The sequence below is a fragment of the Thunnus albacares genome, chromosome 23 (genome assembly GCF_914725855.1).
Source record: "Thunnus albacares chromosome 23, fThuAlb1.1, whole genome shotgun sequence".
Classification (NCBI taxonomy): Eukaryota; Metazoa; Chordata; class Actinopteri; order Scombriformes; family Scombridae; genus Thunnus; species Thunnus albacares.
In genome coordinates, this window is record NC_058128.1 from 9908015 (window position 1) to 10029910 (window position 121896).

General features: G+C 39.4%; 6 protein-coding genes and 1 long non-coding RNA gene across 12 annotated transcripts; 2 read left to right on the plus strand and 5 right to left on the minus strand.

Moving 5' to 3' along the window:
* Positions 1-18954: 18954 nt before the first annotated feature.
* fam3c (FAM3 metabolism regulating signaling molecule C) lies at positions 18955-25115 on the minus strand. 2 transcript variants are annotated; one of them, XM_044343558.1, is made up of 10 exons: positions 25003-25115; positions 24447-24499; positions 24153-24257; positions 23895-23921; positions 23404-23527; positions 22077-22135; positions 21644-21694; positions 21478-21562; positions 21240-21366; positions 18955-19676 (listed from the first exon to the last, which is right to left on the minus strand). In XM_044343558.1, exons 2-10 carry the CDS (start codon positions 24460-24462, stop codon positions 19587-19589), a joined length of 684 nt encoding a protein of 227 aa, XP_044199493.1. In that variant the 5' UTR covers positions 24463-24499; positions 25003-25115; the 3' UTR covers positions 18955-19586. The 2 variants fall into 2 exon arrangements, with proteins under 2 accessions (XP_044199493.1, XP_044199494.1); XM_044343559.1 differs by having other exon boundaries at positions 24447-24504.
* A 1239-nt stretch (positions 25116-26354) lies between these two features.
* Positions 26355-39505, minus strand: si:dkey-159a18.1 (sortilin). Its single transcript, XM_044343557.1, has 21 exons — positions 39026-39505; positions 38586-38648; positions 38141-38217; positions 37934-38030; positions 37034-37201; positions 36732-36805; positions 36435-36481; positions 35364-35500; positions 35084-35167; positions 34231-34291; positions 32496-32648; positions 31350-31447; positions 31149-31248; positions 30862-31036; positions 30525-30718; positions 27793-27985; positions 27490-27606; positions 27271-27415; positions 27066-27172; positions 26866-26983; positions 26355-26740 (listed from the first exon to the last, which is right to left on the minus strand). Exons 1-21 carry the CDS (start codon positions 39296-39298, stop codon positions 26726-26728), a joined length of 2496 nt encoding a protein of 831 aa, XP_044199492.1. The 5' UTR covers positions 39299-39505; the 3' UTR covers positions 26355-26725.
* Positions 39506-41942: 2437 nt separating this feature from the next.
* Positions 41943-43812, minus strand: LOC122975056. Its single transcript, XR_006400552.1, has 2 exons — positions 43331-43812; positions 41943-42601 (listed from the first exon to the last, which is right to left on the minus strand). It is a non-coding gene; the product is annotated as an uncharacterized LOC122975056 (long non-coding RNA).
* A 6458-nt stretch (positions 43813-50270) lies between these two features.
* Positions 50271-67752, plus strand: impdh1b (IMP (inosine 5'-monophosphate) dehydrogenase 1b). Of its 3 annotated transcripts, none has more exons than XM_044343930.1 (16): positions 50271-50751; positions 56313-56411; positions 56588-56668; positions 60306-60354; positions 62214-62315; positions 62418-62492; positions 62614-62820; positions 62940-63027; positions 63142-63341; positions 63673-63763; positions 63940-64035; positions 64630-64773; positions 64951-65095; positions 65200-65343; positions 65453-65536; positions 66070-67752. In XM_044343930.1, exons 1-16 carry the CDS (start codon positions 50531-50533, stop codon positions 66089-66091), a joined length of 1848 nt encoding a protein of 615 aa, XP_044199865.1. In that variant the 5' UTR covers positions 50271-50530; the 3' UTR covers positions 66092-67752. The 3 variants fall into 3 exon arrangements, with proteins under 3 accessions (XP_044199865.1, XP_044199866.1, XP_044199867.1); XM_044343931.1 differs by having other exon boundaries at positions 50272-50751; positions 56591-56668; XM_044343932.1 differs by lacking the exon at positions 56588-56668 and having other exon boundaries at positions 50285-50751.
* On the minus strand, positions 66811-89548 carry prrt4b (proline rich transmembrane protein 4b). 2 transcript variants are annotated; one of them, XM_044343929.1, is made up of 4 exons: positions 89451-89548; positions 82230-83374; positions 76499-76642; positions 66811-71149 (listed from the first exon to the last, which is right to left on the minus strand). In XM_044343929.1, exons 2-4 carry the CDS (start codon positions 83281-83283, stop codon positions 69075-69077), a joined length of 3273 nt encoding a protein of 1090 aa, XP_044199864.1. In that variant the 5' UTR covers positions 83284-83374; positions 89451-89548; the 3' UTR covers positions 66811-69074. The 2 variants fall into 2 exon arrangements, with proteins under 2 accessions (XP_044199864.1, XP_044199863.1); XM_044343928.1 differs by having other exon boundaries at positions 89447-89548.
* Positions 89549-99142: 9594 nt separating this feature from the next.
* On the plus strand, positions 99143-104159 carry LOC122975483. 2 transcript variants are annotated; one of them, XM_044343934.1, is made up of 3 exons: positions 99143-99199; positions 101625-101823; positions 103455-104159. In XM_044343934.1, exons 1-3 carry the CDS (start codon positions 99158-99160, stop codon positions 103814-103816), a joined length of 603 nt encoding a protein of 200 aa, XP_044199869.1. In that variant the 5' UTR covers positions 99143-99157; the 3' UTR covers positions 103817-104159. The 2 variants fall into 2 exon arrangements, with proteins under 2 accessions (XP_044199869.1, XP_044199868.1); XM_044343933.1 differs by lacking the exon at positions 99143-99199 and adding an exon at positions 100835-100987 and having other exon boundaries at positions 101177-101823.
* Positions 104160-106620: 2461 nt separating this feature from the next.
* lepa (leptin a) lies at positions 106621-108022 on the minus strand. The gene is given in 4 exon segments (XM_044343560.1): positions 106621-107553; positions 107867-107890; positions 107892-107941; positions 107944-108022. Coding segments are annotated over 4 exon segments (474 nt in total). The 3' UTR covers positions 106621-107232.
* Between the last annotated feature and the right edge of the window lie 13874 nt (positions 108023-121896).

The following is a 121896-nucleotide window of genomic DNA, read 5'->3' on the forward strand; positions in this document are numbered from 1 at the left end:
TAAAATGAAAATTGTAAATCTGTATACTTGTCTGATGTTTTGCTCTGTAAAAAAAAGGCAGCTGGTTCATCCGTCTTTACTGTCAGCGTCGGTCCACATGTGAACTGATCCACAATCAGTAGATCATTGAGACAGACGACTGACGTGGAGGAGGAACACAGGAGCTTATTCACCACTAAGACGCTCACAGCGGCTTGTGATTTGGCCTTTTAACATCTGTTGCAGACGGACTGACCTTTGCACCGCACGGAGAGATCTGCAGAATGTTGTTTGTCACTGTTAGGTTGCCAGAACCCTTTTTCCATTACATGGCGGTCGGGTTTACAGTCAGAGAGAAAAAAAAATCCTGGTAGAAGATAGTAATGTGGATTTGTAAAACTAAAAATGAAATAACAGAAGTTTACTGTATGTTCACAAATAAATCTTTATTTTGTCTTTGTGTGGGTAATGTGACAAATTTACTACAAATCCATTTCTGTCTTTTCTGTTTCCTTTTTTTCTATCACCCTCAGTCTCCCGTCGTCTTTCTGTAAATGTATTTCTACCGCAAACCATAGCTGGATCTCTGACAAAAAGTCCCCATACTTCCCTGAAAGGGGAAACTAGATCTCTTACAACTGCTTCACTGCCACCAGACTGAGAAAACTACTATTACCCTGAAGATAGAACAACTAGGCCAAGTCAGTTTTTTTTATGTTTATGATGGGGGAAAAGTGCATACCTTTGATAAGTATGCAACCATCCCCTCATACGTCAGACACAGGCTCCGCAAGTAGCTCCTCAAGGGCCTCTTAAAGTGAGAAATGACAACCCAGAGGTCCTTGGAATTTGCCTTCTAGTCAGTCACATGCACAGGGGCAGTCATTTGGTAAATAGGTCCTTTAGATGGAATTGTGCTATCTCTGTCACCCACCCTATCAATCTGACCACTAATTAGACGATGCCTGGGAGAGACGAGGTTAATGTATAGACGGAGAAAGAGCTGTGGGACAAAAGAGAGTGTTATAAGGAAAGAAAGACAAAGGAGCTGAATGTTTTTCTGTCTTAAAGGAGCATTTATGTATTTAAAAAGCAACAATATCTATACTTGAAAACCTTTCTCATATGTTACATTTTTTAAATAAGTTGCAAGTAGTTCCACCCCATTGATTTTCCATTATAACCTCCTCACTTGTTTATTATCATGCAACCCCGTTCAGCTTGTGACACTTTGGGGGAGTTCAGACCCCAGCCACTGCATAAAAGAAGCATATTTTTTAGATATTTTTTATTGATAGTGAAAGATAAGTGATCAACAAACAGACAGATATGACACAGGAGAAGGCAAGAGGACAACAACCCAAAACAAAAGGAAAAAAAGAGCAAAAGGAGGAACAAACATACAACCAAACAAAAAAACAGAAGAAGAAAACAAAGCTGCAGTGTTCCAAAAACTAAGGAACTAAGGGCACCAGACACCTCCTCAGTCGAGACAAGAGGGGGGATGTTTCTATGTTTCCCCTTGTAATGTGACAACCCCTCAACCTTTACACTTCCTGAATCTTACTTAGGCCTTAAACTTCTGTCAGAAGTTGTTGATGGAGACACATACAGTAAAGCTGTGCTGTAATGTTTATATTCAATAGTTTTCATTTGTTGCAGAAGAACCAACACTTAATGTTATGGTTTGATTGATTTATGCATGATCGTTGATACAAATTATTGTCGAATTATTCCCCCGGCACATCTCCTTCACACAAGTAAAAACCACTTCCTTTGTCTGGATATTTTGATATTGATTTGATTTTTTGAGTTTGCTCGTGTGTGTCTCCTGATTGTGTGTTATAAGGCTGCTCGAGATGAGGAAGAAGAAAATTTACTCAAGCTTTACACCACCTTTTTTTTCATGCCACAATAATGACATGTTGAAACAGGAAATTAAACTGACGCACCCAGAAATAACTGAACTTACACACATAGCCCATATGCACACATGCTGAAAACCCTCATGCAAAGAGAGAAATGAAAGCCAGCGGGTCAGCATAACCTGATTTAAGATATTCAGATCAGCTCTCTCCACTCGCGCCACATATGTCGAAAATTACATTTGTGATCAATCCCCACCACTCTTCACTTGCACTTGGCAATCAGCTCCATGATTGAACCCCCCTCCAGTCTCAATAATAACCTGATTTCATACAGACACACCGTAACGCAATTTACACATCTTCACCTTGCTGCAAGGACGCTCTCTGTAAGAACCCGAAAGGTTTTACATACATTAGAATACATAAGGCATAATAGCTTAACATCTGTGGCTATGAAAGCAGTGGAAATGTGATCCTGGGAGAACAGTATGTCAGTCAAGTGTATTGTCTATGATTGGGTGTGTTGTATCTTTCTTTGCTTCACAATGGGATGCATGGATTATATTAGCATTTGTCCCCTAAAAGTACTATTCACTGCTAAAAAAAATGTTTTAAAAACCCAGGAATGGAAGATATCTTTTGAAAAATATGTTGCATACAAAATACTGCACATTTTCGGTGTTTCTTATTTTTAATCAAAGGTAAATTGAATGTGAATATCTAAAAATGTCCCCTGATTGACTTAACATTGTGCAGTGAAAGACCTTTGGTGTTATTAGGCCATTAGTTGTGATGCTGTCATACTCTATTTGATCATGGAAAAACACCTCAGCCAACCAAATATCTCAACACAGCTGCAACTGCATAAATATGGAAGGCCTACAACAGCCTTTTGTGTTTTTCTGCTTACTTTGGGAATATAAAACTATTCTGAGCACTGACTGACAACATTAAAAACCTTTGAGCCAGACCTTTCTCTAGAAGTCTTGTTTAGGCCAAGCAACGGTTGCCATCAATGTACTGTGACTTGGAGTTTGAGCATTGGTTGTCTGCTGTTTGCAGCCAGTAGCAGTTGTTCTCTTTCTCGTCTCTGCCAAGGAAAACATCCAGGCCACACTTAACATCGCTTCATAAAAACTAATGCCACACTCCCTCTTCCAAAATTTAAATGTTACAGCTGTTAACTAGATGCAGAAGCATCCAGAAGTCTAACAATGCTTTCTTTCTTCATTTCTTGTCTCCTGTCCGCAGTGGTACATATCTACAGTGACAGCAAGATCAAAATAGTAGACAAAAAATGCATTTTTTTTAAATCACCCTTCCATAACCAAAAATACACAAGTAATAGTGTAAAGAATGGATTAAACAGTGTGTTTGTCTCACGGTACTCTAGCTAGGCCAAGAGTTAGCATACCGTTAGCTTATAACTGTACATTATTAAGTCAGGTTGCAGGCTACGTTCCCCTTATATAAATCTAATCTTCATTTATGTATGTGGCCTACTGTATGTGTCCATCAAATAGTAATATAGACATCAAATAGCTAAAAAAAAAACTGTGATTGATGTTATTCTAGCTGGCAAAATTGGCAGTAGCTAACTAAGATTGAGAAGCCCCCTTTTGTCTACCTCTATCAGAAGTCAAGGACCATTTGTTTCAAAGCTTAGCATAAATTTAGAGTGGTAAATGTACCACTGTTAACCTTAAAACCGCATATTTGCCATGCTAGATCAAAAAGCTTGACAAACGTAGTGAGAGTAACTAAAGGGGGCTGCATTTATAAAATACACATCAATTCATACATCTTAGTGTCATTTTTGTGGACTCCTTTAGCTGTGGGACCCTGGAATCATCATCACCTTTCACCCTGCAAGTGTATCAAGCATAAAACCTAATAAATTCAGCATTATCTGTTCAAGTCTTTGAGGAAGGAAAAAAAGCTAGTAATTAACAACATTGAGTTTCACTCCATTAAAGACGCAGTGACCGGCGTGTAATAGAAGGCAGGGAGGAAGAAGATGGATAACGGGAGAGTGTTAAGATAGGCAACGGGAGGAGAAGCAGACATCACCCATTGCCTCATTACCATTATGCTTAGTGACTCTGGAATTGATGAATGAAAGGCTATCAGGGCGATTTCATTACAGGCAGTGAATGAGAATGTGAGCTGGATGAGAATGGGAAATTGCGGAGGCTAAAAAAAGTTGTATAAATAACAACCCAAACCTATTACTTCAAACTGAAAATGCTCCTCCCATATACTGGTTTAATATATACTAGGAAAATATGCTTCAGTGAGCTCCCCATATGGATTAAACCTTACATAATATTACACACAATGCATTAACAGCTTGCTATCAGTATGTGGCATTTTAATCGCCCCTCACGTCAATTCATCTCCATCGAAGTATGACTGCTGATGTCTAGACTCAGATTAAACAGTGAGAACAAACCACCTGGAGATTTTTTTCCACGTCTCACACAATACAAACATTACTCACTTTCCAGAAGGCCAGGCAATTTTCCCTAAGCAAATTAGATATATTGTTTGTTCTACTAAGGTAATCACTGGGAACCAACCTCACCTGTTGTACAATGTATGAAGTGTAGCTGATATGGGAGGGGAAAAAATGCATGCAGAACTGGAAAGAATTGCGAAACTACTTGCCAACACACTAGATTTTATAAAAGGTAACACCGCTGCCTCTCATAAGGACATACAGGTGAATTATGAAAGGTTCATTATGAATGAGTTTATGAGAAAGGTGTGCTGTACTTTGGAAAGTGTCACAGGGATAGAGGGAGATGAACAGCAGTGGAGCTGGATTAGCGGGAGATCTTACAAAACCTGACAGATGCACACTCTTCACAGTTGTGATAGCAATGGGGGATCGAATAGTATGTGTGTGAGTGTGTGTGTGTGTGTTGATTGAGTGACAGAAAGAATATCTGGTTGAGGGTCCTGGATGTTCCTAAGTGGCCTGATAGCACAGGCGTATCTCTCTGGAAATGGAAACATGGGTTGGAAAGAGCTGATAAACAAACAAGGACACACCATCAAGAGGACAAAATTAGAAACAACACTCTGGCCAGGAGTAATGATCACTGCTCATCCACTTTGAAGTGTTGATGTATGTACCACCTGTTTTGTTTTTAGAAGGTCACCTTCTTTGGAACGACAATTCAAATGAAATAATTAGCTATTTCATATCTTTGGTGTGTTATGATGACTTAATCCTGCTGATGCCGTCGCTCCTGCCGATATGGGTTTCTTTATAGTACACAGCTGACATGCAGGTGCTGACATTTATAAAAACAAATTGCAAAGAAAGCACGGGCTGATAATCATTGGTTAGCTTTCCAGGAAGTATAAAAAGGTATCTAAATGAAATAAAAACAACTATACAACTGTTTTTTTGGTGTGTGTTTTATTTGTGTCATATTCTTCTGCTCTTGAGTTGTTCCTGTGGCTTCTGCTGTAATGCTGTGAGCCAGGATCTGGGGTAGTAACAATGAGCTCCTGCTGTGAAAGCCAGGCCTGAGCTTTTTATATGGCATGTAACGATGCAGTTCTGGCTCGATACCTGATAAACCTGACTCCTTAGGAGACGAAAGCCTGGACGTGATGAGGCTGGAGCTACTCCTATGGACATACTACACTGAACATTCATCTGTATGTGTGTTTGATCATGTGCTGTTACTTCTGTGCATAGCATATGTACACAGAAAAATGTGGAAAAGTCTTACTCACACATTCACACACAAAACTACAACCAAATACCCAAATTTATTAGACCAAGTGCTGGTAGGCCGCTCTTCAGTCTAAGCTGTGTTTTATGACCGTTGTGGAGCCTTTCCTCTCTCTGCAGGGTCTGTGGTCAAACTGTTAATTATGTCAACATTTGCAAAACGCAAGTCAACCGTTTCTCTATCACCAAGGGAGGAGTGCCTTATGTCTAACAACAACAGGTTACTAGAGGCTGAAACATTGTTAGTCCTCTGTACAAACAAGGCACTGTGTTTTTATTCATGAGCAGTGTTGAGCAAGGTACTTGAAAAATATAATTAATTACTCATTAATCATCACTTAACTAATTAATCAATAGCAGAAGTAAATAGGTAAAGGTACTTTTTAAATAACTACAGCCTCCACCACATTCATATGCCATATTATCCGTATTTTACACATGTAAAGCCTTTTATAAAAAAGTATTTACAGTATTTACTATTGTCTCATGTGCAGAGCCAAAACAAATGTACTATAAATATAACTGATTTACTTACAAGTACTGTCTGTGTATCCAAAGCATGATATACTGTATCTTATTCCTCTGTTATTGCCCAAGAACTATTGAAAACACATCAGTGAACCACACTGTTGCACTGGGTGACATATTACTTCACCACAAAGATTATGGTCGTGTTAGTTTGTTCAGAAATAGCTCCAAAGACTGATAACAGCGATCATATTTTCAGTCTCCAGAGAGTAGTTCCTTGTAAGGATTACGCTACTGCACATGCACGGGTTTACAGAGCTTCACTAGATTATTGTGCTGCATATCACAACCTCTTGACTTTGTAGTAAAGTTCTTTAAGAAGTTTACAGTGTACACTGAACTACTCTCTGGAGGCTTTGGATAAACACACAAAACCTGTAAGTAGGATCAGTTCATTGTTGGTTTGGCTCTGGCTCTTAGCCTGCATGACTGCATGCAGCACTTCAGAAGCTCCATTTTCTCAGTGAAGGTGCAGGGTTCAAACACCCTCCACCTCTGAACCAAGCCAGGTGATTTCTGAATGGAGACTTACCAGTAACTAACATTGGCAAGCCAGCTAAAAAGACAAAACCTGTAAATAAGACGACGTTGGAAATTCCGGGAGGCACTGTTCTTGTCTTATGGTAGAGGAGTTGCCTCCCACCTCCTCCAGCCACTGCATCAAGTTACAGTAACTCAACCAAAACATTGAACATACACAGACAGAAATGATATCAGCCCTCCATCAAACTCTCAGAAGCAGCAGCGAACAAGTGGAAGCAAAATTGTTGGAGTAATGGAACATTTCTGGGATTAGTAACTGAGGTATAATTGCTGAATTTTAAATTGTAATCCCTTACATTACTTGTTACTGAAAAAGTAATCACATTACTCAGTAGTGTGTTACTATATAAGAGTAGGATAAGATGGATGATTGTATCTGCAGAGCCCAACATTACTGCTTAAGTGTCCTAGAGTAAGGAACTGGCCAACAAAGTGTACTGGAATACAACAGTATCTACTAAGCACAATCATTGTCTAATAATGTTTGCAACTTAAGATCTACCTAAGAAATCAGGGATCAAGCGTCTTGTTCAAGTGGATCTTAAAATTGTTTATTGAAGGACAGAAGATCATTACACTTTCTTCTTCTACAATGCATCTTCACAGCCAATCCTGGGATACCAGTCAGTATCTTTATAACCACATTCCTCCCTCTTTAACCTCTAGGCTACCACCGCTCCCATATAACAGAGGGATGATGTGAATATATACAATTTCAGTGTTGGGCAAATAAACAACAACAATGTATCCCACTTCCTCCAAGGCAGCAGTCAGGGAGCTAGAAAGCTAAAAATAGGAATATAGGGGAAGTATGCAAACTGCAACCAAAGGAGCATACAAAATACAAAGAAAACACCCCTTTATGAGGAACACTTACTTGCTGAGCTTTGATCTTAGTATATCTGCATTGCATCTGTAGTTTCCCTTCATAATTGAAAATAATTAGAGATCATAGTGCTCTCCTGAAATCAGAATCTATTTTGAAAGGAAAAAGAAGGAGTTCCTAATATTAGGAAGCGAGAAACATACTGTACACTAGTGCAGATACCATATGTAGAAGTCCACATATAGGATATGATGAAGAAGAAAGATTGTTCAGGATTTTAAACTGCTAGACCTTGTTAGATGAAAGACACAACACATCCTCTTAATTATACAACAGTATACTGTAGGTCTAAAATTCAACCGGGGAAAAAAATGACCTATAGTTACATCTGCGACTGTAGAAATGGACTCCAGAACAACTCATAGGACTGTAATATGCCGCTTTCCAAAACATTGGACGTTCCAAAACGTTACAAGTCAGTGTTAAAAACTAATTATATTTTATGGTGCGTCAACACTGTGGTTAAGGTTTGGTTAAGTTTAGGCACAAAAACCACTTGGTCAGAGTTAGGGAAAGATCATGGTTTAGGTTAAAATGATCCCTTTAAATGTGGTTAATTCTTCCTTAATGTGGTGCAAACCTTCATTGTCATGGCAACAGTAAACACCGTGATGTTACGGTTTTTAAAAAAATGTCCCAAGTAGTGGTTGGAAACATGACACTCGCAGTTGAAAATGGAAATGAATAGTGGTCTCCTACAGTAAAGTTCACTTTTTGCCACCCACTCAACCTGCCTCCTACTAATAGAGCAAAATCATCTTATCAAGTCACATCTGAACTGCGTCACTTCCCCGGGTCATAATTACTGCGGCTGCTAGATGGTGTAAACATAATCATTGGTCATTTTTACCGGCATGAATTTTAGACCTATACCGTTGTTTTTCTTGCGAGGACGGGCGAGAAAGACATGTTATCTCAATGATTAAATGGCCCTCTAAGTAACAGTCCATCGTAATGGAGATGTGTGCCTTTGTTGCTTCATACAATTCACGTGTGTATACACTATGTGCATGCATGTGACGGGCTAATGTGCATGTGTGTGTTTGTGTGTCTCATTCTTTCCTGTGTCATCCATCCGTCCCTGGTGAACTCTGTATGCCATTAAAGGATGGCAAGACTGCAGCCATTAGTGTAACAGGATCAGAGAGAACCTTAGAGACTACACACATGCACACACACATGCATATACAGTATGTGAAGCAGACATTTGCTCAGTATCAGGAGGGCAGGCACACTCTCAGAGACATACTGGAAACCATTACCACCATTCCCTTCACAGCACTTAAGTGGGCAGCTAGTTATTTTGTATGTAGTGTGTGAGGGAGAGTATATGTCTAACTGTTTGAGTGAGGGGATCGAATCATTACAGCAGCAACCATCCACCCCTGCAGCCCGCTTTTTGGCCAGAAATGAAACCGAAATGAGAAAAATCAAAGGAGACAAGAGCAGCAGCAAGCCTGTTTTCCTCCCAAAGTCACCCAAACAGTCCTGCACTCTCTGTCTCCCATAGGAGAAAGGAAAAATGGAAGTCTCCCTGTTTTTCCTGCTCTTTTTCTGCACAAGAAGCAACGCTCACAGCCAGCCACATCTCTTCCAGTAAGCTATAATTATCACCAAACTGACGCAGATTACTGGAGGAGGGAGAGAGTGGGAGAAACAGCGGTGGGGGTTTTCGAACAATGGCTGAGAAAATGATAGGCTTGATATTGAGGTCACATAATAAAGGCAAATAGAGTCTAAATGAGTTGATTCTTTGGCTCACAAAACATTCCCCGTGCCTAGCCAATAGAGACAGAGGGGGTTTTGTCCTTGGCTGCTATTAGCATTTTGCACAAGATGTGCTGCTGGTAATTACATTTGCCATTTAAAAACACTTGAATGGTTTGAAAAGACAGAACGGAGAAAATGAGAACCATCGTTATCTATCTTTGTTGTGCTCTAGTAATGAAATTGCTGTTGATTGAATTAGGGACATGATGAACGATTTCTTGTGCTAGCCTTCAAGGCGTGCTGGGCAAGCGTCACCAAATGGGCTGCGGGCCATATTTGGACAGCTTTAGGCCAAATGGTGTTGCGTTTCCACACGGCTTGTGTAACATGGGAGGCCATTTGCTGTGAGGGGCAGAGATCAGAGATGTTATGAAAAATGATCTGAGAGTGATTGTGTTGGTGCCGAAATGAAACACATATGGCTCTGTGGTGGTGGACATACACGTGCAATCAGGCAGACAATGAAACCCAAACACACACACACACACGCACACACGTACATGTTTTACAGATACAGGTTGAAAACACACGCTGAATCGCACAGTTTATGCAAAACATTTGGAACGAGTTTGACGGGACAACGCGCCCCTGTCATGTGTCTAACCACCTTTTTTGTTTTTCTCAATCACCTTATCAATCCTGTTAATCACAGCCACCCCCTTTACCACACCTTCTGACACACATTCTGTCATACACACACACACCAAAATGTTGTTTTGCCAGAACAAGCGCTGCAGCCCCTCCTCTACTCTGCTATCACCAGGTATTTCTGGATTCTCATTGGTCACCTGAGCAGAGAGATTGCAACACCCTCTGAAGGTTCAGTGACCTCCACTCCCTGTGTAACTATAACACATCAACATTGGAAGAATGACTTAGAGGGAAGGCATCAGCAGTGACTAATACTGTTTTTCTAGAAGATATTTTTCAGTAAAGCTGTGCATAAAAACACTAGATGTTACATGCATATACTATATAAAGCAGATTGACAGCATCTTGTCTTGTTTTCATGCCCACATTGCATATTCTGCAACTTGCTGTTTAACTTTCAGTTCCCTGACTCATGTCATATAAATATAATTTCTGAAACTAAGCATGCAGAAGTGCTCTGTGTGTACATTTTTGCATGTGTGTATGTACACTTGGAACCACTGGATGAAAACAACTCCAGACTATAGGGGTGTGAGGTTCTGTTGACACTCGACGGCCCTCATAGTTGAGAACAGCCCAGAGTTATTTTTACCAAGATTCACCTGGGAGTGGAAGGCAACACAACTCATATTGGATCTATGTGTGTGTGTGTGTGTATATGCGGGGGGAGGGGGGTATGACTTGGCCTACTTTCAGGGACACACACCAGACTTAAGACCGGTTGATCAGGGGCGACTTGTGCCAGTGGGGACAAAAGCTGTGTCCCCAGTTGGTAAAAAGCTGATTTTTGGCTCAGTAGTTAAGGTTAGCGGTTTAGGCAAGTAGTGGTTATGGTTAGGGGTTAGGGTAAGTCTCCAGGAAATGAGTGTAAGTCTATGTAATTTCCCCAAAAATGATCCGTGTGTGTGTGTGTGTGTGTGCGTGTGTGTATTGGAGCATTCCTTGAAGTGCAGGTTAGGTTAAACCGACACACCTGCATCCTTTTTATGGAAGCAAAAACACACAGCAGACAGTCCTGCGTTTGTACAGCAGGGGAGACTGTGAAATACCGTCACCTACAACATATACAGTTGGCTTGGCAAGGACTCAAAGTATGCACGCACAAATGGTAAAGCAACATGGGTGCCATTAGGGGACTTTGTTTGCTCAGTCTGCTCTCAACTAACGTCTGTCCAGTCAAAACAGTTCCTATATAGAAACCATTTAATTTAGAAAATTGTTTTTTGTAAAGTAAAACCACCATGTAAGTAGCACCACATCAAAAAATATATACAGTATATATAGCAAACAGAGAAATTATACCTGTACGTATTACAGTATACCTTCTAGCATGCAAGGACATTTAGGTTACAAAAAGTGCATCAAAATTTGATCTGTGTGATCGCATATAGCCACATCCTGACTTCTAACACCTTGTATGATAATTTGATTCTTGTACCACTACCTGTGTGAAAAGAAAGTGCAGGATTAGGAGACAATAACAATTTCTAAGTCATTCTAAGAAAACAGGTAGTGGTACAATAAGAGGAAATCCTTCAAGCGTACTGATGAGCATGAATCATATTCCCCTTGACTCACAGCTCTAATGCTCTTGTTCTTTTGTCATATGAATGCACATTATTTCTGTTATTGTGAATTCAAAATAGTTGTTGACACCAGACAGAACTGATAAAGATAGTCACAAGGTGTAATTTACTACACTGTAATGTAACCAAGAGTTACACTGTAAAAGAATACCAGACACTAAAGTTACACTAACTGAAAGTAATTTTTCCAGAAGTGCAAAATGTACCCATCTGATTCGCAATGTAGTAAATAATACAATATGCTGATAATGTTACCATACTGCAGAGTGACAGTAGACATATACAGTATATCCAGAGAAACAACTACAGAGGCCTCTCTCTCCACATATGGACACCATCTAACACACTGCTTACAGTAAAAACCACAAGGCAGGGCCGACCTGTGGCTTAGGGTCCCACCCTTTTCTGGGGGCTCCCTTGGACACATTTATTTCATAGTCTTCATGGTTATGTTTCTGAGGTTGCACACAAGGCTGCTAGTGCAGTTTAATAATGTCCAACTCTACATGCTTGAAGACCAACTGAATCAAGATCTTAAGACTGCATAGTATGTTTTCACTCTTTCCATCCACTGGCTCTTATCTGTGATCGTGCAGTTCGATTCTTGTTATTCTATGCCAATAACAACAGTAAATATAGACATACTATAGACCTTTTATGAGGCTCAGGGTAATTCTGACATTTTTGATTGGGGAGAAAATGACAACATAACACACTCTTCCTTGAGTTTAGGATTATAAAAAAGGTTTGGAAATTAAAAATCCCACCCAAAGCCCACTGTAGTCTAAGGCAAGGTTATAAGAATCAGTAGATCATTTGAAATATCTGTACAAAAATGTTTCCAATGTACCAAAAAGAAATCTGATTGTTTAATAAATGGTTTCCCTTGTTTTTATCTTTTAAATCTGCATGAAAGCATAATGTCTTTAGGATGACCGTTCTCCGTGTACACACACTGGGCCAATTCCAAAACACTTTCAGATTGAACTGATGTGATTTGTGTTAATGGAAGGAGACCCAAAAGCAAATCTCACCTTAATCTTAATCTTAGTGCCTGAAACAGGCGACGTCCCGGCTGCTACGCGCAGAAATGCATTTCTTGGCTCCAAACAGACTGAGAGTACGCTGTGATGACAAAGACTCATTGGAATGACATTCAAGGAGCTCAGAGTTGCGCTGTTTATAATTCTGCATCAGTTTTTATGGTATGTCGTACTTAAGTATATGTTGTGAAGTGAAGGGCATGCTAGATGCAAATTGATGCAGTGAAATTTATGAGGTGGCTGTATTTATGAGAAAAGGCTGCACTGGCTTGCCAGAAAACATAGTGTGATTTTCTGCTCACACTGCTTTCCCAGTACCAGCTGGAGTAGTTATGGCTCAGTGAGTAAGCATGTAATCATTCTGGTACTTCTTATAAGGCGACACATACACAAGAGTGTAGTCACTTGTGTCAAAGTCACTGATTTGTTTGGAACTGTTTCTCTCACACATGCAACACATATCAACTCAAATGAGGATCTGCTTTACCAGCAGGTTTTATGAAGTTCTCATCTGTTTTTCTTCATAGCCTCTAAAATATGAAAATGAATGTATAACATGCATATATTAAACAAAACATTAACTGAAATGTCAAATGCACTGTGCATTATTCTGTAAAGGAAACACAGGGAGAGGACAGCAGAGTGTTGTCTAGACTGTAGGCACTGTTGCATAATGAATGAAGCAGACTTTGTGGTAATAAAAGTGGACGTCCATGGGCCATGATAACAGTCTTCCAGACAGCCTTTATGTGCTCTGATGTACATTCACTTGCAAGCTGACGGAAGTAGGTATACTAACAAAAAGTGCAGAAAATGCACTTTGGACCACTGCAATTTTGCAATTGCAAGAGGCTCGAAGGGACATCCCATTACCCAAATGTTCACTAAAATATTGCCCCTCTGCTAAAAAGTAAAACACAGGTTTGGATCCTGTTGTCAAGACAACAACAACTAAGACTGGACAACGATAAAATCTAAAGATATTAATTGCGTCAAGGTCCATTTAGTTGCTTTTATGTTCTGAGTTTTTGATCATACAACAATCATTGAACTGTAGATTAACAACATCTTGTTGACATCTTGTTCATGATGGTTTGAGTGTTGAGTTTCAAAGTCTATTTGTGTTTTCTGAAGCTTTTAAAAGAAAAATGTTTACACCATTGATTTTTGCAAACCACAACTAAGCATTTTTTTTTTTGGAAAACTTTTTTTTTTTTCTGGACTGCAGATGCTCATCTTATTTTATTCATTTTTCATCCCCAGCACCATTTCTTAAATACTTTATGTTTCTATTTCAATCACAATATTGTGCAGCCTGAATGCATTATGCAGTCACATAAATACTATGCTGCCTGGAAAGATAATATTTACATCCTTGGCTTTGGCTTCTACACAATATGACAATAGTGATAATTACAATGCTTCAAATGATCTGAATGAGTTCAACATAACTTTGCGGAGCACTGTTTGGGCTGCGTCGTTTCTATTTTTCACCAGCAGCAATCTGATCCACCTCAACTTTCTGAGCCTGGTGTAGCCGAAAAAGTCAGAATGATGACTGAATGAGACCTTTGTTTCACAGACAAGACCAGAGGGACTGTGCGTCTATTTGTCTATGAGCCATGTTAGCCATTAGTCTGAGTGAAAAAGTTAGTGCTGTTCCAGTGTTGAGCATGTCATTAGTGCAAAAACTTGGCCAAGTTTTGAGGTCTTAGGAAAAAAAAAACCTCCACTGTCACAATAACAACAAAGAAGTACGACTTAAGGCATACTTCATTCATGTTCAGCCAAGCAAAACATATTTTTTTTGTCTTCTGTCAGATTCTTTTTTAAATCATTCAGTCTGACTGACTGTGTGTGACCAGTGCACATTTAGAAATATAGGGACGTGTGAAAAGATCCACATGATCAGCTATCGATCCAGCTGAGTGTCTGCGGCCAGCGTAGTGTTTGTCTGTCTGTGCTGAGGTCAGCAGGAAGTTCCCACAGATCCACAGAGTGTAAACACAGCTGTCTGAATCAGTGTGTGTATGTGTGTGCGTGCGTGTGTGTGTGGGTGTGTGTGTGTGTGTGTGTTGGGGAGGCAATTATAGGATTGGAGCTGGGGCGGAAAGCAAGGGCAGTGAGGTCACTGCTGAAATGAGGGGGGAAGGGGGTTTGAGTGTGGGGGTTGAGGAACCTGAAAGAAAACAGTTCTGGAATAAAAGTTTGAAGGAGCCGAAGGGTTAATGTGCAAAGCTGGAAGTAAACAACAGGGCTGGGCTCTGTTTGGGGTTCGGTATCAGATAAGAGACAGATTAGGGGAGTGGTCACAGCCTACAGACAATATAGGAACACGCAAATAACTGTTTATGTACGGAAAGCAGCAGACGCACTTATCAGACGAATGAAAATCACTGGCAGGTGGGTGTAAAGTAACCAAAAAAATGACTCTCTCCAGTGGCAAGGAAATTATTTCCATTAAAGGAGTACTCCAGAGATTTTGTATAAAGTTGGGGGACTCACAAGAAACATAATTAAACATGCAGTAACTGAGTTTTTGACCACTTGGGGGCATTGGAAACAAGCCACATATAACCCTTCAAGTTAATATGCTTAACAGTTGCTTATTTACACATCTAGCAGAGACACTGCAACATTAACATTCATTTGTAGTTGTTTTTCGGGCTACCTGATATATGTAAGTCCAATATCTACTTTCTATTTAGCTCTGTTTTTCATCTCCAAAAACTTTTCCCTGCTTCATATGTGGCTCTTTAGCTGATAAAAGGCCCATTATATTCACCAGCTATTTCCTGATTTTGTCTGTCTGCAGTTTTGTGCTATGCTGGCAGCATACAGTTGGTTTTAAATGCACTTTTTTTTTCTTCTGAAAACAGCTGCTGTCTGTGGCTAAAAACATCCGTACAACCCGACAATACTGAGAGACACTGTAAAGCTCCGTAGAGATGAGTGGGACTGCAGAGTCAGATGATAATTCTCTGTGGGTTCAAGCAAACCCCTTTCACATACAAGTAGTCATGTGATACATTATTAATACAGGAATGTTGATTATAGCCGCTTGAAAAACAGTCAAAATCAATGCAACAGAGAACAATGTAACCTGACTTGCAATCCCTATAGTGTGGACAAATCTCCAAAAATACTGGATCCTATAATGCAGCTTGACAGCATCTTTGTTAGACCCTACCTGCCTTGTACATCTTTCAAACTCTACATCATCAGTATTGTAACACAGGTTTCCTGTTATAAATGTTTAGTCTTCAAGCCCAAACACTAATGACACCCCCAAGGTTATTTTGTCAGACTTGAGAGCCACAGAAGACATTATAAGACGTTTTGCACAGGTTGATTTGTATTCAGCATGATGAGTAAACTGATGTTGATGTGGAAAGTCAGTGGAGTAGGAAGCTCAGTGCTGCCACTGCTGGCCAGAAACTATATTGCAAAAATACTGATGGATGAGCAAAGATTGTTGTAATACAGCTTCTGGACACCAGAGGTTGCGATATGTATGGTATAGATAGATTTCAGGTGTCTGAATCATGAACATTACTTTGTTTTCAGAGACAGATAAAGTGCCTCTTTTCTTTTAAAACGGTCATTGCTCAGATGTTGAGGTCACTGAGGGATTTTATGATCAGCTGACTTAAAGGGCAAAGGTCGGAGGAAGACTGAGAAGGGATAGCGGCAGGTGGTGGGTATATATGAGGGAGTGTGTTGGTGTGCGCATTTTGATCGATGGTAAGACGTGGTCATCAGTGAGTGTTTGTTTTACATTCACTGTGACAGATATGGTCAGTTGTGCTGTGTAATTGAGGCTATGAGAGTGTGTTTCAGTCAGAATTAGAGCAAAAGGAGTTGGAGGAAAGGAATTGCATTTTCATCAAAGGCTTCATGGTAAATAAGGGAGAGAGGAGTTGTTTTGAAGCTTGTTTTGGAGCAAACAGAAGCATGAGAATGACTTGGTCAGGGGGTCAAAGGCCTGAGTTCAGAGGTCAGAGGTCACACTGGGGCAGTGGGTAATGAGAAAAGTTGAGCCCCTCATAGTTTCTTTGAGAGGCAAGCACCTTTGTGTGGTGGACTGATTTATTTTGGGAAGCATGCAGAGGGGGAGAAAGAAAAAACTCAAATGGAAAAAAGAGAGACCTTGGGTGTTGTTCTATGCAAAAAAAAAAAAAATCATTTCGTGAGAGCATGTTATCCTCACAGTCCTGTGTTTATGCAGCTCAGCCCCCAGGCTACCGCGAGCTGTCTCATCATTAGAGGTTTATGCGATGGGATATATTCTATGTTCATACATAATGCATCATATAGCGTGTGTTATATAAGACGAGTTGGAGACGATTCACTCCTACACCTCATCTCTCACTGCAGAAACATGGGAGCTCAGAGGAGGCACAGCCTACACGAACACCGACGAACATACTTTTGAAGGTATCACGCACGCGAGCACATACATCTCCAACTGCACGAAGACAAACAACAACGTATTGATATGCAAAGCTCACATAACAGGCCTCATGCAAGGGTCCATACTGGGAAAAGAGAAAAGAAAATATAACATAGATACTGGAACTGCTGTCAAACAAACGCTCCCCTTACATAAACACGTATAAAATGTCAGAGGGATGTCATGCATGGAGTTCAGATGAGATCAAACACAGAGCACCACGGTGTTTTTTTTCATTTACTGGGAATAAGGAAGAGCTCTGTGTTGAGGGGAACTCAGAAGGTCACTGCGCTGGCAGAGGGACAAACCTTGAAAGGAGTCATGTGCATCATACAAGCTCGAGAGCGTGTACTCACGAATGTGTGCGAGAGTGTTTACAAGAGTGACTGAAATTATAATGGAAGAAAGTGTCAGAATGGTTGAATTACTATACTATGTGAGTGTGCAGATAAAGAGAGGCTGAGGTATTACAATGACAATACACTTTGAGTGGGAGGACTGAAAATTTTAGGTCAAAGCCATCCTTTTACAGTATGAACAGTAGCTCACAAATGCACACATACATACTGTATACACACACAAACACAAAAAAAGGCCCGTGTTCAGTATTAAGGACACACACAAAGGCCTCAGCAAAGCCGCAAATCTCACATATTCACACTCTTTCGTGACAGCATCTATTCTGAGAATTGTTCTTGATTCTACTATTTGTTTTATGCAGTGGGCAGAAATTAAATGTTAGGGTAAATTTAACCAAATTCATTGTGGAATATTTAATACTGCTGATAAAATCTCAGGCAAAGCACAACAGGATGATTATGGTAAAAATTAGAAGGATAGTCCACTTATAGAAATATAATGTAGTGTATTACTGAAGCGCAGCTATAAAGACAACAATATACTGTAGATGCTACAAACCACAGGACACACACGCCGACTTAAATGAGGCGATGGCGCCACCTGCCTGTCACTACAAAGACAGCAGTTCTGTGACAGTGGTTGTTGCCACAAATGATCATTTTCTTGCACAATCTGACAGCATAATGTGTTGCATTTAAAATTAGGAGACATGGAGCACAGAGAGAATATAAAAGACACCAGAGGAAGACTTAGAGGGGGTAACATGATCCAGGGAGCAGATGGTGTTGTTTGACATTACTCCAGAACACTGCTTGATATGTGAATGATGGTCTACGATTCACAGCTATTTTTTCTGGCGCACTAAAATTGTTAGTGACCGATAAACAATGTCAGCTGAAGATGTGGAATGTAAAAAAAATAAGACACCTATTCAAAATAGCTTTAACTTCAACATAAGATGGCCCACATAGGAATATCTAATGGAAATATTTAGAAGGCTATTTTAAAATCAGACCACATGGGTGACCATTTGACTGTTGAACTGATTTTCTACCTCATCTTTTAAGCAAAAACAAGTTAATACATGTCCAATATTATAGTGTAACTGTACTATTTCATATTATGGTTATACTAATGGAGTTGGCAATTTTTCTTTACCTTAAAGAATGTATTATGAAAAGCAATGTGGTTACTACTTTATTAGGACTTCCACAGAAAGTCTGAACTTAAAATAAAACTGTCACATGTGACACATATGTAACTTAAAAATTGATGAGTGGATAACACAGAAGTGCGTGTTTATATTAGTGGTTTTCTTTCAGTCAACCACATCAGCTATAAAAGTGAAATGAGGAAGGAACAGGCTATTCTTTCTGTTTAAGTGGTTGCTCAATAGCAAGATTGACATGGTAATGATTAACACCACGTATCATACTGAAACTGAGTGTTCAGTGGACATTATGACCTGCAGTTTATCCACAGCTGATAACTGTATGCCAGTGCAAATACTTATTTACAAAAATAACTACTTACGACTGCTAGATGTAACACAACTTTTAATTCCCACACACGCGCACACATACACACACACACACACATTCCTAACCGTACAATTTATTTTAAGAAATTATATTATTGCTCATTAAATTAGGATCTTTCAAGTCTAGATCCTCATCTAAACAAATATTTACATATTTCACAGTGAATTTGGTACATTTGGTTAAAGAATAATGCAAAGAATTTCTTTAAACCCTGTTAATAATCATTTTGTCAAAACAAATGTAACTCTGAAGGGAACAAACAGAAACACAAAGTCATGTTGATAAAAAATGTGAATAGGATAATGAGATTAAGGCAAGGTACAGGCAATGTTGATTTGGTACAGCCCAAAAAATCTGGGCTTTGACATCCATATCACATAACTATGAAATGGTATCCAAAAAGGAGAAGGAGTGCAATGTCCAAGCTTCACTTTAATGCTCAAGGTTGAGCCTATTCCTTGCTAATATCTTCTGGAGAGATGTTCTGGTAGGATGAGGACTGGAAAAAGGTCTTTCTCAGACCAAACAAGTGCAACGGTAACAAGTCTCATGAGGACAGGAATGTCAGGGGGACGAAGTGGACGGGCGGGACGAGAAATGTGCGGTCGACCAGTAAGGTGAGAGCTCAGATCAGTCCTGCCTCTGGGGCACGCAGCCTTCCATCTCCAGAACCTCGGGCCATCCCTCAAATTTGTTGGTATCTGCGCTGTTCTTTATATGCTGAGGAGGTGAAAACAACACACACACACACACACACACACACACACACACACACACACACACACACACACACACATTGTGTTTGATGGAAACCAAATAGCATTCCTTGTTAATATGACTCAATAGATACAGTATCCTGGTCAGACAAGCCCACGAGGCAGGGTGACCTTCCTGTGAATTCAGCAGATGAAGAGGTTATAACAGAAAGAATATACTATACTGCCCAACAACTGACTTGAGCAGGGTGTTTAGTGCCATGACAAGCACATAAATGATTAGTGACTCATAAGTGTTGTCTTTCCTTGGTTTTAAAGGCTATGTTACAGTAAAGTGATGTCATTTTCTGAACTGTTCTACCTCTTGTATTATTTGCCTTTACCCACTTCGTCATTATGTCCACATTACTGATGATTATTGATGAGGATCTCTATCTTCTAGTTCTGGAAGTACAAGATGTTCACATTTCCAGAAACAAGAAACAAAAAAAGGCTGAAGTCTCATCTGTGGTTGAGTTTACTTGCTCCGCACCAAACAAAAAAAAAAGATTTATCAGTGTTTTATTTTTGGTCCAGTTCAAGTTCACACGGTCTCACTACAAGCAAATCAAAATTTGTAAAAATGAAGTAAGATAGTTGTTTTTTTGTTCTGCCAAAATGGCATCAGCAACATTTTGATAATGGAAAACACACCATAATTCCTTTGAGTTGACCAAACATGTTAGATGTGAACGCTTTAGGGCTCGATTAATCGATTAGTTGTTTGGTCTATAAATTTTTATATATATATATATATATATATATATATATATATATATATATTCCGAAAGCCAAGATGACAACCTCAAATATCTTCTTTTGTCACAACCAAGTATAAAGTTCAGTAGTTTGAGCTGATGTCAGGGTGAGAAGAAAATGACAGAAATGTCAATTTTGGAGTGAGTTGTTCCCTTATGGCACCTACAGACTGTGAGATTTCAGCAATCTTATAAGTTTGATGAATGTAGATGGTACAATGATCACACCTGCTGAATTGTAAGAAATGACACAAGTCAATATACAAGAAAACATAGAAAACGTCATCCGCATCCATCATCCATCTGCGGCACTAAAGTAGTAAACAATGAAGTTGAGCAAGAATCAAAGTTTCCATGTTACGTCTTTCTTGGCAAAGTCATGATAACAGCTGGAAGACACATCATATAAACAAGGCTTCTGCTGCCACAACTCAACAAGATTTTCTTTTTTACTGGAATCCCAAACATTTCGTTTTGCTCGTTTTACCACTGTCATTAGGTTTAGTGCTAGTGTCACATTGATCAGTGCGTCATTTCATGCTACATTCCTATAAGTTGATTAGTAGACGTAAGACATATCGCCACGTTTCTTTCTACTTTCATCTGGGACAGCCCAAAATTGCATAGTGTATACCCGGCTTTAAAATGAAATGTTTACAGATGTATAAAGACAAGGAGACTGTTGATGTTTTCCTCATCATTTTGTAAATATGGTGTATTACTTTTTTAAAGGGAGCAGATATAAACATGTGTCATTGAGGTTGTATTACCTGCTCAAATGGACTCTTGGTCTTGATGCCTTTCCCTCCAACAAAGATCCAGTTATCCCGGAAACCCAAATTGCTGATAGCTGTGCTACCCAAATCAGCAATTAGCTTCCTGGCTTCATCATTGAGTCTACAGAACGAAAGATGATAAGACATTTCATTTTATTTTATGGCCACACCAGCAACAAGTGAAGCAACACAGCCAAATTCAGAGACGACTTCACTGTGAGAACGTGCTTACTTTGTTGAGGGATCATCGAATGAGGCCATCATCACGACTGTCCCATCTTCAATTTCATTCAGGAATTTAATTAAGGGAGCAACCTCTACAGGGTGATACAGTTAACTGTTACACATGGGTTACACATGGTTAATTAAAAACAAAGAAAGTTCTTAAATATACTCACCTCCTGCCCACATATCAAAGAATTGTGTCCTGTTAAGTTCCCCCGTTCTTCCTGTGGGGGGAAATGTTTTATTACTTTATTAACTAATAGCAACATACACACAATTCATTTTAACTGCATTGAGCACAAAATCTTGGGTAGTAGTTCATTACCATGTACCATAGGTTTACCACTAGGAATGACTAATGTTTGTTTTTAAATAGATGTGGCAGTAAAGCCTTTGTGCCTGATATGAACAAACCTGTTCTTCAGGTAATAATATAGTCTATCAATTTGGAGTAGAGCCAACATTTGTCTCCTGTGCGAAGGCTTATCATTTGTCTTTTTCAATGGATCCATTCATTGTGGCACTGGTGAAACAATGCTGCAGTACTGTCTTTTTATCAGCAGCAGCTCATTTGTAAATTTACTGGACATCAGCTGATGAAGTTACCATTAACCAGGGCGATGTTGATTCCTCTCCCCACATTGTTCTTCACACCGCTCATTAATCTAAAACGAGACAATGAAAGTGGAGTCCATGAGGGTAGTTTTGACATGTGAGGCACAAGGAATAGAAGAAAAGACACTCCTTGATATGCAGTGAAGCAACAGGCAAATATTTAACCTTACAAAAGTTCCTGGACTCATGCATGCATGTGCACAACAATATGCCACCTTTACCAAACATTACTGCATGACTAGATGACTGTTTAAACTATTATGAAACATGTCAACAAAGCCAAACCAAAAAGCTAGTTCCGCATTTAGTGATTGAAAATGAAATCTATAAAATGTCAAAAATGGAGCTGCAACAATTACTCAATTAGTCTAGTACTAGCAAGTACGTTGATAAACAACGAATTTTTACTCACTTTTAAAAGAAAAAACACTAAAAATTTGCTGGTTGCAGCTTCTCGAATGTGAGGATTTGAATTTTATATGCATTGTATATGACAGTAAACCAAATTTGTTTGGGTTTTGGACTTTTCGTCACACAAACCAATATATTTAAAGATGTCACCATGGGCTCAAAAAAATTATCCAACAGCAGTTTTCATTATTTTCAGAAATAATCAATAGTTGCAGCCTCAGTCCAAAATTGCTTCTTTTGTAACAAACATTTAAAAAAATAGTCTAAAACCAAGATAGAACATTTCCAATTACAAAGAATAGAGAAAAGCAATAATTGCTGACAGCAGTGAATGTTTGCCATTCTTGCTTGATAAATGCCTTCATTGATTAATCGTTTATGAATATAGCAATCAAAGTAATCAATTTCAGCACTTCAATCACCACTTTTCCCACCATAGAAGGCAGCTGCAGTACAATTTTATTTGAAATTTTTGAAGTGAGAGCTGCTGAGCTATGAAATAAGGCTCAGAGAAAATAACCTTCCCTTGTTTTAAAAGGCTTTACGGCTCTCTTAATGAGTTGCTATGACAACCACGCATTTGTGGAAATCTATACTGTTTCAGTGAGCTCAATTAACATGTTGTTCTACTGTATATAAAAAGCATTTTAATTTAAACAAAGCACCAGCTGAGGTGTGCTGCTAACAAAAACAACTGATGACATCCACTGATCCCAGTGCCTGAAGATAATACACACATAATAAACATGTTCACATAACAGGTCTGTGTAGTAACATCTCGGCTTGCCAAACTGTGTCTCCTTTACTGGAAGCAGTTTGGGTTTTGGTCTACTGTAAACCAGTAAGCCCAAAACGCTCAACAGTATAAGAAGTTTTTCTGAGAGTTTGAAGACGTCAATCCTCTTACAATTTGTCCTCCAGGCAGATTCTGGGCCCCACTACGCTGGCTGCTCCACTCGTCATTTTGAAGGCAAAGTGTCCAACAGGACATGCCTTGGAAAGCCCACACTTGTGCCTGACTGGCTTAGTTGCTGTGAATAGAAAAGTCAGTTTACACATCAACGAAAAGGATGCACAGTATCAGGTAACAAGGAGCCAAACCACATATACACACAAACAGGTGCAGACATGGAACAAAAAGCTATTGCTCGATTTAAACTAATACAACAGGAATCTATTTTCATCCTAAATGCCAAGCTAGAGCTTAGATTAACACACACTAAAATCTGTCCACAGCTTTTCTATCATCTAGTTGCAAAAAAAAAGTTTGTTTTTACCATTCAAGTGTTGTCTAGTATTGACAGATGGAAAGAAAATAGGTAAGTGCGTCGATATAGATCAGTCATTGACAAAAAACAAAGCAATAAGATGAAATGTGAATAGTTTGAGCATACTTACAGCCTTCATCCTCTGGCAAAGATTTTCCTATAAACAAAAAGAACATTATGTTATGTTTCTGTTATGTGAACGAAACCTTCAGGCCGCAAAAAGGCTAGACTTAGTGTCACTACCACAAATACTGACTCAAAAACACTAAACAACCGGGTGTCTTGTTGCGTCCTTTATAAATGATACTCTCTTTCACTTCCTCTCCATATCTGCTAAAGGCACTTTCTGAAGCTGTAATTAATGAGATTCATACTTGCTTGTACTCACCAATCACATTGCTCAGTTTAAAATCCATATTTATCTCCAGCAGTTGAAAAGCCAGAAAGACAGCTAGGAGGAATGCAAAGATGAGCGCTGCCAACTTCAATATACCTGAAAAAAGTTTAAAATAAAAATTAAAAAAAATCAGACAATGACAGGTAGATAAAAGCGTCAGTTAAAACCAAATGATGTTAATATCATTTGGATTAGATTAACATTACACAAAGGTTCCTCGTGGTCTTACAAACTATTAACGTGTAACTTAAATGTAACAATATAGCAATAAAGGCGTTTACTCACCGCCAGCCCTGACCATCTTAGCGAGCCTCCAGCCACTTTTCCACAGCTAACACCTGTACTGGTCAGAAATACAACCAATTTATGAGTTTACATCCGCTTCATTTATGTTTGCGGAGAGTAGAGGTGTGATGCGCAACGGCTAACGATACATTACATGTAAAAATGAACTATGTCAACGTTAACTTTAGCCAATATTACAGCTACTTGCTCACAGCTGAAATGAGCGATATTGCTAGCTACCACTAAAAGTTTGTCGGATATTTTAGCGTCACTGAATGAGTTATTACAAGACGGTATGCCAAATGATGCATTAACCTAATTTAAGGTGACTGTGTGATGCAGTGCATAGCTTGGAAGCTACATTTTCTATCCTAAAATGTAACATTTAATGTTAAAATTAACGCTACGTTGTTTCGTCTGCTGTGTTAACTTCCTCACCTCTGCCAAGGCTTGCTAACTGACACCGAAATAAGTCAAGCGGAAGCTCAATAATGCTAATATTTGTATGTAGCGTTAAAATAAACGCCCTGCATGAATTTTTACACCTTGCTCTTACCTGTTCAACAGCCAATGTAACCACAAATCCGCTGTTGTGGAGTATGATAGGCTAAACTGTTAGTAGTGAAGCAAGTGGTGACAGATGAACTGGTTAGAGGAGAGGGACACAGACAGAGGTCCCACTCTGTCGAAGAAACCGAAGACGGACTAGCGGGCAGACCTGAGCAGCCATGTGGGCGGAAGTAAAGTATTTATTGAAGTATTTATGATTTATTTTGGCTTTTTGTATTATAATTATAATAATAATAGTAGTATAATTAAAGTACTGTGCAATACATATATATGTGTGTGTGTGTCTGTGTGTGTGTGTGTTAATTAATAATTAAAAATAATTAACACTAATCTTCTCTAGCTTCAGAAAGGACATGATATCTCTGAGCCACCACGTATCTTTATTTTCAACCAAGAACATAAACCAACCAACATCTGGCACATAAAAAAGAAAAAGGTTTTATTTATTGTTTTTGTAATAAAACTAAGCAGAATCCAATAAACAAATTATACAAATAATCTAATCTCAACAAAATATCACATTCATAAAGAGCAGATAATGAGCCACAAACAAACATAACAAAGTAAAAAATAAATGACAACAAAATTCCCTTTACAAGGTCTTATTCATTTAGTAGGCTAGTAACATAAAGGTAAATAAATAACATTAATAAAAATAAATAATAGAAGGGGTTATTTTAGATTGTAGTTAGTTGGTAACGCATTCAATTTTTGAGCCTGGGTATTATTTTTAAGTTTTAGTATATGATGACAGTTCAGTTAAAGGGGTGATTTTGTAAATTTGCATTGGTGTATACTTATAGTATACCAATAAAAATAAATTATTAATAATGAATCTTTTAGGAATTATGGGAGATGGTGAATTTTTAGCTCTTTTAATCAATCAAATATTACATTTAATTAATCACAGTAACACAGCAACATGGGTGTCTCCTGCTAATTTAGCAATAAAGTTACATTATTAGCATCATTAATGGCTGTTGCTATGCAGAATACTCCCCCAGGGCCAAGCTGTTGAACCAAGTTCAGACATAGCATGTAATTTATGAACCACCTCTTTGGTAACCCACATGTGTACATTATGTTCCACACTGAAGTATAGCAAGAGTTCTGACAGTATTATTTTTTTGAGAGTGGGATATCTTTTCAATTGGCCTTATTTGAGATCTTTGTTCTGTCATTCTACTTCCTACTCTTTCTTCTTCTCTGCTCGATTTGAAGCAGGTGGAAGACGTTACAGCGCCGCCAGTGGCATCTAATGGACAGAAGCTTTAAAGCAAAGGTTTATTGTGCGTTTCATCTGCTCAGGGAATATTTTAAAATGTAACATCAACAGTATTGGCACAAAATAATAGGCAGCAGTATTTATTATTATCATTATTATTTCTTACAAATGCACATTTTCAGGATTGTCATGTTTGTTTTCACATTGAACAGAAGTAAAAATGTGATGCGAATAAAATCAAGAAAGTATTCACTGCCTTACACTATTGAAGTTAAAAAAAAATACTGTACAAATCAAAGACTGAACAAATTAAAGTAATGAAATGAAGTTGGCTCAATAAATAAAGACATTTAACCTTTTCATGCATGTCATTCAAAACCACAAAACCTGGCATGGAGGGTGCTCGCATTAAAATATCAGGTCCAACAAAACGTAATTGGCAGTCTTTTCAGCACGGCTCTGGTTTCAATCTAAAATGTGTGTGTCATCCAATAAGATCCTGTCAAAAAAAAGGATAAAAAAGTGTCATGATTACATGGGAGAATCACACCATCTGGAAGATTTTATGAGCTAAAAACAATACAAAACAATTTATAAGGTGATCTGAATGCTAGTTACTCTTACATCATCTGAGTCCTGCTGACATGCCGTGCCATTGCTGCTGGTTGCGCTTTCAAGATCAGCTGTGATGCAGTTGTCGTCATCCTGAATCTGGAGGTTGGAGAAACGATACACTGGTGTCCTGCAGAGGGAGACAAGAAACTATGGTCAGCTCATATGCTTCATGATGTTGTACATGCGTTACAGGCTTGTGTCTAGCTCACCTGTCTCTATAAACCACTCTCCTGACAGCAAGGATGGCGGAAATGATAGCTACCAGGACGATCACTCCTGCCCCTGTACACACCAGTATCAACACCAGCCTCTCTCGCTGGAAAATACATGCAGCAGCTGTTATCTTCCTAAAAACTTGAGCATGAACAATTGAAGGTGAAAACACACAAAGATTAGAACAGCAAACCTACTGACCGGTGTGTCAAAGTGTGTGACTGGAGACCTGGATCTGGCAGGTGGACCAGGGCTGGGTTTAACACCACAGGGTCTGATGACTGTCTGTTCTGCCATCTGAGGAGTGAATCCCCCCTCACACCTATCGCTCGGGACCTTACGGTACCTACAAACAGTGCACATAGTCAGTGAAGTGTGCAGGATGCATGTCTGCTCATTTTAAAAAGAAGTGACCATTACCCTGTTGTCAGGAGCTCATCTTCCTCTCCGTTCAGACAGATCTCCAAGGTTTTATTTGCAGAGCTGGGTTGTCTCACACACTCTGAAGTGTTCACGTGACGATAATAATCATAGTCACTGTTGAGAAGAACAGATAAGGTTTTTGCAAGGGGATATTATCGATGCTGTCTTAGTTGCAAAGACCAAAACATGTCCCCATGCAAGCTTGTGTTCTGAATAGTCTTGTTAAGAGGCCAACAGGTTTTACAATTTGATACGGTATCTGTGCAGCTCTTATAGTACGTCACAAAGAAATTGACCAACCATAAATAATCTTCTCTGGTGCACAGGCAGGGGCTTTGCTTCTTCCTCACCACATGGCCTCGACCATTTCTGCATACGGATTGTTTCTTTAGCCTCCTGTAAGTCTCCTTGACACCCAGGACACATCCATCTCTCTCTGAGTCTCCTCTGTCCGTTGAGTGAGCCAACCACTCTTCATAGTCCTCGTCATTACCTGAGGAATCAGATCATGACAATCATTGACAATCATTTCAAACAATGCACCCCTAATAGGTTTCTTCAATGGTTAACATACATATTTTCTATTAAAAGTGTTGCCACTGTCAGGGGTTTTGCTTTTGTTTCCTTTCCTCTCCACACAATTTTTCAAGAAATTCCTGGAGCTAACTCTTCAGCCCTGCAATGAGATGATACTAAATCCAAGTTCCCAAAACATTTACTGTAGGTGTTGCTAACAGTGCTGTAAAAACTGTGCTGTCATTTCACAACAAGGATTACTACTACAAACACAAAACAATATAACTGTTGCAAACCTGCAACAGCAAGACAGAGCAGGAGAAATATTAACGCTCCTGAGAACTTGGCTTCAAATCTTTTACTTTCTCTATAAGTAAGTAAATTAAAAAGTGAAACTAAAAGAACACTCACACTATTTACAACAACACACTATTTACTTAGAGTTTAACTCTCCAAAATCCAGCTAATCAGGACTATGTGGGTGTTGTTTGATCAGATTTGATTCACAGTGATCAAACAGCAAACCAACTGTTATCAGATTCTGAGGGCAGATCCCATGACTAACAGTAACACGCTGGTTGAGAGAAATAAGTTTTAAGAAAATGAAAGAAGAAAAGTCAAGGACCACAATACACGCAGAAGAGCAAAAAGCCAAAATATGACACAATAGTTTGCTACAATGGATGTTTTTTGGCTGAGTCATATGTCCAAAGTTCAAATGAGTCACATTTGATACATGAGTTTTTGAGAACTCCACATCATCAGTGGGAATTTTTTGTCTTTTTTTTGTGATTTTCCCCCTGAAAAACCTGATGTATAAAAAATCAGATAGATGCAGTTCCCAGATAATCCACCAGGGTGCAAAAGGTATGCAACAAAAGACCTACAATTGAGACCCATGTGTGGTTTTGCATGGATAATTTTGCCAGTTTTGAAAAAAAGTTAAGGTAAGAAAACATTAAAATTGTTACTGATATTTCAAAAGGAATACTTACTGGATTGATGCAACAAATAATTACTTAATATTTTGTAACTTATTAGATACAGCAGGTATATAAGGTAATTTATCTGTAAATCCATCAATTGTCATTTTATTGCATTTAATGCATTATGCATACCATAAAGCAACATACACTCTTTTGATGATTTAAGGAAACTAATTAAAGGTTTAAATGACATAATTAGATATATTTAGAGTATAAATTGAGATATTTGTAGCCTATATTGTATTTTTTATAAATGACGATGATCACGATGATCGATGACCAGTTGGATGTTGCCAAGGCTCACTTACTAATTATTGTCTTTTGCTCATTGATTTTCACTAAAAACTGACCAATTCAGAGAAGAAATACACAATAGATTATACCATTAGATGGTTTAAAAAAAAAGCACAGTGTTGAGGATGTCCTGAAGATGATTACGGATGGTGATTCAAGCGACATGGAGCAGTTAGGAGAAGATGATGACGATGAAGAGGAATGGACTCCTACTGCAGTGTGTACTGAGAGAAATTCAGATGGTAGTGATGAGGAAGACTTGCAAGATGAATGTGTCAGAAACATACAAGTTCATGGAAGGATGTCACCGTCTTGATAAGCTATCTGCACTTCACAAGTTCAACTTCAGACCCTGAAGATGGTAAATGCACATGTGGTGGCACATTGTCATGGTGGCAGTAATCAATGCATGGAACCTCTACAGAAGAGACCAGAAAAAACTGCAGCCCAGGCAGAAACCCATGGCCCTGTGAAGGTTTCAGGCTGCTGTTAGCACCTCACTTACAAGTGCATGAAAGGGCAAAATCAAGTGTGGCAGACCACTATCTTCTCCAGAAGCAACACCTCCCCACAAAAGGCCAACCTCTAGTGTGAAACCTGATGTGAGAAAGCATGACTGACCATTTCTCAATGTGGGCAACCCAACAGAGATGCAAGCACTGCACAAGCAACTACTGCGGGAAATGTCCAGTCCATCTTTGTCTGAACAAGGGCAGAAATTGTTTTCATGCTTACCACAATGCAAAATAAAGAGGTTGTGAAACAAACAATGGACCAAAAAATGAACCAAACCAACTGAGAGGTTCCTCTTTCACCCTGTCAGTCCTGTCGTTGGGTAATGTCATTGCTGCATGATGAAGCTTCAGTGTAGCAGCTACGGAATATGTATCTCATTGTCGTACATATCGAAAAAATGTTCTTTTCTAAGAGTTTAAGGGGTTAAAAAATTATGCGTTCTGTATGTTTTTGTTACGGATGTATCAAATATGATACAAAACAAAATTCATATACGCAAAGAGTTTTTTTTTCAAAATTTTTTTTTTTTTTAGTTTGTCAGAGTGTCCAGTAAACTCCCCATTCTCAAAGAATCAGAATTTTCTGGCAATTGTTTGATGATTCAGGCTTTAGAAATGAAAAAAGAGGAACATGGTGCCAAAGTTAAGAAGTGAAGTTCCTGTAAACCTCTCTGGAGAAAAAGCACATGTTAGCAGACAGTATTACTGTATCTTGACTCACACTCTCTGGTAATAAGGCTCTGGAAGTCAATGGTGACAGCCACCCACATGGGCTGGCCATCTTCCTCGGGCCGGAAGCCCCACACACTGACATTCATGGCCTTGGTGCCCGGTTCGGAATCCAGGCCTGCAAAGAAGAAGGGCTGTTCAGTAAAGTTGTAGAACTTCCAGCACTGGCCCTCATCTGTGGAAAACCTGGTGACAAGAAATAACAGGATACATCACATAGTGAATAGGACAGAACACTTTATTTGAAGAAAACTGCAACAAATATAGGTATAGCTGCTATTATATAAGTGTTTTACTGTGTATGAAGTATAAAGATATCTGTTCAGTACTTTATAGTCTTGACTTGTCCTTCACGCTGGGCCTCCACAGCCACAATGAGACCTCCAGAGTCCAATATGCTGTAGTGGTGAGGACCCCTCAATGTCCCCCTCCAGTTATAACCCCCGTCTGAGGAAACAAACACATCTGGATTCTGTGACGATGACAGAGAATCACCCACAGTACCTGGAGGAGAGGAGAGGAAAGTACGCCACGTGTTTAAATTTTGGCCTCGTTTGTTCTATATAACCAAAGGTCTTGTGCTGAAATAAATGTGGGTAAAATGCTCTATAATTACCATGAGCGATAACCAGACCGATAGCAGTTGGCTCAGACAGAGGAAGCATGGGAACGATTCGGTTGTTGCGACTGTGTTCCCCGTGAATATGAAGGTTGCACTAATGAAAAACAGACACATAGTAATGATTCGCTGAACAATAACTAACTCGAAGAATGTAATGTCCAATGCCAATTTTTTTTTTTTCTACATGTCACACACATTTTTTACTTTCTCTCCACACTCCACATTCTCAGGTTTGTTAAGTTGACTCCACGTTCCTCCTCTATTGAAGGAAATCACAGATCTTATACGGCCATCTGTAACAAAAGAACATTGTTAAAACCATAATTCACATTATTCTTGTGCTGTAACTTTAATTAAGTAAAGAAAGGTGAGGTGTCTATTAACATAGATATTCTATGTTTTTCCTTTTGTTAACAACTCACATGAAAAGACCCAATCAATTGATCCTACTAAGTATTGTCTGTTTAGCCAAAGTCTTATACTTTATAGCTATTTCTCTGTGCAATATAGCTCCATTGATGTCCAAAAACAATTAAAAACACATCAAATGAGCTACACCTTTTTCAATGAATAACATGCTTCTTCATTTTCATGAACACACACAGTATAGTCACTGTCTTGCTGCTGTTAATTCTGAATAACATATTAATCCACTGCAAAAAAATAGTCTCCAACAAATGCAGTTTAGTCTTGTTTGAGTATTGTTTGCTAAAAGCTACAGAGTCCAGCTGCTTTAAGAGATTACTGAACTTAAAACTATGTCACCTTGTTTATATAAATGAATATAGGGATAAATGGGCTTGGGGCTGTGTGCCAAAGACAGGCTTGGGAAGTTGAAAAGTATTGAGAGACAGACTAATGCAGTGTTGATTTAGTTTAAGAACAATATAAATAACATCATCTTCATCCTGTCAGCACAGCACTGTGCTAACAGGAGATTAATACTAATATATCAGCTTGTAGCTCAGCTTTATTAATGTGTCAAAAGGACATTACTTGAGCTCCATAAGAACTATGTTAAAGCAGAATAGAAAAATCCACTGTGGACTATATACATTCATATTGCGCCAAAGTGCGTTTCATTGACCCAGTCACACACCGGTGGCAGGAAACTACCATGCAAGGCACTGATCAACTTGGGATTCTTGTTCAAGGCCATGATATGTGCCTGTTGCAGTTTTATACAGGTCATTGTGAGCACAATAAAAAAACTCAATATACACCAAGTGCATCAGATAAAAATGTGCCAAAATTGTTACAATATAGGCCATCCAAAAACGTGTACAATGTGTGGAAATATTCAGTAGATGGATGGCAAGACACAGCAGTGGAAAACCCTACCCTCATCTAGTTTGTTAGTGAGGTAGACTCCTCTCAGTGAAGTAATGTTGGTGAAATCGCTCTTCCTCTGTCCATCAAACAGGTGGCGCTCCAGTGATTTGGAGAACAAGATACCACGGTCATCTGACGTGTACATGGTTCCAAAGAAGGTGTCTGGGTTAAAACACAAGGCAACAGGAAGAAACAGTAACTGTGAGTGCTCAGTATAGTTGCTGTATTAACTCACAGTCCAGATGATTGGTTGTGTCTCTTTCCGTTGTTAGTTGGTATATTTCAAAATTAAGATTTCATTTCTAGTTTCTGGTGCAAACAGGATGAGGTTACGTCATCCAAATTCCTTGTTCAGTATACATTTATGTTTGTTTTCATACTTCTAGTTGAGAAACCAAAAATAAGGGAAGTGATTTGTTCTTTCCTTTTGACCTTTCCATCATGGTATCACCTGCCAGTTACACAATCTATAAAAGTTTTACTTGCAATGCAGTAGAACTGCAACAATCAGCAGATTAATCACTTATTTGCCAACTATTTTGATAATCATTTCATCATTTTGAGTTTTTATGTCAAAATTATCTGATTCCAGCTTCTCAGATGTGAATATTTCCTGGTTTATTAAGTCTTCTATGCTAAAGTATACTAAACTAAATATCTTTGGGTTGTGGACTGCTGGTCTGAACAAAAGAAGACATTTGAGGACGTTACCTACAGTGATCAACATTTTTCACCATTTTCTGACATTCTATAGACCAGTTAACCAATCAATTAAATGAGAAAACAATCAACACATTAATTCATAATGAAAATAATCATTAATTGTACCCCTGCAATCCAGCCAAACCAAGCCAAGTTGTAAAATTGTAGAGTAGACGCTCTTCATGATGGTCTTTTGTTTACTGTAGTTGAATGTAGTGATGACAGTCCTGTATGTGTAGCACTTTAAACTATCTCCACTTGGGAACAGGTAATGCCACTCTGCCCTTTTAAAACTAACATAACAAAGGTAAATCATCATCCATCTGTTAACCGTGTAAGGCTCACACACGTGTCAGTTAAAGCCATGAAGGACGTGCTCAGCTGAGGAAGGTGTTGGTTTGAGTGTGTCTGTTTATGTGTGCGTGCTTGTGTTACACCCTGATCCAAAAATATGTTCGTCAGCTTTTGCAGTGTAACCTAAATCTCCCTCCCTCCAGCCAACAAAAGATAAAGCCCCTCTACCCCATATCTCCCCTATTTATCTAAACAGCACAAAAGTCCCATCACCTTACCCTTACAGGATTAACTGGAGCACCAGCCAGGAAAAAAAAAGGTTATAATAACGTGAGAGGAAACAGAAATGGACATTACTGAGAAAGAGAGTGGGAATGAGACCATAAGGGGGAGGGAGAAAGAGAGACATAGAGAAAGAAGAACAAAGACCAGGCAGCTGTACTTACATGCACAAACACTCACTAGGTATGATTTGTCAGCAACAGAGAGAACTTGTGAAACCAGTCCGGTCATTACCGTTGAGCTTTTCCATTACAACAAAAGGGGCTGAGAGAGCTATAAATTCAGTCATGTTGTGCTCACAACATTTGCAAATATGTGTCAAGCATGTTTTTTAAGGTAGGTTTTTTTTTGTAGGTGTGAGCCTGTGTGTGTGTGTCTCCTGAGTGGAAAATATGGACAAAGGGAGTGGTATAAACTGTCTGTGTGTTGTTTTTTTGTATGTGTTTTTTGTGTTTTGGTCAGTTACCTCCTGGATTGTCCACATGCATGAAGAGCATATCCTCATCTCCATCCAGGATAGAGTAAAACTGCAGAAACACACACACATAACAAAGGAGACAGAACACATGTTGGTGAGAAAATCATGATTTGCGACAAAAGGGAAAGTATTGTTATGACTAATTTAATCTTTGCCATAAACCTTGTCTAATCATCGTGAGAGAGAGAGAGAGTGTGTGTGTTGTTTGTGCTGTCAGCAAGATGTCGGGAGCGTGAATGTGTGTTCGTGCGTCTGTAGGTGTGTGGGTGGCTATTTCACCAGACTGACAAATGTGTGTTCAGTCGGTGTTGTAAAAGGAAATGTTGCCATTTAGTGTCTCAACCATCACAAAATGTTTCTGCAACTTAAGTATTTGGTGGAAGAGCTTAAAAACTTCCCCCAACTGGGTCTGACTCAAAATGTGACATGAGATAATAATAATATCTGCTCATTTCCTGTGTTAGAACAGGGTATCGTTTTCACATTTTCCATACAAATGTGGTTTGTTGTTTTTTTTGTTTCGTTTTTACTGAAGGAAATATGAAGTTCTGAAATGTTTAATGTCTAAACACAAGCACCTGCACAGAACTTTGCCAAGATAAAATCGTCTAAAATTGGCAGAAATTTGAGTAAAATAAGGAACTTTCTGATCAAGAATAAGTAAGCAAGATTACAAATCAAACCAGACATTTGATGCCAGCTTTCAGTACTTGTCAGTTGTCAATACTCTACGCTAGGTACACATTTCAATCGCTACCAAAAAATTGATAATCATATCAATTTTGTTATTATAACCAATACAAAAATACAAAAATCTACAAAAATAATGTCTCTTTCTCACCTGCTCAGTGGAGGCAGAAGGGAGCAGTGCTTTACTGAAGGTGTCTCCTTGGTCTGATGAGAAATACATGACACGGGGGGATCTCTGGAAGCAAACATCACTGCATAAATACTCACACTAATTTATGTACAGAATGAGCATTGTGTTGCTATTGCATCAAGTTCTCATGTTAAAGTATTAGTGTCATTTGGATACAAAATATAACGGGTGCAATTTTATCTTGAGAGCTGTTTTGTCTGTATGTTTATGTGTGAAGAGGATGATTTGTGTGACATCTCACCGTATCTTCCATCACAGAGAAGAAGAGAAAGGCTCCGATGTAGCCAAAACTGTAGATGTCCTCGTGGATTATGGTGAAGGTCTTACCCAAATCCTTTGTCCTCTTCAGCTGTAAATCTCCCCTCTCCTCTGCTTCAACTACAGCGACAAGAGGCAAGACTCAGTGACACGAATATTAGTGGGCTTAATTGAAAATTCATGACACTCAACTCGAGTACCTTGACAGAACAAAATATCTTGCAACTTGTTTTGCAATTTTTTTCCTCTGATTTGATTCCATTTTAGCCCTACATCTTGACATACATTCAAACATAATAGCTGTTGTTGACCTACTTCATGAAAATGAGTCATCACATTGGCTTGTGGTTGATGAGCCATGAATCATGGCTACTCTCTTAAGAAAGATAACACTTGTAGTCTCCCACACCATTCTTAAAGGGCAAGAAGTGGGAATTTACGGAGCAGGAATCCGCTGGATAACACTGTGAATGGTGGTGACACAGCGAGCAGCAGCATTTTAAATCAACAAAAGGTTTCTGAAAATTAGGTACAACAGGTTCTAATTTTTGTTTATTCCATGTGCAATAACACACGTCATACCATAAACTTCCTCTCAGTTCCTTACATAGCCTTTCATTCTCTCCTAACCTTTTACTGTTTTTTTATTGCATTGTGTGTAGTGTAATTACACTTTTTAGTGTTTCCTCTTGTTTGATTATTTTTTTATGATTGTTTTTTTTAATGTTTTTATGAAGATTTGCTGCAAAGAATTTTTCTTAGGGGACAATAAAAACACTAGATGAACTGAAAACCACCATGATCATTTTTAATGGTGTTTTGGATAAGATGAGAGTAGATCAGATTTCATTTTAATGTAAGAAGTTTCTGAAGTTTGTCTTGCATCACAACGTGTTTCACATGACATTCAGCAAAACAACATTACAAACATTTCTGTTAGTATTTATCTGGGATTTGAGGTACATGTGGGGTTGCTTTCTTTAATAAAACACCAAAGAGTGTTCTTTTTTAAGCTTTTTGGTACTCTGAAAGTGCATTTTGTACAGCCTCTCACCTGTGTCTACTTGACTGCAGCTGAAGAACAAATCAATGCCACTCCCCCTAATGGAAAGAGGAAGTTAAAAAACATTACACCAAAAATGTCCATGACTTTTTTCTTCTCCAGAACCCAACATACACAACATATTCAAAGCAATTTGCCTTACATTTAAGTACAATTACGATTTTTTTTTCATTTACGTATTTGCAAAGTCTACAATATTATTGGTGAACAAAATATGGCTCCTCTAACATGTGGTTTCTTTGAGGCACACTGGGGGTTTTTGTGTTTGGTGTGTGTGTTTATTCTCACCAGGAGAAAGAATGCACTCCGTCATGAACTTTTGTCCACTTAGCACCAAAGTCCAGAGAAAGCCACAGACTGCCCTGCAAATCAGAGAGCAAAAGGGGAATGTTTACCTTTACTTTAAGGTGTGTGCTTGGTGTGTGTGTGTGTGTGTGCTAAGCGTAGTCGATCAAGTAAATTTGTGTTCGAGTACAACCTGTAGCCCAGAATATTACACACCTTAAAAAGCAGAATAAACAGTGCGAGAGACGGGCAGGGAGGTGACAATTAAAAGACTAAAAAAGAAAGCTGTCAGCTGTGTGACTCACATCAATGCTGAGGGCCACAAGGTAATCAGGGTTGAGGAAGTGGTACGTGATTGGTTGAGCCAGGTGGAAGGGCAGCTGAATAAATTTAAAGGTCGCACCGGCATCCGTGGAGGTGAAAATGATCCCTCCTGGATGGTCAACCACTGGTATGTCAGCTGTCAGTATCACCTGAAATCAATTAAAAACGAAGTTGAGATGGTGAGATGGTGATTGAGAGGGTGGTGACAGGTTGCTACAAACAAATTAAAGTGAAGAAAACATCAAAATCACAATGTTAATTGAGGAATATTTAGTTGAAAGAAAACAGTTTATAAAGGAGCAAAAGGTGTTTTTGGAGGGAGCTTTTGTTTTTAGCAATGCAGAATTCCTGGCAACAGAAATCAACTTGCATGTCAGAGATCTTTTATATTTTGTAACACTGATCTTGCCCTAAACATTAGCTTCCCAAAGTTCATAAATATACATGTCTGAAAGAGGAAATAAGATAGAAAAAGAGAAGGAAGAAAAATCTAATTTTTTGTCATCATCATCCTCCCATTCTCCTCAATCTGAGCTGAAACTGTTCTTTAAAAAGTACAACAATCAGAGACTGAGATAATGAGATTTCAGCTCTTCTATATAAGATTTCACTGTATGATGTTGTTATTGGTGCTAAAGTGTGTATATGTATAAGTCTGAATAAATGACACTGTGAGGTTTGACTGCGGTGCTGTTACGCAACTGAGCAATATGTAAGATGTCTTCACACTTTTGTGAGGCAACATCACACCCTACTCCCTGTGTAAGAAGATGAAACACAGTTCCCCAAAAGGAAGTCTAACAGCTAACTCAGTACAGACACTCATAAAAAAAAAAGCTTGGTGTCCCATCTTGTCAACAGATGCCAAACCATAAACTTACAGAGCTCCCTGGTCCCACGCTGACTCCAAACTCCTCCCTTATGAAGGTGTTATTGATGCGGTGGGAGATGTCATGGAAGGACTTTCCATAATCCGTACTGATGGGAAAGGAAAGAAAGGTCATGCTTAGACTGCATGAGTTCTGCACAGAGCGGGATGGATGTGCTGTTAATGTTACACTGCAATTTCTTATCAGATACTAACTCACCTTCGGTAAAGTCGTGACGAGCCTCCATCGTAGAAAGATTCAATCGGAGCACTAATTGTTGACAGCACCAGGACTACCTAGGAAGTGCAACAACATGGTTAAGCCTTTACCATGTGTGTAATAAGGAAATAAGACAATTGTGATGTTAATTTAAGACATACTTCAGTATTTTTTTAAGTATGGAAGAAGCTTCTGGTAGGCTGTTAAATTATATATTCCAAATCTATATTTTTACAAAAGTTAAAATAATTTTATGCTTAAAAGGTGAAGTTGAAATAATGAAACATGCATGCTATGCCTCAGATTAGGCAAAAAACATATAAAGTCTGTACATTCATGGATGTTTCTGAGTCAAACTTTAAGGTAATTCAAAAGAGACAAGGAGAAACCATGATGTGTGAATGAGGATGATCTGATGGGTGCTATACTGCACTATGATACTCACTCCTGTACCATCGCCCACCCATGTGAGAATTACATAGGAGCCATCATCACCATTAAAACCTGTCTATAAGAGAGAGAGAAAGAGACACACACACATATATGACCACATCACCTATCAAGTCAAAAAACAAATAATTCTCCACCTGTTAATCTAGTGGTAATAAGGTCATTTGGTCCCACAATCAGGCTGAAAGCAGTTTTGGGGTCACATAATTCATCTACTTTATATTATTTTCCTATAAACATCTGGCCTTATATATCCTGAAACTGTGCAAAAAAAGATAACAGATACTGATAGGAAAAATGACAAGTTTCACGTTTCAAAAAACTCAGGACTGCAAGATTCAAAAGATCAGATATCTTGTTTGATGGATATTTTTCCTGCCTACTCACTATACAGAACAATGCAGAACAATGTCACATTACTCAAACACACCTCACCTCATGTGTATTGTCATCCAGAACCTTGTGCTCGGCTGGGGTCAGGGAGAGCCGGCAGGAGGTGAAAGGATGACCGTGAGAAGGTTTAAAGGCGCCTGAGGAGGTGCTGGCGTCCCTCCTGGAACGTGTGCGCACTTGGCCCTGGCTCTCATCCTGCTGAGTGCGGCGGAAAGTCACCGTCCTCCCCCCGCGGCTTCTTCCATCTCTGCCCCATGCTACAGAACAATAAAGAAGGATGCACATCCCACTGAGGACCACAAGTCTCCAGATCATATCCAATGCGAAAAAAAGGTGGAACCACGCTGTAAATATGAGTACCAGTGACCGTGATGCTTGCCGATACTGACTGGGTTATTAGTGCTGCGCTCTAAAGGCAAGTGGGGGGTGGGAAGTGCTTGGACGGGTCATTAACATAAAAAGTGCTGTGTGAAGTGCTGCGTCCTCCGCCAACAGGTGTTTCTGCCCGCATCCAGGTGACCTGGGCTGCTGGGAGATCTGCATTTCAAGTGTATTTGATGGAAACGCACCTGTGGCCACCTGCAACCAATGCAAGGGGGAAAAAATGTGGGATTAAGAGTGACTTATTTTTACAATTGGGAGAATTGTGAGGCTATTCATTTACGATGCGTTCATGTGCCATCAAAAATGTAGGGATTATGAGCAGGCAGAAAAAAAAATGTAATCGTAATAGTCGGAACTGGGAAATTCTCGCACACCTCTGAAAGCAGGAATAAGCCTGAATGCAGCATAGCAGAACATTTTTTGTCTCTGATTTCATTTGTAGTGGGCGAAACTGAACGCAAGAGGACGGCATGCGTTGCAGTGCTGCCAGCTAGGTGAACATCTCACTCTCAGGTGCGCTTTTACGCACGAACAACTTATGATTTTTATCACTACACTACAGTTTCTGTTTCTTTCAAAGCAATATCTGAAAGTAAATCAAGCATCTATTTTATCTTAGGTATCAACAGAGAGCGATATGGACTGTGCCACTGATCAAACACAGTGGTTTTTGCTGTGGGCTGATCCGGCAAAGATGTGACAGTTTACTTTTTCCTACATGTTGAGTTAATTCCTTTTTACTCTAACAGTTGCTCAGATATGAGTAGCCTAATAATATATACTATGTTAGATATAAATTCACACAAAACATTTTTAATTGTCTTTCTCACAGTGTAGAGGAGGATGAAGAGACTCACCTCAGATTTCTGTTTTCGACTCTTCAAAGTCCTTCATGTTGATACTTTGCATTTTACATTTTACATTTTAATTTTGTCCAGATGTTTAATTGCTGGAACAATAAATGGGAATACACATACTATGTAGAGAAAGAAGGAAAACCACACGCATAGTGAGAAAATGTCAGATTAGCCAAGCAGGAAACTGCTACTAGGCTATTGTACTTGAAGCAGGGCAACACATCAAAACATTAAACGGTTTGGCCTCGCAATAACTCACCCCCGATGACTATTGTTGTGTGAGAGTGTGTACGTGCAGATGCCACTGTCACTGGAAACAACGCCAATGAGAGGGCTTTCAAAGAAGCCGACAGACTCCCTGGCACCGTTTATGAGGTTTATAACTCAACCATAATTGTGTCAGAATCACTATCGTTTCGATATTGTATTGTGTGTCACAGCTGAGCTTTTACTCACCACTGCTAAATGTTAATGATTCATTCAGAGACCAGGATGATTCAGAGTAGATAGTTCAGCATGACTATTTTGCGTGTTGTGTGTGTTTGTACATGTGTCTCATCTACCTTAAAAATTTACTGTAAGTGTAGTTTTCGCTTTAATTTTGCTCTGTTTTGGTCCTGACAAATTCTTGAGGAAATATGTGGATCTGATAAGAGTGGTAAGACTGGATCAAAGAGTGACCTCACCATAAAATAAAAAAACAGTTAGCTAGAAAGGAATAAGTTACTCCTTAGTTCCTCAGAGTTCAGTGACGATTCTCTGAGGCCACATTTGAGCAACCTCACATTACACATCCAGCAGTCATTTGGTTTATTGTCAATGCTCATAGACCAAGTAATGTCTGTAACTTCCTGGGTTCTGTTGCGCAACAAGCCCTTTAACAAGAAAACAATTTATTTGAATTGCTTCTTAGACTGTGATGGGACACAATGCTCTTGAGGGCTTGTAATTCCTTTTGAGACATGACGTGTGATGTTGATTGAATCAATACAAACTTGATAGGACTTGACTACTGTATGTTCTGCAAACCTGCTTTTAAGTGTCTAGTAGTGTTTAGTATGAAAGGACAAACAAATAAAGATAAAGGATAAAACAAGTGACAAATTGGTTACTTGTTTTATTTGAATCTTTTGTTTTAAAGAAAATATTGTGGATCAGTTATTTTGAGAACATAAGGTTTAACATATCCCTACGTTTATTTGTGTTGTTGTGTTCTGTATGGGGAGCATAGAGCACTTTGGGAATAAACAAGATTCTGTTGTATCAACCTTGATTTCACTAATTCAGTGACTCTCAAAGTGGCATCCGGGGACAGTGGTCCTTGACGGGGTTCCCCAGCAAAAAGAGGAATAATTTATTTTCCATCCGTAAGTAACATAATGACAGAATTTATGACTGGTTTGGTCATGGGTGTCATACACTTTCCTTAATAAAAGATCTAAAAGTGAAAATCTATCCAGATGGGGGACCCTGGGACAAAATCTTATCAAATGAGGGTCCGTGGTCTAATTGGTGTCAGTTTAGGGGTCTTTGACATGGAAAAATTTGAGAACCACTGAGCTCAATTTTAGCAAAATTTTCAGTGCATTTGATACTTGTGACCAGCCAGGGATCCAACTACAACCTTTCCAGTTAGCAGACAGACAATTATCTTTAACTTCTTTCTGTTTCCTAGAGGTGGCCGCAGTATGCTTGTACTCATTACAACACTTCGAAAATGGTTTCATTCACTTTATTAAACACTCAAAACAAACACAATGACATTAAACATAAAAAAACAAAACGCTCTCCTTTTCAGTGCAAACCAGTAATGCCTGTTCAGTAGTGCTGCTACGTTTGTTTCAGATTTGTAGTTGCTCTTATACAGATCAGTTGCTACAGTGTTTAACAGCAGATGGTACAAAGTAAACCAAACAGAAGCATGCTGTGGGATTATCCATCCATCAAAAACTGGCTGGTGCAGAGCTTTTCCAAAGTGGAGAATGCATCCAACAAGTTGGATATTACAATGACGTGGGTACTCAGCAATGCAACCAGTATAATTCTCAGAAAGTCTCACTGCCTCTTGATCCACTGCAAGTGTCCAGGATGTCCATCCAGCTGCCATTTTTTTCCTTAATTTGGGACCAAAATGCCACGATGTTTCCCTCAGGAGCCGATGTTTTTTGTCACAGAAGATCCCCTCTCGTGGTTGCTTGATGAGAGCTGCCTCTCTGTCTGGTGGTCCAGCTCCAGGATGTAGTCATGGTCCTGGACATACATGAGACCACCAAAGGAGTCCACTATTCCATAAATGACTGCAAGGAACTGTAGCGCAGTTCCAATTAAATACAACTTGATCACAGCCGCCACCATGGCTCCCGTAGAAAACAATCAGCTGTGGAAAAATAAAAATGGTCAGTTTTAAAGATTGGTTACAGATTTTCGGTGACCAATCTACATGTAAGTCACACAAGCACAGATACATTTTGTCCTATACTTTTGTACAGTTTTAATCTTTACCACATCATTCAAGTTAAATTCATCATCATGGCAGTACACCGTGTCCTTCAGTAGAGTAATTAGTAGATAATTAAGTAAAAGGAGCTTGTGTGTGGAGACTATTTGTCTGCAGGGAAACACAGACCACATTTACAGGAAGAACCAAGCATTAGTGGTGTATTTATAGGCTGTTGGAAATGTCCCATTTTACAATGTTGAGCAATCCAAAGCAGACCCCATTAGACTTAAATTCAGATTATGATACAACAGTTCCCATTTAAGTTGCGGACAGTATTAAAGTCTCGTAACAGTTGTGTTAAAGTCATTCAGTCTGTCTTCATTTGATACAAAACATCAACTACTCTTTCATCGCCGTTGTAACACGTTTTTTGGTCATTTTGGTATCATTTACGAGGCATTTGAGGTTAGCTGTGCTGCTAACTTCGATTTAAGACTTTGAGACTCAAATGCTGACGCGTAATTGATGTATCTGAGCGCAACTGCTAAACAGCGACAGGGGGACATGGTTTTGAGAACGACACAGACCACAAAAACAAGCTTGAATCATTGCTACGCCAATTAGCCAACTAAAAAAGCCTAAGACACGGCAGGCATAACAACATACCAAAAGACTCGACTGCTCTGTGGTGTCTTTCCTTCTTCTTCTCTTCCTTTGTTTTTCGTAGCTGAAAAGTGGTTTCCCCCAACAAATACGGCAGCCTTTTGGATCCGCTGATACTCTGTCAATCAATAATTACAGACGGCTTTTTGTTGTTAAACTCCTCATCCTACTGGAGCTGATAGACACACGGGTGCTGTCTCTCTCTCTGGCTCTATCTCTCTGCTGCTGCTTCTGCTTCTGTTGTGCGATCTTGTCAAGCGCTGGACTTAGTATGCGTAAGAGTGACATCACGTAGTAAGCAACAGCGGGCATTTCCTGAGTTTTCACTGTAGACCGTCGGTGGAAAGTTTAGGGTTTTCCATTTAATTTTTATGCATTTTCGTACTCAGACAATGTGTGTCCATTCAGCCAAAAAGCTTTCAGCATGTGGTCTGTTTTTTTTTTTTTTACTGCATTACGGTCATAGATGAGGACAATTAAGAGGAAAGAAATGGAAAGAAGGCACTTCACAGTTGTCAGAGTAGTAGCAAGGATTTCAGAGGCCATGCCTGCCCTAATTAATTAAACATTTCACCAGATACCAAAAGCAAAGACTCTCAAACGTGTTGTTTATTTCAATTTGTTGCATTTTATTTTTTATAAAGGGGGGTAAATTGGAGGAAGTTGGAGTCATGATGTGGGTTTGAGCCTTGGATACAGGTACCTGTCATTACTTCTTAAAAAGTCTAAATTGAGGAACGCAAAACCCTTTTATTTGTCTGTAAATTTGATTTTTCATAGCCTTTTTTCCAAGCCAGGAATGATATTCTGTTGAGGAAATACTGAAACCTTTATTTGACATGATTTGGTTTGACTAAATGATGTCAATTTAAATATATCAAGTCTAAAAAAGCCATCTATGTCTGTCACTTTTAAAATTATGGCATAGATATAAAGCCCAGGTTGCTAAAAAAGAACAAAAGTCCCAGAAATAATAAGGTGGATCAGTGATGGTGTCTGTAGTGCTCTCTTAGGTTTCAGTTACAGTTTTAGTTTGTATTCAGCTTTTAAACACTTTCTATGCAGTATACCAAAGAGAGTGTATTTTCATCTCATGGGGCACAAGGAGGGTTTAGAGCTAGATAATATCTCATGAAACGTTTTCACTTCCTTGTTTTGGATCTGACCATGAGACAAAGAGGTCTTTGTTTGTTTAACATTTAAGTTGACCTGTAGAGATTACTGACTCATAGCACAAGATTGATTGGGCTTTAACCAAGAAATTGGTCATGTTCCCTGAACCACACACAAACACACACACACAGTCAGGTACATACTTCGATGGGCTGGCTCAGACCTGCTCCTACCCCATCCACAATGTATAAACTTGTTAGAAGACCTAGACTTCTGTCCGGAAAAAAAAGAAAAAAAACACTCTTGGGATTTCCAGTTTACCCATCTGCCAGAGTGAAGATTCCTGTGGAAATTTCCCAGAGCAGCAGACTAAGCAAAGCTAAATAGCAGCCCTGTTTTATCTTTTTCACATAACAGTCATGATTTCACTTCCCCTAGGGCTTGTCATGGTTTTTTGAGTTGACTTTGACTTCAGCCGAGATAGCCACAATTTCAGTTCAGTGAGCGGATAATGTAACAGATGCAGGGCTAAATCTAAGATAAACAGCAGACAAAAGAAGTTGAGAGTATTGCACCACATTAGCACAGACAACCCCACACAGTTCCTTCAGTTTCCACTACGCACTTATTGATCATTCAGAATGCTTCCTCTCCAGAGAATTAAGTCTTTAGGTTTCCAGAGGATATTAAAAAAAGCAGCAAGTTGCGTAAGCAGCTTTCTTGTCTGAGAAATTGATACTCTGCACTTTTCACAACTGCCAGAAACTTCTTTTCCCTCGGCAGAAACTGGAGGGCAGCCAATAGTTTGTACTACTTTTCCAAAAGCGCAAATTAAATCCTTTTGTTACTCATTTCCGTGCCTAGACTCAAACAGCTGAATCACCAAGAGAAACAATTGTCTAGCACATTAAGTGTGCTGAAAACAACACAATAAGCAGTATAGACTGTTTGGCAGAGAGCCCAGTGAAGACAGGCAATCAATGGTGAAGAGAGAAAAAAAGCACAAGATTGTGAATCAGAGGTAACTCTTAAAATCTTTAATTAACTCTTTAAACTTGACAATTTAGTTTCTGCAAAGACAGAGACGACAACATTTATGACAGAATATCTGTGATGAACAACAAGAAAACTGAGTACCTTCATAAAGGCCTTAGTCAGGATATTTTACAGCAATGGCATTTGATGTAATAAAATATTGCAACCACTAGATGGCAGTGCATAACAGTTTGGAGGTCATAACACAGTCTTACATGCTTGTGTAAGAGGTAAAATTCCACAACTGCACTTTAACACATAAAATACGTATTGTGTTGTGTCATATTTTGTCTTAGGTCTGTAATAGAGTTAGAGTTTATTTGCACAGATAATAAAACACCAAAGCATCACACATTAATGGAAGAAAAAAAAGACAATGTTGGTAAAAAAAATAAATAAATAATAATTTTTTTAAAAAAAAAACACACAAGTGGTCTTAAAAAGGGATTCCACTGAAAAAAATAATTAAAGCAATGACAACTAAATAAATTTTGATCAATGGGAAAACAAAAAAATGACAACAGCGAAGTACTTATGAAATATATAAGCATAACAAAGAAGAAATACATAACCATAAATGTACTGTAATATGAGAACTATCTTAATAAGACATAAGACATGCACTGATACTGTTCATGTGCATGATTTTCATTCTTTTTTTAAAATTATGTCAAATCTGAATATTAATCCATATATTTTACAGGGTACTCCAGGGATTTAGTATTGCACTTAGGGGACTTGTGAGTGACAGATCAAAAAAAGAAATGGTGAAAATCTTGACTTCCATCATATGGGTCAAACCCCGCCTCTAGTTTCTGACATCAGAAAAGGCTGATGCGTAAAATCTAATAAATCTAGTAAATCTGTTTCTCCATACTGTAATTCTAGCACTGTTATGTCTGTCTACTCTGTACATGAAGTACATACATGTTCTGTCACTCTTTCTGACTTTTCTTTTTTCATGTTAAAGGATATGTTTGTGGAGCTTTTCCTCACCTATATCGAGCGTCTAAAGATAGAGGGCCATTTATGTTGTACAGATTGTAAAGCTGTCAGCGGTAAATTGTCTCTTGTGTATAAAGCCTATGTGGTCTGTCCCATTTCCAGGTCTTTGCAGTACAGAGGAGGTGGTGTGACCCAGGTCTTACTGGTTTTGGCAGTACCTGGAAGCTGCTCAACACTTTCTCTGGTGCATTTTCCTCATATATTTGCAATCTATCTACCTAATGCTGTAATTTTGTTTCTCCAGTAGTTCATTATATACTGTACACAAAATATTGCTTTTTTTCCTCCTTTAGAACTGATTGTCTAAAGATAGACTGTGTTGTGTGCTTCATAAAAAAATCATTTGAATTGACTTGACAATTTTGGGATTTTTGGGCTCTGTAAATATTTGGGCCCTGTAAATATCATTGACTTGACTTGAATTGTGTAATATTGTAGGAGCAGCCCAGAAACAGCACACCTTTACTGTTTTTATTCATTCTGTCCCCACTCTATATGAATGAGAAGTACCGTAATTCAAAATTTCAATTCCAAAACAAGATGACACACCTCTGACAAGATGACAATCTCTGAATTGCAATAAAACTCACAAATGATTGCAAAGTGTAAAGAAAATACTACTTGTATATAACATTTTAGAATTGGTGCTTGTTTAAAACACAAAAAACAGAGACTCAGTGACAGAGTTGTAGTGTTTTTCTTTGAGAAGAGGCCTGTGCTGTATAAAAGTAGCCCAATGAATGAATTACAACTCTAGTGTAGATTCACATAATCTAAGAGATGATATCCTCAGTGACCAGTCACTGTCTCTCTCTCACACACAAGGGAATGGTTACCCTTGTGTTAAATCTTATGACTCTGATTTGTCTCAGCTAGTCAATGAGTATCCACACTGTGCACATGAGGTTCATTATGATTAATGTAATTGAATGAGGAGGACATGCACATGTGAAATTAAAAGTGGGATCCTTTCATTCATTCTGCATGTGACACTAACCCTTTAATGTCACCGATTACATGGTTTTAAGGTATGACACTCAGAGCAGACAGCAGCATCACCACGGCAATCCATTCATTACAAATCTATATACAGCAATCAACCGCAACATTAAAACCACTGACAGGTGAAGTGAATAACATTGATTTTCTCATTACAATGGCACTTGTCAATGAGTGGGATATATTAGGCAGCAATGAACAGTCAGTTCTTGAGGTCAGTGTGTTGGAAGCAGGAAAAATGGGCAAGCGTAAGGATCTGAGCGACTTTGACATGGGCCAAATTGTGATGGCTAAATGATTGGGTCAGAGCATCTCCAAAACTGCAGGTCTTGTAGGGTGTTTGTGGTATGCAGTGGTCAGTCCCTAACAAAAGTGGTCCAAGGAAGGACAACCAGTGAACCAGCGGAAGGGTCATGGACACCCAAGGCTCACTGATGCACATGGGGAGCAAAGGCTAGCCCATCTAGTCCAATCCCTCAGAAGAGCTACTGTAGCACAAATTGCAAAAAATGAATGCTGGCTATAATCAACAGGTGTCAGAACACACAGTGCATCACAGCTTACTACGTATGGTGCCCATGCTGACCCCTATCCACCACCGAAAGTGCCTACAATGGGCACATGAGCATCAGAACTGGACAATGGAGCAATGGAAGAAGGTGGCCTGATCTGATGAATCATGTTTTCTTTTACATCATGTGGATGGCCGGGTGCGTGTGCATTGTTTACCTGGGGAAGAGATGGCACCAGCATGCACTATGGGAAGAAGGTAAGATGGCAGAGGCAGTGTGATGCTCTAGAAAATGATCTGCTGGGAAACCTTGGGTCCTGGCATTCATGTGGATGTTACTTGTACACGCACCACCTACCTAAACATTGTTGCAGACCAAGTACACCCCTTCATAGTAACAGTATTCCCTGATGGCAGTGACCTCTTTCAGCAGGATGATGCACCCTGCCACACTGCAAAACTTGTTCAGGAATGGTTTGAGGAACATGACAAAGAGTTCAAGGTGTTGCCTTGGCTTCCAATTTCCCCAGATCTCAATCCAATCGAGCATCTGTGGGATGTGTCGGAAAAACAAGTCCGATCCAGGACTTAAAGGATCTGTTGCTAACATCTTAGTGCCAGAGGACACCTTCAGAGGTCTTGTGGAGTCTATGCCTCAATGGGTTAGAGCTGTTTTGGCAGCATGAAGGGGACCTACACAACATAAGGCAGGTGGTTTTAATGTTGCGACTGATCTGTGGTATATCATGTTTAGAATATGTCCTTGGTACTAAAAGTCAGTTTTCTGATTTACTTTTTTATCTGCATTGTGTGGGTGAGGGGTTTCCGTTAGCATGTGTTAAAGATGAGTTGTAAGTGGGGGAACTTACTCGAGCCTCAGAGGACAGGCTAAGAGGATTTTCCATCTTAACGTCTCACCAACTGTCACAAACAGTCAGTCACCTGGAGGTGATCCCTTTGAAAGGAGTGATGGTACATGTGTGTGTGTGTGTGTGTGTGTGTGTGTGTTTGTGAGTGTGTAAAGGAGAATCCTTTCCACTGGCTAAACTGTACCAAAGTTTCACACAAACCAAAAAAACAATGGATGAGTCAATACGTACTATACATTCTATACATTGCATGCATATCCTACTTAAGGTATGAATTCACACCCTTTACTGATGTCACAAAGAACCAATTCGATGTTTGTAAAGTGTGGTGCTGTGTGTAAAAACATGCTAGCAGTCCATAGGGGATATTCTTTGAAAAACAAAATGGTTTTGAAACCATTTAGCGTGATTATGTAACACTCCTGACACTTTGGTGCAAGCTTCACTCATCTGTGAGTAGTACAAGTACATGTTGTGTTAGGTTCAGGGTCTAACCTCACCCTTTGACTTTTTTTAGGGAGTGAATTGGTTACACCAGAGCTGTTTTTATACATACTCCTTTTATACAGTCCCAAGTTTAGTCAGCTACACACTGGAAACTTAAGAGGCCTGCACAAAGCATGAGAAGCAATGCAAATCATACCCATGGGTCCTGGTGTGATGAGCTAAATTTATCATTCAAGAGTAATGAAAAACATCACTCTGTGCCAAATGCTTCCAGTACTGTTATGTGTGCTGCATGTATTGGTTTTAGAGGAGCCCAGTGAGATAAATAAAAATAATACAGTGATGATCTTGCTTTTTGTGTTGTAAAAATGTGCTGCTCACTTTGCAGCGCCTGTCTTTAGTCCTGTTCATTCTAATTCTGAAATCCTCTTTGTGAAACTGACGTGGTGCCTCTGATAGAAAGCAGGATTAACCCATACATAGAAAGGGAGCAAGACATAGAGAGAGCTTCATGGGGCACTCAGCAGGACAGTACCACTCACTCCATTCAACGTGTAGAGAAACGCTCAGGGCAATGACCGCTTTATCCCACATAGAGGTATAGGGGCATGTGCTGTGCTCTTCTCCCTTTTCATTACCCTTTGCCTTCATGACAGGAAATCTCCTCCAACATTTCGAAGACATCAGCACAACAGCCTCTCCACAACAACGACAACGCTCTGCTGCTGACATCATTTCCACGGCGACACCCTCTCAGTGGAAGAATCTCCTAGGTGACGCCCTCTATTGACACGCCTGGAGGTGGCTGGTGCCTTTTTGTAGGCAGGTGCATCCTGTGCAGGGACAGACGGAGTAGCCTCACAGCTCTTTTTTTTCTGTTTTCTCTCTGTGGGAACACCTATACAGCTCCATATCTAGTCTGGAAGGCAGCTGCAGAGGAATAGAGCAGATACTGAAATTCAGATAAGAATATTTAGAAACAAATGGAGAGTTTTCATTTGTTCCGCTAACTGTAACTCCTCCACTTCAACTAAACTCGGGCTATGTGAAGTTCATTTAAATTCAAGGTTTCAAGAAATGAGGGTCCAAATGTAACCTTCAGGTGGTGGATTTCTCCACTGACCCTGCATGTTCTGTTTAAGAGTAAGAATCTGTTGAAAAGCTGCACAGCAAGGCTAAAAGGCAACAACCTCACTGGATTTAGAGACTGACCTCGGATCAACCATGGAGGGGCATGAGTATGAGCACTTTGGGGCCGATGAAGCAAGGAAGAGCCAACAAGTGGACTATCGAAGAATTGTAGGAGACACTCAGCCCCCACGTACCAGTGTATCATCCCGGGAGGGTGAACATTATGTTCGGCAAACTTCACATGGCCATGGGCATGAAACTGCAGCCCAGCGATACAGCGCCACACGTATCCAGGCTGGTTTAGGCCCAGAGAGGTGAGTTACTGGGGTAGTATACACAGAATGAGCCACCTTTAGGTCAGACTCAAACAATACTAAGGTGAAATACATCCATATGTTTTATTATGTTTACAGAATGTGTCACAAAAGATTTTTGTAGCTATTTCTTATTGCATATTCGCCTGATGCAAATTAATTTCTCACCAGCAAGTGCCAGAACTCTGCAAGAAATGTAATAAAAGGCCACTTTTTGCAAAAATTACAAATCGAAGATCAGTAATGCTTAAAAAAAAGAAAGACTTAATAATGCCACAATAATTTCAAGTTTCACTCAATATACAACATTAAAATAAAAATAATGATGGATGTCAGTTCTCTGTCTTTCATGCTGTGTAGTTACTTTCACCGGCGGTGCCTTCATAAGACTGCACATGTAAATTAACTTCATGGCATCGGATCAGTTTACACGGTCCACACACACTTGCATTTAGATCAGTTTGCAAATGCCCCTGAGGTTAAATCCCTTGCTTTCAATTACACACTTCACTTTTGGAGTTGTCTGAAGGCCCTGTAGATAATGCTCTTGGCTTACAAGCAGATGTTAAAACAATAGAAATCTTACATTGTCAGGTGCTATTTTTAACTTGGTTCTGTTACCCCTCGCACACGCCGACGAGTCTGTGATGCACCATCAAGGCAGGGGTGTGCAGCATGCTGCAGGGAGGATAAACAAGGCTGAATCAACTGCTCAGAATAGCTACAGCGCATAAAGGAACCACTGACCTATATCTGCAATGACCCACATTTAATTTGACACAAACACAAAGTGGGAAACAGATCCCCCTCGAGTCACCTTGCCAGACATTTCAAGCAATCCTTACCTAAGATTAATATAGAAGAAGAGAGGACTTACTTACTGTGAAGCATATTGGGTCACAGGGAAGACCAAATGGTTGTCTATTGTATTTAATATACATCAGTAAAAACCTCCCTGCAAGGCATGATTAACAAAGAACTCATGCAATACAATGGTAACGCCTATTGTTTTTCTCGTCTCTCAATGCAGCTCATAGAGTTTACATAATACAAAACATAAATTATTCTGTACATCTGTAGTCAACACCCACACAATTCTGTAGGTTCAGTTTAAATAAACACACTACTATGTCACACATACTTGACTGACATGTGACTGACTGTAAAAAGGTGACACTAAATACAAAAACTTCTAAGAGGTGACTCCATAATCCTAAAACTGAATCATAATCCGTAACTTCTGACAGATGAATATGCAGTTGTGCTTATCATGCCATCTCCAGCAGCTCCATCACAAATCACCCTAAAACAGCCTATTAGCCATATATTTGGCCTCTGGCTGTCTGTAAATCAAGTAAAAATAGCTTTTAATGTTGTTAAAATCACAAATGTGTGAATGTGAAATGTTTTAATTTGAGCTTTCTAATTCATGGAGCTGTAGTGGTGATAATAGATATCGGCCATCATATTTTTAGTTGTGAGAAAGCAACAGCGATTTTCTGTCAGCAGCTCATTCCAACCATTTATGCAGCTGACAGCTCGATGACAAGAGCGGCATGCTGACATACCGTCAAGTAATGTGAATGTACATGTGTGTGCACTGCATGCTGGAAAAACTACATGTGCGGTTTTATATTCTCTTTGCCAGAAAGTAAAGTGAGTGTATACAGCGTGAGAGATTACTGCTCAGTAAATAAAACTTTCACAGTATCTACTGTAACAAGCATTCTCCTCAGTGATGCATAGCCTAAAATAGAACTCCTTTATCTCATACTGGTTGTACTTGTTTTCCTCGACATACGCTTGTACACACTGAAAGCAGCCAATTGTGGTACACAATTTATGAGGAAGTTTATTGTTTATTGTTTATTGTTATTGTCCACTTTTGTATAGTGTATTGCATCTATGTAAAGAATTATCACAAAAAAGTGAAAGTGAATTTGATCTACATCAAGATTTTATGTTCTTAAACATGTTATCAGACAAGAAGAAAATACAGGATCTTAAATGAGATGCTTTAGTCTGTTACATGCAGCTAGCAGTCTGCACGCTCTCTCCAACTACTATCATGTGGATGAAATGTGGTTTGACCAGCTTTTCAATACACTTAATCCAATTTAGATGATTTACATGTGACCAAAATTTCAGACAGTGCTGTCCAAATTCAACATGACGTTTCTCTTTAGGAAAATTAATAGAGATATACCGATACCAATACTGATATCAAATATCGGTCTGATGCTGTCTCAGATAGCTGGATCGGGTATCAGTGACAATGGGCTGATGTGGTATCGGATACCATTATTTTAATAAATAACAATTCAGTAAATGTGTATTTGTTACATTTAGTTAGCAAAGGAATGTTTAAGTCAAGCATGATTTTGCCTTACATATAAAAGAATGATACATGTCTGGTCCACACAGTGAGGCAAACAGCTTATTAATTAAACACTGGTATCGGCTCGGTACTAGGTAGGCCTATACCCAAAGCCCAAGAATCGGTATCGGCATCGGGACTGAAAAAGTCGGATCGGTGCATCCTAAAAATGGCCCTAAAGGCATGACACTTCAGATTTTCCAGCTCTGCACATGCAGTACATCATTTTGCATAGTCAAGGTCAAACATCCAAGTGGAGTAAGAATAAGCAAATAACGATTTGGGGCTGGAGGAGGACTGATCAATTAAGATTTTTATCAGACACACTAATCTATATTTTGCTCTGAATCTTTTCTCATTACACTATTATGACACTTCGACCAGCAATACCAAAAAAAGTACTATTTTTGGCTGGATAAAAGAAACGTGAAAGCAGCTTCCTCCTAACGCAGACTATTCAGTAGTAAAAATTGTCACGTGCACTAGTCACTTTTGTTGCACACTGCAGTGAGAGGTACTTTCCTGATTTAACAGAAGCAGGATGCGGAGGGTTAAACCCGCCTCTGTGGAGAGAGGGGATGTGACGCCGCCGCGAGTACATAACAGCAACACGCACTGTCTGCACACAGCGACAGGCAATCACTTCTGATTCACTTTACTGCCGACCCGTACTTTTACATCTTTGGAGCCACGAACGACCGGTCTTTTCATCTTGTTTGTTCTTCGAGGTAAACGGGAATTACTGCATCTATCGCCGTTTCTATTACCCGACTTCTTTAGACCCGCAGCTGGAAAGTTGCTTCCCTTTGGTCAACGTGGGCATCAGCTCAACAAGGTAGCTAGCTAACGTGACATCATGAACAAGGAAAAGAGGTTGGAGTTATCGCTAGCGAGGGAGCTACATAGTTTAAAAATCATGCTTACCAATTTGAGAGCGGATGTGCTTGCCTTAAAGTCTCAGACAAAATAATAATCAGTAAAATAAAAGAATAAGTCAAGCTAAAATAACCAAGCTGCTAATGTAAAATGCTAACGTTTTTCGAGATTTCTCATTTCCTAGGATGGCGAAGTCATGACCCGCCCTACTCCGCCTCTGATTGGTTTACCCTGATATTCTTACCGCAACCCCAACCAATCTCACTCCTCAAACGTAAACCTAACCAACGAAGGCAACGAATACTAGCCAGTCAGAGGTAGAGTAGGGCGGGTCATGACTTCGCCGTCCTGGGAAAAAAAAATTGGCTAACGAGTCAGTTGTAGCCCCACATGTAGTCTGGACACATTTCCACAGTTCATGTATGGTCTGGCAAAAGTTCAGTTGTATGTACCTTAGCTACTTTTGTGGATTATTAACACATCTGCAACAGTTGTGACCGTTTTATGGTGGCGTTAATAGAATGTGTTTTATCCGTCCGTTTACGCCGATATACATTTTAACGAGGAAACATGAAAATTGTGGCGAAACGTGCCCAACATAATGCAACGTTACATTAGATTTACCAGTAACGTTAACGTTCTTAAAACGTTAGTATAGCTATGAAGACAACGGATTCACGGTAAAAGCGTGCAAATCAAGCAACGTTAACGTTTGTGCTTGTGAAAACGCAAATAATTGTGTTAAGCAATGTCAAATTATTTACACGAAGCCTTACTTAACTTTCCTGTTAATTTAATGTTATAATTTAACGGCTAAACTACATCACTGGATGTTGGTTAATTGTAAACTATACTGGCAGCTGTAACAACGATATTTCCAATCCTGTGACTAACGGTTCATTAACGGTCAGGTAGACATAAAACATTGTGTAATGTTTGGCGTGGTTAGCGTTGAATTATAAATCTGAATTGGCATTAACTGCTCTCCGGATGATTTGCTATAAACTTTAACGTTATTATTATTATTATTAATTTACGTTAACTGAAAATACCATCACCTCTCAATGGCCCTAGATATATACCAATCTGCGTGCACACACACACATGCTGTTGGCACGAAGCCCAACATATGTTAACACCAAAATTCCTTTGAAACTTTGCCAAATTAGTGTTGTCTCTGTTGTCAGTAAGGCGTTATATTAGGTAGAAGACTATTTTACATCATTTACCATATAAAATGAGCCGTTCTTCAATTCGGCATGCATTCAACACTCAAAAAGACCACTTATTGTAATGAAACTTAAACTTTTGGTGTCGTTATTCCTCTAAAATATACGTAGACTACGTTAGTTAGACCGCAATGCGTGGTGACAAGATATGTTAGCGTTAAAAAAAAAAAAAAAAACATTTCACTGACGTTGTCGTTTTCCAAAACACAGCGATGGTTAACCAGACATGGATCTCTGTGAAGAATGAGAGATGCGAGGGGCTAACAGATATGATCGTCATCCGCGTGGATGCTGCGCTGGTGTTTTTTGCTGTGTAAACAGCACAGACAGGTCTGAATAGCTAGTATTGTGTTAACTAAAGCTTCGCAAAGCTGCTAATGTTTGTTAGCTACCGATAATGTAATGTGGGTCACCAGGCCAGTAGACGTTACCGCTCAAGTCGAGACAATACGACGTTAAGACGACATTTTTTTTGTACCGTTTCTCGTTAACACGCTTTTACCATAACAGTATAATGTCTTAAAAGATCGAAAACGTGTCGCTGTAGCGGTTCACTTGAATGTTAGTGGGTCACCCGGCCACAATATGCCTCACCAGGATTTGCCTGATCCTAGTTTTCTGTTGTTAAAATAATAACGGTCCTAGTATTTTACATGCAGAGACAGAAAATCTGCTCTGTCACAAAACCACATTAGGATTTCTACAGTGACGTGTTTGTGGTACATAATGTGTGATGCTTTGTTAATTAATGACCCCGCTATTTCGCTGCAGTAATCACAAAAATTAGTGGTTAGCAGCATTGTTGCCCGTTTTTACAGGATTATTAATGGTTTGTTTTTGCGAGGAGAGGAAGATGTAGCATCTCGCAGCTGCCGCGCAGGCGCACTGACATGAGGCTGGCTGGGGGGATGTTGATGTTGCTATGGTTATGTCTTCCTGTGAGAAGGTCACTAAAGCTCTGCTTGCAAATTGGATGTGTTCTTCCAAAGCAGCATTTAACTTGCTGTAGATGCACATCTTCATCTGCATCTTGGGCTGCACAGGTGACAGAAGTTTCTCCTCTCTCTATCATTTGACAGCATGGCGGATTACCTAATCAGTGGTGGAACAGGCTACGTCCCTGAGGATGGACTCTCAGCTCAGCAGCTCTTCTCGATTGGAGATGGTCTTACGTACAAGTAAGTTTCCTACATTACAAACTGTTTTTTTTTTTTTTCTTTTCTACACAGTCTCAGTAAAGACATTAAAGTAATTCAAAGTGAGGTCTCCTGATTTTAAAACCTCACCTCACCGCGCAGTGGTAGGTGAAGTGTACGCACGAGTGCTTTGTAATGGCCAACACATTTTGAACCAGCAGATCTGACCAACAGTGCGTTGTCTCCGATGGTCATACGGCTGAAGAGCTATGCTCTAAAGGAGATGGGTTGACTTACAAGTGAGTAAAACAGTCGTCTTCAAACAATGTTGAAACTGTGCTGTTTTTTTTTTAAAATCTCTTGTGTCTCTCCAAATAGTGAATTCATAAGGGGGAAGCAAATGGTTGTCCTTCTAAAGCTTCTTCATTCATTTAAACAAACCATGCCAAAATCTTAATCTAGTGTCATGAAAGTGCATGAGTGCAGATGTCAATAGAGGGCTTGTTGGAATGCTCAACCTGATCTTGGTCATGGGGATGAAATTTGCTTCCAGTGGACATAACTACATTATTAACTTGAACTAACCATCAAAAGTGCATGACCTGTCTTGTGTATGCAACACACGTCACAAAACAGCCCATGCACTTTTCCTCCAAACTCTTCGCTCTGATTTTTAAGAAAGCACTAATCAATCACTAATAACTTCCCACCTCTTACTTTACCTCACTCACCTCTGGTAAGCATTCTGGTGACAAATGAAGGAATGCTTGTCCATTAACTCACCATGCATTTTGACTGTCATTTTTCTTTTTAATTAATCCATTTGAACACCCTTTTCTAATGTTTTATGCCTTTAGAAAGAATCAACTCATTTGTAGTGGTTGTTAGACACTGAGAAAAATGCCATTTCCTCTTATCTTGCATTTGCCCCCACATTTGAAAAAAAATCTCCCAAATTCATCACATTGCTTCACCTTTTGAATGTGTTTGCCACAGGGCCTAATAACCACTGCAGTCAACACTTAGGATGCCCTCTCAGCGTTCCCTGAAAGACCATTAGTTAATGTATTATTGTGTAATTATAGATGGTAGATAATTGACCGTAACTGCATCAATGTCTGTGCAAGGCTGACAAAACTGAAGTGACTCAAATACAATTGGAAGGTTTTATTAAGAGAAAATCCTCCAATTTCCTCGGTCTAATCATGCTACTACTGCTTTACTGAAGCTAATTAAATAGAAAACGTAATGGTGTTCTAGTGTGTCCGCGTGTGATTTGAATAACCTCTCTACCCTGTAATGAAGTGCATCACGACCGAAGGAAAGGTTGCTCACATGACAACCATGTGAGTCACAGGAGGAATTTGAGGTGGATTGGGCCAGTTTTAGGATGACTCAGTCTTTGCAGACCGTTTGTCCTCTGTTTCAACCTTTTAACTAGTGTCTTACAAATACAAGTAGTAGGAGTTCAAATTTTATTGTTAGGTTTACAGACCACTTCCCCTACATATCTTTTGATTGCAAGGGTCAACAGTTAATTATTTATTGCCTGGTAGAAGATGAAGAAATAAAGCCACAAAGAGAAAGTGAAACAAACACACAGGAAGACAGAAACAGCTTTGTGAGAGACTCAACTTCCTGAAGTATTGTGATCTTCAACTGGGAGGGTGAAAAAATCACATCCTGGACAGGACTGTAAACATGTTTCACAAACTAATCTACTTTTTAACTCTGTCAGCACGCCTGAAATGCCATCAAAAGTAAAAGTGTACGAATTGTAAGATTCCCTGGTTGTTATGAAACAATCTCAGGAAGTGTTTTTCTTATGTGTAGACACTGTAATATGCATCTACTTGTAATCAAGTTTTTTTTTTTTAAAAAAATGCCTCAAATGCACCCTTCTCACAAAAGCCCCAGGCTGTCGGTTTTGGGTAAATATGGGGTCATATGTCATTACCATTCACACAAAATGAGAACTTCAACTGGAGCATATAATTTAAACTATAAACTACACAATTATATCCTTTGCAATCCATCTGTAGGCTTGGTGGACTTTTCTGCTCTTACTCTCAGTTGCAGTGGATAGAGAGCATCCACACGGTCCAGATCTGTGACTTTTAACTACCGTAAAATCTGCGTCACCTTCTTAAAGCCTGAAGGGCACATTTTGTGGCAAAACCAAACCCGACTCCAATAAATCATGATAGTAGAGTCATGTAAACCACAGTCAATTACCTCTTGCGTAGGGCTGGCATTGAACCACGTCTGTCTGATTGTTGTTACACTTATGACACAAAAGCCAAATAAAGCGACGTTAGTAAGAGTACAGAGGATACTTGCATTGTTAAACTTGCTGCCACAATTACAAAACACTGGATTCTCTGTTTTTCAGAGGCTTTCAAGTTTTTTGGGTGTGGGCATGCAATGTCCTAGATTTTCTTTAATGTCCAGGCCAAGACAAGAACGGGCCTCTTTACAAGCAGGTGAAGACCGATTGTGGCTTCTCATAATAGTTTGAAATGCTCCCGCTTATCATCAGATATTTTGCCTACATTTAACAGTGAAATGAAAACCATAATAAGGCATCACCAAGCCAGTGGTTTTTTTTTTCAGGATTCAGTGCTGACCCTGAGTCAGTAGATGCAACCCGAGGTTTGTGGTTGCCGCTAAATGCTACCAGATGTGTGCTGAACTTCCTGCTTGTCCCTACGTTGATGTCTGTGGGTGTTTAGACTCTGAAGTGACAAACAGGACTCCAATCTAGTTCCTGTCCCATCAAGCGTGTCTATTTCTGACTCTCCCCACACCCACACCGAGGGATCTGTTAGTGTTACTTTCTCTTTCGACACCCGCTCACATTTAGACTCAGTTATGTCCACCTGTACCGCTCACCATCTACCTGTTTAACTTATTCTCGCCTCGTAGTTTCCTCTCCACTCCCTTCCGACATCCTCCGGCATACAAAGCTTCCCTTATTCCACCCATCTTTCCATCTGTCCCCTGCCTGTTTTCACACCCATCTGTAAAACCTCAAAATACGTACAGACTTTGGTTGAAAAACAAACACGTCATTCCTGTGTCTAGCTCTTGCTCCCCCTCAACCGTTCTACTTCATTGTGTTTATACAGGCCAAGAGCTGAAAGAGGTCCAGTGTAGCTTTTTTATCAAGAACAGGACGCACCCTGCCTCACTCAGTGTCTGTACTCATCCAGTATGCCACTTTGTAATATTCTGGGAACCATGAAGAGACATAAAAGGGCATCCAACAATAGGTTGCAGGCCCCAAAGTGTGGTGATGTCCTAGTTGAAGATGTTCTAAAGAATGAAAAAAATAAGTAGAAAATGATCCCAAAGACAATAAGGTCATCGGTCACGTTTATTTTTAAAAATGTGACTGTCTGGAGCGTCCTGGTAGCCGAATGGTTACAAGGCATCCCACATAATTGCAGCTGGGGACTCTTGTTGCATGTCATGCCCCTCTCTCTCTCCCCCCTTGTTTACTGTCTGCTTCTCCACTCAGCTGTCAATTAAAGGCAAAAATGCCCCAAAAACATATCTTAGAATTTTTCTTTTTAAAAAGTGGCTGTCAGCAACAGTAATGAAATGTATCACACATCTTTAATTACACCCTGATAAAAGCACTTGATTGCTGATCACAACCACATCTCTGTTGTTTACCCATCGTGTTCAATAGCACTCACATTTGATTGTTTTCCAATTCACCCTGTTTGCCGTGAGCCACTCATAACGTAGGTAAACATTTTCTGCTTTGCTTGGAGATATTTTGCAGAAATTACTACCATTATTGGTTATTCATATTGGTATAAACATGAGGAACTGGTTAGCTTCTGGCATTTTTACTGCAGTGTGGATGCTTTAGAAGTTGCCACCATCAACCCCTTACTTTGCATTTTGCTTATTGCTTATGTCTTTCAGTGACTTCCTGATTTTACCTGGCTTCATCGACTTTACCTCAGACGAAGTGGTAAGTACACTTCTCCTTTTTGAACGCAGGACGTAACAGAGTACAAAAGGGCATGCAAGGTCTGTTATTGTTACAGAGGATTGTCGCAAGTAGCTGTCTCATCTGAGCCGAGACTTTTCTTGGTATTTTGAAGGACAATTCAACTATTTGTTCTGTTGCAGCTATGGACATAGTGATAAATGTGCAAAGTGGCTCTGTCAGCAGACAGACCATTCTTGGCAGAGCCACTTCCTTCTTTTTTCTTTTTTCTAAGCAAACCTTTCCACTCCAGACCTCAACTTCATTTTATAATTGGAGTGTGTACAGAAGTAGTCTTGTTTTTGCCCATTTAAAACCATCTGCATCATTTCTCCTGTGCTGCCGCCCTGCTATTTTTGCCCGACGTGGTCACCCACTGGCTGTTCCCTCACCCTTGTGTTTACATTTGTGTCTGGCTGGTTGCTCATCCAGCTCTCTCAGCAGATGATGGGAGAGTTAATCTCAGGGCTTTAGATGAAATCCCTCTCTTCTGCTTCATCCATCTCAGAGGGTTTTAATTTAATTGATATCTCTAATCTCTCCCCGTTTCCTCCAGAGTTAAGCAGAGCTCTCATCGTTGTGTCAGATGCTTGTCTGCTTCGCCATGTTGTCATTGGTTCTCTACAGAGTCTTGGTCTGCCCTAGTTTTTCACTGGATAGTGAGTCTATTCAAGCTTGAATAACACAAATGCTCCCACATTTGGCTTGAGTCACAACTTTGAATAGAGTTCATGTTCAGACGGTCACTCCGTAGACCAGACTGAAATTTCTAATATCCTCTCTAGCTCACATGCACTTGGAAAGGTGTTAAACATGAAGAGGGGCCACGTGTGCTTCGGGCCTCTGTGGGAAATTCTCTGGGGGGTCGTGATGTTCCTGACATGCTTTCCAAACTCTCAGTTGAATCTAGCAGGTTAGTGCAGTTGTGCTCTCTAAATGGAGAAGTGGGTGTTAGGTGATTTGTCTCAACTTCACCGTGAACCCTTGAGAAAAGCAGCGGGTCGCCTCCATAGTTTATGTCTGTCTCAGATAAGGAGTAAAAGCTTTGACACCATAGAACTCATTTGCTGGTTTCCCATGTGCAAGGAATGCCTTTATTTTCACACTCCCAGCTGCAGATAGCAAAAGTGTGGTGCTGGCTGTTGTGGGAACCTGTAAGAAGTGAGAGTTAATGTTGCTGTTGGAGACACTGTCATATGGCTCATTTCCATTTTTCCAGGCAGTGTCAGGTTTCTTTCCCCGTCAGGAAGGACACTGTTTTAAATGGCTCATGCATTTCATTTAGTTTACGGACACCTCAAGCCATAGATGAATGCTTAATGATGTGCTTTAAATAAAATAATGTAGCCTATATTTCTCTCTAATCCCAACTGGTCGAGGCAGATGGCCGCCCACCTAGAGCCTGGTTCTGCTTGAGGTTTCTTCCCATTAAAGGGGAGTTTTTCTTTGCTGCTGTCGCCAAGTGCTTGCTCATGGGGGAATTTTGAGTCTCCGTAAATTAAAGAGTCTAGACCTGCTCTATGTGAAAAGTGCCCTTAGATGACTTCTGTTGTGATTTGGCGCTATTCAAATACAAGAGACTTGACTTTAACTTCAAGCGAGGGAGTAACAAAACACCACTTCTTCTTTTTTTTTGACTCTGCTCAAATTGCCCTCACTGTCCTCATGTCATTTGAAGTTATGCCCTCATGTGTGATTGAAACAGATTTTAGAGGCATTAACCACAACTGTACACTGTATATCTCTTAAGTTTAGTCTGCCCCCTGGTGGATCCTGTTCAAAATGACAGAAACAAACTCTTATTAAAATGTGCACTCCTTCTTCCTTTTTTGTCTTTAAAGGACTTGACATCAGCGCTGACAAGGAAGATCACATTGAAAACCCCTCTCATCTCCTCCCCCATGGACACTGTCACAGAGTCAGCTATGGCTATTGCAATGGCGGTAAGAAACTGCTTTCCCAAACTGTTGAAATTATGGAAAGAGTACGGATTTTCCTTTATTGCATAATTCTGAATATCATTCCTTTTTTTAAAAAATTGGCAGCTAATGGGCGGTATCGGCATCATCCACCACAACTGCACACCAGAATTCCAAGCCAATGAGGTCCGCAAGGTTAAGGTAAACTAATTATCCTACATACAAATACATATAACAGTTCAAGTACACTATTTTATGTGAAACTATCTCAGGATTTGTGCTCAGTCATCATGTCAGGGATATTTGTTTCTCTTGTTTCCAGAGGTTTGAGCAAGGTTTCATCACAGACCCAGTTGTGATGAGTCCAAACCACACAGTTGGAGATGTGTTTGAGGCCAAAGTACGACATGGTTTCTCTGGCATTCCTGTCACCGAGACAGGCAAGATGGGCAGCAAGCTGGTGGGCATTGTCACCTCCAGAGACATCGACTTCCTCTCTGAGAAAGACCACGGCAAACCTCTGGAGGAGGTGAGTATCGTAACATGTCGAGTTTTTAAGAAACTGTCTTACCATCACTTTAGACATTTTTGTATTAGCGTCATTCATTTAAATATTTTAACATTTTAATTGTGCTTGCGTTCTTTTAGGCTATGACAAAGAGGGAGGAGTTGGTAGTTGCTCCAGCTGGTGTTACTCTGAAAGAAGCCAATGATATTCTGCAGCGCAGCAAAAAAGGTGAAAGGAAAAAATAAAAAGTTGATGCAGCTTGTGTACCTAAACTTCTATTTGATTTTTGTCTGACGTTTTCCTTTTTTTGCCATTTAATAACCTCACTTTCTCTGTAAACAGGAAAGCTTCCCATTGTAAATGATAACGACGAGCTGGTGGCCATTATCGCCAGGACAGATCTGAAGAAGAACAGGGACTACCCTCTGGCCTCCAAAGATTCACGCAAACAGCTGCTGTGTGGCGCTGCCATCGGCACCAGGGAGGATGACAAATACAGACTGGACCTGCTAGTACAGGCTGGAGTGGATGTTGTCGTACTGGTGCGTGTTGATGCATGGAAGCTGTTGATGGGCCTCTTATCATCGGTCCCAATTTATCATGAATGTTAGATATTTGTTGCAGCACAGGTTGCTGAAAAATACATAAAACTTTCTGATTAGTTCCTCTTATTAACTGGAAATGTGGGAAAGTGTATGACATCAACAGCAGGAATGTGTTGTAAATTAAATCTGAAGACAGTATGAAGAAAATTGCCTGCATTTGAAAATTGTGTTAATAATATGCATTTTTTTTTTAGCCCTTAATGTTTGTTTAGACTACTGTACTCTTAACATCATTGCACTTAAACTATATATGTTTTTGCATTTCTAGGACTCTTCACAAGGCAACTCGGTGTATCAAATCAACATGATAAATTATATTAAACAGAAGTATCAAGACTTGCAAGTGGTGGGAGGAAATGGTGAGTTTGTTGAAAAGAAAATATGCGAATTAAGTGTTGGTGAAAGGACTTTGATTTTGTACACATACAGTAACTCTCCATGTGTTTTGGCAGCTTTCTTTTAATGCCTTTTTTAAATCAAATATCCTAGCTTGCACACTTTTCCAGACTTTTCTTCTTCTCTTCCCCATCTGCAGTGGTTACAGCAGCCCAGGCCAAGAATCTGATCGATGCTGGCGTGGATGCCCTGAGAGTCGGCATGGGCTGCGGCTCCATCTGCATCACACAGGAAGGTATTCATCCTTATTATTCAGTGCCATCTCCTCAACACTGTAACACATTATCAAAGTCCTGGAAAAGCAGAAATGGAATTTAATTTGACATAAAAGGTTAAAGTATAGCACTATGTCAATATAGAATAAAATGTTGTGACTATATATGACTGCTAGCTGTGACTTTAAATATATTTAAAAGAAAAAAATATATAATTAGAGGCATAAATCATCAGCTGTAGTACATTATGTACCTGTTCTTCATCTGGCTATGAGCTACACTGGGAAGAAAAGGCTATCAGTTGCCAACAGTGACAAATACCCCGAGACCACTCCTAGTTGTCATGGTGATCTGCCAAGGCCCCGTTCTGGGTTGCCATGGGGACCGGTCTTTCGTGCATAGACTGGGTCACGCTCACCAACAAGAATAGAAGAGACATGTTGCAGCGAGAGGACATGAACCTGAAATGTCTCTGTTAGACTAATCGGTGAAATTCATGCAGCTTATTTTGGCACATAACTCATGTACGTCTCAAGTTCAGATCTGCCTTACCTGAGAACATTGTGTGATTTGTTTTGATGGCAGTCACGTTAAAAATGTGTTCTACCTTGTAGTCATGGCATGTGGGCGGCCCCAGGGGACCTCCGTGTACAAGGTAGCAGAATACGCCAGGCGTTTTGGTGTGCCAGTCATTGCTGATGGTGGCATTCAGACCGTGGGCCATGTGGTGAAGGCTCTGTCGCTCGGAGCATCGACTGGTGAGATTCCAAAGATTATGACACACAGAATGTCGTAACGTTGTGAAAAGAAGACCTTATCTAATTCCTCATATTTCGTACAGCTTGTTAATCTCATGACGACAGTCCCAGCACTGATTAGGTCAAGTTGGGTAATAGAGAACACACAGATAATTCTTTCCCTTCTCCCCACTCTAGTTATGATGGGCTCGTTGCTAGCGGCAACCACTGAGGCTCCAGGGGAGTACTTCTTCTCAGACGGTGTGCGGCTGAAAAAATACCGTGGTATGGGCTCCCTGGACGCTATGGAGAAGAGCACGAGCAGCCAGAAACGCTATTTTAGGTGCGTGGGAGGTCAAAAGTAGTGAATAGCCAAATTCAAAGTGCTGCCATTACAATACTGTGATCCCACTGGAGGAATAATGACTCAGTGATGTCTTTCCACAGCGAGGGCGACAAGGTGAAGGTAGCCCAGGGCGTATCCGGGTCAGTCCAGGACAAGGGCTCGATCCATAAGTTTGTACCTTACCTGATAGCTGGTATTCAACATGGCTGCCAGGACATTGGGGCAAAGAGTCTCTCTGTTCTCCGGTGAGTAGTTTGGGTTTGATGGTTAGATTGTGTGAATGGCTCAATATAATACAGATGTAAACTGTTATGTTTATTATATTTAACATGTTTTTTTTTCCATCTTTCACAGTTCTATGATGTACTCTGGAGAGCTGAAGTTTGAGAAGCGGACCATGTCTGCACAGGTGGAGGGAGGAGTTCATGGACTCCACTCGTAAGTATTAAAACACATTTTGTCCCATTAAACAATTGTAAAAGTTGTAAAAATGAAACACACTCGTCACGTAAAATCTGAAGTTAGATTGAATTTTTCCACTACTGGGGCAGGTGACATAAGTAGGAACTCTAAATTGCGTTCTTTGTTGACTCGTAGAAGATTTCATCAGTGTGTTGCTAAGAAACAGCTGGGCTCCGATATTGCTTCATGTCAGGCGTTGATATTGTACAACACTGTAGTGGATAAAGCAGCGTCAGCATTATAAGCAGCTTGGCCAGCAGAAACAATATGATCTTTTTCTAGCTTTAACAAAGAGAACAAATGCAAGTTCTCTCTCGTGTTACTCAAGTTTTGGCTCCAACTTGACATTTAGGGGAAAAAATGCAAGTTAGGAGTTTTCTGCCAAGTACATTCAGAAAACATTGTGTAAACAGTGTTCACAGGATTGCAGTAAACATAATTACAGCAGCAATACTTGTTTATATTAGAGCAAATGCTAATATCTCTTTTATTTGTCTTCACCCCCACAGTTACGAGAAACGGCTTTACTGAACGGAGTGCAGATCGGCGGCGCATGTGACATACCCAATCTAACAGTGACCAAATGTTAAATCGCCACTTCTGCTAAAATATGGACCACCGACAACACCACCCTTGCCCTCCCCCGCGTTGTATCCACGGTTGCTCTCTCTCTCTCTGATCCCAACCAGCTGCTTTGGGGAAGAAAGAGGCATCGTAGCTAAGTGAGAATCTTCAAACTGACACCCCCCACTCTCTGAACACCTGGGATTTTGCACTCAAGAAGCGGCGCATCAGGGTTTGCGGAATGACATACACACCTATATCTTGAGTATGCAGCTGATCCCAATTTTTGTTTTCGTGCGTATTGATAGTAGTGAGAGAATGGACTGCGTGAGTGTTTGGTGACTTAAGGGTAGTGTTTGTCTGAGTGTGCGATTATAGTTTAAAATGTTTATTGGGACAAACAAAGTGAAGGTGCACTGTTTTTGTTTTTTTGTCCTATTAATATTGGTGAGTCTAAAACAGCAATGGTGCAGATCCCATCAGCATCCTTTATTTTTTTTTAAGGCTTTTTTGGGATCCACGCTAACCAGCAAGCTCCCTGTCGGAAGCCTCACACATCCCAGTTCTTAAACACACTAGTGTGTGTGTGCAGAAAACAAGACAAAAACACTTGTCTCTCAATGTGCAGAGTGTCGGTATATCATGGCAATCTTACGTTGTTCATTTTTCCTGTTTTTTGGTTTGCATTTTTAGGTCATTACAGGTATAAACTACTTGATGAAGAGTAGCTGCTTATATTTCAGCACATATTGTTTACGTCATGTATTGTGGATCCCGAGGTACGAGATATTGGCCATGGCAGTTACCCTGTTGACTTTGTATCCTCCAGTTTCACCTTAATCAGTAGACAAAACTCAGACCCACAGTCTTTGCCACTGTGGACTTTCATTTCCCCCTCAAAGACATCTTGAGCCAAATAAACAGTGTCCCATCTCAGTGCATAGTGTTCATATGTTGAGCACAGAAGGGACCAAAAGCTGAGGAGTAGGTATGTTTAAAAGAAGGAAGAAAACCCCTAAAATGTACCAATCAAAAATAGTAAGGAGGAGAATAGCAAATTCTCTGTCCATAATTTGAATACTTTTAGATTTAAAAAACCTTTATATTAAATCTGTATAGTCTTGGGGGCTTTGAATTGAGCATGAAGGGTTTTTGATATGCATGTTTGTTTTTTCACTAAGCCAAACATGGCTGTATTTATATTCCGCTTTATTGTAATTGCATACATACTGCCAAGTGTATTTATACTTCCTCTGACACTCTTCTTTTGTAAGGTCAAAACCAAAATTAGCGCGACAAGTTGCTTGTCACTTGTTCATTCCTACGCTCTCACAGTGTGGCATATGTTCTCTGTGATAGGTTTATTTTATTTTTGATTTATTACTTTTCTTTTTACCGGAGATATGCCTTGAAACAGGGATGGATAAAGGCTGCACATCACAGCTCAGTGAAAATGCATCGAAGTGCATAATGCTATACACCCTTTCGCCTCCTTTTCTTACTTTCAATCAGCATAGCTGTGTTTGTTATCATTCAGCTAATGTAGGAGTAGGCTTTTCTAACATTTTCATACTGGATGTCCTTTTTGCCAGGTGTAATTTTTTTTAATAAAATGCCCCAGATTGTAAGAGTTGAGTTGCTTTCTCTAACCTGCTAATGTGCTTTACCCTGCACAAGGTTCACTTAACTAACAAAAGTCTTGCAATTGGACTGTATTGCAAGAAAATGTACATGAGAATATATGGAGAAATATATACTTCTATTCAGATGTAAATGACTGCTGCTTGTTTTCAGTTTCCCACCTAAAGAGAGAATTCAGGTTTTTAAAATGTCTTATTTGTCAAGTACTGGGTTCGGTTAGTCCATCTAAAAAGCACAAGTATTGTTACAAGTGAGATATTAGGTTTAGACTGTTTTTTCTTATGTTATAGCTACAGTAGTCAGAACACACTGATAGCCTCTGTACCCATCAACCAAAACAGAAAGAATGAGCTTTTTAGATGGACAGAAAAAACTCAGTATTCAATAAATCCAGTAGGATTTTTTGAGGAATATCACGTCAAAATATGTTTACAGTAAAACACTCTACAGAGGAAAGTTGCTTTTGCTGTTCAATATGGTTAAAAAAAAAAAAAAAAAAAAAAGAATAAAGAAATCAAACTGTGTATGGACTCCTGTCTTATTCAACATGAGTAAAACAAGCCACATATTATAAAACAAACTTTATTAAACAGTGTGTGTGTAGAGCAACGTTACGTTTGAACATAAATAAATTTAGTAAGCCAGTCAGAAGATTCTGCAAGTCAGTTTGTAGAAGCACAATTCATTGATGACACAGGTAGAAAGAGAAGGTAACACAGTGTGCAGTTTACCAGTAGAGGGCACTGCTGCATCATTACTGCAAGTAAAATGTGTTGCTCATTGGTATGTAGAGTTTATAGTCTGACAAACCTTTAATTTTAATCCCATTTGTTCAACATGAGATTTACAATGATGTTCTGCTAGATTTGAAAGCGTGTGACTTCAGTAGTATTTAATAAGTGCTTAATTCAGTCACAGTACTATATTGGAATGTTGGAATGCAATAAAAACATTTGTACAAATAAATTCATGTTATACCTCCATTCAGTTAAATGTTACTGTTCTTTTAACTGTATCAAACTTCACCAACCTTTATCAAACATGTAAAAGTTACAAATTACCTTTTGGCTCTTGACATTCTTGGCACTTAGACCCTCATAGACATTCACTAATGACCACATAAGAAAGCTCTTCAAACCTCCAAAAAAAAAAAAGTTATTTTGGCAGCTATTGGTATTTTATCATGTATGTAAAAGCTACCATGCACTATCAAATAGGCTGTATAAATCTTGACAGTCAACTTGCTGCACAAAATAGGCACCCTTCTTAGCAAGTCCTCGATGTAACCCTTGTGTGACCAGACTGTCTTTTATAAATCAATAGTTTCGCTGCAGATGCTCAAAGCATCAATTTGTCTGCAAACACTGATGAACTCCTCCTGCACTGATCGGTCTGCGTCAGATGACATGTCGAGGTCCAGGCTTTCCTGTGATGCCGCACCCAGTGTATGATAGTTTCTCTGTGGGTCAGTGGAACCCTGATGGCCAGAGGAAGCCTCATGGCCCAAGCCCCCCTGCTGTAGAAGCTGCCGAGCATGTCTCTCAGGGCTCGGGCAGAGGATCAGTGATGAGCCCCCTAGAGAGGCTCGGTACAGGGAACAAGAGGAAGAACTGCCCCTCCAACGTTCAGGAGATGAACAGCTGGAGGAGGAGGACAGGGAGGGAGATGGTGGAGCGCCTACAACAGGATCTCCTTGAGATTTAGCGCAAGAGGATTGGGGTTTAGAGGCCATCTCTACACAGGAAGAGGTCCGATAAAGGCCAGGGTCAGCTGAGAGAGGATCACAGAGGCCATTGCTGGGAAGTGCACAGTGGTTGTTTATGGATAGATCACTGCAGCGAATAGGCCTGGCAGGGCTGAAGAGGCTCATGGGAAAGAGGGCCTCACTGAAGAGCGCTTCATCTATGCTGCGACGCAGGTTGATGGGTGAAGGTGGCCGCAGGTCAGTAGTCGAGTCACTGGTAAAGGAGGATCCACCTGATGGCTCTCCGCCTCCTCCGTCCTCAGGTTTTTCTGAACCCTGTGTGTCCAAATCCAAGTCCAGGTCTCTGTAGGCCAAGGCCCGGTTGCTGTGGTACAGGAGATCCAGTCCATTTAGACTGCGACCAAGCCTCTCATCCATCAGAGTATAAAGAGGAAGGCTCTCTGTCTCTCCAAGCCCAACGGTGTCAACGATGGCGAGCTTCTCCTGCTGGCTAAGGGTCCACTGGTAGCTCCCAGGCAGGATTGGCGATTTGGACGCCAACAGTTCAGTCCAGCAGCTTCCAGCAGCTGGAAGGTGGTCAGAGCAGTAGACAGGTTGTGCAACCACCAAGGCTAAGGTGAGACAAACCCCTAGCTCACACAGTCTGCAGCTAAACTGAAAAGCCCACCAGGGCCAAGGGTGGAAGACCTCCTCTCCACCAGCAACACCCATAGCATTGAGTATTGCATATAGCTGCAGTCCTGCGCAGGCTAAACAAAACAGTGCTGAAAGACAAACGGTTACAGCTGCACGGTCCCAGTCCCGGCTCTCAGCAAAGGGACAACGGTTGTATCGCTCAGCGGGTGTTGGAGACGTGTTATTCAGGTGGTAGATGTGCTTCGAGTCTGCCCTCACATAGATGTAGAACACAAAATAGGCAGTAGACAGAAATGTTGCCAGAACTACAAAGGCTCCACGGGAGATTAGTGAAAGAAAGAGGCAAAGGGGAGGCTTTTGCTGGTAGAACTTCTGTAATGTCACCGGACCGAATGCAGCAGCAAAGTGCAGGACAACCAGGCAGGCCAGGAAACAGGGTCTCTGGAAGGCTGAGTAAGAGAGCTGCATTCTTGAGCGCATGGAAAGGAGAAGGAAAACCAAGCCAAAAGCTGCAGTCAGGCAGGGAAATGGTGCCTCATAGAGCATCAGTGAGGCCTCGGTGGAGGGTAAGCGGTCCTGGTGACCGTAGGCATCATACAGGAGCAAGAAAGATCTGGTACTACCAGCAGCTAGTAGAAACAGGCTAACCAGAGCAAAGTAGCCACAACCAGATGGACATCGCAGAGGCAAGCAGAGCAGGTTGAGCGCTGAGGCCAGCGTCAGCATCGCAAAGACGCAACCGGCGCCATAAACATGTGCCTCCCAGGCCAGGCCCCAGGCTGCCATGGCACTGTTCCAATCAGTGTACAAGGGCACCAACATGGGTGGAGCTGGGATCAGAAAGGGGTTGCTTGAGTGGTTCATGACAGTGGTGTTTTGTGTGGGCTTGATGGTAGAGGTTGTGGGGTCCCAGGTGTCAGAGAGGTTGCAGATCCCAGAACGTTCTTTATTGCAGTCAGGAAGGAAGGTGACGTCGCTGTCCACTGGGTCCGTCATCCAGTCTTCAGTGTACAGAGGAATATGTGGAGTCTCTGGAGTAATGCCTAAAAAGAAAGCAGAATTTCAGTCCTATCGTGATTACAGATAGATATTTAAATAGTAGCTGAAAAGGAAGAGAACAAGAAAATCAAAGGGAACAAACTGGCTCACATCCAGGATGGTGAAAGCGTGCTTTCCTCTTAATGTGCTAATCCTGTTTAAAAGCTTGTAAGAAGGCAACTTCAAACTGGGCTGGCGTGTGTGCATGTGTGAGATCAGCCCACTCAGAACCACAAAGCAAGTTTCTCTTGGATTACGTAAACCATCTTGAGTTTCCATGCGAGAGCAGTTAATTATGATTGTGTTAGACATGTTTTAGCACTGTGGAGGAAAGGACTGCCTCTAAGTGGTCTAGCTTTGGAAATTAAGAGGTAACCATGTATATATGTGTTTGCATGAACATTACCGAGACTCTTGCAAAGCTCATCTGCGTCGTACTTGTTTGTGCAGTTCAATTATTGGGGGACAACTTGAATGGGATGTAGCATGAGTCTGTTCACACAGTATAATGCCTCACAGATGGGCAAAAAGACAAACATTTCTTTCAGTTTCCTAGTCTCCACATCAGCGAGCTTCACATCATGGAGCTTTTTCTTTACCATAAAACATAACTGTCACCGTGTGCGTGCTATCTTTTCACCACAGAAAAAAACATATTGAGACCTTTAGTCTAATAATGGCAGCTTCAAAACCTTGCCACAGAAAAAGTAGTCAAATGTAGGGAAAAAAAGAGAAGCAGCCTCTAATTGCATCTCTGTCATTTGCACACATACGGGCTCATCAGTCATTTTGCTGCAGGCTTATCAGAGACAATCACTCCTCCATAAAGAACCAGGCGCTTTAATAGACCACAGAGACAGGGACATATGAAAGTGTAGTAAATCTCACAGCAGGCAAGTTTAGTGCTGTATGCGCTCATGACAACATTTAGCATTAATTTTGTGTTGTGTGGTTTTTTTGTGTAAAATGTGGCTAAATATAGCCAAAAGCATTGCAGGGAATTTAAATACATCTAGCGAAGCCTGGGGAATACATTATATCTGGTGGTACTGTTATGTGCCACTTTAAGAACTTTAATGTGCAGACGTCAGCACCACAAAACCCCTAAATCGTTGCCTATAGATTGAAGATATCTTATTCGTTTCCTAAATAAAACTAAAAGCGGAACTCATGTGGTTTAACATTTTTGTTTCAAGTCCTTCTCATCTGCCTTTTTAATGAACTTTTATAGGTTGCATTCTTGCGTTTCCTATCCTTGTATTTCCTATCCCACCCTGTCCTGGCCTCATAATTTGCTCTTTTGTTTATGATTTCCTTTCAACACCCACTTCAACACCCACAAAAAGGGGAAACTCCCATAGGTGGGTTTGTTATTTTTAAACTGGGACAGTTTTTCTATTGGAAACGATTCTCTTTGACTGCCCTGAATTTTACAAGTCTCATACCCATGCTTCATGTTTTCTGCTTCAGCTGCTCTCTGCCTGTTTTTCCAGTTGTACAGATCCAATGCACGGAAAGACAGTGCAGTGTCCATTATGTTAAACAAGTGTAGGTCTGCAGCTCTAGGTGGAGAGTGAAATGGTTGTGTCTGCTTTTAGTGCTCTAACATTACCGTGATGATGCTGAGATGCAAACAGCCTGAAGCCCTTTTCACTTGGATTCATGTCAGCTGCGCAATTTGTGTCAGTTTGTGTTTATACTGGGCTGTATATAGGTGAATTTGCAGGAGTTTGTACGGCTGACACTTGCTGTACTGAAGTACCTCTTTGTGAGCAAAGTCATGCTCTCTCTCTCTGCCTCAGATCCTCATGAGTGACAGAAGATTTTCACAAGTGGTTACGCATAAGCTTTAGCACTTCCCTGCCGCCTGCCAGTTGTTGACAAAGTCTTTATCATTTTTCCTCGTTCGTCTCCTGACCCCAGAGCTGAATCATTGTCCCAGGTTGTAATGAAAACGTCAAGCTCGAGGAAATATGACCCCACCACCAACTGCCAGTGCATCTCTCAGCACGACACAGCAGTTTTATTTCATTAGAGTTGTCTTTTGATGCTTCACAGCATCCTCAACAGGAACAGGATGAAAAACACAGATCGATGAGTTTTTGAGAGGCTGGTTTTTTTGCGCTGATGCACTGTTTTTTAATTAAGACCTGATGTATCTTTTGTAGCAAAACAGATGCTGTCAAGATGCCTCCCTTATGCATCCCTCTCATTATGATCTTTCATAATTGTACTCAACTATATTAGTAATATTATATATAATTAGCTGTGTGAGCATCAGTCAGTGCATTCAGATATGTCACACATTCACACACCGCTGCAGTTCTGTCAGGAAAGTACAAGCTGTGCAGCCATTAAGTCAGTTTAGCAAATGGATTAAACATCCTGTTCCATACTGATGTTTAATATGACAAGTGGGAGCCACTGAATTTCACATCCAGTGATTGATTTAGCGTCACAGCAATGCCAAAGGAGTCTGGAAATCCCATAACAAATGTTTTTATTTGAAATAGTGCTGAAAAATATGATGTCAAATACGTTGACTGACAGAAAAATAATCAAGTAAAAGTAAAAAGTAATTTACCAAGTAAAAATAGCAAATATTTGATGGTTTTAGCTTTTCAAATGTGACAGTTTGCCGCTTTTTCTCTGTTCTATATCATTGTAAATTCAATATCTTTGACTCTGGGAACTTGTGAAGGACATATTTCAACATGTTTTTACATTTTATGGACTAAACACTAAGATAATTTCTCAAAATTGTTAAAAAAAAATACAATAATAATGGGACTACTTAGGATATTAGTCCAGTTCAGTATAAATTGCAGGAAAGCTATCTCATTGATACTCACGTGTTATATTGGGAAAATAAGGAAGAGCTACAGTATGTTGAATCATGTTTAAAATTATGACATTAGCTGCTTTAAATGAGGGTATTAACTATGTCAGTGTTCAGATACGACTGCACTGACGATGTCATACTATCATAACAGACTGTAACTGTGTGGGAAATGTGGCTGGAGCGTAAGACAAACACGCAGCTGCAGGCATTTTGAATGTGGGGACCAGTGATAAAGTAGGTGGAGTTCAGTACATTGTTATCCCAATGACTTGTCTGTCCGTTTGTTTGCTTTCCAGGGCGATGGTGATGATTTGGATGCCACTAAGTCAGGCAGAGTGGGAAAAATGAGACTGGGAGTTGAATTAGTGCCATGTTTTGTTGCCTCGCTCATGACGATTAATGTCACATCTGAGCTGCCGAGCCCGGCCGAGCGGCCTGGACAGGGTTTGGTATGTGGTGGCTGCAGTACAAGGATGGATCAGAGCGTTATGTTCCGCCGCATGCTGCTCGGTCATCTGACACATTCCTGTGGGAACAAGTCTCTCATGCTAGGGACAGTTACACATTTACAGCAGACGGACACAGACTGAAAACAATGTCCTCTGTGGACACCAACTGAGAGGTTATTTGAACTCATTTAATCTTTTAAAGACTTGGAGATGGAGTTCCACACAAGTACAGCTGAGGCCTTATGGGAATGTCAATTATTCAGGTACTGGGTTAAAATTTTGACCTAAATTAACGGCACTAAATTAAGTTAATGTTGTAAAAATTCTCAGGGAATCATGAATGTCTATACCAACTTATTTATTTTTAGTCTGTACTGACCATCTGACAAATTGTACATCAACATGACAATATCCCACATTCTTTCACAATGCCTGCAGTATATGTACAGTAATGATTACAGTCACTATTACTGTAGATGTCTGGTTTGGTAAAAATCAGAAGAATTGCAGATCCTAGATCCTGTCTTGAGACAATTTAGTCAATTATTAATACAAAGCGATTCCACACATTCCAAAAGATAAATGAGCAGTAATAAGCTGAAAATGAACAAACCCATATAAGACGCTGTGCTTCACAGATCATTTCTTGTGAGGAGAATTTTCATTTAGGTCTCAGTGGAAACACTATTAGTGCTCAGAGGCTATTTATTTCTTCATTTATTTGGGTTTTGCTAATAAATCTTGAAAGGCCTGACCTAAGGCACCTTAAATCAGGTGAGGTAATGAAGGTGAGGGATTCCTCTGATGTTACAAAGACCACGACCCCACACTCATCTTTAATTGGCTACGTGTTGATGCTGCATCGTGAAACTGAGGACTCCATTTAGTTTTCCCCTGATTGCTTTCATTTTCAATTTAGCTCACCTCAGTAAAAGCAATTTAGTGGGAGCTCATGGAGAAGTTAGATGGCGCATACTGAGGAGGAGCCACTTGTGTGTGTTGGGGCCCGCGAGGCTGAGGTTTGATCTTATTCCTAAACAGCTGCAGTTTGTGCAAAAACACCTGCTCCAGCAAATAAGAAAGCCTATATGATGATTGCAAATTTGTTTATGTGCAGCTGATATTTTCAATAACAGATTTTCGCTACGGGGACGACACCTTTATATGGCAGACAGAGTAATAACACTTAAGTTTCACTCACTCACTCACTCGTGACAAACCAAACTAGTGAGCCCCGTGGCGTCCCGTCATCAGCAAGTGGCACATTTGACAAATCTATTTTTGAAAATCACTTGACAACATTTGCTATTCTGGGCGAGGCAATGTGGGTTACATCTGCTCCTGTGAACTGGGCAACATGTGAAATGTGAAACCTATTTTAATTTCATGTCTATCAACTTATACATCTATGAGGTTTTGTCCATTGATATTCCACATATTCTATTATATACATATTTATAGGGATTGTATACATCTGATAATAATAATAATAATGATGATATTTATAGATTCACAAATCTATTAAAAGAGCCAGTTGACATTTCTATCATGTCCTCATGGATAAAAAACCCAAAACAGGAAAAATATTCACACTTTTTAAAAATATATTGAAACTACCGTGTGCACTAACTCTACTTTAAGTGCTCGGTTGTCATTGGCTAGTCTTAATCAATAGCTGTATGTCTTTTCAGTTTTTTTAAAGGCAGGTATTATCGCCAGATCAATGAATACTTATCTGAGAAGTGGAACAGTGAAATATTTGTTTATCAGGTGGGCATTGTTCCCTATCTTTCCTGTTCTCTGAAGTTCACAGCTTGAATGAGCAGATTTCTCCTCCCTTTGGAAGCAATTAATGGCTTCAGGCAAAGGATGCAGGGTAATTGTTTCTCCTCGTCTTTTGACAGATTTACTAACAGACTACGGGATGGCTTCTGGAAGTACAGCATGCAGTCATTTTAGTTGCCTTCGTAACAGTATGACAGTGTGAATACATGCTTGAAAGCCATGGGATTTTGAAGTTAGTTGCAGTGTTTGTTTACATCTTAACGGATGTGTTTGCTCACCTGTGCTCTGTGGCAAGGATGTTGTTAGCAGCTTAGTGTATGGCGTGGAAACGTCTGCCAACTTCGTGTCACCATCCCCGTCTGCAGCTGAAGGAACCACACCTTCTTCATCCTCATCCGCCTTATCTTCTTTAGCTGGCAGCTCTGGGAAGACACAGGCAATTTAACCTCCAAGCGATCTCAAAGCGATCAGGAATACAGTTTAAATTACACAACACTGCAGCTCCAAAGAAGTCTAAGAAAAACAGATTAACAAATCTGGAGCCTGCCAACAAGAGAGTTTAACCCTCTCCTTCTTGTGCTCACATCTGAGACTTCACACTGCAAAAAACGCAGAAGGACTGTATTTCTTAACCCAGTTCTGTCAAATGGATCGGCCTATCATCCACTTAGTTGTAGCCAGTCATCCATAACACAGTAGTCTGGCCCTCTGTAGTCTAATTACATTGACATCCCGATGTGTGTGTGCTTGTTTATGAGTGTGTGTGCTTGGGTGTGTCCGCCCTGGTCTATCATGAACCAGGACCTCTTGTTCAACTGTCTTTATGAAATGCCTTTTCTTTTCTTGTTTACCTCCACAGTTGAGGTAAACAAGAAAAGGCATATCAGCACATAGAACACATAGAGAGAGAAAGAGATAAAGAAAGTAAGAGACAGAGAGAATGCGAGAGTAATGCCTGCATGATTGAATAGCATGACAGAGCCACATCATTTTGTTTTCCCTTTGGTACACTCACAAAATATGTTTTCACAGTCAACCCTTTGGACTGGAATTGTGTGCTTTACAACACTGTACAGTACTTATAAATGAATGATGAACTAGCTGAGAGTCAGGACAATTTTCAGGAAGTGATCCTGTTGGGAAAAACCGATGAGCTAACTGTGATGAAGCGTGAGATACCAGGTACAGAGTAAATCTGTAACTTCAGAATTAATATTAATAAAAGATAGCAAGGCATGGGGCTTGGGGGGGGAATAATGAGTTACAAAGAAATCATAACAGCTACGGGGTAAAGTAAGCTACTATCTTATAATCTAGGTCATGTACACAGTGCTCGCTTTAATTGTACGTTTAAAAAGTCTCTAAAGCAAAACCTTTTTTGTCACTTTATGGCACTGTCGACCTCCAGACAGCTGGAGATTTGTCCAAAAGGAGAGGGAGAGTAATGACAACTGTGTGCACACCTGCACAAATATACTGAAGCTGTTATTAAAGCCACTAGTCTTCATAAGCATATTTCAAGGTGAGATTAAGTCAGAGGCCTGTGACTTTTTTTTTTTTTTTTGCCCTAAAGTCCGTCATTCAATGTGATAATCAGGCTAGAACTGTTCAAAACTTGACATCTGAAGTTGAACTCACAACCTTAAAATTTTGAATGTGTACAAATTGGTAATTTTATTCAAAAAGGAGAAGTATGTACCTTATCTGAACAAAAGATTACTAGTTGGTAGAACTGTGTGTAGTTTGAAAACCTGGGATTTGAAATTTAGCATTTTTTTTTAAGTCAGTAGCTTTTGCGAAAACTTGTTTTTATCCCAAAACCCCAAAACCCTGAAAGTTGAGTTCTGACAGAGTCTGACTTAAAACTCTCAATGCTTTTGTTTCACAGTGTGTTGTAATTAAGTTGTTTGTTAAGTGTATCGAGTGACTTGGACGGAGACACTGGAAACCGCAGCCGGATCATTTCACTGCAGCATCTCAGATACGCAGTTCAGACACACTGTAGTGTTGGATTTAATTACCACGGCTAACGAGATCTGCCACAAATGAGACATAAGGACAATTAACATATGCACTCACTCACTCACTCATATCCAAATAGTGGGACTCATCTCTTTAGTACATCACAAGCAAAATTACTGATGACCAGCTATTTACACAGACTCTGCTGACGGAGCAAAATGAAAAGCAGAAAGGGATGAGAGAAGAAGGTGTGTGTGGACTATCTACATTTTACTTCTTGAACAACTTCTACATTAGTGCTGAATTCACATTTTAAGTGTCTACTTAATTAGTACATACATTAGTCCATACATAATTTCCTTCAGCCTTTCTTCACATGCACATAGGATGAAAATGTAGTTTTCATTGTGAGATCTAGCCTAATTTGAATTTTAAATATCACCCACAGTGGGTAAAAATATAGCAATGACGGCCATTTTTGGTGTGGTATATGTTATTAAAATGTAGTAGAATGTGGAGTGTTTCAGAAGCTCCTCATTATCTTCAGCTACTAGATAAAATCATAGATAATGTTGCCGTCCATTACACTCTGCTTTATCTACGTAAGCCCTGAGTGAGTTTGTGAAAGAAGGCATGTGTGGGTTTGTTGCAGAGTGTACGAATAGCAGTGCTCATAATCAGATGCATTAAAATAGGATATCATGACTGAGATACCTCATCTTGAGTTAATGTACTTGCACAAAATTGCATCACGTTGCTCCTGTTTTGGCTCATTTTCAAGATGGTTACTAAGGGATTTGTGGCATTTTCTGAACCCCATTATACTCTTATGTCTTGCTTTAACAGCAGTCTGAATAAAGGGCAGGAGTAATCCTGATTGTTCTATAATTATAGATTTGCATCAGTCAGGTCTTTTCCTGTGGTTCATTCAGCCTGAGAGCTGTGGGTCAAATCTTAAAAACAAACTGCCCTAATCCATCCAGTTTTTTAAAACTCACAGATTCAGAGTGGATAAAGGAGTCATTATGAGAGGATTATCATAATATTAAAGTCATCACAGTCTTCTTTTTTTTTTTGCATTATTGTCCTTTTTTCATTTAAATTCTATACAAGGGCATCATTTATTCATGTCACATACTGTGTGCGTAAAAACTATTTCCATAATCAATTAAACTGTCAATGGCTACAATTTAGCTGTTTGGTACAGCGCTTATCACAGACACAATATATCCTTGCAGGTATTAATGGAGTGTGTTATGGGTCTAGTGTCACCACAGTCTATTAGTGCAGCATACAGTAATGGAAAAGATGGGAGGAGGGGAAAGAAGGTGCAGGATAAAGGAAAGCTTTTTGCAAGAAATATTACAGCCACAGCTATCTGGGATGCTTTAGAAAACCTATATTTTCAACCCCCATACCTCACCATCCTCAACCCCGGTTCTTTTTTCCCTCCTTTTTCTGCTTTCTCCTCTCATAATTGCCCTTGCTATCGGATGTCAGAGTGTCCCTTCGTAGAGAATGTGACACAGATGCAGAGCATTGCTGTTTTTTTTTTTTTTTTGTTGTTGTTTTTTTTACCTCTTAGCCTCCTCAAGGGCAATAGCACATAGCAAATCTTCTCTAAATCAATGGAAACCCAGCCATTTCCCATTTGTGAAGGTGTTTCACAACTCCAGTAGTGAAATGATTCACCCTGTGCAGCTTTAAAGTAAATTACAGCACACAGATGCAACATTCACATTAGGATAATGTATGATAATGCAGGGGTGCCGTGCTCTCATTTTCATATTAGTCTCCTCCTGTGTCCTTTGGCAAGGTGTTGTTTAAACACTGCAAGACTCTGGTGAATACTACACTAGTCTGACTTCAAGGGTACATAAATGCACTTTTTTTCTGTTAGCTTTCCATCCTTCTTGGACAACCACAAGCTTCTCTCATCCCTGTCAAGACATTTTATCTTTCAAAGCAGCCATGGCTGACATGTCTGTCCATAGCACAACATGACAGGGATTTGTGTTTGTACAGAGGCAAAAAGATTTCAAAAAAGGGGGGAGGGAGGAGACTAAATGGCAAGAAGCATGTTCAGCATCCATGAACAGCGACTGGCGGGCGGATGGTCCCACAGGAGAGGTGGTGGTTTTGCTGAGTGTGCGCTTGGAATACTGATACAAGGCCACAGCAGCCTTCCCCGTCCAGGGCCAAGCCCCCTCCTCTTTATGCCGCCACACGGTGCACAACCGAAAACAAGTGTAGACACAACACCAGGTGACACAGACAAAACACTACACCAGTTCCTGCGCAGGCAGCGTAAAACATGGCATGGGAGAGGTAAGATCTGGAATGGTTGCACGCCAACACGGCAAATGCAGAAACACATTGACTGTGTCCAAAAGTGTGAATTCTGAATGTGAGATTTATTTCTGACTTCATATAAGAAAAATATAATATAGGAGAAAGCTAATATGATTTAAGAGGATTTTGTATATTAGTAAACAGAGGTGGTGACTAATGTAAAAAAGGTGTTAATTTATGAATCTATTGTAGTAAGCAACTAAAAATATACAACACAATTTTCAAGTTAAATAAAAGTTTTAAAATAATTGGATTAAGAAACATTTAATATGTACTGTACTTTGGCATTAGTACAGTAAATATCATATATGATGCCAAATATATTGCAGAAAAGGGGTAATAATAATATACATATTATATACCATAATTAGTATGTTGGGATTAATTGCCTTACAATAATAGTTTTAGCCTACTTGCTTGTGTATTTATTTATTTACTAAAATAAATGTTGATTGCAAATTTCCATTTATACTTTTGTTGTGTCGACAGCATCAAAATATGGAAACTAATGCACAAACAGAATATCATTGTGTCGTACTCATGCAGTAGTACCATATGTATGTATCCACCAAACCATCAAGGTTTCATAAGATGGACGCTGAGCCTCCCTGGCTGTGAATAATCAAGTCATCATTCTCTGGCCAAGCCTTTGACCCTACATGATGAATGTGTCTGTACTTGGAGGAGGATCTTCTTCTGAAGACTCATTAAGCATACAGACACCAGACTGCCACCAGTATTGGGGGATGGGCCAGGGAAGGAAGGAGGTATTGCCTCTATGTTGTATCAAAGTCTCTAAGAAACCCACCAGCTACTAGTAGCTGTTTTAGCTCATCATTTTTCTCTTTTCATGCACTGTGGAGAACAAAACCACCACTAAGCAGCATTCAATCAAATACTCTTTCCTTCCATTCACTGAGGTAATGGCTTATGCAATATTGAAGTAGAGTTGCAGCTTGAAAACTCGTTACAGACTCTTAAAGGGATATTTCAGACTTTTTTTACATTAGGTGTTATGAATTACTCACTGGTGGTGATTGTGAAATTCAAAATGAATTTAGGGAATGGATGAGACCAGTAAACAACAATGCATCACTCAAAAAAAGGTTTCAACCACCCACAACTGACTGCACAACAAATTCTGATGCTTTATTCTCCTGTCAGACTTACTGTGTCATAAAACTATTTTGTTGAATAGTCTGTGAGAATCAAGTATTGGAAAGATGTTTCATTCTGTTGTAGTGTGTTGTTTATACATGTTTTGGTTGCTCTATCCTGGATTACCTTGGATTTCTGCAAGATGCCATGTTGCTGGGATTAATTTCTCCACAGGATCAGTAGCCAGAGCTAATGTACATGCCTTAAAACCACCACTAAGTAAAAAATCAAAAATATACCTTTAAGATACTTTCTCCAAGCTAAATATGCATAAATTCCAACATATAATTCATAATGCAGTCATGTTAATGTTGATTCCAGACTTGTACTTAATGAGTGTTGACAGGGTTTCAACATGATCTGGATTTTTGCAAATGTCCGACCTTTGACTATTTACCATGTCAGAAATGTCATCAATCAAGCTGAACTGTCTGTCTTTTGACAGCCATCTATTGAACACTTAAGACCTGCCTGCAGATGATTGATCACATCTATTGAGTCAATCCAGCCACTATTGATTGTTTAACTTTTGCTTACCTTCTGTTATTGGGAAGTTAACCTTTTGGCTCTGAGTTGTGCTTGTTATGGATACTGGCAGTAGTTCGTCATCGATCCCCATGGTAGTGGTGATTACCCCCAGCTGTTCCTCCATGGACCTCGACCTGGCCTCAGAGAAGCCCCAGTCAGTCTCACTTTGAGTGGGGTGCATTTTTACCATTGTGGCCGCTTCAGTACTCAAACTAACAGTGGGGTCCTGTGGTGTTGTGACAAATGTGGTTTGTGGGGACATGGGGGGAGTAACAGGTCCTAGAGGGTGTCTGGTCAGTGTGGTCTCCACCAGTCCTGGGTTTGTTGTTGTGGTTTGCGCCACTGCCCACGTCAAGGCAGTGGGAACTGTAGTTTCTGGTGCGATTGTCGAAGGGATCTTTTCTGAGAATTCTTCCGCTTCCTCTTTATCAGTGTGTTCCTCTGGGAGGTGTTGTGCAGTGGTACCCATGCTGGGTTTGGCTGCTTGTGTAGAGCCCTGTGGTGAGTGGGTATGTGTTGCATTTTGTTCAGGAGCGCTTGTGCTCGTGGGACTGTTGGTGAACACAGTGTTTCCGATAGAACTGCTTGTGGGAGAGTAGGAGTCTGAAACAAGAGTATCATTGTCGCTCTGCGCTATGCTGCTGTGTGGAGAATCTGATGTCCCTGTGGGAAGTGATTCTGTCCTTATCTTTGTTACACTGGTTAGCAGCCCCTGAGTCGAAGTGGTGGGTGGTTCAGAGGCTTCAAAAATGCTCCCTTCCCCCGAACCCGAGTGGTCTCGCAAGTGATCGATTGGTTCTGTCAGCCCTTCGGTGGTTGTGGTCAACACAGTAGTCTTGTCGTTATTCTCCGAGGAATAAAAGGGGATATGGAATGGCAGTGAGGGAAGGGGCGGGAGTTTTGGCAGAGACGGAGTCCACCAGTAAGAGCTCTGCTTATTTTCAGGTGGATTTTCTCTTGATGGCGTCGGTCCCCAGAGGGCCTCTTCGTCAGCCAGAGCCTGCCTGTGAAGTAGCAAAAGACACCAGAAGCAGAGCGCAAAGGTCTGGTGGAGGCGAAGCATCCTGTCGACAGTGGTGTACGAATCGGTCACATGTTGTTCTCCATTCTTCAGCTCTCTGAGGCGGGTTTAGCTGGTTTTCCAGCAAAATGGCCTAGAAAACAAGAACACACAGGACACTGAGTGACACACTTTCAGTCCATTCTTGCACAACTAAGTTTGAGTTGACAAAAACTTGGTGGGATTCGCATCTGTTGATTTTTCTTTTCATCGAACATTTCTGGAAGGCTAAGCCTCAGTTTCTCAGAGTGTGACCTGCTTTTCAGCTGTTTTTTTTTTTTTCAGACTGTAAAGTGAATCAAGTTTACCACCCATTACAAGCGACTGCCAAAGTTAGCAAGCTGAAAATATGTCACCCACCACAAATCACAACAAGAACTTAAATATTACGGACACCCCACAATTAGTGGTGTCCTGTTAGATGTGGTGGTCAGTATTTATGTCATGCTGTTGCTCACATGCATACTGTGTCACAGTTGTTGGGCGGCTACACGGACTGACCAATTAGGGAAAGAACCTTCTATGCATATGTATTCTACTCAGCGAGGAGTGGTCAAGAAATAAAGTGTGTGTTTGTGTGTGTGTGAGTAGGGTTGGGGGAGGTTAGTGAAGAATTAGGGTCTGGCTTTCCAGCACAAGAATAGAGGGACCTCTTTTTCTTTTGTGGAGCACTGAGTGGTTCAAAGTCACTAGCCTGTTGCCTCAGTGAAAAGACTAGGGAACCAAAGGAATTTCCCCTGTGAGAACAACAACCTGTATGCTTTAGTTGTACTTAACTCCCCCATTGGCTCCCCCTCCTCCTTTGGCCTTGCTCTCTTTCAATCTCAGATTTATTTTGTCTTTAAAGCAGAGGGAGAAAGATCTGTTTGTGCGAGAGTGACAAAAAAAAACACCAATATTCACAGAAAACCGCAATCACAGTGAAGTTCTCTCCAGCTTCTCTGTCATGCTCTCATTCTCTTTATGAATGTTATTTCCCTGTTTTTCTTCACTGTCAGCCTTTGTTCATGTCTCTGACAAGTTTATATACGACTCACTTTTTTCTCAAATCCACACCAGTACTCTCCACTCTCTCGAGTTCTTTTCTCTTTTCTTTCATGCACACACACACACGAGATCAATCAGCCACTGCCATAAGAGTCTCAGTCTTGTTCTCACTGATCAGGAGAGCAGGGACTTCACCTGCTATCTCCCCCTCTGTGCCTGCCTGGAGGGATAGAACCAGCCTGGATACACAGTTAGATGCTGAGATATGAAGACTCACTACGAAGGGGGGTCAAACATAGAGCTTCCCACACACTCCCTCGTTTTAGCATTTTGACTGAACAGCACGAAATCAGTTTCCAATGAGGTGAGGTTGTTTTTAGATGCCTGTTTGTTCAAGCTTGCGCCAACCAACCCACTCACAGTCACATTTCATGCGTGCAGAGATATGATTCTAGATTAATTTAAATCTGACTCTGCATGTTAGCGCAATTCGGTGCTTGTTCGCCCACATGTACTATTCTGTCGCAGGTACACACACCCACACAGATACACTTTTTTGGCTTCTTCAAGACATTTTGCCAGCAATTTCTAAAGGTTTATAGAAAGGCCAATAAACTATTTAATGCTGCCTTTAAAGTATAAGATGGCTTGCTGTGGAATCAAGTTCATTTTATTATCTGTAGAAGCGTTCAATTAGTTGTTAAGCTTGGGGCAAATTATCTCTAACTCCTGATTGCCTTTTTGTACATTTGACGCATAACTGATCAATTATTTAGACAGCGGGGAATATGTATAATTTATTTTGGCTAACATTACCCCACAGTATCACATTTGCTCAGTATCACCTGGTGTGGTAAAAGGAAACTCACGTAGAGCTCAAAATGCTTACTTTATAGGATATTTCCCTTTATCTTTGATCGTAGAATCACTTAATCAGAATGATTTTGTGTACTGTAGGTATGGGTCACTAAGGCTTTCTTTCTAATATTTCCTTATTATGAAAACATCACCATGTGTGCAGTTCTGTGCAGAACTGAGTGCATACTAAGCTGTTCTTTTCAATTACCTAGGCAAGTAGAAGACTTTCCATTCCTACGTTGTCTGATTTGACACAAGTAATATAGCAGATGGTATTTTGTTGATGGCTGACTCATCTTGGCATGGCACTCATGCAAGAGTGTTTTCTTAAAGATAGATGTTTTTAGTTTTAAGTCTTCGGTCTTCCACCTCCAGAAAAGTGAAGGTAGAATTCACTGCAGCTCCGTCTTGGACATAAAATTACAATTGACTACAATTTTAAAGCCCTGATGAAGGATTTGTAAAAGTTTATTATGCAACTATTTCCATATACGAAGTTAAGATAAGCTATATTCCTAGATCCTATTGTAGCTCCCGATACACTATGATGTTGCTTCATTTTGGTTAAATATTTACTGCATTAACTGACTTTTTTTGGCCACTCAGGGGCAGCAGAATCAAGCCATAAACACAACACTGGCACATTATCTACTTTTATGTTGACATGGGGAACATGTTAGCAAACAGTTGCTTATTTACACATTAAACATTATCATTCATTTGCAGTTGTGCTTATGGCCACCTTAATATAAGTCTAATAGTCACCCTCCTTTTAGCTCTGTTTTGGTCTCCACTAACTCCTGAGCTATATATATGGCTCTTAACTGTTAAATTCCCTATTATATTCACCCACTAGCTGCTAACTTTGTCTGTCTGCAGTTTGGTGCTGGACAACTAGCCTACAGTCAGTATTTAGAGCGTTTCTGTGGAAAACAGCTGCCTGCTAGGGTTTAAAAAAAAAAAAAAAATGCAGATGAGAGGGATGAAACAGTTGAGTCACGAGCTGTAAAACCAAAACAGTGAACTAAAAGATGCTATAAAGAGAGCTGCAGAGTTGGTTTATAGTTTTCTGCGGTTCATCTCTACGAACGACCCCTTTCACATACAAGTAGTCATGTGATCCATTTAATGATATAAAAATGCTGCTTTAAATACTTTAAATGTAAAGAAAACAGTTGTAGTTTTCTGAGCGATACAGAACCAGTGTTTAGCCATCACAAACTCTCATAAACTCTGTCCAGAACTTACCCAATTTCATTAGTAGAAAAGTTAAAAATTTGAAACAAATAAGCAAACTAATTGATCAGCAGCCATGTAGCCACCAATCAATCTAAAAACCGCACCGCTTGTGCTTTACTATAATTGGAGATAGAGGTCTTTAACTTGTCACCACTTGTCACCACATCAAATACATGCCTGCTAGTAAAGGCATTGTCTGGTTTGACAGGCAGCAGAGCAAGTGGAAAGGAACTATAAAAAGTGTGTGTGGGGAATTTATAAGTCCCCTCTATTATTTTGCTGGCGTTTTGTCTCACTGCTCCTGACAAAGACAAAGAAAGAGAGGCAGAAAAGAAGGGCAGAGAGCAAAAGACAAGGGCAGTAAAGTAAAGGGAGAGAGGCACCATATTGACATGCAGTTGTGGCATTCTTAGTCCGGGAGAGTAAACTCTGAGGCAGTCTGCCTAATGCCCATCTTAGTTTGTTGCCAGAGCCTCTTTTATTAACTCTGTAAACAGACTCCTGTCTTTCAGATTGGTCTCTGTGTGTGTGTGTCCCCACTCTCTCCTCTCTTCTGTCAGGACCGTCAGCCATCTTGATCTCAATCGGCTTTCAACCTGCTGTACTGTATTTCTCTATGGAAATTTCTCTATTCTAAATTAATCTGATAGCAGCATCACAGCTTTACAGGCCCCTCTGTGATCACTTTGGTGCTAATAATAAGGCCACTGTAGTAAAGCGTTTGAGAGAGAAAGATGAAGAGAGAAGTACAGTATTTTAATAATGAACGTAAGGAGAGGGGAAGATAAAAGAAAGCTGTAAAAGGAGAAGTGAAAGAGAAATGTGGTGACTGAATTAGAGGTGTGTATCCTTCCTGAGTGATTGAAATGGAGAGGCTCTACACCAAGGGGTGTCACAAATGGAGACAAATTGACTGTCTCCAATGTCATTACGTTTTAACAAACCTGCTATAAGCACGGCAAGGCCTGAGGATCAATGACATAGTCCGGTATAATGGAGTAATTTACCTCCCTGCAAATGGCTACTGTTATGGGTCACAGTGGTTGTTTTTTTTCTGACTCTGCTGTGTGGGTGTGCATATTTACAAGCACTAGTTTTCACCCTGCTATATTTCCATGGTTATATGTAGGTGCACTTGTATCTGAGTGTGTATTTACATGTGCATCCTCCCACGTGCTGCTGAAGGCTTGTATTTTCGATCGCAGCTCTTTAACATCATAGCCTCTATCTCCCATCTAAGGAGTCAACTTATGGCTTTTTCCTGCTGTCCTCCCCTGACTTTGACGCTACAAGGGGGATGTCAATACTGCACAGATTCAATCTGACTGGCCGCTTTAAGCCAGCAGGGATTTATTCTGCGTAAAGCAGCACATTCGAAGGGCTTTATAAAGTGTTAGAGCACTTAACGTCTGTCTATCTATCAATCAATGTTGGTGTCATTAATGGTCATAGCAAATTATCTTCAGTTATCTTCAGTCATCTAGTTAAGATGCATATTAAGAACGACACAAATTAAAACTAAAATCTGAGTGTGTATGATTATTCTTGGTAAGGTGGTAAATGTTCTCACATCACTCTGACTGAACCAAAACAGGAGAGTTAAACCAAAACAGTGAGCTCAAAGAAGCAATAAAGCTCCATAGAGCTGAGTGAAACTAGTTCTCTGGGATTTCATCACTACATGCAACCTCTGTCACAGACCAATTTCAAGCTGATCCTCATAACTGTTTTACATCCCGTAGCTAAATTGTGAGCTGTGACATAGCTTGTACAAGTCTGTGAAACAGATAGAAATGGTATGGCCAGCTGCAGGTCGATAGTTCCTGGGCATTATTGACCATAATGAGAGCAGCTCTCATGTCCGAGAATAACCAAATGCCCTGGTCATGTGTCCACAAGAGCAGCATCACAGGCAGGACTCCAACAGGTTACGTACTATCCTGCATTACAACCCAGCAGCATTCAGCGTGCTATTTACAAACAAGATTAATGCCAAGCTATTCTAATCTGTGGTGTTTCCTCTGGTGATGCAATCTTACAATTCCAATGTCCCCATGCAGAATTTCTCTTTGACTTTCAAGTTAGTAGTAACAGCCTCTGGAGTTGTGTTTTTTTTTTTTCCTGAAAAATCCTGTTGATTTCTGCAGATGTCAATTTTCTTATTTCTCAAATTTGTTTGGTTCCACAAACATCTTCCATGCCTCTTTTTCTCCACCTCTTTACTACCCCACTTTGACCACTCGTGAAACATATTCTACATCCTTGAGAGTGACATTAATTGTGCCGGGCTAATGCTTGTGTTAGCCTCCAGAGCTGATGAATGCAGTGAACCTGACGATTATAAAGGACGCTCTCGAACACAGGCGTTCCACCGGCTGCCTTTGCCATGGTGACAGCTGAAGCCAAAGACGTCTCGCTAATCCCTTGGATTTGAGCACCTATTGGACTCCGCTGTTCTGCTTTTAGGAGTGTGTTGCACACACATGCAAATGCCTAGTCACACACACTCACACACACAACCCAATCCATGTTTGCATCTGCTTAAACAGGCATGCATGCATAATTCTGTACATCCCTCTGCAGTAGACATGTATAACATAGCTAATCTAAACCAGATATTCATAACATTCGTACATGGTCATAGATACTTAGCTGTACTCAGATGACACACTGACAAACACACAAAACACACCCACCAACATATACACATTGATGTTTGCCTATAGATTTACCCCTGAATGATTCCCTCTGATCTCTTTAAGCCTGATTGTAATTAGTATCACTGCACCCAGATCAACCACAAGCCCTCTTACATGTGTTAGTAGGAAGGGAATACAGTATATATGTGTGTGTGTGTGTGTGTGTGTGTGTGTGTGTGTGTGTGTGTGTGTGTGCATGCGTGTGTTTACCTATAGCTACATCTAGAGTGCCTGTCTCAGCGTGTCACAGCATGCATATGGGAGTCAGACCCACACATCCCTATTCCATGATATAGACCTAATGATTAAAACACACATGTAGAGAGACAGGGAGAAAGGTAGAGAAATGTGTACAGGCAGATGAAAACATGTCAGCTGCTTACCTACAGATGTGAGGAATAAGATGGAGAATCCACAGCCGGCGGTGTGTGAGTGTGTGTGCTGCAGGAGAGACTGTCTTTCTGAGCCAGTGTAGGTTCGTCTGTGTGGAATTGAGTTCCAGTCTCCCTCCCTCACTCTACGCTCTCTCTTCCTCCCTCTCTCTCTCTCTCTCCCTCTCTCTCTCTCTCCCTCTCTCTCTCTCTCTCTCTCTCTCTCCCTCTGTTTTTCCCTATCTCTCTCGCTCACTGCATCAGTAGTCCACTGTGTGGCTCCCATCACAATGCCTGTGGTCACACCTCACTGAGCAAATTGTTCATTAGCGGAGATCACCCAGCGCCGCGGACACTGGGAAGCAGAGTTGGGCAGACTATGCAAACACACATGCTGAAAATTACATGCACAGCTTTATAACACCTGTATGTGCAGACATACACAAGCAGAAAGCTGGTCAAATTTGAATGGAGCTGTTTTCAAGCACTATATTTAGACAGAGAATGACTAATGTTATGCTAATGTTGACTCACCCACCACCCAATAGAGGCAAAACTTATGTTCATATTATGTCAAGCTTTAAAGGATAATTGGGGTTCATTACAATTTTGGGCTCATTTTTTGTAATTTTGGTCACCATTTCTATTAGTTATGATAACATTGCACCCACCAAAGTAATTGTTGAGATCTCATAGAACAAGTCCTCCTAATTTAACAATAAAATGCCTTCTTTGTAATTAACTTCCAGAAAACCACATATGAGAATTTCCTGATCTGACAACCCTATCGGTTTAGTATGTTTTATGTTTTAGGCCAACTACCACGGCTGAGCGGCAACTACCATGGCTTGAGGCTGAGGCCAGTGTGGAATTACATTAAAGTGCAATATCACTGACAGCCACTAGATGCTGCCCCCAGAAATCCCTGGCTCCAAATGACTCCCATTCAGAAACAGCAATTTCTCTCTAGAAATACTAAGTCGATCATTTTTTTCAACGAGTCATTATGGTCTCTAAATGGTCTCTATCTCTGTGGTCTCTATTTGGGCCCTCTAATAAGTGTGTTGGTGGTCATTTTGGAAATTATTGCTCCGTTAATAAGATTTGAAGACTTATAGTAGCTTTGATGTCTGAAGTGCGGCCACTGATTGACAGCTGTGATTGACAATTTGCTCCGCAGCTCCGGGACTCACACTGAGTTGGACAATTGTCGCAATATTTCAGTAAGTTTAATATTACTTGATTATGACACCTGCCATGTTAGCACAATTTAGCTAAAGTACAGGTCAGTGTTCCCAGTAAGCTAGCGTTAGCTTTGGTCCAAGGTAGCAGGGCGTGTTTCCGGAGTGTGAAAGGCAACACCCCGCACTCCTTATTTGGAAGGTATTGGCTCCAAAAGGAAAAAATCAACTCTAGGCTTCAAACTGGCTCCAATTCAAACCAATGGCTGACATTACACCTCGCCAAGTCCATCTTTATATAGTCTATGGTTTAGGCACAAAAATTACTTGGTTAAGGAACGTTTGTGGTCATGGTTAAAAGAAACCAACTAGTGCAGACTTTGTAGCTCTACACCGACATCACACAATTAACTTCTTTGTTCCTGAAAGACAAGACTCATTACTGCTACTGACGCTAGAAGGCTTTGCCACTTGAACGTTAACGAATGTTGTTTTGAGGTATTTGCTGCAACGACTGTTACCGACAGAACAGTCTCATCTGGGAACATGGTGACATCTCCGCAACAAAGTCTGACAAGCTAAAAAAACACAAGGAATAAGAGAAACGGGCAGGTTGTAAACAAGAATATTTCAACCACCACAAAGTGGAATCTGGAAGTTGGAAGTTAAACTGTGACGGATGTTTACAACATACAATTCTGGTAATACTTTCTCTGTTAAACTTTTCTTTGTTTTCGTGATGTTGCAGGTTTCCCAGCTCTCAAAAAATTGCCAAAATGACAAAAATAAGATCCAAGTTGTAATAAACTAGAATTATCCTTTAAACCATCTGTGTAATTACTTTTCATCCCACCCCACCCATGCACACAATAACTCACGGCATCCCAAAGTGTACATGAGGTTCGAGAGGCGCACCTTTAACACAGTTTTAAGCATTATTTTGTCAATCAGCTTTCCCTCACTTATCTCTGATGAAATCTGCTGTGTCCAGTCAGAGGATGTTTGCTGTTGTGAACCAACTTTGGCACAATATTCCCCAGATCCTTTGCCTTTATGATCCCCAGGAATTTCCTAAATATAGAAACAATCAGTGACCTCCCAGCCTAAAGAAACATAATTTCCTGAATGGTGCACTGAGCGTTCCTGCCTGTGATGAAGCCCCCTCCCCAGCTCGGCTCAGTCCCGCCGGCACTGGCAAGACAGTCTTAATAACATATTTGACCTTGACTCTCCTTGCTATTCTTACCACCTTTACTTTTACCCTTGTGAGATAAAAGACTAGTTTCCTTGCTGGTGTTGTAATAACAGGGCTGCAAGCCTTCTTCTTCTACTTAGAATTCAATGTATTGTCATGATTTTACACAGAATAATTGGATTTTAGATTGGACATAGTGTCTAAAGATGTATATCCTCAACACCAGAAATGCACATCAATATGCTAATACTGCAACGTCTAAGGGGTTGACAAAGAATGATTCTGTCATACTAAACTGAGTTGGAGAAGGAACAAGCTCAGTCTTTGAAGGTTTTGGTCCCAGAATCTACAGTGTTATGTTAAAATAAGAGACAATAGATATTGTTACGAGTTTGTTAAAAGCCTGATTTCACGACATCCAATCATTTTTTTAATAACTGTAGACACAAGCTCTCCTTGCCAGCATGTAAGCTTTGCCTAAGAGCTATGAATTATATGATGGGTAAAAAAAAAGTCCCCATTTGGAAGCAGCGCAGACCTAAAATTTTCAGTATTATGAAGTTATGACAGAGTGAGATGATCTTTAAACTGCGCCTGAGGAGGCAGATTTAACAACAGACGGGTGTGTACGCTCTGATTACAGATCTTCAGTCTTCTCTGAGCTCAGTCTTTATTTATTCATGTCGTTAAACTGTTCTTGTGTTCCTGTCGTTTCTCATTTTGCTTTTGCAGTAATACAAACATAAGACATAACTGAGGGCAGAGACTGAGCAAAAGTTTAATATTAAACATCGTAAAAATTGAATGATCATGATCTGAACAAATACATTTCTTTTCAAATGTGTCAGATATCTTCTCAAATGTTTCCTAGAAACAAATAAAGATACAGCCCCAAATATAATTACATGGAAATTAGAGCTAAAGCAGTAAATCAGTTAATCCATAAAATGATTGACAGAAAGTCAACAGTATCTGTTGATTGATAAATTTTGATAATTTATTAATTGTTTGAGTAATATTTCAAGCAAAAATGTGAACATTTGCTGCTTTTATCTTTTATTTTATATGATAGTAAAGTGAATATTAGACTGTTGGTTGGAAAAAACAAGACATTTGAAGACGTCACCTTGAGATCTAGGATATTGAGATTTTTCACTATTTTCTGACATTTTGTAGACAAAACAATTAAATAGTTATAGAGAAAATAATTGTCAGATAAAAAATAATAGTTAGTTGCATCTGTTAATTATTTGTTTCCACTGTGCATTTATCAGGCTCACACAACTCCAGCTTATTTTAACTGTCCAGTATCCTGCTGGACTACTGAAAACATTTTGTCCACTTCTAATTTAAGATAACCTCTGTATCATGCACCTTTACACATACTGCATTACTGCGTTATCAGTGTGACTAATGGCGGGGGACTTCAGTGTGTTAAAGGGACGTTTTGTGCTTTCACAGGTCTGGTTGGTGTCTTGAGGACACTGTGGAGCAGATGGGCGTCCCCCAGAGAACACCAAGAATTCAGTGTATGTGTATGTGTGTGTGTGTGCATGTGTGTGTGTGTGACTTCATAGTGATGTCCTCTCCTTGTACAGTCCACTAGCTCCAGCACACGGAAAGTGCCAGACAATAGCAGATTGTGACGATCAAAGAAAGTCTCTTTGTCTAGTAAAAAAACAAAGGACACTATGAATAGTTTATTGACTCTGCCAGCTGTATGGATCCTTCCCATGCTTTTTATAGTGAGGTCAAGACCCCATAGTTCCCAAAAACATTATCTACAACAGATTAGTCTTGCTCTTACAAAATGATTGGACTAAAGGTATAATTTTGCTTTGATTATGAGAAACATGTTTATATGAGTATGAGTCGTGCCTTTATTTTTAGAGTGTGACTTGCGTGCCTTTCTGCAACCATATGCTAACATCTATGAATATTTGATAATGATGTTTCATGTTTACATACTATAGGCTACAATTCACCAAAAACCAAGAGGGGCATGTCATTATTCAAGGTCTTAATATATGGAACAGCAGCAGTCATCGTGTAAATATGACCTTTAAAAAAATCCATAACGACAATCTGACTGTAGGAAAAATCCAATACAGACTTAGTAACTCTTAACATGCAACACAACATCTCTGTCTCTGTTGCAAGTCTCATGCAACTGCTTCTGGTATGTGTAAGCTCAATGAAGAGTGTATATATGTGTGTGTGTGTGTGTAATGCGCGTGTTTTTGTGAATGCGTGCTCAGACAGCTTTCCCTGCAGATTCGATATGGCTGATTAGGGCTGTTAGATGAGGATCAGAGATGACCTTGGTTGACAAACCATCTGCATTTACTTGAGAGATACACAGAAAGACCACTGATATAAATAAACCTCACTTTGCTCTCACAACAGAGTACACACAGTACTACAGTATGAGCCTTTTATGGAGTCTTTGTGATGAGTGCGCAGTTTAACAATCCATCAAGACTCAACGTGACGAAAATTGTCAACTCACTTGAAATTAGTCAGTCTGTGTTTAGTCTGAACACACTTTAAACCTCCATTTTTTCATGTTTTTGGACTCTTGCACAACAAGCTGTCAACACAACATTGACATACTGTATTATCACCATTACACACTGATATGGTGAATGTGTAAGCAAACACTTGCCAGTTTACAATATTCACTCTCTCTTTAGCTCTCCACCAACTCCTGTGGGAAGAATCTTGCTCTCTAGCTGCTAAATGCTCCACTCTGTTCACCAACTAGTCGCTAACTTTGTCTGTGTGCCGTTTGGTGGAGAGCAAGTAGTGTAGAGTGAGTTAATCAGAGAGTTTTGTTTTGCTGAAAATAGCTGCCTGCTGTATCAGGAAATGACAGCGATGATAGCAGTGAGAATGAACAATGACAGTTAAGTTTCAGGCTGTAAAATGAAAACAATGAGCAGAAATATGCTAAAACACTGGGAAGAGCTGAGGGGAACTGCAGCATGGGGAGATTATTCTTTGTGGTTCGTCTTCATGAGCGACACCTTTCACTCACACATAGCCATAGTCTGACACATTATTACACGACAAAAATATAAATTAGTGCAGCTTTAAGTAAGTGATAATACGCAACAAGGTGTCCTGACATCCAAAAGTAACAAACGAGGCAAAGGCAAAGAATGCCACAACGTGAAGAAGGATAATCCCTCTACTATGTCCATTAATTTATATATTCGAACATATTATTAGTGTATTATCACGTTCATGCTATGACCACTTACCATAGTCCTAAAAAGCTTTGATCCAATCATCATCCATTTTGTTTGTATTGAGATTTACCCATGGTTAGATTTGCTTCAACTGTGAGAGTTAATTGATAATGTATCATTGAGCAGAAGTATTGAAATCCATCCAATGTAATGCTGATTAGCAACAGTGGGTAAAATGTCGATCAGTGCATTTTGGTCCTGTAATAAAATGTAATCTGTTACCTCCCTGCCAATCAAAGTATTATCAGTGCCAGTGTAACCGCACCTAAATTAACAATGACATCTAGTGGCTTCAAACAGTGATGGGATCTAACTGACATGTGTTTGGGTCCAGTGAGATGCAGGTATGCCATCTGTAATCAATGACTGTATGTTTAATACATCAGCCTGGTGCACCTACTGGGGATTTAACGTGGTTTCCATACCAATGAGGAAAATTGATGGGATAGAAAAAAAAAAGCTCCTCCCACAGACGACAGGTGTCACACATGAGCTACGACGGCCTCTAAGCACGTTATGAATGCAAATCACAGCCCTCACACAAAGAAGGGGGGAAGGTGGAAGGAGATGGATGGATAGATGAAGGAGAGTGATGGAAGGCAGAAAGATAAAGAAATGGTAGATGACCATGCTCAATGTTGTGTCAAGCTTAATGTTGCGTCCTTGTTTCTGCGTAATATTATATTGTTATGCTTAAAGCTTATCAATATTTTTATATCAACAATGAATCAGATGACTGTATATAATGTGACAAACCCATAGAGAATTATCACCCATCTTTGCAGTCCTCTTTAGCTCTACAGCACATTTTAGCAACTTTTACCTCATTGTTGTGGTTTTATATGTCTGTATACCACTTTGGTTCAGTCCCTACTGCAGTCATCAACCTTGTTTCCAGCTGTTGTTTTTTTCATTGTAAAAGTGCTGGTAAATTCTCTGTTCACTACCATCCCAGCACCATGGAGTGGACAGAAAAAGTTAACAGCTATCTGTTGAACGTAGTGGACCATTTAGTGGCTAAAGAGCAAGTTATTGCCAACAGGAGTTGGTGGAGACCAAACCAGAGCTAAAAGGAGAGTGTTAGATTCACTAGGTGGCCGGAAACATGATTCCAAATCAATGCTAATTGCTATGTGTTAGCTGTACATACGTGTGAAATTGCTAATATGTTTGTCATTTCAACTTTATAAATTTGTAGCATGTCAATATTGAGTTTACTGCTTGTTATGTTGCTCCCAAGTGGCCAAAAAAATCAGTTAATGCAGGTAACTAACAATCACATTTACAATCTTTATGGAAAAGCTTACCTGCTCAGTTTTTATTTAGTTCATCTAGGTTCACGCCGCAGTTTTCTAGCAAAGCAAGACTTCAAGTCACATGGACTCATGACCTTGGACATTAATCCGGCAAGCTCATATATTTTAATTTATGACTTAAGCTGAACATGATGGAGTTGTGCCATTTACCAGGTGTTCATACCATTGAAGAACACATGAAAAAAAAAACTGATGGATAAAAGCACCATTCAAGACTGTTTTGCTCTTGGTTCATTATAATTTGTTACACCTTCCAAGCATGAATAGCCATAAAACTGCAAATTTCAGCATGTTTCCTGTAGTTGTATATGAATAAATTCTCATTCATAACACCAACATTGGCGTTAAAAAGCACCAATACCTGCATTTTAAACGGTTTCATTGGGGTCATTTAGCATCAAAGGGCATCGTTGTTACCTGCTCATACAAAGAAGTTTAAGTAAATCATTAAATCTTATAGAGTTTTAATGCCTCAGACATGCTTGGTGTAATTTCATCCTATGCATGAAGAGAGGCACATGATGCCAGCAGAAAGCATGACAGAGATGAGAGGAGTAATGGTGAAAGACTGGGAGAAAAAGCAGGAAGCTGCAATGGAATTTCCACACCCTGATGTGGGTGGACTCCACATGCCCAGGGAACAGAGAGGGCACATTCTCCCTCTCTCCCCTCCTCCCCTCTTTTTCTTCTCCACCTCCCCTTCCTCCCATCTTTCTCTCTTTGCTCTGACAATAGGGGCCATGGAGAAACAATGCAAAAAGGAAAGGCCCGGGGATTGTGTAGCAGCAGTATGGGGGTGGTCTGAAGTGCTGAGAGGGGAAGACGGGTGAGAGGGCCTTGTCGGTTTATAAGGGTGGGGGGTGGTCAGAAAGAGTGATGGAGGCTTTCTTTTGCTGGGAGGAAAGTAGGGTTTTGATGAGGAGAATGTATGGAAAACCAGCAGGGACGAGGGGGGTGACAACGGGGGTGATGAAGAGGGTGACGTAAGATGTGAATAAAGGGTGGCGTGTAGTGTTGAGGGTACCAGAGGCACATGGCCTAGGGGGCGAGGGTTATGTTTTTGTGGGACTCAAACATTTTTCTGCCTGACTGAGTCTGAAAGTGATCATGCTGAGTCAGGCAAAGGCAATCTCAGCCTCTTTCTCTGACACTCACACACACTCGTATGCACACAGGAGCAAACCAGAGGAATAAACATACACTCTCACCACCAGGTGAGGAATCTGTTTTTTTTTTTTCAGCTCCATGTGTACATGCTCAAGATACAAAAATATAATGTTTATAACCAGGATACCGAAAACAGGATCATAACTAGGATACTATTGTGCATGTAAACTCTCTAACAAACCCAAAAATAAATGCTGACATTAAACTAACTTACTGCAGCTTTCATGTAGAAGGTCAAATTTTGGAACAGCAGTGCTGGAAAATACAAGGTAATGTGTGTGTGTGTGTGTGTGTGTGTGTGTGTGTGTGTGTGTGTGTGTGTGTGTGTGTGTGTACTTGTGTGTCTATCTTTATGAGGACCAATTTGAGTTGTAGTGGGAGTGAGTACTTCTTTGGGAAAGTGAGGACATTTCGGCCGGTCATGACCTTCAATGAGCTGTTTGAGCTGTTTGAGGGTTGGTTTTTAGGGGTTAAAGTTAGAATAAGGTTTAGGTTAGGGGAAGGGTCTGGGCAATGCATTATGTCAAGAATGCAGTAGAAGTACAGTGTGTGTATGTGTGTGTATGGTCATGTGCACGTGTGTTTGTTGGTGGGGGGAAGTGCAAATGACTGCGGAAAATAGATCCAGGGGAAGAAGGGAAAAAAAGAGAGAGAAATGTGATGACCTAAACCTGCCTTTGCTGCCTGTATGTGAAAGAGTGGAAAGTGTGGCGGTCACCTACACAGAGCACTGTCATGACAACCGCTGCTCACTTTTACAGCATGCCAGCTACACTAAGTTGAATTAATAAATGTGGCAGGAAAGACATTTTTGTGTTTTAAAACCACAAATATCTCATAAATCAGGATAAAATTCATAAGCTCTCTTGAAACATTTACCTTGTATTTCTCTGGCAGCTGACTGGTTTGGTTGAAGATATTGCGTTTCTTGTTTCCCACTGAGCTGTCTAAATGCAGACAATCACATCAGGATATTTGCAGTGCTGCTAAAATGGAGTTTCATGGTTAAAAGTAGTTTTTTTTTCAGCTATCTAAAACAACTGACGTTAGCATCTCAGGAGCACAAATTTAGACCGTTCTGTGGGCAGTTTACTAAAGTTGTCCTGATGAATAAATATAAAATGAAATGAAGAACTGAAATAGAGGAACAAGGGCTAAAAAATGGGGATGGGGGGAGGGTGTAGCATCATAACACAGTCCTGGAATATACCATATGAAGCAAAATTATTACATGTAACAATAATCTCTCTGAGGTTGAAACTGTGTGCTATATCTACCACTTTCCCAACTAATGAATACCAATCATAAAAGCTCTGAGGGACATATTCATCATACTCAACCCTATGGAGTAATAAAGTCATCTTCTACCTTGTGATTGGGTAACAGTGTTAGTCTCTGGCTCCATCTTGTGGCGCTAAAATATATTGCAGTTATTCGACTAATGGGTCAAATCAAACTGACCCTTATGATGTTGCAATGTTTCCGTATTTAGATGAAGTGGCAGGTCTCTGTGACGTTACAGCCACAGTAATAGCTGGTTCTTGGCCACGATATGTTGGCCACGAGCTCCTTTGAGCTATAAATAAACTGAGATAAGCTCCGTCTAAGCTGCAATGGAGTGTGCCAATCAACGTGTAATTCTCCATGTTCTATTGGTTAGTATTATTGGTGCTTGTTATTACATTTTACTCTTGTAAAATTAAGTTTGTAAATCATTTATTGGTCTATTTATGTTTTCTTTCATTAAGTCGGCATCATTTCATTATTTGAAATTATTTTTACTTTCTCCGAGAATCTTAAATAAACGTTGAAAGAAAGTAAAGTTAGGTCGACGGGAGCGAGCAGCACGTTAGTGGCAGAGAGGTGGCGCGTTCACGGCATGCGGAGAAGGAGAGAGAGGAGAGAGAGAGCCGGTAGCCCCGCCCGCGAGATGCTATGCGCGTACCACTGAGTGCTACGGAGAGCGATAAGGCCCAAAACTAGCTTTAGTGGCGATTTTTATCAGTGGAATGTCTTTATTAACACAACCAACTTTTATTTTAATCGTTAAATCATTGTCTAAAATGTTCATGGGTGCTTTGTGAGAAGACATTTTGAATGTTGTGGACCACAATCAACACTATCAATAGTGACTTTTATGCTGTTTTCACATTCACATAATTGTGATTTTATGGCCTAAATATGTGATTATTATCAAAAGACACAATGCCTCATTGGTCATATTTTAATTATTATATTTTAATTTATTTTTACTTATCTGTAGTATGTTGTAGTTTTAGAAATGCAATTGAGCATTGTAATGAAAACTTCCTAATAATTTGTCCACCCCATTAACATAAATGAAGGAGACAAAATATCACTAAAATACACTCCAGTACACCACCACCACCCACTACGACCTCAGTAATAAACATAAAGTAGAATTATCACTTTTCTGAGGAAGTTCACACCTCTATCAAAGTGATGCAAATCCTTCTATAATGGACAAATTCAGTGATACAAGGCTGAAACTCAGAGAACCTTCCTGTTGTGGGGAAACGAGTCGGCAGTATTTGCATACCTGATATGTGAACTTCCTTTCTCATTAACACAAGTGGAACAATATCTGACTGAGACCATCCCAGTTGTCAGGATGTGTTCCCCCTGCCATAATGAAGGCTGTTTTAAGACAAACATGAAGCCAAAAAAGCCAAAAAAAATTTCCATCTGCAGTTTCTGCAGGTTGAGATAGAAATCCATCAGATAGCGTTTCCCCTAAATAGCTGAACTCAAGTGGACAACAGAGTTCTCTTGTGGCCAAATTATGCAACTGCATTCCTTACATACCAACATACTACAGTAAAAAAGGACCAATATATATATGACGATGATGATGATGATGATATATTTCACATTTAGGCTATAAAATCATAGTTAGCTTATGTGAATAAACACAGCATAAAGAATAAGTCAGTACTGATAGGGGTCCTCAATATTCAAAATGAAAACATCTTTTCACAAAGCACCCCAGAAAATTTTAGAAATTCATTTAATGATTGGAATAACAGTCGGTTGTGTTGACAAAGACGTTAAAACACTGCAACAAAGACAGGCTTGTCACCTCATTTTCAAAATATAACTAGACAGGCATGAAATGTGGATTTTTATCTCTAGAATAAAACTTTCCACAGATAAAAATCGCTCCCGGTTCGTTTTGGGACACGTCAGTGGTGCGAGCACAGTATCTCGGGGGCGAGCATTTATCTGACCGCGCGCTTCCGTCGTCGTTTTCACTTGGGCGGGGCTAGAGGAAATATATCAGTGAGGAAATAGAGTCCGTCACAAGCGAAGAGCAGGTTCCCAAATTATCCCTCTGCTACGTTTCCTCGGAGGACCTGCGGCTGTCGGCACCGTGGAAATCTCATAAAGCGTCATAAAATGGGGAATTTGCCGCTGTCAATAAGGTAAAAGAATAACATGTTGCTTTGATATTGCTGAACCTGCTATAAATATATGAAGGGCGATGCTATTACAGCCTTCAGGTTAGTCCATGTAGTGGAATTGTCAAGTACTCCTTCACAGTTTGAGTAGTTAATAATTAAGTGTAAACTATGTAAATCTATAATCTTTTAACCTTATTTCTGTTGTTCCAGCCTTTTTAGGACTGGTGCAACCAAGTCTGAACAATGCAGTGGAGGAAGGTTTATAACCAGGAAGATATGCAAAGGCATAACTCATTATTACACTCCGGTCCCGGAGGCAGAAGGCCAGACATTGTGTTCTGCCAAAAACTTCCCCAGTGCCCTTTCGCCAAGCTCATCCCATCCACATCCAGCTCACCTTGCTGCTGACACTTCCTCCTCTCCTTTGCTTTCTAGCACACTCCCACACACACCCCTATCCTCCCAAAACACACACCAGTCAGATTCAGCGCCCAACACCCGTCCACTTCTCCTTTTCCTCTCCTGGCTCGGTGCCCAGCCGGCGGCGGTGGCCAAGTACACGGATATGTATCTGGAGAGTGGCATGGATGTCCTCTTGGTCCAGAGCAGTGCATCACACTTCCTGTGGCCTCCATGGGGGCTTGCTTATGGTTTGCAGGTTTTGAAGGTGCTGGAGGAGCCTCAGTTCTCAGGGAGGCCTGTGCTGGTCTACGCCTCCTCCATCGGTGGCTACACTTTCACCCAGTTACTCATCCATATCACCCAGAGACCGAAAGAACACGCAGACCTCTCTCAGAGGGTGATAGGGCACATATATGACAGCTTGGTGGTTGGCACTCTGGAGCACATGGCAATAGGTGAGTGAGAAGGATCTGCCACAGGCCCACTGGGGCTCAGGTTACTTTTGTGATGGATATGCACATCAGATCTTTAAATAATTAATTAATCAGCTGACCTACTGCTCCAGTTTGTAAGAAGTCCAGGATTTTTTTGCAGCAGCTTGTATCTAACTTACTTTAGGATAGTGCCTGCAAACAGTTATATGTGTTTTTCATTAAACAAAAAGACACAAGGCTGGAATTAAAGACTTTATGTGTTCATTTTCATCTGTAAAATATCAGAAAACTGTGAAAAATCATCATAATTTTACAGACCACAAGGCAGTGTCTTCAATTTGCCTGTTTTGTCCAACCAAAAGTGTCCTAAAACAAATAATTTCAGCTTTTGACAAGGTGGAACTGGTTATTGTTTGGATTTATTTTGTAATTAATTTTCCTGATTAATTTCATGTCGATCGACTACTGTAATTGTCAAATCTGGGGATTTAAAAGTCCTGAGTAGGAGTTAGCTATTACGCAATTATACACAGTTACACATGGTGAGTATTTTAGGGCTTATTATGTTTACAGCCTGTATTGTTGAATTAGACTTTTAGGGCAAAGACTTAAATTAAAATTGTATTTCTTCACTGGAATTATACCTTCGGCATTATGGGGAAGGTTTTGAAAAAGCATTCAAAGAACTGAGTAGGCAGATTTTACATAAAATACATTCAGCAGTAAATTAATATAATAAGTGTGTCTAAGTCACATTTCTCAGGGCGGTGTGGTTGCATTGGAGCCCTAAGTATTTTCTAAAGTACCTCACTCTGAGGAACTTAAACAAAAAAACGTACCTGACAGTCCTGTTGGCTTTCTGCCTCAATTCTTTGCTGTTGTTCTTCTATTTGTTATATCTCTGTGTACTTTGGCTCAAGTAAATACACTTAGCCAGCCAGTCACCGTGGTGAAAGTCATTCTCATACATGTAAACAAACTGGCGTGCGCGGATGAATATGCGGGGTGGTTCGGTTACCAAACCATAATGGCTGCTAAAGGCGGCCAGTTTCTGTGTTTACTTTTTGTTCAGAAACAAACTTTTGAAGTGATTCACGTAAGAATCATTTTTATTTTGAAAGATGTATTAGTCTCAGCAGTTTGCCCCGATGTTTATCGTTGTGTGTCATATCCAATCCGTCTTTTTGTGAATCACCAGAATCTCTATAACAGAGCCGGAGACAGCAAGATTAACATGACACATAGAGCCACAATGGCCACATACATAGGAAATACATCAGGTTGAAATAAACCAGAATTTTCCTTTAACTTTTCTTTATTTTCATTTTTTTTTATAATACCACTTTTTCTATTTAACAAAATTAGCCAACCTTCTTAATTGCATCGGTATTTAGGTTGAATACAAATTAGTTGATATATTAAATACAGTCAAAAATGCAAAATTATTATTTAAATCAGGAATTCAATGCATTCAATGCCAACTTTAGGTATAATTTTCAGTGTTATACCCAATGCTAGAGACATTTCCATCTGCACTCATAAAGGATGAAGTTTGATACTCAGCCTGACTGTGTTTTATATATATACAGTATATCTATATCTTATTTATTATATTATATTTACCCTTTCTGTTGTCTCTTGTTGTTGTTCAGGCCTCGGCAAGACTCTGTTGCCAAGTTTTGAGGGCTTGGTCAAAAACATCGTCTTGTTTTATTTCTGGCTCTTCAAAACCCAAACAGCAGACTTCTACGACAACAGCGTCCGAGTTTTCCACAACAGCCCCATTACTGCGCCGGCCCTGTTCTTCTTCTGTGAAAATGATGCCCTGTGTGACCCAGTTGCCATGGAAAAGACTATTGACCTCTGGAGAAAGAGGGGCGTGGCTGTGGAGAGCAGGAAGTGGAAGGAGTCGATACATGCAGCTCACATGCGATGCCACCGGGAAGAGTATCTCTCTACGCTGGAACGATTCTTGAACTCGCTGCCTGTTTCCTCGCTCAAAGCCAAAATGTGAACTGTTGGAGGGGGGGAGGAAGGAAAAGTTTGGTTTGACTGCATTTTAAAATGTTTTATGTAAGTAAGTTATTTCAAAGAGAAGGCACTTTAATGGCTTCGCCTTGCAGCTTATTCATTATTTTTGTGAGTAAGGACGTTTTTCTCCTTATAAGCATTCTCAAGTATTTGACTTTTCTTGTTTCAATTATGACCCAGGTTACGCTTTAAGTGATATGCAGTATTTAACAACATTTATTTGGAGTTTATTGTCAAATAATGCTTGCTTATGAATGAACAGCTGTTACACTTGTTACCAGAGATTTGGTTTCTGCACAGAATGTGAAATAAAACATTCACACAAGTCCTTTGCTTTCTTTATTTCAGTGGAGAAGTGCTGCTATACATCATCAGATAAGATTTATAATATTTTTTGTGTACTCAAAAGATGCTTTACCACATGAACACACATTTAACACACATGAACATGACATAACAAGAATATGGGAGTTGGGCAAGAACCTTGATAGCTGAGGGGGTTGAGTACTTAGATTAGACTAATTTTTTCCCTGAATGAAGACAAACGAGGACAACGTCAGCTCAAATAAAGAGGTAAGAAGTGATACTGAAGCATTAAATAATACCAGAGATGTTTTAACTGAGCTGATCATCTCGCCGGTTTAATCTCTCAGCAGAGTTGTGCAGAGCTTTGCATGTAATATCTAATATCATTGTCAGTTTTAGCCATTGGACTGTTTCTAATTCTGATAAAGACTATCATTTTAATAATTATTTTTATTATATTTTATGCCTTGTACTGTGGGATTTTGCTTTCAAGGGAGCAGTTTTATAGTCCTTCCCATACAATATTATGTTAGTAAATGTCTTGCTAACATAAAACATACACATAAGACATTTGGCATGTACATTCACTCATATTCACAGGGACTGTAATATCATATTCCATCATCTTACTATCCCACTCATGTTTTTATAACCACCATTCTCTATTACATACGTGCATAAATAGTACATGTACATGCAATCTTGTGTTTCTCACTGGAGCTCCCACTTTCCCTGCTCTGCCTCAAGTATTTGTACAGCACCATGAAAGTATACAAATGTCATTAAATCCCTTTTATAAGATATCCTATAGTTTCAGATCACTTGTTTTAAAACTAACTGATATGTACTCTTAGATTTATATCCAAGTTCTGTGCACTTTTGTACATAACCAGAGGGAATTAATTAAGGGAGTTGTGAAAAGCCACAAGTCACACACAAAAAGGAGAAAGAAATGGAATCAAATTTATAAATTTAGCATAATATATTTAGCAATATACTGTATATTCCTGCCATTAGTTTGTATTGTTTTGGTGATCATTCTATTTATGACATATAATCACTTCTTCCATTTTATAATTAAAATTAAGCTCTTTATTCAAATGATAATATAAATGTTGCAGTGAATAGTCTTGTAATCCTGTAATCCAGTTTTTTCCTATCAATAATTTAGCTATGTTTAGCTTCATTTGTTGAAATAAAAAACTGAAAACTGAAAAGTCAAATAATAAGACTGTGTAGCTTAATTTCCAGTTTTACACAGTAATTACTCGGTAGTGGATGTGTGCATTTTTTCTTACAATTATTTTCTATACAATATGATTGTCTGTGCTGCCATCATTGTTCTCAGTGTTCTCAGTTTGCTGAGTGCATGTTATCAATACCTATTCTGTCACATCCCCAAACAACTTGTGGCCTGTAGAGCAGGGATGGATTCTCAGTGGCCTCTTCTGAAATTCATCTTTTAATTAATATATTTTCTTATTGTAATAATCAATTTGTTTGTGTTTAATAATAACACAAATTAATGTTGGAATAATAACATTAAAATTACGATCTGATGTGTCTTTGTCTAAAAATATAATGAGCCAAATGCAACTTTCACTATACTCACCTCTGTCTGTCGTACATGTGGAAGATGAGGTGTTCAGTGATGCGTGATGATGTAAGTATTAGTGTGTGTGTGGGTCAGAGTTCAACCTTTACTTTGCCACATTTTGGGCCTCACTCGAATGGCTATGCTGCCGAAACGCTGACTAGTAACCTACAGAGAAATATCTCGCCACACTGTTTAGATTTATTTAATACCATGCCTGCTTTTTGGTATTATAAATCCTATTTTGTCAAGTAACTGCAGAGTCTGAAGAAATTTCTATTAAAATGTTGACAAAGGTTAATTACTCACTGAAGAAAGAATTGAAAATTATTATACAGATTAAGTAACAAAATCCTTATTTTACATCTGTAAAATTAAAAATTTGATTATTGCTATTTGGTGTAGGCCTGTGTTGAGTTTGATACTTATATTTTGTCATGTGTTTCTGTAACATTCACATTATGTTACTATAATGAAGCACACACATTATATTTAAAATTCATCATTCATATTTTAATTTCCTCCATCCCTTTTGAAGTTGATTCATAATTCATTGTTTTATCTAATTGAACAAAGAAATGTCCTCCTGAAAGTTTAATCATCAGTTTTATATTAATGTTTTTATTTAGACAGCACATGAATATTATCATTTTAAAAAATATAATCTAAATTTGCTATTTTTATTTCCTCCAGTGGTGTAATGTTGTGTGGCAGGGGGATGACCAGACTTTAAAACAACATAAGATTTGTTTTCAGAGTAACACACAAGTAAGAAGATCATTTAAAAAATGCCTTTTCTTCTCAAATTTCATTTTTTTCATGAGAAACAGACAAACACATATTGACTAAAATTTTTATTGCAAAGTCAGCTTAACATCCTTGTTGTTGACCACAAGCTTCATGTTTCTGCTCAAGGCTTTTATAAAGTATCATATCAAAGAATAAACAGTGCACCTCAAATGAAACGCCATCAACATTGCACATTCATGAGAGTTTTCCATACATTTCTTTACAAAAGCTTTCATACATTAAAATTGCACATTATCGCATATCCATACCCATATTAAAAAAACATGTTTTAAATTGTAAACCATACTGTTAGAGACATCTGTTGCTATTAATTCGGGGTTTTTAATATGACTATTTTCAATAAACATTTAAATATATCAAATAATATAAATAAACCTAAAAATCATGTAAAATTCATCTGTTTCCAAAAAGTCTACCAAATCATTGTTGGATGAACATTAAACACAAAGCTACTTGTATTATATAAAACATTTTATAGCAACCAGAACAAGATCCTTATTACTTGAGTATTTAGAATTAATTTGAAAATGTTTCTACATGCTTTACAGTACTATGTGAAAAGAGTCAAAAGACAGAAGGATAAGGAAAAAATAATATGTGCAAAGACAAATTACACTGAACTATTTGTGCAAATTTTATTTTTGCATTATGGGAAGACACGGCATACCTGTGACATGAGTTTTGATTTGTCAGCAGACCTTGAGTTTGTCCTTGTTGTGAAGAAACTTCTCCAGGTAGAGCTGCACCTTCGTCAGAGTCAGGTAGAGTTGGCTGTCAGGGAACGAATTGTCACTGCTCTCTACTCTTGGTCTGGCTGCGACGGGACAGTCCATCGTCACGGCGAGGGAGCGCACCCGTCCCTCCAAGCTGGAGACATCAGCCTGGATCTGGCTGAGAAGCTCTGTGAAAGGGTTTTGTAGTGCATTATCCAAAAGTCCAAGGTCATGGCTGATACTAGTTAGTCCCTCAATGGAGGGAGTGATGACTTCTATCTGAGGAGCCACAGGCAACTAAGGAAAAGAAGAAGAAGATGTTAGCTGTATGCCAGTATGTTGTTTAGTTTTGCTGCGGGGGGGATTTGATGTAATGCATTCCTTTTTACTATTATATGACTGTGCTATAAGGAAAATTTACAGTAAAGTTATGCTTACTTAGTTATGCTTGTAATGCTTACAAGTTACTGGAAATGTAACAAAGCAGATAATAATAATCAGATGGAGAGTTTAATACATGTCCTGGACTCTCTTTAAACCACAGACTGAGACAGACAGACTGTACTGTGAGACATTATTAAACTATGTTTATATGAAGCAATACGCATACCTTTGTTCTGAGTTTCTTAATGTGGACCAGGGTAATCTGGGCTATGTTTATGATACTCTGTATGGTGTTTCTCGTAGATTCTCCCTTTGTAGGAAGACTGGTGCACCCAGGAGCTGCTGCAACAGAGACACAGAGGAGGGCCAGAAGGATGCGCATCCTGGTAGAATAAATAAATGTAAATGAACAAAGTACGTAAGAAAACATAACAAAAATCTGCACCATAACTAACAAAATGTTCTTTGCATTTCTGCAAATAAGTTCAGTATTTCTTGTTAAATTTCATATTTTTTCTTAAGCAAAATGTTATGAATTTGTTTAGATTTTAAAAGTAATTTAACATTCATAATTTCCTCATTTACTTTGCTTATACAAGAAAAAATGATAGAATTACTTGGATTAATATTATTATTATTTTCTGCACCATAATGGTCCCCTATACTGTAACAAATATTATATCAATATATGTCATAATCATATCATAGTCTTACCTGTGTTTTTCGTAGCTGTTCTCCTGTAACACTGAATGACAGAGATGACAAATGCCTCTCTGCAGGTTTCCCCCATTTAAATAGTCTGCTCTGAACTTGAATCTTGCCTGGGTCCATTCCCCTCCTCTCTCCTCCCCCAACTCAAACCTGAGCCTGACCCTTACAGGTCAACTTATAATGCATTCAAATTATGCAAGAAGTTCACAGTAAATGCCATTTAAAAAAAAGATTATATAAAAAAGAGTATATTACTGTGACTCAGTTACTTGGAACTCACACATATTTTGTGTTCTTAGTTTAGCGTTCCTGTACGCATGCTTGTCTGCTGAATAATCCCTTTGATTTAATCTTAACTTTTAAATACTGGAAAATGCGTAGGTAGACTATAGCTTGTGCTGGCACCATACAAACCTACTAAAACCCTAGTATACAGCTAAACAAATAAAGAAAAACAGGAGAAGACAAAAAAGTCATGGAACATGTATGTAAATGCCAATTTATACATTTATTGCAATGCATTGGTGAAATGCATTGCAATATTAAATGAGAATCTTATCATTCAGAATAAAGGCAGTGAGTCATCATCATCTTGCTCAAGATCTTTAAAAATCCTCCCTGCTTTCTCTTTACATGTGAATGCATTTATCTTTTTTTTTCTACGTGATATACAAGAACTGTGAAATCTGTCTTTGCTGGGATGTGGTGCCTATGACGTGTTTTTTAACTGCCTGTATTGCCGTTGTTATTGGCAACAGCTGCAACAATAAGTGAAAAATGGAAACATAATAACAGTTTGTTAATTTTGGTGGTTTCCGGAGGTGTTTTTCAAGTTCTGTCTGAAGGCCTGACGCTCTTACCACAAAGTTTTTGAGCGTGTATGTAATTACTGTATGTGTGAAAAAGAATACATTCTCCATTTTACTGCATACAGCAGGAATGTTCTTCTTTGTCTATCTTAATTTGGTGTTTCTCCAATGGGAATTCTCTTGTTGTGAACAACAATGGAATCTCAAATGACACCAGCGACAGCATGACGGCAAAGTCGAACTGTCTGTGAGCAGCGTCACCTTTATATCCTCAAGGTTAAACAACCCAGGTCATTCTCACACTAAGCTCCCTGTTAGAGAAATGCTTCACTGAACATAGTGTCACCAGTGTCTGGCACTAAAAAGAAGTTCTTCTTTACAAAGTACTGTCTAGTAAAGGTCACTTCTTACACTTATTGCACTTCTCTAAGACCTTCATAATTAAGTGTAGCTGTTAACTCAGTTAAATCAGAATGGCGACTAATTTGTTTAGCATTACTAGCTAGATTAGCTAGAAGATAACACGCCTTTTTTTAGTTTAGCAGCCTGTTAACTAAGCAAAATACTTGGAGTCTAGCTTATGTTTGAATGCTAGTTTGCTAATGCTATAGACCAACAGGCTAATGTGTTGTGATGAGTGTATTATTGTTTTTTTCAGAGTGATTCAGTATGTTGTTAGCTGAAAGCTAAAGAGGCTGTTTCATGCCTGTATCACACATGAAAAAAGGACATTAACCCCTTATGGATAGCTTCATAGGCCGCTAATGAACTCAAACTAATCTGGCTAACCTAAAGAGTCTTGAAGCTGAACCTATCAGGCTTGGAAGATACCCAGAGAGGACAGGTTACAGATCAAGGTTCTCTTTGCCTTTGCCTTGGTGAATACAAGGAAAACCAATAACCTTAGAAAGCAAGCAGGATGTGGTTTCAGCTTTGGCTTACTTCATAGACAGATACGTCAGCCCCCTGAGGTATTCCAGTCTAGATTTATTGCCTTTGTGACTCAGAGGCCAACAGTTTATGGACATACTAACGAGGACTAACCAGCTGCTTAGTTAGAAAATCAAACGCCTTGGGGAGCAGTTCTTCTCCACGGGTTCAGAAGGCTCAGAAGGTTATTAAGCACTTTCTCAGTGTCACCAATTGCTTTGTTTCCAGTGCCACCAAGAAACAAAAAAAAAGGTTTGCATTAATGCAGTCAGATGGATTGGTCAATTTGTGATAGAGAGGCTGGAAATTTATGAATGAACATCAGAGCAGAGAGAGCAAAAATTCACCAGTAGAAGATAAAAGCAAACGAGAGTAAAAGGCAAACAGGAGACACGCAAACACAGAAAGACACACACCAAAAATAAGCAGCCAGTCTTGTTTTCGAGGTGATAACACAGTAGCCCAAGCAACACGCATTGTTTGCATGCCTCACAGATATTCCAAAACACACTTAAATATGTGGAATCCCCCAGTCAGAGATGTATACTGACGTTAAACTGCTCTTGTCAACAGTTAAGGATTTTGAGTTACAACCTTTTATGGAGGATGTGGTCTCCCACATCTTATTGAGGGAATCCCCGCATTGGTAGTTGTTATGCACAAACTGTGGTGAGAAACTGCATGCAAAGTTTAAAGGATGGATTCACTATTTTTTAAGACTGTCTTAAAACAATAGTCACGTGCCCAAATGAACACTGAAGCAGGTTTTTCTCGCTGTAATCATTCCTTTAGTTCATACTGACCATTAGAAGATCCCCTCCAAACGTTCTTATGGTGAAGTGATGGGAGACAAAATCCACAGTCCTCCTTTTGAGCTAAAATGTATTTAAAAGTTTATCTGAAGATAATGAGGCTTCAGTCGTCTGAGTTAGTCAAATAAAGTGGATATATTCCAGAGTTACATTCTTTTTAGTTAAAAACTCCCCCTTTGTGTCTCGACAGACAGTGTTTTCTTGTTCAGCTGCAGTGGAAGGATGGTAACAAAGAGAAGGAATTTGGCACTAAAAAGACTGTAACTTGGAAAGATATTGACTTGATTTGACTAATTTGAATGGCTGAAGTCTCATATTAGCTTCAAATAAACTTTTAAACTGGGACGTGGATTTTGTCCCCCATCACTTATATTGAAAATGTATTATGAAGGGATCACTGAATGTCCAGTATGAACAGGAGGAATGATTACAGCAAAAAAAACATGGGTCAAGGTTCACTTAGGCACCTGATTATTATTTTAGGACAGACTTGAAAAATTGTGAAGCTATCCTTTAATCATGTAACATTTAAAAAAAATTATATCACTGAGCATTAATGATTGTTTTTTTTCTTCTAAGGAAATTTTACATCTTATTCTACATCACTCTAGATTAAAGGAGGTTTTTCATTCATCTTCTAATAACTAATAACTTACAAACTATGCAAACTAAACATTTTTCCTCTGTGAATAGGGTAGATGATAATTCATATTTATCAATCACTGAGCCATGAACTGTCCCAATACAATGATCTTTTGCCCTTTTTACAAACCCCCCCCCCATAACTCAATGCTAATTGGACCCATTTCTGTAGTTGGCGACCCAGTGGCACAGGATTCCCAGAACTTTAATTAATGTCAATAGTTTTGTTGAGCGAGCGAGAATCATATAATGATTACAATAAGGTTGCCAAATCAAACTTTTTTGCCCATCTCGTCAGGCCTACTGCACTCAAACAAACGAACAGTGTGATGCAGATGGAAATACTTTGCTTCGGAAGTAGATGATGGGGGAGACCAATTTGGGGAGGAGTGATTTATTGGAATACTTGCTTTGGTCAATTCCAGTAAGTCAACATGGCACTGGGCCGACTTTGTTAGACCCAGTTTTTTTTTTTTTTGGTCTGTTTTTTAGTGTCTCATTGAAAATGAAAACAGTCATCCATCCCATTTCTGTTTCTGTTCAGTTCACCACTGAACAAATACTGTAGGCGATGACTCGCCTAAACAGGAAATTGTTAATGGATTGTGGTTGAACACACATGAAAATGAGAATTGTAGACACTAAAGAATGAGGATGGTTGTACAGTTGATTCGAAACTGAGTTGCGCAACCCAAATGATTTTAATCTCAAAACATTGGTTATAGATTGTGAAAGCTGAATATCTTCCTTAGAATCCTGCCAACTAAGAAGAAATAAATAAATCAATAAAATAAAACCTTTTGCGCCCATGCAGGGTAGGCTATCTAGTGTGGTCTTGTGTGGTGTCACTTACCTATTAACCAAATTTGACTATAAGAAAAGAGTTCATTCATCCCTTTTCAACGTATGACTATTTCAAACCAAAATAGTTTTACTAACTTTAAAGATTCCCACCAGAGATGTTTTTATAAATATAAGTTGCATTGAGTAATAATTTGTGTCTGATATGTTTTTTTCCATGAAACAAAATCAAGCACATCAACTTCCTCTCCCTCACTGAGTTAAACAGCTGGACACAAAATGTCTCCTACTTCACTGAAAAGCACAGTCTCAGTGTAGCCTATGTGTGCCAGAGGTTTCAGGTTTCCACATCACACGTAGGTAAGTTGCGTATGAGATCATGATTGATGACATTGCAGCTTCCAAACTAGCTACAATGTCACAAAATCACGCTCGTAAACGTAAGATTTAAGGGGTGCACAGAGAAACTTTCCCTCTTCAGCAGATGAATGAAAACATCTTTCTAATGTCAAATTCTGCACGTACATCATTCTGCACAGTGAAGCTCAAACATCCAACTGAAGGGACAATAAGTAAAACACATTTTTGAGTGGAGGGGGGGCTTAAATCTGATTTTCTAGTTCCTTAAATGAAATAAAAGGCTGACTCTTTGCAAATATGTTGTAGAATTTGAACCCAGACATATGATGTGGTTTCTAGCTCCACTAGATGTTGTAGATCAGGTGGTGTATTGAGGTGAATCCTTAGTCATAATGCACGGCAATGATATCATTTTCTCCTGTTAATATGATCACATTCATGTAACTTTTATTGCTGCTTATTTGACTCTATTTGGATCATATGCCATTTTATTACATTTAACTTTAGTCATTTAATTTAGATGCAAACACAACTGCTTATTAAATTTTTTTAGTCGTATTTATAATATCAGCAGTTGGTTGCTCCTGGAAGTAATGAGACACATCTACCAGAACTTCTGCCTGACTCCACTGATCCCTTTTTTCCATCATCTCCAGTGGCCTGAATAAAAACAACATAATGTTGCCAGTCCGACCAGCAGCATGACTGACTGGAACAAGATTTATTTTCTGCTGAGTCAACTCAAGTCAACTCACATCAGTTTTATGAGTATGCTTCAGGCAATTAAATTTGATCACCCTGCCGAGTTAAAACAGAATACTTGGCAGTGCCAAAAAACACCGAGGCTTAGAACCAAAACACAGACCAGAACTTTGGAAGACCAAATGCCAAGAGAAACAAATTTGTCCGCAGACAGCAGAGGTGTTGGATTATTCATATTAAATGTCTTTTACCGTAACTTTGGTGTGTGTGTGTGTGTGTGCAGTGGAGGGAGGGGGGGAGAATACCTGCTGCAAACAGATTCTCTTTCCAGCTGGGAATTGTGAAAACTTTACTGGAACACTTTTTGAATTTTATTCAGCGCTCTTTTGAACTCTCTTTTGTTTGTCTCTGTGATGGAGCTGTACGGCGTCTTCTTGGTTGCAGTTTGCAAAACAACCTCTGGAGGGCTTTACTCACCCAAAGATTCATTGGAGGAGCTGCTCACTAGTTTGTGTTGAGTGTCTCTCAACAGTGTAAGCCATCCCTCCTTATTCATTTCCTTTTAACTGAAGTCTTAAAGCATCTCCTGTGAAACGCAACATAGATCTCATAGATCATCTAATTATGTTTTTGTATTATTATGGATCCTGATATTGAACAACAAGATTCTCCATTGTTTGCCAGAATTTAGTCTCCTTTTACCCAAACTGAACAATTCTTATTGATGTTTTTCATTTTATGTTCATCTCATTGCAACTTGCAAGTTATGTTCTTCCTATCTCACTTCTAATGTTTCATTTGATTATTCATTTTTTTATTGGTAATATTCTTTAATTAATCTTGTCTTTTGGCTGATATTCTCTTCACCATGCTTAATGGCAAAAGACATTTCCAAATGTATCTTTAGTCATTTCACTTTCATTAAAAGTATTTTTATCAAAAACATTCAGCTCGTGCAAAAATGTTATATTATGTCATTGTGAAAACATGAACAACACCGTAAAAGATAACTTCCTCCCAAATATTTTAAACATTCAAAACTACAGATATGAAAAAATAGATATTGTGCAGTGATCTCTTCATACTATCTTCTGCCTGTGGTTACCAATTTTAATTTTTGCAATTGGGAGAGGAGCAAAAGTGCATCCACCAACCCACATCCCTATCTGACGGCATGGATGAGGCACTGCCCTATTTCCCAGGGCGATGTGTGACACACAAATTGTGGGCCGCGGCCGTGATTTAACTGGGAATCTCTAGCTCCAGTCTGAAGGTCAGTCGGAGATCTGTTAGGTCAATTAACGGATGCGGGGGCCCAGTCCACCGGAAAACATGTCACTCATATTAGTCTGTGTGATATTATAGCAACCCACATGGCAGGAAGAGTTGGTGATTTAGTCTGCGGTTAGTTGGTGCTGTTTTTGGAATGTAAAAATCTGTTTTCCTTTAGACATAAATAAGAAGTGTATTGTCCTTTTTGATTGGCTTCAGTTGTATCTGTGGTGCATTTGTGCCTAAAATGTTTGATTTTATTTTAAGACCTTATAAAATAAATTCTAGTGAGGACTTTTATTTAATAGTGTTTTTTATTTTATTATCATTCAGTTTTAAAATTTCTGGCATAATACTTGGAACATTTGTATTGGTACACCCTAGTAATATAATGTGTATCATCAAAAAAAAAAAAGACTGAATATCAGTTACTTGTGAAGCACTGTGAGGCAAGCAAACAATGTCAAAGAAAGGTTTACAACAAGACAGTACAATATTTCATCTTCATTTTATTTCTGCTTTTTTTTCACAACAATAAAGAGAAAAATGTCCAAGTCACGAGTCTGTAAATTGCAAACTACTTTGCTACTGCTTTGAAGAAAAGAAGGAGATGAGAATTTAAATAAAATAAAACTAGGCGTAAAAAGATGCTGAGAAGATATGATGAGTTTATAGTAATAGTCATTGTGGTTTTAATGAGAGACACAACACATCTGGATAATCTCACTAACATGTGCTCCTAATTGTATTTGCTCACAATACGGTTAAGGACCATCACATGTACAGTACACTTGTGTACTGTATGTACAGTGCAGAGACACACACACACGTGCTCCCTGTGTAATGAAGTCACATGGTTAGTGTGTGGTAAGTGAAGTGTCCTCGTCAGCGCACAGGAAGCAGAAAATGCCTCAGGTTTTGATGTACAAAAACCACATTGTGTGTGCTCATGGCTTTTGATAAATAATCACGTTTATGTAACACATAGTACGTCAAAGGCTCGAAGCTACGCATTCATTTTCCCCCCATCTCATTTGTTCACATCATATTTATGTTATTTCTAGAGGTAATTCCATAAATATCTGACCTGGTGTATACTGTACATTCCATTCATAACTATGTTCTAATAAAAATAGAAATGAATGTAACAGATATCCTCTAACACATATGACATAATGCAATTTAATCAAATATTTCTTTTCTTTTAAGTAGAATTTTATATAGTATATAATCTAAAATGCCTTTCTATAATATTTAACTGAACTGGATGTGATTTTATAGAGTAATGAGCTTCAAAGCAACAGACATGCAAATCCTTTACATCCAATTTGTTTTACTACACTATTTGACAAATAGTGTAGTAAAATACAATCCTTGAACAGAGATATGCTAAATCCTTCATGTATATACAGCAAAGAGAAAAAAAAAGGTTCAAACTCTTTAGATGTGATATAAAAACCACGTCCACACACAACTGCATGAAAAAATCCTGTTGGTGTCTAATTTTTATAACAATTTCCAAGTGAGGAAAAAAATAACATCAAATGAAAGATCTACATTTGCTGGGAAGTCAAATCATGGTGTTTTAAATGAAAAAAGAAGAGATATTAGAAATATATCACACAAATAAGGTAGAATTTGTCATATGCATACAATAAATGTACAAAATACAAGAGAAAACCCACTGAATCTCTTTCCAAAATCCTCTTTGTCTCCAGCTGCTTCTCTGTTATTTGTATAGACTAACAAGTAATATGGGAAATGATTAATGTTTTTTTACCTGGATTCTCCTATTAAAAGAGATATAGTACATTTTGTGTATTCACAGTAAATGCTATATACAGTTTTAATGATACTCTCTTTGTTGTGTACAGTGAGGTAACTTAAAACTGACATAAGTCTATATTAACGTGTCCTCCAGAACAGAATTTTTGATTTTAGGGTTAACTTTAGGAAACGTAGCTTTACACTGTTTGATCTAGTAAAGTAGTAACACCTGGTTGTCTGTTTCTTTCACAGAACACTCTTTGCAGTCTGATTTTTCTCAGGTTGCCTGCTCTGGCTAAGACATACGTTCTGCTACACCCTGCAATATGCCTCTAAAAAGCTTCCTATTAAAATCATATTCTTGTATTTCACAACTGACACACTCAGATTATCTTGAAGTACCTCAGAGTACTGTGTGTGTGCCACAAATGAGTTGTGGCCTCACTCTAAAACACCCACAGAGATGAGAGATACTCACTGCTCCATTAGGGAGAAAGGCGGTGTCTGATGCAGATGCCAGAATCCAGCGCAGATACTTTTTGGGGTAAGGGCTTCCTGGCTACTGCCTTAGGAACAGCAAGCCCAGACCGCAAAAAGACCCACAAAGGACAAGGTTTTGATCCCACAATCTGGCGGCGATCTCCTCAGCATCTACAGAAAGAAAATGAGCCATCAGTGCACTTTTAAGCAGGAGGTTTTCAATATGGATGGCAACACCTGGACACTTGAAAGAGTACAATTTGTGCATGGTACAGTGTTTAACTGAAAATATGTCCCTCTGCTTACAAGTTTCATTTAATTTTGGTAAACCACAGAACATTAAAAGACACCACCAGTGTATCAAGAGGAGAATAAAAACATTAAATGTGTACATGCTTCTTCCACCCCGTAATGCTTAATTGATAAACCTGTTAAATACACCATATGTCACGAAAATGAAGCCTCAAAAAGACACAATACAACATTTTTGTGACTTTCTTCTCTGAGCCAAACGTTACTTCACCTCACCAACTAAGGAATGACGATTAGTGCTCTGTAAGTAAAATCAAGTCTAGATAAGTAAAGACAATGTCACTCATCATGTCAAGGTCAGGATCCATACTTCAATAAACAGCTGCAGCTTATTTCTGCTAAGCTTCTTGAAAAAAAAGGTTTTAGTGACTGGTCCACTCAGATAACAGATTTTTGTCTGAACGCTCACTTCTTGACTCACTTCGTGAGTCGCCCTCCGTCCAGAATAGCTCAAACAAGCCTTCCTGTTGACCACCAAGTTTTCGGATGACGAATCATGAACTGAGAGACAAATGGGCTCCATTCACAAAATATCTTACGGTTATTGTTTTGTTTTTGTTTGTTTGTTTTTTTAAGAAAAGGGCTTACAATACACCAAGAGGGATTCATTAATTATGTTTTCCAGGTTTATCTGGTTGGGATCAATTTGTAAACTGTATGTGCATGCATGCTGAGTGGCTGAGGGAGACACCCTGGCTGCAAACAGCCTGATTGAAACAATAAAGACAAATATTGTGGCTGGATTTTCATAGATAATTAGCCCTCAGCAGAGTTGGACACTGCTTAGATTCATGTATCATCATCATTGGATGCTAAACTGAGACTACGTTCTATAATATCATAATGTTGACAGCTGGTCTGGACAGGAACTTCCTGGTTCCAACTGATTTCCAGCACACATATGGTGTAAAATGGGCAAGAGTGTGATTTTATCATAATTAAATGATTAAAGGTTCCTGAGGGGTCTTACATTTGATCAAGGCTTTCACCAGCCATCAGATTTTGGTCATGACTTCACCAAAAGACCATCTAGTTAGTCTTAAGACTCTTGTTAATCTAATCTCCATTCAGAACACCAGCAGCAACACTGTGCACAACCAAACTGCTATTATATAGTTGGGATTTACTCCTGGTCAGCAGGAAACTACATTTAAGAGGTTCAGATTCTGATTAACTGAACATTTATGGTGTATTATTGTTTGCAATTTAAATATGTAAATGTGGGCCTTGTTGTACTGCAGAATATGAGGATTTAACATATTATAAAGTGAATTCTAATTGAATCAAAACATAATGTAGTTGTTGTTAATGTGAGATCAGAAAGTACCTAAATTGACTAGCAAGAGAAAAGAACAGGGCTTAGATGAATCCTAAATTATGAAAAACATTTTTAGGTACACTTCCAGATCAATTTTTTTTCCCTCATTTTTGACATTCCCATATCTAAGAAACAATTGATCCAACTTTATCCAAACCAAGTCAAGCATGTATGAGTTTTGAGGATTGGAACATGCTTGACAAAAGAAGCTGCCACTTCCCTTGTGAAAAAGATAACGAATGCAGCACGTTCAATATCTAGAGAGCTATTTCCAGAACATTTTAAATACCGAATTGCTGAACTTTTTTGACCTGCAACCATCTAAAATGTGTCCAAGAGTCACATTAGAAGATGTTAAATTAACTTGAGAGATCCAGACATCTTGTGGGAAAAGTAGTCCCTACAGTGGAGTTCGGTCTCCGGAAAGATGAAAAGTTAAAGGTGCTAAAATGGTTGAAAAATGAGATGTCATGTCACAGTATTGATCACTGTGGCGCTATCTTGGTCTTTGTTGTCTTCAGCACATTTCCAGAGTCCAAAGTTGTCACGTCTTTGTGGCGAAACAGGTGTGCAACCATTTTGTGGTCCTTTAAGACTTCAGCCATCAGGCCACAGAGATACACCTGACAGGTTGGCATCTTCACCTGGTCCTTTCACCTCTTGAGATGTGACTTCTGTGTTGGTCATGAGTACCACATACTCCTTTTTGACCTTGGTCATCTCTGCACATCAACAAGCTGGTGCAGTCCAGTCCTTAAAGGGTTTAGGTGTTCTCTTTTCTTTGGGTGGTAAACTCCTCTGTGTGATATATTCTGCCCTTCACCATCAACATATCTGCACTTTCTGTGCACTGGCCATTTCATTCAGAATACAACATGACTTGTCATTAATTATCATTTTTTTGATTCAGAGAAAACTGAAATTTCCATTTCCTTTGAATTTAGTTTCTCAAGCTGAAAGTCAGTGCTAACATGTCCACACACATATATCCCCATAATGTGTGAAACCATATACTGTATGTAACACTATGTAACATAATACAGCTTAAATGTTGTCCTTTCCTGATATTGGGGACTACACATTATAGTTACATGAAACAATTTCTTCAACTTATCTGACTGTTGTAGCTGAGTGTAAATTAAAGCTTCCACCTGCTTGACAACCTGAAACACATTACTAAAATATTTCCTTTCTCAAACTGCATCACCTACCTCTAGTTTAGATAAAATAATAAGTTAAGGTACAAAAATGATACCCCAAAATATGAAATTGAGGCATCATTTGAATCAGCCAAATATCACAATTTTGGCTTTGCTTTATCCACAAATATGGGTGACTATATACTGTGTGACATGCTACAGGAACTGGAAGTACTGGTTTTTCAGTTCCACTTGGTGAGTATATTTGCATTTGGAAAGATAAACCTTAAACTGTTGTCTCCACCTTTTATCAACTCTCACTCAACCAGTTCAGAGTTAGATTTAGAAATCACCACCACCACCACCAGCAGCAGCAGCAATAATTCTCTGACATTCAGTGCAGATAATTCAAAACTCCACTTCATCAGTTTTAAATATGTCAGACCTCTAAGGCCATGTTTAAGCCACTTATCAACATAAAAGTTTGAATAAGCCAATTAAGCCACAAACATATAACAAAAACACCTCTAAACACACCCCATCAAATCAGCTGATTCATGTCAGGAGAAAATATCTTCCTATAGTACCTACTGATTACAGGGAAACCAAAGAAAAAGCAGAAAATATGAAACATTCAACCACTGTATCACATATACCAGTGCACCATATGCAGAAAGCAACAGAAAACACACATCATCTTTCATACTAATAGTGGATTCAGTGATACTGGTGGTTGCTCTAAACGTCATTCCATGCCACACCCTTATCATAGCAAAATAATTGCCTGCAAAGCCAGCACCTGCCAGAGATCCAGGCCTACATCCTCTTTCATAGAAGGTTTCAATTAACATGGTGTAACTGGGTATTTCCCAGAGAAGTTTTCCATCCTAACAGCAAAGGTGTTTGTGATTATCTCATTTTCAACATTGTTTATAATGTATTACAATAAAATGCTCTTTTATGACATTCTGTAACAGTATTTAGTCATTGTTATCACAATTTCCCCTCGTTTAACAGTTTAACTTGTTTAAATATTTGAATTTTCACCATATTGAGGGTGTATTTAGTCCCTCTGGTGTACTTTTTGTGAGGCTATTGTCATTATAACTTGTTTTTTTTTTTTTAATCTTTTTTACAGCTGATGAGAACTGTATCTTGATTGAGGGGCATTTATAATAAAGGAATATTCCATCTGTTGTAACGAACTGGAGAAACAAATGAATTCATGGTTTTTCATTGTCATTTATTAAGACATTAAGGCTATATAGCATTATGATGAATGTTTTAGAAAGTTCACATCACAAATGAAGTGTTTCCACCTCATATTTTGTCCTCTCTGTTTTAAGAAACTTAAATAGATGTAATGTAAATGAGGACCTTGTTTTGATGATTTGTCTAAGCAATTCATGTGGTCCCTTAGTTTGACCTCTAATGCAAATTTAAGAGAAAAAAATGTGGTTGCTGAAATGCTTTTGCAGTGATGTCTTATATATGTAATAGAACAGGAGGAGTGAAACTGGGGCAATATTAGAGAGACCATTACAGATGCAACCTTTAATTGTTGCAATCTTTAGCAATCGTTATTACAAATATCCTGAGAGTTTATTTGCAGCTTTAGTTTTCGTCATTAACCACGTAGAAAAATTATATAAAAATTTTGCATCTAAATTCAGGATCCAGCTAAACTCTTTACTCAAATCTAGGAAATAGGGGGGAGGAGGGAGCCTGCAACATAGGATTAAACACAAGCTAAACTGCAAGTGTAAATCCATTCAATGTGCAGGCCTACATCATGAAATTTCATGCTCCAGTAAAGAACAAGTTCATAAAAGGAGGGTTTAAAAGGGGGCTTTTTGTGGATTGTATTGAGGAGGCGTGCACAGCACATGACCACATCTGTATGATGGGGCCCATGCCTGTATGGGTGTTACGTCAAGCCAGGAGCGGATAGGGACCAGCAGACTGGACCATCTGTACACGTAGGCATCTGCCACACTTACCTCACCACATGCGTCATATGTGGGGGGAAAAAAGTGTCACATCCCCTGCTGCTCTTTCTCTAAATGTGTCCTACATTGTCCCGTATTCCGCTTACAATGGAATGCATTATACACCGATAAGAAATGGGTGTTTTGATTACTTAATTACTAAATAAATAACATGTGGTGTATCTACGATTGCTTTAACAGCTTCAAATTGTT

What these genes read in the sequence shown, in the direction of transcription:
- fam3c (XM_044343558.1), bottom strand. An exon ending in TAAACTGAGCAATGTGATTG is followed by an intron (nt 23,922 to 24,152) that starts GTGAGTACAAGC and finishes TTTTGTTTATAG; the next exon opens with GAAAATCTTTGCCAGAGGAT. An exon ending in ATCTGCCTGGAGGACAAATT is followed by an intron (nt 22,136 to 23,403) that starts GTAAGAGGATTG and finishes GTCTCGTTTTAG; the next exon opens with ATTAATGAGCGGTGTGAAGA.
- prrt4b (XM_044343929.1), bottom strand. Translation starts at nt 83,283, where the DNA reads ATGCTTCGCCTCCACCAGACCTTTGCGCTCTGCTTCTGGTGTCTTTTG. An exon ending in TAACTTCCCAATAACAGAAG is followed by an intron (nt 76,643 to 82,229) that starts GTAAGCAAAAGT and finishes GTGTCTTCCCAG; the next exon opens with AGCTGCCAGCTAAAGAAGAT. An exon ending in ATCCTTGCCACAGAGCACAG is followed by an intron (nt 71,150 to 76,498) that starts GTGAGCAAACAC and finishes CTTTCTTTTTAG; the next exon opens with GCATTACTCCAGAGACTCCA.
- impdh1b (XM_044343930.1), top strand. Translation starts at nt 50,531, where the DNA reads ATGGAGGGGCATGAGTATGAGCACTTTGGGGCCGATGAAGCAAGGAAG. An exon ending in GGAGATGGGTTGACTTACAA is followed by an intron (nt 56,669 to 60,305) that starts GTGAGTAAAACA and finishes TATGTCTTTCAG; the next exon opens with TGACTTCCTGATTTTACCTG. An exon ending in CATCTGCATCACACAGGAAG is followed by an intron (nt 64,036 to 64,629) that starts GTATTCATCCTT and finishes TCTACCTTGTAG; the next exon opens with TCATGGCATGTGGGCGGCCC.
- LOC122975483 (XM_044343933.1), top strand. Translation starts at nt 100,962, where the DNA reads ATGGGGAATTTGCCGCTGTCAATAAG. An exon ending in AATTTGCCGCTGTCAATAAG is followed by an intron (nt 100,988 to 101,176) that starts GTAAAAGAATAA and finishes CTGTTGTTCCAG; the next exon opens with CCTTTTTAGGACTGGTGCAA. An exon ending in TCTGGAGCACATGGCAATAG is followed by an intron (nt 101,824 to 103,454) that starts GTGAGTGAGAAG and finishes GTTGTTGTTCAG; the next exon opens with GCCTCGGCAAGACTCTGTTG.
- si:dkey-159a18.1 (XM_044343557.1), bottom strand. Translation starts at nt 39,298, where the DNA reads ATGATCTGGAGACTTGTGGTCCTCAGTGGGATGTGCATCCTTCTTTAT. An exon ending in GAGCCTTATTACCAGAGAGT is followed by an intron (nt 27,986 to 30,524) that starts GTGAGTCAAGAT and finishes CTGATTCCTCAG; the next exon opens with GTAATGACGAGGACTATGAA. An exon ending in AGAGTGGTTTATAGAGACAG is followed by an intron (nt 26,984 to 27,065) that starts GTGAGCTAGACA and finishes CTCCCTCTGCAG; the next exon opens with GACACCAGTGTATCGTTTCT.